The sequence below is a fragment of the Chinchilla lanigera genome, unplaced genomic scaffold (genome assembly GCF_000276665.1).
Source record: "Chinchilla lanigera isolate Chin_1 unplaced genomic scaffold, ChiLan1.0 scaffold00064, whole genome shotgun sequence".
Taxonomy (NCBI): domain Eukaryota; kingdom Metazoa; phylum Chordata; class Mammalia; order Rodentia; family Chinchillidae; genus Chinchilla; species Chinchilla lanigera.
In genome coordinates this window covers 1,226,635-1,370,813 of record NW_004955465.1, presented here as the reverse complement: position 1 = coordinate 1,370,813, position 144,179 = coordinate 1,226,635, and the positions used below count along the sequence as shown (strand labels likewise).

At 46.8% G+C, this 144,179-nt stretch overlaps 2 protein-coding genes and 1 long non-coding RNA gene across 17 annotated transcripts in view; all 3 read right to left on the bottom strand.

Moving 5' to 3' along the window:
* Tbc1d7 (TBC1 domain family, member 7) overlaps positions 1-8,361 on the bottom strand; it is an 18,362-nt gene extending 10,001 nt beyond the window's left edge. Inside the window, exons 1-5 of one of the 10 annotated variants that reach the window (XM_005398807.2) lie at positions 8,080-8,350; positions 7,041-7,149; positions 6,754-6,887; positions 5,356-5,436; positions 2,164-2,351 (exon numbers count right to left, since the gene is read on the bottom strand). In XM_005398807.2, coding sequence (XP_005398864.1) covers positions 2,164-2,351; positions 5,356-5,436; positions 6,754-6,865 — 381 coding nt within the window. In that variant the 5' untranslated portion in view covers positions 6,866-6,887; positions 7,041-7,149; positions 8,080-8,350. Of the gene's footprint in view, positions 1-2,163; positions 2,352-5,355; positions 5,437-6,753; positions 6,888-7,040; positions 7,150-7,472; positions 8,057-8,079 lie in introns of those variants that run through there. The other 9 variants (XM_013521867.1, XM_005398808.2, XM_005398809.2 and 6 more) reach the window with 9 other exon arrangements.
* Positions 8,362-32,741: 24,380 nt separating this feature from the next.
* Gfod1 (glucose-fructose oxidoreductase domain containing 1) lies at positions 32,742-134,897 on the bottom strand. Of its 5 annotated transcripts, none has more exons than XM_005398800.2 (2): positions 133,954-134,897; positions 32,742-38,958 (listed from the first exon to the last, which is right to left on the bottom strand). In XM_005398800.2, the coding sequence occupies exons 1-2, from the start codon at positions 134,204-134,206 to the stop codon at positions 38,039-38,041; spliced, it is 1,173 nt and encodes a 390-aa protein (XP_005398857.1). In that variant the 5' UTR covers positions 134,207-134,897; the 3' UTR covers positions 32,742-38,038. The 5 variants fall into 5 exon arrangements, with proteins under 5 accessions (XP_005398857.1, XP_005398860.1, XP_013377311.1 ...); XM_005398803.2 differs by lacking the exon at positions 133,954-134,897 and adding an exon at positions 101,689-101,774; XM_013521857.1 differs by lacking the exon at positions 133,954-134,897 and adding an exon at positions 86,976-87,069.
* An 8,889-nt stretch (positions 134,898-143,786) lies between these two features.
* LOC106150118 overlaps positions 143,787-144,179 on the bottom strand; it is a 5,847-nt gene continuing 5,454 nt past the window's right edge. For both annotated transcript variants that reach the window (XR_001236736.1, XR_001236735.1), the window contains one exon: positions 143,787-144,019. This is a non-coding gene — a long non-coding RNA (uncharacterized LOC106150118). The remainder of the gene's footprint in view (positions 144,020-144,179) is intronic.

Here is a 144,179-nt window from a genome sequence, read left to right as displayed (position 1 = left end):
TTGTGGCAGAAAGGCAGGAAACAAAACATTGAAACTCATCCAAAAGGCACAGCACAGCTGGAAGGGACTGCCACTGGCTAAGTGTAGGACAATCTGAGCCCCAAAAGTAACAGCAGCCATGGATTCCAGGCCACTGAATTAAAAACAGGACTCCAGAAATTCATACTGGTATCAATAAATAAAAGAAGAGAAAACTCTTTTTTATGGAAAAAAAAAAACAACTAAATATAGAAGGAATGAAAGAAAAAATCATTTGGCAACCAGCAGAGTAAAATCTGTTTGGAGCAAGAATGATTAGTGGGTAGATATTTACAAGTCTCTCAAAGTACCTCGCCTGAGTTACTTATTAACTATATAGGAAAATAGTAACTTCACAGTGGGGAAACCTGGCAACAGCACTTTCATCAACCGATCAAAGCTACAGGAATGGGTATCAGACCTCTTGGTACTCTTGCCAGTAGTGCATAACCAGATTCCAATCACAAGGAAACATCAGAAATGCTCCACTGGCCAGCAGTCTTCAGTGTCCAGGTCAGGAGAGAGCAAGAAAGACTGGGGAACTGTTCCGGATTAAGGCAGACTACGACATGGTCCCTCGGGTAAGGTGTGATGGGGGGCTGGATCCTGGATCAGAGAAGGGCATCAGTGGAACAATCAGCAAAAGCTCAGTATGCGCCGTACAGCAGCTCTGCGTGTTCTGTCAAAGCCAATTCTCTGGTTTTGATCATTAGACCATGGTTATGTAAGAGGTGGCAGTTGAGAGTGCTGAGTGATGCTGCACTATTTTTTTTCAACTTTTTCCTATGTCCAAAATTACTTAAAGATGAAAAGTTAAAACATAAAATTCTTTGAAAAATCATCAGCAGATGTTCAAATTCATGGATAAAAGTTTAATAAGGACTAGGATAACTAACATAGCAGTTTTAAAGTGTCTCTCCACAAAGGGACATAGTAATTACAAAGGGGAAAAAAATATCCAGTGGAAAACCCAGCAGGTACAAGTGAACTTTTCACGGGACCAAGCCCCACTGAGTGCCTGTGGATGTCACTGCCCAGGTGCTGACCCTGCCAAAAGCAAATACCCGGCTATAACGAGCAGAAAGCACCAGCCGATCCTACCACGAGCGGCTGCTGCAAAATAACTGACCAACCCCCCTCCAAAATGTCCAGAGCATGACAGGGAAGAAAAAAAAGGAAACTGACCCAAATTAAAGGTGACTAAAGCAATATAACAACTCTGTGCAACCTATAATCCAAGATTGAATCCTCAACCAGAACTTTTATTGTGTATTTGTGGATAAGGGCGTTACAGGGACAACTGATCAAATGTGAATGGAGTCTACAGGTGAGATGTTAATATCGCATCAACTTCAGCTTCTTGGTCTTGATGCCTGTACTACTGAGGGTACTGTCTTTAGGAGTGAGGGAATCTGAGGTCATAAGACACCATGTCTGCATCTTATTCACAAATGGCTTGGAAAAGGAAGTATGTATACATATATAGGGAAAATGACAAAGCAGATGTCCTAAATGTTAACAGCTGGGGAATCTAGATAAAGGGTGTATAGGAATTCTTAGTAGAATTCTCACTTTTCTGTACCTTTGAAATTACAATTACGTGCTGTATAACAATGTTTTAGGTACCATGGGACCCAAAATGATGGTGGTCCAATTAACCCAAATTGCCCAGTGACACTGCAGCCCTCTAATCCAAGTCAGTATGTTCTATGTTTGCACAATGATCAAAGTGTCTAACAGAACATTTCTCAGAATGTATCCCCATCAGAAAGCAATGCATGACTATAGTGTTTAGAAATAAAATGTATTTTTTAAAATAAGGCAGATTGGATCAGAATGTACAGGGCCATGGATCCCAGGCAGACAGGTTGCTTTCATTTTGTTGACAATGAGAAAACACTGAACATTTCAAGGCAAAATATGATGCAATCAAAGGCTGGCAAAATGGGATGGTTCAAAGTTAACACTCTGGAAGGCTGACCGTAAGTTCAAGTCCCACAAGGGCAACTTAACAACTTAGTAAGACCCTGTCTCAAAATTTAAAAAGGGCTGGGGATGGCGCTGGAGACAAAGGCACTGGGTTCAATCCCTAGTAATGAGGGGTGGAGGGGGCAGAGTTAAAGGTCGAGAAAATTTTTTACTAACCAGTGGAAAGGAGGGACTTCGAGGCAACTTCCCAGACTCCAGCTGATACATGCGAAGATAGACTTCGACCTGAGGGGTGGCATCACTGATGAAGCGGATCACTTTCAGGGCGTGAAGGACATCACAGTACTGATCCTTGCGGTACATCATCACCTGGGCGTGGGACTCGTGGTGGGGAGGCAGGATCCCTGCGCAGACCCAAAACAAAAAGGGAAAAATAACGAGACACCAATCCAAATGTTCCGCCTATTAAAAAGAACCCTGTGAGATCCAGCTTCACAATTAGACCAGACTTCATACAAACATTTGCTACCACACAGATTCTCTTTTGGAAACTCTCACCGGAACAATCTTAAATGCTCTACGTTATCAGTATCAGAATGATGACATTTGATCACTGATGTTAAAGAGAAATGAAATGGCATCAGGAGAGCCTTAAGCATGTCCCATAATTTCAGGACAGTCATAACCACAAGGTAGCTGTCAGGCTGGCACCACCTTGTGCTCCTGCTCTCCACTTTAGCACCTCGCCTCCTACATCTCAGAGCCAACACCCTGTCCAATCCTCCTTCTCCACAGCAGTTAAAACTTGTTCACAGAGCGTCCTCTCTTCAGGGCTGCAGAAGTCCCTGATCTTCATTGACGAGTTCACCTTACTGCATTTCGGACGGTTTATGCTCCTTGCTCCATTTAAACATGGCATCAGCTCATTAGGCTTTGTCAGAGGAACCACAGCTCTTTTCAAAGCAAGTGACACAGTAAACACACAGTGGGGAGACCGCTGGATGTACCCTCAGTAACTCTAGGCTCTCATCTCAGCTCTGCTAACCCCAGGACTCTCGCGAATACGCCCGTCCCTCTGGGCTCGTTTCCTAATTTAGCAAGGGCAGGAGATGGGACAGACAAGCATTTCACCGATGTTCTCTGCAGAGTCCAAGCCCCAAGCATCTTCATCAGAAAAGGAAGTCACAGTCGAACAGATTTGAGGAATGGTGGCAGTGAATTTGCAAAGCTCTCAGTTTTGCTATAAGGCAAAACAGTTATTTATTCCAGCCTCATTCAATGTAACACAGCTGTACAGAAGCACCAGGCTCTGGACTCAAAGTTCCTGGGTTTGATTTCTGGCTCTATGATTAACTGATTGGGAGCCTCTGGCAATATCTTCTGTCTCACTACGGCTTAGCTTCCTCATGTGAAGAATGGGAATAATAATATCTACGCTAAGGCAGCTGTTGTGAGGAATAAACAAATCAATATACATAAAGCACTCAGAAGAGTACCTGGCCACACAAAGCTAGGATCAGTGTGAGCTCGTACATTTGACTACAGCTCACTCTAGTACAAGACACCACAGATCCAGTATTCTGGGAAACAAAAGGTAGGTGAGCTCAAAGGTGTCCAGCTATCCCACTTGTTTAAACGTTCCTTTTCCTGACACAACCTCTATTCACCATAGCTATGGGGCTCTGTACTAGGCTTTCAGAGAAGCCAAAGGAATACACTAGTGTCCTCCACTCTGGGCTAATGCAGATTAAACAGCTGTATCTTTATCACACTACTACAGGCCTCTCCCATGTTAAACCTTAAACCACTTTGTAAAGGTTGGTCCTAAAAAGTCTCTTTCTGATATTTACCTAAAATGTTAGGAGGAGGGGGGGATTCAAAGATCCTTGAGCAATCTAATAAACACACACAAGCATACCCCACACACAAAAACCTCCGCTCAGAAGAGTCCTTCACATTATAAAAGCTCTAAATTTCCAGTGTTTTTACCTCAAAAAATAAGTCACTTACATGATAATGAAAGGCATGAGAAACAGAGGTGATGAACAAGCCAGACAGGACCTGGTGCTCAGGAACTGTCACGAAGCACAGCGGTGTATCTCCTACTAATCCAGTGCAGTGATAAGAAACAGTACCACCCAGCACAGTCATGTCGGCATGACCACCTGCGACGCACCCGGGAAGGCACTTATCTTGATGTAGTGGAAATGGTAAGATTTAAGGGGAAAATGCTCTGGGAAAAACTAAAGTACGTAGTTTTCAACTTTTCTGTAGACTGCAACTGCTGAGTGATCTACCGGGAAGAAGCACACAAGCCTGCCAAGACGCACAACAAAAAGTCATTCTGCAGGGCTTTCTAGAATGGCTTGTACACCCCTTGTCTCTCTCCTCCACACTACATAACCACACTCAGAGTGCAGGTTTCTCAAGTGCTGAAAATATGCTACAATTGGAGAAGCAAACAGGGTCCACACTCTATCCTACCTTCACACGAGGTCTACAAAAGAGCTTCAATGTTATCTCTGTCACTTGCAGACTATAAGGCTTCCTCGGAGACCAGTTATGCAGCCTCCCAGTTGTTCTTCCCATCTGTCAAACTGGGATCTCATGATCTGGCTCAGGGGAATTCTAGGATTGCTCCATGTCACTGGTGGAAACCTCTCAGATCAGTGATTGGCACACGGGGAGGCCCATTAAACCGCAATACCAGCTTGTACCCCACATAAAGCTCCATCCCACCACTGTCTTACAGTTATAGCAAACAAACTGTCTAAGGAAGAAATGGAGGGTGACAGTGGGTATTATATGCTCTAGGAGGCTCAACAAAGACGGAGAAAAATCTTTGGCCCAAGCAGCTGCTCTTGGCTCCTGAGGTACCTTTGCCTCCACAAAAACTAAGCAAGTCCATTTTCCTTCTCATCACCAGAACTCATTACTTACACTTTTAGGGAAAAGAAATGCTGATTCCTTTTTGAGTCTGAGCACACATGAAGAAGTGGCACCTCTACACTGAGAATCACAAAAATATAACAAATTTAAAGCTAACTAAGTAATTAAGCTCAATACTATCACTGTACAGATGTGAAAGATGAGCCCCAGAGGGGTCTTTTTCCAGATTACCTGGCTCACAGCAAAGAGCAGACCAGTTCTCCTTTCTCCCTGTCCAGTGTTTTGCCCCATCTTATCTTGGGAATGTGCATTACTTCCTTTTCCATCACTAACAGAGTAATAGTTCATGTATTTCTGCTGCAGTCACCATCCTAATGCCTTTCACAGTGAGCCTCCGGAGGAAGACCTAAGACTCGGAAAAGGGCCTACCCACATCCACCCTTCCTGCCTGTGAGATGACAAATGATCCCATCATGCAATGCTTTTGAAGATAAATTCCCCGATTTCTGGGTCTCATACCTAGGAGCACCTTCCATACCAACGCACGGTACATGGATGGGAGAGGGAACCGCTGGCTAAAAGTACAAAGTTTCTCAATATCTAGAGGAAGAAAAAACAATTAGAAGCTTTTCGAGCTTAATAAAGTATGTATAAGCGCATTTCATTTTTTTTTATTGGAAGGACAGTTGGGACATTTCTTCTGGGAAAGTCTACCATATGGTCAGCAAATTTAGGAAAGGCAATATTGGTCTGATTTCTAGCCCAGATCTTGTATCAACTTAGCTTTTTAAAACAATTAGCATTTTATAGAATAAGAGATGCATTCTGCATATATTACTACCTTCCTTATAACACTAGTGGTAGTTAATAATTAAATAACTCATCTCATTTTAGCCACATTACAAGCCTATTTGGGGAGCTGTTGTTCTGCAGATATAGAACAGAAGCTCAAAGCAGTTAGTGATTCACCAAGTTCACACAGCTGGTAAGTGGCAGCATCAGCCCCCACCCACCTCAAAATTACACCTAACAGTCCTGGCCTCCAATTCCTCTTCTTATTAAAGAAGCATTATAATGCCAGACACATTGAAACAGACTCCACAATGAGACTAAAACTCAGATGTGAAATATTTCTAAAATTTAAAAGCACTCTATGGGGGGTAAGGTGTACAGCAATTGCCTAGCAAATGTGAGTCCCTGGGTTTGATCCCTGCACAAATAAAACACAACAAAAAACAAGCAAATAAATAGCATCCTATGCATATAAAGCATATCTGACTAGGGTTCAATTTATTTTACTTTGACTAACAGCTGACTTTATTATCCCTAACTTAAGATAAAGTAAAACATCAATATATAATACAGTCTTAGTATTTCCACAAAGGAAAATCAGGACTGAAGTTGTTGCAAGTTTACCCAGAAGCTATGATGACATATCTACAAACTGAAGAAAGGAAGCACAAAGCATTAATAAGGACAAATGTTATTGTTTACAAGACCTTGCAAAACCTTCTGTCAGTGAAATATAAATTTGAAAATTCTAGAACTTTTCTCAAAACATACCATTCTGATGTCACCAAAGCACCCGAAGACTATAACAAGTAACAAATACCCTGGATGTCTTTGAACATAGTATTTTTTTCAAAATAATTGAGATGACTGGCAACCAGTAAGATTTTGAGTGCGTGGGTGGGAGGGGGGTACTAGGAACTGAATCCAGGGCCTTCACACTGAGCTACATCCCAGCTCTTTTCTTATTTTTTAGTTTGATACAGTATCTTGCTAAGTTGCTAAGTTGTCGTGGCTGGGCTCAAATTTCTGATCCTCCTGCCTCAGCCTCCCAAGTAGCTGGGATAATAGGTGTGCAGCACCAGACCCAGCTGAACCTATAAGCTTAACGAAACATGTAAAACTCACCCAAAGGGTCATCTTTCAGTAGGATTTCCAGTGACTTCTTTTCCTCCACTCCACGAAACCCCATTTTCTCATAATATACTGAACGAAAGTTTCTCTGAGAGTCTTCAGTCATGTTTCATTCTTGGAGGGGACACCTAGAGACATAGAATAAAGAGTTGGAAAATTTGCCAATGATCTTCTCCAGCTTTTCAATTAGTCAGATATACCATGACAAACTGCCTGCTTTTGCAGAGGACTTGATATCGAATCTCCACATTTATACAACTAACATAATGTCACCTACGCACCTTGCCCAAAATTCAAGATGTCAGTCAACAAGCACTTTGCTAAAATAGACCGCGAGAAAGGTTTATGCACTTCTCAGCAGAGGTCCTAGCACAATGGATATTCTGTAGCCTAGGGAAGACAGGCAAGAGTATATGTTGCAGCAAAAAGTGTCCACCAAGCAGTCCACAGTGTTTCTGTTTTTACAAAATATGCATTAAAAATTAAGACTATATTCCAAAATAGTAGCAATGGTTATCTTGAGGCAATAGGATTCCAGATGCCTTTCATTGTCTTCCTTTTGCTTAACTGTGCTTTCTAAAGTGGGCATTTTGTAAAATAAAAATTTAAATTATAGAAGACTAAAAAGTCACAAGTTCCTCCCTTATTTTTCTTTTAAACACAGTATTACCCAATGTAACTATCAAAATTCAAAACCCACAATAGATACGCACTATTAAATTATAACCAGAAGAGGGTAAGGAACTGGCACTTGACAAGAGACACCCACAAAACTGGAGGCAGAAAAATGACGTAAAATCTGGCCAGAGGACTTAACAGCTCCATGATCCCCGGTTGTTTCACGAGAACCTTCCTAATGTTGACAGTCTAGCGTCAAGAAAAACTCAAATTATGTTGGTGTTTCACAAACGGTAAAGTTGTAATGCGTTTTCTAAATATATTGCGCTGCCTCACTCAATCGCTTCAAGTGCTGAGGCAAAAAAGAAGAAGTGCTCAGTTATTTAAAAAAATCGGAGACTTCTCCACGACCAGAGGAGGGTTTCTTCCTTATTGAAAACATGACCTCTGAATCGTGAACCGATGCGGTCCCAGGGAAGATTAGGATTCGTTTAGGAAAAACGGTTCTAAGAATTCTGAGCTCTGACGACCAGATGCTTTAAAAAAAAATCCAAAACATTAAAATGCAAAGTGAGCTGGGGATTTGCTTTTCAAAAGCATTCAAAGCTCCCTGCTGTCTAAAGACACCATGGCACTACAATGGCAAAGGCGACCGGGTGGCAGAAAGTCTGCCGGGGCCACCTGCTGCCCGTGCGCGCGCACCTGCCCGGAAAGGAAAGCACGACCTGGTCCCGGACCCCAGGTCCCCCTGGCGCTATTCTGTATGCTTCAAATCCAGCAGTGGCGGTGAACACACCCGGGTTGGGGCCAGGGTTCACGCGAGACAGCGGAAACCAGGCAGTGCGCGCGGCTGGACCGCAGGCTCGGGGGTGCGCGTGGGTGGGCGGCGTCGGGACACCCGCGCACCTGGCACGCCACGGAGCAGCGACCCCGGGGCCGACGCCGCCACACCAGCCGCCGGACGTGACGTCAGCCCAGGTGGGCGGGAGCTGAGTGCGCGCGTGCGCACAGGGCGTGCACAGGAAGCTCCACCCACGCCCCGGCTCGGTGACATCTGAGATGGGTGAGCTCCTCAGCTCTTACCTCCAGTTCCTGCGATGACACTCTGCACTCTGCAGGAGCTAAGATCCTGTGCCCTAGCACCTCCATTGCCCCCAACCCCCTCCTGATCCCGCTGCCAGGCCCCCAGGGTCCTGCCTGGAGGAGACTCGAGCCCTAGGCCGTGTGTCTTCAGCTCCCTGCAGGGACGGCCCGGCGGGTTGAAATAAATGAAGACCAACCAAAAGAGAAGCCGCAGATCTGTTTATTCACAACTCGCCGTAGACAGAGTCAACCGTTTGAGCCCCTGGCGCTAGTTTCTTGGCAGCAACTCGGCAGGGAGGAGGGGAAGTTGCGGCGATCAGGGAGAGGTTGGGGTGCTTTGTCTTTCTCCGGTTAGTCCTAAGTCGGAAGCAGGGACAAAAGTTAGAGAAACTGATTTTTGAATGAAACGCTGGCCACTTGGCGTCACCTGTGACAGAAGTGACTGTTCGTGGATATCACCAATCTGTCTTCCTGCAGCTGTGACTTGAAGTGGGCTAGGCTCCTGGGCTTTTTGTTGTAGACGAGGAGCTGGTTTTGTGCACAGGTTGTGAATCAGAGTTCTATTTGATATATGGCCTGGCTGTTGTCTGTATATTCAGCCTCTCGCGTGAAATACTAGAAAAATAGGTGAAAAATGAAATAGAAAAAAAAAAAAAAAGATACAAGCCCCAATTTGGTATTAGATTCAACAGGCATAAAGTTCAACTTTAAAGTGGCTTTTTAGTATTTCCAAACACTTTCAGTTGCTGTACTTACATCAAAGGACCCTGGCCTTGCTGGAGAGCACTTTCCTGAGATTGTTAAACCAGCGAGATATAAAAGCAGTTCCTTAGAGAAAGAGTGCTGAGGACCAGCTCGATGCGGTATAGAGCAAGCAATAATTAACATTAATAGAGTGGCACAAAATAAATTGAGAGTCTGTCCTAGGCCTAAAAGCTTGACTTGTGGCAAGACCCTTGGTGGGCTTAAGGACAGATTAATCTTTAAGCCAACGGCCAGAGCTGAGACCAGCAAACAGTCTGTGAAGTTCTGGCACGTCAAAGCAAGATAACATGGCAGCTGAGGACTTAACTCATGCAAATTCCATCTAGCTCAGTACTTGCAGCTAGTCACAATCAGGTTACTGGTTAATCATCATCTGTTCATGTGTGCTTTTCCAAAATTACATTGCTCCTCAATTCTTGAACTTTGACCATGTCAGCAGTTCACCCTCACAGCTTCCTGCAGCCCGCCAGCACATCACCAATCATGCAGAGCACCTAATAAAGGCCAGGGACATGGGTACCATGTGTTTTAGCCCATCATTGGGCTTCTACTGTCCTGGTGCCCCTTGTAACTAAAATATATCTCTTATCTGTGCTATATTCTGTTGTCATACCCCCGAGCAGGAGATGGTGCTCCTAGGCCAGGCCCTCCATAAAAGAGGGTTCAGTGATGGGTGTTGATTCCTTAAAAACCTATATCTTTACAGAACAGACCATACTGATGCCAAGCTCTAAAGAGAAACTTAGAAATCAATGATAGGTAAATCAGTCCCGTTACAGTGGGGGTCACGCCTGGAAAAAACCTAAAGGAAGGTGGTATTTAACTTATGTGTGCACCTCCCAACCCCCTTACCATCTTCCATGCTTCCAGACTGGAGAACTCAACCTGGCTTAGGAAGTTATGTCTTCCATGAGTTCTGTTTACTTTGCCTAACCTTAGGGCCAGTCATTAACTTACCCAACCCTGTCTCCTTTGTCTTAACTTTAACATAGTGCATTAAAACCATAAGTATTGAAATAATGAAATGAGAAAGTGTGTAAAGCAGGTGGCACAGTACCTTGCATGTTACCCAGGAGGAATGTATGTACATCAGCTGCTACTGCAAAATCTTCACAGCAATACTACTTTGACATGCCCTTCATTATCCTTCTTGATGAACTGGCAAACTGAATATTTGGAAACTTCCATAGGAGATTAGTCTCCTTAAGGCGGTTCTCAACTTTCAGTTAAGGTGAAAGACTTTAAAGAAGTCTCCTCCCTGCAAAATCTTACAATGGCCCCCACGTCACTCAGAATAAAAACAAAAGTCTTTACAATATGTCTTCTCCTACCTTGTCCCCATTTACCATCAGGAACTCTCCTGCCCCATGACCTTCCCTGTTTTGGGCACAGTTTCCATTGTAAGCTGCACTGCCTGTCTTCTTTCCCCCGTCTTGTTCAGATGTCCCCTTCCCAAGGCCTGCTCTCACTGTTCTACCTAAAATTGCTGACTGTCCGTGCATTTCAAGCCCCCGTACCCAGATCTCCTTTTTATTCCTCTCACAGCTCATCACCTTCTGACCCCTACTAGTATTTATTTATTTATTCGGCTTTGTACTGCCAGAATGTCAGTTCCACAAGGTCAGGGGTCTTTGCTTAGTTAATAGAAGCATCCTGAGTTCATAGAGCAGTGCCTGGCACTGCCTAGCGCTTAGTGCAGACTCAGTGAATGAAAAAGGATCCCACACAAGGAGAAAAGGCAGCCATGCTTTCTTAAAATCACATTTTTGAACTGTAAGCTGTGGGAGGTCATGGTTAGTCCTGGGACTCCTAGCACAGCATGGATTCTACAGTAAGCCACACAGGTAAAGCCCTCTGAGGAATTTAATTGAAATAAGAATTTTAAGAGGCCTAGGTGCATTTTATTTAAATGTGTAACATACTGTTCTTCCGTGACCACATCCTTCTTACTGCCTTGTGATCTTACTGCCCTCTGGTGGTTAACTGTTCTTACTGAATTATGGACGTCATTGTAGTGTAGTCATAGAATCACTCCCCAAGGTTAAAAGGACCCAGAGGTCACTAGTCCTAACTGTGGTGCAGAGAGGTAAACTTCAGAGCATAGCAAGGGGAGAATACATTCAGAAGTGGTGTCGTATCTTTCAATGTTTAGATTTACTTTGATAGAATACTAATTGTCAGGTACTATCTGCCCCAAACAATTGCTCTTCTTCTCTTAGAGAAAAGGAAATAGACACCCAGTGAGGTTATGGTTACAAGGCAACTGTCTTCATGTTGAGTAGCAACTAAAGTTAATGTGAAATCTCATCACAGTATGATAGGTGCTATCGTTTAGATCTGGAATTTACTCACATACGTTAAAGGCTTGGTTTTTGGCTTGGAAGGTGATGGAACTGTTAAGAGGTGACGCCCAGAGGGAGGATTTAGGTTATGGTAGAGGGGATCTCCTCAAAAGGGACCATGAAATTCCACTCTCTTCCTCCCTCCTTCCCAGCCACCATGAGGTACAAAGCTTTGCGCTACCACACGCTCCCCACCAGAACGTGCTGCCTTGCCACAGGCTCAAAAGCAACGGGACTGCCTGAATGAACCAAAACAAACCTTTCTTCTTTATTTATTTGTTTGTTGCTGTCCTGGGAATTGAATTCAGGGTCTCCTGTGTGCTGGGCTAGTACTCTCCTTTTGTGCTACACCACTGGCACTTTTTAATATTTTGAGACAGGATCTCACTAAATTGTCCAGGCTGGCCTCAAACTTTCAAAGCTTCTGACTCACTCACCTGAGTAGCTGAGACTTCAAGTGTGTACCACTGTACCCAGCTCAACTTTTCCTCCTTTAAGTTGACTTATGTCATGCATTTGTTACATTAACAGAAAGCCTCCCAACACTATCAGTGAATGAATAAATTCAGATAACTCACTGGTCAAGCCACACCTCCAAAACATCTGAAGAGAGACAAATCTGAGGGAGGCTCATTTCCTTCATTTTGGTGATTTGGCTAAAAAAACAAAAGCTGAACCTGTATATCTCAATTATTACCGGTAACATAGACATTTTTGCATTTTTCCACAATGTGGGTGCTTATTGAATAACAATAAATTGACAAGTTACATCAATTTCATCAGCCCTCTCTGACCAAGTACTAAGGTTCACTTGGTAGCCAACAGCTGGGCAATCACAAGGCCTTTTATTTCTATCTTAATTACCAATATTTGAACACTAAATTCACATAAGCTTTATCAGGATTAACAGTGGCTTCAGGATTTGAAGAGAACAGAACTAAAAATCAAGACAGAGAGCCTACAGGGATCTGAGGAGTCACCACAGGTGACCACTTTCTGTTTGTAAATATTTTCCTCTAAGAAATTTTATTTTCTCCCTGTATCACTTGGCCATTGTGGTGTATTTTCATAACCCCTTTTAGGAGGCATAACTGTACACAGAAATGTCCTGCTGGAGAAAAGAGACATCAGTTTTGTCAAAACTGGTGGCATGGGTATCATGTAGGTTTGATTATAGGTGTCCCATGCTCCCTGGGATGTGGGACCTCTGATTACAGCTGTAGGCTGTCTAGTATGTAGGGGCTACTTAACAAATAATGGTTCCATTAACTACTGGTAGTTGCTTGGCCTTGATCTCATCTCATATTTTGCATGAGTCTTTCACAATTTTAGTGTCAAGATGGCAGTTAAAGCCAGCAGTGTAGAAACACAAACTTCATTTCCCTGAAACAGGAGAAGATTATAAAGTAAAGCTTGCAAAAGCAGGGGAGATTAAGGAGGACACATGTAGGGAGAGAAAACAGGGAGCAGTCTAGAAGGTAATTGTGGTCTTGTAGAGTTTTTTTATTAAAATATTAACAGTTTGAATAAAGTCATTGCTGTTTTAATGTTCTCAAATAATTCTAATATCTATGTCTGTTCTGTATCCATTTCAGTTGGCTGTTTTTTCTCCTTGCTATGTGTTATATTTTCCTGCTTTTACATGCTGGATAGGGGCCAGGGGTATGGTTCAGTGGCTTAAGTGCTTGCCTGGCAAGCCTGAGGTCATGAGTTCAATTCCTGGTACCAAAAAAAAAAAAAAATGCCAGATAAATTTTTATTAGATGGCACACATTATGAATTTAATCTTGTTGAGTTCTGCCTATAATTGTCTTCCTATAAATATTCTTAAGCTTTGTTCTGGGGCATTTCAGCAACTTGGGAATAGTTTGATTCTATTGGGTTTTGCTTAATATTTATTATACTGGGTCAGAACAAAGTTTATCCTAGGGCTAATGATTCTCACTACTCAGTAAGAGCCTGCTGAGTTCTCCGCCTGGTGCTGCCTGACTTGTGAGGGTTTCCAGTCTGGCTGTGGGAAAGGGCACTGATTCTCCTGGGCCAGTGGGTTCAGTCATCTCTAACCATTCAGGAAGATTCTTTCCTTAACCTCAGGTCTTTTCCTCCCGCACAGGCCCTGATCGGTGCTCTGCTGACCCTGTGTAGGTCCTCAGAGCTCACACTTGGTGCAGTCCTCTTTGCTGTAATCCTCTGACCTCTGAAATTCAGCCACTGAGGCTTCCCTGGTCCCTCAGCTCTTCCTCCTCACCTCAAAGTGTCCATCTGGGCAAGTATCCATCTGGTAAGCATGAGGTCATGAGTGTGTCCCACAAGCTCAGCATGGCCAGTGCAACCCAGAACTGCAACACAGAACTCCCCTGGGGTTCTGCAACACTGAACTCCCCTGGGACAGTAAACTGAGGCAATCACAGGCATAGCACTGGTGTCCTTTGTTCCTCATGCCTACTGTCTTCAAAACCACTATTTTATGTAAGTTTTTTTGTCATTTCAGGCAGGAGGTAAATCCATCCGTGTTATTCTGAATCTTAACTAGAACCAAAGTTCTAAAAGTTGTCTTTAGTATTATCATTTTGTTCATTAATTCTCCACGTTTCAACAAACCATTTTGTAATCAGAAAATCTTTTAAAAAAGAAATTTACCCAAGTGTCTTAGTCACTTTCTCATTGCCAGGACACAATCAACATCCAACACCCACAGTTTAAAGGGGGAGAGGTTTAATTTGGCTCACACTTTTAATCCAGAGTTGGCTGGCTCCAAGGCAGGAAGGCACGGTGAAAGAACCTGGTGGAGGACAGCCACTCACATCATGGCATCTAGGAAGCAGAATGTGAAGGCGACAGCCGGGAAGGAGATTTATCATTCCAGGTCACGTGCCCGATAGCCTTACTTCTCAACTTTCTACTATCCACTCTTGTAATCCAATCACTCTCCAAAGGTCCCATATAACCACATGAAGCTTTCAAGAACATCTAGATATAAACCATAGCAGCAAGCAACAACCCAAGAGCAACCTGAGGGAGATGCAAGAAATACTCCAGCAAAGGAGGTACAGTGTTCTGCAATGACCAACGCAGGAAGGACCATGGAGGACATAGCATTACAATAGACTAGGAAGAATTTTTAGGGCTTGGGGTAGCTCATGTGCTTAGCATGCATGAGGTCCTATCTTCCTTCTCTAGCACACACACGCAAAACTTTTATAGAAAAACAGGATCTTTTTAACCAAAAAAAAAAAAAAGCACTAATTGGTCATGAGAGATGAGTCTCAAAAGCAGGAAGGGATTGATGGAGAAGACAGAAGGGACCTGGACAGGCAAGGGCCGTGAACAAGAGGTGCAGATCAGAGACTCTTTTTAATAGTGGGTCTCAAAGATGTGCCAAGGGAAACAACTTGGAGGCAAGAGGTTCTCTAGAGGTGCTAAATACCCTCGTAGAGAGAGGAAGGAGGGTCTAGTTTGGGCAACTAAAAAGATATGAAAGAGGAGAGATCATAGCCTGCTTGGGACTCGAGTCCAGACATTTTATAAGGGCACAAGAAATAGTGAGAAAGGCAGTGAGGATTAGGCGTGAGAACTGGCCGTGCTGAGCTTGCGGTACCAAGAGACACATTCAGTGGCAATGTCCAGAAGCAGCTGTAGACTGTATGCCCTCATCAAAATGCAGAGCTACAATGTTAGAGGTACTGTAAAAAAAAGAATTCTAGTATGGTCGACCAAATCCTGAACACAGTATATATTAACCCTTCCTCCACTGGTTTAAGAGTTCACCAGCCTTGCTGCAGGAGTGTAATTCTCAATGGCAGCAGCAGAGGGCAGCAACAGCAAGGGTTGGGATACTATTCACATCGGTGAACCAGGTCAGCCACCCTGTAGGAGTCTACCAACCAACAGGAAATGTTTCCAGGTGCTGAGGAAAGAAGACTGGCACTGGTGTTCTGAGTAACCCACAGGTCCATCTTCATCTTGTAGATGGAAATGCTGAGCAAGACAACACAGACGTCTTCAGTTGAGCAAACAAAAAGAATATTTCCATCCGTGTGTTCAGAGCCTGCTCCTCTAAGAGCTGCATGTATATTGTCATGAATTGTCTTAACCTTGAGGCAGTGCTATTATAATCACCCTGGGTATTTTATAGTAAATGAGCTCAAGTGGACACAGCTTACAAATGTGCACATCTGAATCCAGAGTCTATATATTTAACTGTAACGCTGCTTTGCTGTATGCATATGCGTGTGTGCAGAGGGTTTTGGTTAGTTTGTTAAGATTTGAGGTGAAGAATGTGTGTTTTGAGCTTTTCTTTTAAACCAAACACTGTAAGGCAGGAATGGACCATTAGGTGACTTTGAAGTTATCAAAGCATCATGAAGTGTACATACAGCTAAGACAATTATGGTGTCACGAGGCCATGTGGTGTTTTTCGTTTGAAGCTGAGGATTGAATCCAGGGCCTTTGCATTGATTTACATCCTCAGTCTTTTTTGTAAATTTTTTTTTGACTTTGAGAGAGAGTCTTGCCTTGTCACTAAGTTTCCCAGGCTGAGCTTGAACTTGCAATCCTCCTGCCTCAGACCCCTGGAGCGCTGGGATTACAAGCATGTGCCACCATGCCCGGCTGCCATGTGATTTATGGGACCACTTCATAGATGCTGTCCATCATCGACCGAAATGTTGGGATGTAGCACAGCACTGTGTCTCTTGCTGATTAACAAAGACAGTGGTATTTGAAGTCTGATCCATGAACCATCTATTACTGGCCTGTGAGGCAAGTACAGAAATTGACAGTAAGAATTTAGACACTTTTATAGCAACTTGACAGAGTACTTTTCTCTCTATCGAAAATAATCATAAATATTAAGGGCTTGTGTTTTGAATAGCTTCTTAATTTTATTTTTCTAGTAATTCATGACTGATGTAGAAGTCTATAAGATTTTAGATATAGTCTTTTACAGGGAAAATAAAACTCACACTATACTTATTATTTTGAAGTGCTGGAGACAACCCAGAGTGTGTCACATGCTAGACACACACGCTACCACTGAGTCACAACTGCAGCCAGCACCATTGTTCAGACATGGAGGAGCTGCTTCTCTGAATGTTCCAGCAGCTCCACTGATCAAGATGAAAGTACAGAGAAGGGCCGGGCGTGGTGGTGCACACCTGTATTCCCAGCATTCAGGAGGCTGAGGCAGGAGAACTGCTGCAAGTTCGAGGTCAGCCTGGGCTACATAGTGAGTTCAAAGCCAGCTTGAACTATGTAGTGAGATCCTGTGTCCAAAAAAACCCCAAAATTAATAAATAAAATATAATGAAGAAGAAAGAGAGGAGAATGGGAAAAGAAGAAGAAAAGAAACATGAAGGAATAGCTTTACAACTCTCCACTTCTGAGCTGGGGGCTAGATCAATGAACACAGGACAAAGTTAAGAAGAACCCAGTAGAATGAGGAACATATTTTGAGAAAGGAAACTAGTCTTAGACATTGCTGGTGCACCTTTAGCATGTATATTTGAGACATCAAAGGATGCTGAGGTCCTAAATAAACCAGGCTCTCACATGCACTTATTCCTGGTCACTTATCACAAAAATCAATATCTGATTTTCGGTGGAAACATGAGCTGTTGGCCTCATTCCAGCTTTGGCATCAAAAATTGCTCTTTAGGAATAGGAAGGAGTTCTGCTAGAAAAGTGGCATTTCCCAGGGAAAACCAGATGTCAAAATAATAAAAGGAATTATCGAGGCATAAATACAAATTTTAAAAATGAGGGAGAGTTTGTCTTTTGTTAGAGAAAAAGAGAAAAAAAATGCAATATTCTTTTTGTTCACTTACAGGTACCTCCCCACCCCCGAGGAAATTAACTGGAAAATGATCAGCTGTATTTTGGGAGCAGGGTAGCGGCAATTGAACTCAGGACCTTTGGCTTGCCAGGCAGGCGCTTGTGCCGCTGAGCTACATCCCCAGCAGTCAGCTGTATTTTGACTGAGTGCTGCTCAGCCCTGCAGGAGGACAAAGTAAATGCCCACCCAGTATTTGCTAAGAGTGTTCCTGTTTTTCCCTAACCTTTTCTGCTTTTCCTCCTTCTCATATTTAACGCTATTTCTTTTGTCTTCAGACTCTGCAGTATGAAAAAGCAAGAAATCTAAAAGGATCAGTACACTCAACCAAGTGGGTCACTGGTGCAAGAGGTTAGCAGACCTTCTACAAAGTGTGATTTGATAGGAAGGATAGATTGGATTAGAGGGGGCTGTACGCATTCTTTCCTTCAACAAATGTTTTAGTACTTTGTGTATGCCAAGCTCCGGGAGTACATGGCCCTGACTCCAGGGAACTCACGGTCTGCTAAAGGACACACAAGTTGCTATGGCTTGAATGTCCCCACCAAAACTCACATAAAAATTCTATGCCCACTGTGAAGATAAAAAGGTAGAAACTTGATCTGAGTGAGTTGTTTTGAGGTGGAGCCTAAGGGAGGTAACTGAAGTTAGAAGAAGCCAGAAGAGTGGGGCCCTACTCCAACGGGACTGTGGCTTTATAAGGAGACCTGAATTAGGACGCTCAGTCTCACATGCCCTGTGATGCCCTGTGGTGCCTCAGGACTACGCAGAGTCCCCACCGGCAAGCTGGACCTCACCACATGTGGCACCCAATCTTGAACATCCCCTGCTACCTTCAGGACCATGAGCTGAAGAAACCTTTTCCTTATTGGTTACTCAGTCTTTGCTATTCAGTTACAGCAACAGAAAATGGGCTGAGAAACATGAATCCAGAACAGCATTCAGCTGTCTGGAGCTTTCCTGTGTGTGACAGATGGTTGTCTATATCAGGGCCAGAGAATTCCTTCAGAGCAGGAGGGATCATAGAAAATAAGGAAGGCTTCATCTGCTGATCTGTGTAATCCCATTACTATTGGGAGGATGTGGAAGAGAAGGGGAACATACAATTATTTTGTTTTCAGGGAAGAAGAAAATCCATATACAAAAATGAAATAGAAATTAAGCAACTAACTCAGGAACCATTTGATCTACTGGCCTTCTCCTTCCTGGAGCACTTGACTTGTAGTTTGTGGGAGTCTGGGTATTCGTGAGTGGGTGGCCAATGCTGGCCCAGGAGGTAATAATGGGCTGGTTATCACGCAGTGTTTGCAGGGCCGGAAAGCAAAGAGGAGTTAGGAGGAAGGGTGGAGGGTGGAGGGTGAATGAAAGTATAACGTAGTAGATGCCCATGAACTAGGAGAAGTCAGGTTGAACCGGAAGTCTGTCTCCTCTTGGGCCCCACTGCAACAGTTTAGGGCTTGGAATAAAGAACGTTGTAATGGCATCTTGTTTGGCATCTGTTTGCCTGTGTGCCAACTCCTTTTAGGCTCGACTCATATCTGTAAATACTGGACAAACACAAATTGACCAGTTCACATTTTCTGCCCATAGTTGAGAGAAAAATCAATATAGGTAATTCTATGCAGAAGACCAGTTCAGACCTTTTAAAAGCTCTTAGACTCAAAGATTTATTTTCTGCCAAGACGACCTGAACAGACCATGCATTGGCTCTCTAACTTGAGGAAAGGAAGGGAAAATTAGCATAATTCTTATTTTATAGATGAAGCAACCAAGGATGAGGAGGATGATTTAATCTTCCCGAAGTCCTCCAGCCAGTAGAGGGGTGGAGGTTTGAGATCCAAGTCTTCCCCACCTGGGTAATGCCTCCTATGAGTCTGTCTTATTGCCTGATGAATTGTAGGGAACGAGCTACCTCTATGCTGAGAGGAGGGAGAAGGTGGTGAATAAACAGGTGCTTACTGACAAGGCGCTGAACTCTGCGAAGAGCTCATGGTGAATAGGCCGGAAGCCCCTGTCTGTGTGTTAGAACAACGTGGGCTGCTTAAGCCCCAGCCAGATGCATTAAATCAGAACCTTTGGGGGCGGTGCCAGAGTATCTGTCTTTTGGGAATGCTCCTCAGGTGATTCTAAGAGGTTGCCAGGGCTGAGAGCCACTGTCCTTGCATGGTGACTCGTAGGAGAGTCAGGAGGAGGGCAAACAGTCTTAATGAGGGACAGGTGGAGGACAATGAGAACATCACCTCGAGCTCATGCCTGCGTGCCCAGGACTTAGACGCACCCAGGGACCCTGCTGAGTCTGTAGGTCTGCTCAGCACCGAGGATTTGTGTTCCTGTCAAACTCCCCACACACTGCGGTAGGGCTGAGCCAGGAGCCACGCTTGAGAACAGCTCACAGACCCAGGGGGAGCTTTTCATATTATACTTCTCCAGTGCCAGTGCTAAAGTCAGCTGCACTGCCTGGGTGGACTTAGGCGTACGGGTGGGAAAGAAGGTCATTTTGGTTACACATCCATGCACGAAAAGGGAGAAGAAGCCACAAGTCACAGCGTGAAGCGTGCATTGTTTCTGGGTCCTTGGACCAGGACAGGGTTGTTGGCCGGGGACCCGGAGCATACAGGCAGAGCAGAACATTGATTGCATTTGTTTCCTGTGCTGACTGTAAAGTCTCTGGAAACTCATGCTAAAATTAGTTAACTTTTGGAACATAGCTTTACACAGATTTAAGTGGTCTCTTATCAGTCTCCATGGCAAGGCGGCCACCTGAAGAAAATCTTTACCTCAAGCAAACCAGCCAGGCAACTTGGGGCCTGAGGTGGGCTTGTCCCCAACACCTTTCCCTCTCCTTATAGGGTAAATGCCGGGACTTCAGTAGCAGAAGGAGGTCTGAGACAGGCTGACCTCAGAGGAGACGTGGGGTGGAATGGGATCAGTGTGGGGCATGTGGTAGCCCCACGGCTCTCTCTGAATACTAACGGCCAGGTCCTGCCACTCCCTGGATCCCATTTCTTAGAGACAGACCATGTCTGGGCCAGATACAGCCATGGAGCTCGAAGGAATCCCCTCTGGGTGGATAAAACCCCAGTAGGGGGACCGTGGGATGGGGTTCATCAGTGCAAGGACAGACAGCGCTGTAATGTGAGGGAGGTTTGCTTGCCTGATGAAACCATGCAGAAAAGTGGCTATTGCTTTAGAGGCTGCTATGCAAGAGGAGGATATGGAAACTTGAAAAGACGTTGAGATACACTCAGAACCACACTTCACCAAGCCTGAGAATACTTCTGGAAGTGTTAAAATCTTGGTGTATGCAGTGGCATCCCATAATGCTTGGAGGGGTGGCAAAACACTGGGAAAATTCTTGGTAACCTTACCAGCAGAACTTTCCTTGGACTGTGACAAACTCAAGAGCCACGCCACTCAAATAAGAGAAGTATTAAGACAGATCCTTTAAGATTGTAAGTGCCGGGCAAGGTGGTGCATCCCGATAATCCCAGCACTCAGGAGCTGAGGCAGGAGGATCAACATGAGTTTGATAGTGAGTTCAAGGCCAGCCTTGAACTACATAGCAAGATCCTGTCTCAAAAAAAAAAACAAAACAAAACAAAAAATGATTTTTAAGTGATTCCTTGACAGACAGAGGCAAGATTGAGGTACTACAGTAACATGTCCAGGTTTGTAGTGGCTGCCCACTGGCAATAAAAGTGTCAACACCCTTAACAGACTAATTCTTTTTTAACAGAAGAATGTTTTAAAGACATCCTGTTCTCAATAGGCGGTCACAAGACAGCACCAAACCTTTTGATGTAAGGCCCATTCCTCCCTTGGGTGACTTCCTGATCCTGCTTTGATTTGTGCAGACCTTCTTATCCCCTTCCCATCTAAAGCGAACCTTCTGGAAGCCAGAGGAAAATGGCCTTGTCAGAATTACAACAGTAAGTGTATAATTTTAAACACAAGACAGGCGCTCCCAGGAAAACCCCAATCTCTCACCCTCACTGTTCAATTCCTCTTTGGAAACTCCCCTGCTGTCAGCGTAACCTGATCTAATTAAGCTGCTGCCTTTTCTACATTCCTTGTTTATCAGTAAAATTCTTTTTTATGGGCCACAACACCAGTCCCTCAATGGCCCAGGTTACCAAACCACAGTTGGCAAGTGCCTGTCGGTGGTGGCTGGGTCTGCAGGCAGCCAGGGCAAGGCCCCTGGGGTTTCTCTGTCTGCCCAGGTTAAGGAGGGCTCTGAGTGGACCTGGGTTGGATCACAGCAATGGGCTCTGAATCAGCCTGTGTTCTCTGAGACCTGAACTGATGCGGAGTCTGGAGGGGGGGAATCAATGGGATGCCACTAAACTGTCTGGATCCACCCCAGGGCACCGGCTCTCAGGGGATTTACTTATCTGAACACATCACTTATGAAAGAGCTTCTTCTAAGCCCTTTATCTAGGTCAGGGATGCATGAAAGAAAATAAAAGGAGGTCAGGGTACGGGAGGCTACGTTTCTGTGCAGACTTTTGCTAGCGCAGGCTGTGGGCTTTGTGACCAGCCTTGAATGGTTTCACAAGCCCTGGCCTAATTTCACAACACTGTCAGTGCTGAGGATGAAAGGCATTCCGGAGCTGAAAGGGACTCTCTCCTCCTGGAGTACTAGGGTGTCTGCCCTCTGACAGGCTTAGGAAGGCGCCCTTTCGTGCCACTCCCACTCCGTGCTAACAGCCTCCCATGGAAAAGAGAGAATTTGTTCCCATAAAGAAATACAAGTCGTCTCTTTCTTCTAGGTTTTCCAGAAGGAGCGGGCTCAGAATGGTGGCAAAGGAGGCAAACAGAGAAGAGATGTCTAAATCTTGAGGCTGGCTGACCCAGCCAGGGCAGGGAGGGGGTGTTGTGGTTGAATAATGCCCTGAAGAGCTTTTAAAAATAGTGTATTATTTTGGTAAAATGTACACAAAATTCACCATTTTAACTTTCAGTGTAAAATTTAGTGGCATCCAAGTACATGCATATTGCTGTGAAGCCATCTTCCTGTTATCCTCCAGAACTTTAGATTTTTTAATACAGTAATTTTTAAATGTATTTTTATTTGCAATTGACATCTAGTAATTGTATATGTTTATGGGGGCACAGGATGACATTTCAGTCTGTGTGTACCATGTGTAACGATGGGATTGGGGTAACTGGCTATTCTACCACCTCAGACATTTGTCATTTACTTGTGTCAGGAGCCCTTGAAATTCTCTACAACTGAAATATTTAGCTGGTTGTTATTAACCGTAGTTATCCTGCTGTGCTATACAACATTAGAAATTATTCCTCTCATTCAACTGTACCCCAGTACAATAACTACTGGTAATTACTATTCTATGTTCTCCTTCTTTGAGATCAATTTTTGCCTTTCAAATATAAGTGAGAACTTGTGATATTTGTCTGTCTGCGCCTGGTTTATTTCACTTAGCATAATAACTTCAGTTCTGTCAACGTTGCTGCAAATGATTGTTTTGTTCTTTCATATGGCCAAATAATACTCGTTTTTGTATCTATCTATAGCACATTTTCTTTATTTGTGCAGCCATTGATGGACAGTGAGGTAGATTCTATATCTTTCTTGGCTATTGTGAGTAGTACTGCAACAAATGTGTTAAGCACAGATATTTTTTTCAACATATTAATGGCTAGAGTTTGAATTTAAGATGTCCCTCAAAAGCCCATGTGCTAAAGCCTTGGTCCCCAGCTTGTGCCTCTGTTGGGAGATGGTGGAATCTTTAGGAGGTAGGACCTAGATGAAGGTCTTCAAGTCCTTGATGGTATGCTCTCTAAGGGGATTATGGGACCTCCCCAAACTCCAGTCCCTTTCTTTTTCACTTACCAGCCATGAGGCGAGCAGTTCTGTTCTACCATGTACTCCTGCATTGAGGTGCTGCCTCACCACAGGTCCAAAAGCAACAGGCCTGACTGATCATGGCTTTGAATCTCTGAAACCGTGAGCCAAATAAAACTTTTCTCGGCTTTCGCCCCAGGTAGCTCACTTGATTTTTGACAACCCTTAGGCTGTAGCTACTTGTTAGATCCTTCTTGTGTATCTCTGTCTTCCTGAGAAACCACTTCTAAGATACCAACATGTATTACAGCAGTCATTGATATTTTCCTACTAATCTATCCATAACTCTGTAATGTTTGTATTGTTCCTATCCTATTTCATAAATGGATCCATGTTTATTATTATGTGTTTCCTACAACAACCATTGAGAATTATTGAATGATTATTCAGTAGGTCACTCATGTAGATCTATTTATATTCTTTAGAAGCCACTTTGAAGATACCTAAGTATAGTACAACAACTATTGATAATCTCCTACCTCTTTTGTCTGTAACTCACTATTATCTGTCTATTTGTTTTCCTGAGAAACTATCTTGTAGATAACAATATGTAAAACAATAACCATTGATAGTTTCCTGCCACTTTGTTTGTAATTTGGTAAGGCCCCCCTATTATTATGTTATCCTTCTTTTACTCTTTAAAATAAAAAAATTTTAAAAAAAACAAATAAAACTTTTCTCTTTATAAGCTGATTAACTCAGGTATGTGTTATGGTGGCAGAAAGCTGGCTTATGCACTGATTTTATGTACTTTAGATACATACCAAGTAGTGAGTATACTGAATGATATGGTACTTCTACTTCCTGTTTAAGGAACATGCTACATTGATTTCCATAATGATTGTACTACTTTACATTCCCACCCACAATGTTTGAGGGTTCCCTTGATCTCATCTGCATCAGCTTTATTGTCTTTTCAATAACTGTTCCAACTAGAGTGAGATGATGACTTACTGTGTTTTGTTTGTGTTTCCATGATGATTAATGATGTACAGCATTTTTTCCCATATACTTGCTGGTGTTTTGTATATCTTCCTTTGAGACATGTCTGTTAAGGTCATTGCCCATTTTTAATTGGATTATTTGTTTTTGGCTCTTCAATCGTCTGAGTCCTCTGTATATCATGGATATTAGTCCCTTGTTGGATGAACAGTTTGCAAGTATTTTTTGCCATTCTACAGGTTGTCTCTTCAATCTATTGACTGTTTCCATTGCTGTGAAGAGTGCTTTAGCTTGATGTAATCTTTTTTTCTTGTACCAGGAATCGAACTCAGGACCTTGTCATGCTTGCCAGGCAGGCAATGTGCCGCTGAGCTAAATCCCCAGAAGCTCGATGTTACCTCACTTGTCAGTTTTTGCTTTTGTTACCTGTGCTTTCAGTCATGCCCTCAAAAAATATTGCCCAGACCAACATCTTGAAGCATTTTCCTTATGTTTTCTTCTAGTAGTTTCAGAATTATTTGGTCTCACATTTAAATATTCAGTTCATTTTGAGTTGATTTTTATATATGCTGAGAGATATGCTGTTGTCTAAGTTGTTTCTTCTGTATGTGAATGTCCGGTTTTCCCAGTACTATATATTGAAGAGATTTTTCTCTTCCAGTGTGCTTCCTGTCTTTATAAAAAATCAGCTTTCTATAAATATATGGACATATTTTTGGATTCTCCTGTTCTTTTGGTCTATGTGTCCTTTTTAATGTTTGTTCCATGCTGTTTTTATTACTATAGCTTTATAGTCTTTTTGAAATCAGATATTATAATCACTTCAGTTTTGTTCTTTTTGCTTAGGACTGGTTTGGCTACATAGAGTTTCTGTAGCTTTTAGTACAATTTGTACAAATTTTAGGAATTTTTTCTTTTTTTATAAAAAAAGTCATTGATTTTTTAATTGAAAGTGCATTGACTCTGTAGATTTCTTTTGGTAGTGTGGCCATGTTGACAATATTAACTTACCCAATTCGTAAATATGGGATATCTCTCAACTTCTCCATTTCTTCTATTTTTCATTAGTGTTTGTAATGTTCATTGAAAGATCATTCACTTCATTAATTTCTAGGGTTATTTGAATCTTTGTGAATGAACTACTTTCTTGATTTGTTAGCAGTTTCATTATTGGTGTGTACAAAAGCTACTGATTTTTGCGCCAAACAACCTTACTGAATTTATTTATCAGCAATGGCAGATTTAGGACTCATCTTTTAGTTTTTCTATGTATAAGATCACGTCATCCACAAACAAACAGGAATAATTTGACCACCTTTTGTACTTATATGTCTTTATTTCTTTCTCTTGCCTTATTGTTTTGGCTAAGATTTCCAATACTGTATTGAATAAGAGTGGTGAAAGTGGACATACTCATCTTGTTCCCAATCTTAAAGGAAATAATTTCAGCTTTTCCTCATTCAGTATCATACTGGCCATGATTATGTCATATATAGTCTTTATTGTGCTCAGATATGTACTGTACCTTCTATTCCTAATTCTAAGGATTTTTTATCATTCTTGAAATTTGTTGAATTTTTTTGTACCAGGAATCAAACTTAGGACCTTGTGTTTGCCAGCCAGGCGCTGTGCCACTGAGCTATATCCCTGGCCCTGCTGAATCCCAAACTATTGAGATGATTGTATGATTTTTGTCATCCACTCTGCTGATGGGATATATCACATTGAGTTGCATAGATTAAATCATTCTTGCATCCCTAAGAAAATCCCTTGGTCATCGTGTGTAACATTCTTTGATATGTTGTTGAATTCAAGTTGCTAGTGTTTTGTTGAGAATTTTTGTGGTGTGTGTATCCCGGTTGAGACGGATATCAATGTAATGCCTCAAAGAATGCATTTGAAAATGTTCTCTCTCTTTCAATTCTTTGGAAGTGTTTAAATTGGTATTCATTATTTATGGGTTTGGTAAAATTCAGCAGTGAAGCCATCCAGCTCTGGAATTTTCTTTGGGGGACTTTTTATTACTAATTAAATCTCTGACTTGTTATTGGTCTCTTCAGGCTCTCTAGCTCATAATGATTCAGCTTTTGTATTCAGAACTTTACCTATTTCTTCTAGTTTTTCCAATTTGTTGTTGTATAGTTATTCATTAGTCCCTAGTGATGCTTTGTCTTTCTGTAATATCCATTGTACTGTCTCCTTTTTCACCTCTGATTTTATGTATTTGAGTATCCTATTATTTTCTTAGTTAATCTAACTAAAAGTTTATCAGTTTTGTTTATCTTTTCAAATAACTCATCACTGATCTTTTGTACTTTTATCTGTTTTGTTTCTTTGTGCTCTGATTTTTATTTCTTTCCTTCTATTAATTTTGTTTGTGGTTCCTGCTTTTCTGTGTCCTTGAGTTGGATCATTAGGTTATTTGAAATCTTTTTTTTATTTTTGAATGTAGGCACTTCTTGTTATAAACTTTCTTCTTAGTCCTGTTTTTGCTATATTTCATGGATTTTGTATGTTACATTTTTATCTTTATTTATTACAAGAAAATTTAAAATGTTTTTTATTTTTATCATTAACCCATTGGTCATTCAAGAGAGTGTTGTTTTATTTCCATGTATTTTTATAATTTCTTAAGTTCTTGTTGATTTCTAATTTTATTCCATAGTGATCAGATAAGATATATACTAGAATTTCATTTTTTAAAAATTTGTTGAGACTTATTTTGTGGCCTAAGATATGGTCACTCCTAGAGAATGTTCCATGTGCTGATGAGAAGAATGTGTATTCCACCATTGGTGGATGAAATGTTCAGCAACTGTCTGTTCAGTACAATTGGTTTATTGTATTGTTTAACTTTGATGTTTCTTTGTTGATACTTTTTCTTTGGGGGGGATCTGGATGATCTATCTATTAATGAAACCAGAGGATTGGAGTCTGCAACTCTTATATTTGAGACTACCTCTCCCTTTAGATCTAATGTTTGTTCTATAAAACTAGTGCTACATTATTGGTTGAATATAGATTTATAACTGTGATTTCCTCTTGCTTAGTCGGTCCCTTTATCATTAGATAATGACCTTCTTTGTTTGAGTTTACAAGTTTTGACATGAAGTCTATTTTATATAAATAGAGCTACTCCTGCTCACTTCTGGTTTCTGTTTGTGAGGTGCATCTCCCCCTCCCTAAATGTCCAGGTTATGTGTGTCTTTACTGATAAAGTAAGTTTCTTGTAGGCAGAATAATACTAGATCTTGGTTTATTTTTTCAATCCATTCAGCAAGTCTATATTTTTAACTTGGGAATCTAATTCATTTACATTCAGAGTTATTGTTAAATAAAGATTTGTTAATTTTTTTCTGGTTGTTTTGTATGTTCTTTGTTCCTTTACTCCTTTCCTGTTATGTTTTGGTGATTTTCTATACTGATAAAGTTTAATTTTCTTCTCTGTCTCTTTTAATTCAATGGAATTTTAATACAAATGTTTCAATAAAGCCATTAACAGTAAGCCCAATCTTGTATGCTGCTGTGAGAAAATGTTTTTAAATTCTTATTTAAAAAAAGCAAAGTAGCATTAGAATATGGAAATGAGAGTATGGGACAGAAGGGATTTTAATCTTCATTATGTAATTTTAATACAGTGTAGGTGTTTCAACAGATTCTTGTGGTGTTTGCATTTCAAAAGTTTCCACTTGCCTACTTTTAGTCATTCAATTTGGTCTCTTCACTAAGTAATCATTCGAGTTGGGATTAATTTTCTGCATGAAAACTGATTCAGAGGGTGTGGTGGATTGTCCACACCTGTTTATATTGGGCTGGTCCTTTTGACTCTGTTGTACAGCTACTCTGGGAAACAACTTTGGAGCAAGATCTTAGGGACAAGGGTTCAAACACCCAGAATGAGCTTAAATGTCTGAGAATCCTTTAAACTAATTGTGTCATTATTCAAAGCATGCTCAACAAGCATGGGAAAATTATGGTTAGGAATAAGAATCAAGCAAAGGCTATTTCTGCACATGTGGAGGTTCTGAGCTTTTCTCAATGGCATGTTTACCTTCAGCAGCCTGGTGAAGCTAGTGATCGATGCTGGGAATCATGGCTCCTTTCTCTCCTCAAAAAGGTTTTTAAATACATAAAATAATGTGTATGATTATAACAGAACAAATTATATTGCCACAGAGTTACTTAAAACAATTGTTGATAGAGCAATGTATGAGAATTTTTATGGCAGTATTAAATAACAAGATCTGGTTGTGGTGTAGCAATTTCCATAATTTCAGAGAAGTGATGAGTGTAGAGGCTATTTTGAGATGTTTTCAAAACCAGTAATGAGACCTGAACATATATATGAGTTCTGTTGGTGGTAGGCGCAGACCCTGCTAATACAATTGTAATTTGGTGTCCTACTTGAAGGTAATGCATTAGGGAAAATCAAGATGCACCTTTTCCTTCATTTAATTCAGAAACTCCCCGGAATTCATGCTCCAGGTCAGAAACCATTGGCCCAACTGAAGAATCAGAGAAAAGAAAGAGACAGGAAGAGTCAAGGTAGGAAGAACAAAGGGTGGAAAGGATAAAATCCAGCATTAGAAGGGAAAGATGCCTTTAATTGGTTTCCTGATATAAGGATGAGGAAGTGGGTAGACACAGCACATAGGTGATTGTGGAAAGCTTTGACTGGATGGCTTTAGTGTGAGTGAATGAATGAACGAATGAATGAGAGCAAGAGGTAGTTGTAAGAGAGTAGGCAAAAACCCAGATGTCACAGGCAACTCAACAAGGGAGAAGATCCAGCTAAATCTGGGTTCTGTCCTGTGTGTGCAGAAAAGGCTAAATGGTTGGTTGGTGAATGGTGCTTCCAAGGGGCCTCAGAGGGGTTGAACAAACAGTGTGAAAAGACAGATAACGAATCCATGAAGATGTTAGGTTTTGGAGATTGGCAAATAGGAAAAGCAATAACAAAGGAGAGGGTTGAAGGTGAACTTGGAGTGTTAGGGACATGGTTATTTAACACTGTGGCTGACACCGAAACATTTCCAGTAGGTGCCAACAACACTAGATGTTTTAAAGTTCTTGTAAGAATTCCTCCCTCATTCCTTTCCATCTGCAGCCCTCCTCCTCCTCATACAAGCTATTCCTAGAACAGATTCAGGCCTCTGTCAGCCACAGAGGATGCATATTTGAGATGTCTCATGTGATATTTACTTCTCACAACCATCCATATCTGAAATGCATAGCTCTCCAGCCTCCCATCTGTATTTTTATCTCATCTGTCTTACCCTTGGCATGAACTGCGCTTTCTTCCACTGTTTTCTTCATGGCAGAAATCTGAACGTCAGGTCCAGACTCCTCGGCTAGCACACTGAACAGCTGGCCACATGTTAGCAGCTCTGAAGGCCTAAGATGACACAGGAGCCCTGATCTTGCCTGATTCCCTGGGGCTTTGTTAGCTATTATGCCTGCCTGGTCTTTACACACAAGGAGTTTAGAGTGATTCAGCCATCCCCAAGGAAACCTCATATAACTTATTCCTGACTTAGACCTGATTGAGACCCTTTAGTTTTATCTAAGAGGGATTTGGGGGAGTTGAAGGCTGAACTTGACCCAGTGGGCTCTGCATATGGTCCACACATCAGCTGTAGCCACCTAAGGCCATATTAGGCTCCACTCTCCTAGGGCACTGATGACCAGTGATGAATGGGTCATAATATAGATTGTGATTCTAGGATTGAGCCCATCAATAACCAAGAAATGAATTAATCTAAGCCAGGCGTGGTGGCATATGCTTGTAATCCCAACACTTTTGGAGGCTGAGGTGGCGGGGGTGGGGGAGGAGGTGGTGTCACAAGTTTGACCCCAGCCTGGGCAACTTAGTGAGTCTCTGTTTCAAAATAAAACATAAAAAGGTTGGGGCTGTAGCTCAGCGAAGAGGCTCTGAGTTCAATCTGCAGTTCTCTGGGGGATGGGGACAGCTGATCCTACATAACTGCAGGCTACATGCCTGGGGGTTTGGTTCCACACCTGCAGATATAAGTACAGATAGAAGTAAGTAGAGATTGAATTGCATAGTACTGAACATATAAAAACATTCTTCCCTATCGTTCCCTACACAACACAGAAGAGCAACTATTTACATAGCATTTGCATGGTATCAGGTATTATAAGTAATCTAGGGATGATTTAAAGTATACAAGGGTATGCAAATTGTATGCAAATATTATGGACTTTTATATAAGGAGGTGGAATATCCTTGGATTTTGGTATTGATAGGGGTCTTGAAATTAATCCATTTGGATACCAAGGGATGACTGTGATTCCCCACGAAAGACTCCTAAAAATTAATGAGTATTTCATTTGCACACATGCCTGAAGGGAACAAGTTTGGTTGGATCCAAGTTGATCAGAATCTGTATAACATTAGCAGCTTTCTGTAATCCACATGCCACGTTAGAGAGAGTCCAACCATGAAGTTAGATATGATGGAGTTTATCTTGAAGAGTTGTGATTGGACCACAGTAATGCTATACAAGCTGTCACAACTCGAGTCATCCTTCAGGAATTTATTCTACAGATGTAGAGCCAGAGATAAGATTCAAAAAGGAGCCTGAACTTGAACGAACAAGGCCCAGAATTTTGAATGGTTTCAACTTGCACAAGCTTTTTAGTAGTTTTGGCTCAAGTAAGCCGCAGCGCGTCTTCTGGTCTTGACTTGGCGCCAGCTCTGTGGAGCGACGTGTCTTTCTCATCTCCATCAGCTAGACCTTTTGGACGGCCTTCCAGCATGCTTGAGGAAAAGCCTCAAATATCCAGGCAAAGGGATCTTCCCTGGGTTAGAGAAGAATAAGGTGAATATAGGTCAATAAATAGCAGCCTGCTGCTTAGAGTGAGGTGGGTTTTGTATCTATACTGATTTCTGCATATTCTGTAGATATGCAATTCATTCTCTAATAATTGAAGCAGTCAATTTATTTTGAAAATTGAATCACTCGGAGTTACCACAACAGGTACTAAAAATGCATAGATAAAAGAAGCCAGAGGTGAAGCTGGAAGACGGTTTTGTGTCTAAGGGACAGGTGGGGAGACAGACAGGGTTCATGGTTGGCCACTAAGCACAACCTGAATGACCTGCTATGTAACTGCGACTGTTTATTTCAGGCAACACGTACAGAAGATGAAAGTAGTTGTTCATATCCTGTGATATTAACAGGAGGCAGTAAACGTTGAGGATCCCTTGTCACAAATACTTGGAACTAAAGGTGTGTCAGATTTCAGGGACTTGGGGATTTTGGAATATCTGTACATTGCTGAGCATCCCTGCTCTAAAAATCCAAAGTCTGCAATGTTTCAAAATCCAAAACTTCTTCTATATTATGTTGCCACTCAACAACTTTTGGATTTCACAACATTTGGATTTCAAATTAGGGATGCTAGATCCACGTAATCCCTGGTTTACAAAGCAAGACAAGGGCCTCAAATTGGGAGAAACCAATATCACTAACAAAATCCAAAAACTGATAAAGGAATGACTAATTCCTACATCAAAAATTTCTATAAATGCTTAGGAAGTCTAAGACTTCCCTCAGGTGTTGTGTCGGTCAGTTTGCTAAAGGAAACACAGAGGGTCCTATCTCAGTGATACTTCACATTTGGCTGATGGTGCATTTAGCTTTGAAAGCCTTCTCTTTCACGGCTTTAGACCTGCTCTGAGATCTTCTACAGCACCACAAGGTATGAGTCTGGTATGTGTGCACAGTTACAATCTATGGAGATGGGGGTTTCGCAGCAATGTTATTGGCTTGGTGGCTTGATGCATTCGGAGTGCATCAGTGCCAGGACTTGCTCAGGAAGAAATGCATACTGAGGTGTCAGGTTTTGTGTTATTCTAATTTTTAACTGTTGAAGTAAAAACAAAGCATGGCCCCAAAGACGTACTCCCGTGCATTCTGACCCAGAAAGGGGTTAAAAAGAAGGGGCTGCCCATCCAAGAGACAACCTGCACCACACACATTTCAAATTGGCTTGAGCTCGGTCCACAGCGGATGCTCTTTAAACAGTGCTGAAAATAAGTGAGTGAAGATCCCTTTGTAAACAGTAAGTGAACCTGCTAGCAAAGGCCTTTCAGAGTGTGGTGTGCAGTATTAGTCATTAATACTAAAATAACAGGGGGATGCTAAAATTTGGTCCTGCCTCTGAAAGCTATGCTATCTTCCTGTTTGGATTAGCTTTACACACACACACACACACACACACACACACACACACGCCCCATAAGAGGTCTTACATAAATCATCACCCCTCCATTTTCACATTTTCAAAATGAGGGCTTGAACCCAATAGGCCCACTTCTCATAGTTAATGATTCTCAACTGGAAGTGGAAGGTCAGTCGACTCCCCTTGTTCAGCTGCAGGGATGTTGACCCGTGACAGCTGCCCCCAGCACGCACTCACCTCACATGCACCCCTCTGTGCTCCCAGCCCTCAAACTGGGCAGGCGCCTAAATTATGAGCCCTTGGGTGTAGGAAATGAGAAACCACTGGCTTTGTATTTTCTTTGAAATCTTTATTTGCCACTTGCACCCTTTTATCCCACCACTGCAAACTATGGAAACCAGTTGGAGGCCATGTTTGGTGTGGCCCAGGCCAGCTGGCTATGAGGGGATCCCAAGCCCAAGCCTCACACAGGTAACAAGGGCATCTGCCAGGAGCCCGGGGCAGCAGACCCCAAACCACTCACTGGAGGACACACGGGAAGGCCACTTCCCATGGTAGTTTGGCCTTTAAAACACAAACAGCATTGTCCTTTGTTGTTGTTGTTTTTTGCTTTAATAATAAAAAAGGAAAACCAAAACCTTCTATAATTTATAAGCTATTTTTTGCTATCTACATTATATATAAAATATAGACTCTGTTTACTTTATAACACACATCTTTTTCCCTTGATAAATTAACTCTTTAAAATATCTAGTATACATGCCTTGACTTTTATATATTTTTTATACATTTACATACATATATACTCATGTTTGTAGAACACAATAAATATATGCTGGACAAAGACAACAAAACTGATGCAATTTTGGTTTAAAAAAAAAAAAAACCACATACACACAAAACAAATGAAAAGCACTAGGCAGCAAACAGAAAGCCGTAATTGCAAGATACTTTTCCCTCCCATGGACAAGGCACAGGGCAGCACGAAGGAGCGGGTCAGGTCACAGCTTTTGTTTCTTCACTTGGTATTTCACTTGGCAAAACGAGTAAGTCACTGTGTTTACGAGGAGGAACCAAGGGACCCTTTTAGTAACTTAGCCCTTGTGTGGCTGCAGAGGACGGCACGGAGCATCGAGGAAGAGGAGAGGTAAGGACATGGCGGCTCCCTGGCTAATGTGTACTCCATGCCCAGCTGGGCTCTGACTGCCACGTGAAGCATCAAGCCATTGCATTCAGTAGGTTCTTTGTATCACTCTATCCACTGCTGGTGTGAACCCAAAGGACGGCACAGATTTGGAAGTGCAACACTTCCGGAGCCGTAAAGAGACAGCCAGCCACATTGGTGGCCCTCTCAAGGGCTCCAGCCAATAGGGACCACAATGTAGAGGAGAAAAGGGCCAATAGGCTGCTACCTTCCCTTCCTAACTGTGGTCACTTGGATACAGCACTGGCTTCCAATGGGACCACTAAACCCATCACTTGTAAAGAAGCACAGAAGAGCATTCTGGGGCAACCTGGACAATCTTCTGCTTGTATGTCCAGGTTGGGACAGGCCAGGAGTGCCCAAAGCCTACAAAGCCTCTGAAACCACCCTTCAGACACGCTCAACTTTTCCTTCCTAGCCCTCTTCCCTCTCCCCAAAATGGAACTGAAATATAGGGTTCTGTAGCTGATTCTGTTTTCCACCAAGTTCCCCAGTGTCATGACTTTGTTCCTGTGAACTCCAGGACTTTGATGGTCAGTGGGTGGAGTGTGACCAGCAGTGGGTTCCTGGTCACAGTCTACACTTATATCCAGCAACAGGGAAGAGGGGCAATATACATACAACCCAAAGGTGAACATCCAAATGTATGCCCCACCCTTGCCAAATAAATACAAGTTACAGACAATGGTTCACATTACAGTCACAATGGAAAACTTTAAACAGCTGGGAAGTACATTCAAAACACAAGTGAGCTTCTGCCACAGCTCGGGGAATGCAGTCCAATGCAGGTCTGACGCCTAATTCTAACTTTTCCACTGACCAGTCCCGGGACCTCACAACTGGTCACTTCCCTCTCTGAGCTTCCTGTCCCCACCTGAAAGCTCATAACTGTGCAGCAGGGTGGGCCATAGAGCCAGGTTTCCTATCACTGAAGAAGTGAGGTGACCTCAGCCATCACTTACTCTTCCTGGGATATAAAGTGCAAGGACTACCATATTAGACTCTGAAATCCCTTCACATACAACTGCAATTTTCTTTGCCCTAGGATATCACTAGCAGCTGATTTTTTCCTGTGCTCACCAGCTAACTTGTAAACACAGGTCAAAGGCAACAGTCGCAGCTGCCGCACAAGATGACGAGAGTGAGGACTGAAAGGGCTCAAATGCACAGCTGAAGTCCAAGTCACAGCAAATGAACCTTAAAAGCCCCGCTGCCTGTGAAAAGTTTCCCTATGTTACACTCAGGCCCCTCCAAGTCCACGGCCATCTAGCACAGACATCAAGTTCTGAAAATCCCCAACTCTGAGGTGTACTTGGTCACCTATAATCAAAAAATGATGAGGAAAATCCATTTTAAAGGAAGCTGAGTGATATTTTCATTCTGGAAGGAGAGAAAAAAAGAATCAACTACTTCTGTCTGGGGCTTTAGGAACTCACTTCTTGCAGAAGCTCAGAGGTAGTGCCCTGCTCCGTAGGCGGGTGTGGAGATCTCCATCTGCTCTTATCACGGCGCTGACCCAGACACCCCAGGGCTGGACAGGGGGCGCTTTTCCCACCCGGGAAGAAGAGCCAAAGCCCAAATTGGGTTGAAAGAAGAAAGGTTTTGGATTAAGTGAGCCTACTTCTGCTTGCTAGTTGTGTGACGCTGGCCAGGTCACTTTCTCCTGTGTGAAGAGAACGGTTGTCCCCAGCACTCTAGGGTCAGCTTAGGGATCGCATGAGCTCGTGTGCTTGCATACCATGCACACAGCAGGGGAGGTGTTGGAGTTGGCCAGTCTCAGCTGGGCTTGCACCTGCGGAGTCCAGCTAACCCAACAGAGTTGGGACTTGGTGTGCTAAGGTACATGGGAGGCTTCCCACAGCGCCATTTTCTCAGGGAAGGGAGCAGTCTTAGAGAAACTGACAGTAGTCACTGACTCCAAACTTTCCAGATAAGTCTGAGACTTCTCAAACACTTGTGGATACCAGGCAAAAACCCTGACCAACAGCAAAGAGCAGCTTCTACATAATAACAGGAACAAGCTAGGCAAGGGGGACACTATCCATGCTGCCTCCATCAGGCTTTGAATCAATGAAAGCCACAGAGGCTGGATTATTGCTGGGACTTAGTCTGAGGCCAAAGTTAGGGGTGATACCCAACCCCCCAAGCGTACTGGGTTTGAGACAGTCCCACAGAACATTGATGAATGCTTAGAGCTTCAGCTTCAGATTGCTGATCCTGGTCAGCGCTTTGCACGTGGTTAGGACAGGAGCAGAAGGAACATTAAAGAAATCTCTTCCCCACTGCTGTCATTCTTCTGTTAAAAAAAAAAAAGAACGACCTAGATCTTAATTCTTCCTTGTTCCTACATCTACCTACTACATGCATTTCAGTAGCTAAAATTTGAGTACACTTACTAAAATTTTTTCATGCTTCTTTTAAAGTCTATTCTTTTTATATCTCCCAGCCTCAAATGAGAATTTTTGTTTTAGACACTGAATATGTATCACAGAGCCCTGAGGCCTTTGGGATCTCTCGTGTATCAGGTAAGTACACAAACATAAAATCGAACCCACAGGAATACCTATGACTTAGAGAAATGAGGCCTATGGAGTCATCTACTTTCCCTTCACCCAGTCAGCTGACCACTGCAAAACTGGAAATGCTGACCATGAAGTGACCATAACCTGTCAACTCACTCAGGACCACGATGAGGCACGGCGAGTCTCCGCTGACTCACTCTGCTGTGTGGCAGTAAGGCCATGGGAAGCAGAGCGAGCAATCCTTACGCCTTCATCTCAGAAAATAAGTGACCTCCCTTTGGTGTCTAGACACACCCACAGTGTGCCTGTGGGTAGCCAGGGGCTTTGACATGTACTGACCCCAGGGAGGAGGACAGAGGATGTGTTCGTTTTTAGGTGTTGCATGTTTGGATAAAGTCTAGGCGGGGAGTGGACACCAGATCATGTAAATCCCCTTCTAATTCTACTGCTGGTTATCTGCAAAGAAGTCCACACTCCACTGCACGCCAAAGACTGCTGTGTGACTTCAGTGAGCCCGTGAACAAAAGTTGTGTAGCCTTTCAAGGAATAGCATCCACATCCGGCTTTGGCAAATATTTCACAGGGAGTGAAAAGTTAGAAACAATAATGCCCCGGTTTCAAAATGTGCTTGACATAGTCTTTCTTTCAAGACCAAATCTGAATTTTAAAAGATGATATCTGTGCGCCTTAATGATAGGAAGCTTAACAATCACGCATGCACGTGTGGCTACACACGACTGGGTGTTCCTTTTGGCTCGTGCTTCCTGTCACTCATGAAACCTCTGAAAATAGCGGGGAAAAAGAAAGCAACAGGAGAGCAGGCAGAAGAAATTTTCCCAACATTACACTTCTTCCCCCTCCGAGATTCCTACACCTCCAATTTAGAAATCCTGAACACTATGTCCTTGCTGTCCTTTTGCTTAATGTCTACTCTGAAGTTTTCAGGTATCCACATCTTGAGAGCCAGGGCTAAAGCAAAGGAAAACAACCTCACCTCTTCTCATTAAGGGAAGGGAATTCTATCTGAGTGGAAGTGAAGGCTTCTCTTTTATATCCACAAAGCTGGGTACAACTGCTAACTAGAGATCAGTGGTAAAGCCCGCTGCAGCTCCAGGGCTTGGTCTTTTCCCTTCGGTTTGAAAACTCACACAGCCCAAGGCTGTCCCCGGTCCTGGAGGGCAGCAGAGGAACTCTCATAGTCAGACCCCTTGCAGCATGGTGTTCTTGGTGCTGCCTGGAGAGCCAGGTGACCACGAACGCTGCTTCCTCTCTCCCACCCTTCCTGGAAGCTCTTTGTGGTTGTCCCACTGGGGACAAGCTCAGAGGAACAGTTCCTTCCCCGCCTCCCCTGCGTCGCTATAGTGGTCTCACCTTTCAGCCTGGGAGAACCTGTGCTATGCTACCTATGCTTGAGGCTCCCTTACTGCAGCAGCGGAAGGGCTGGAGAGCCACTGTCCCGCTTCCTAATTAAGGAAACTGCACCTTCCTACCACCTACTTTTCCTTCAGACACCTTAAGAAGAATCAAAAGCAGCTTCCTGGAATTGAACTTCCTCCCTAGGCCAACAGGCATGCTAGAGACTTTGTGAGGCATGTTAGTGACATGAGCTCACCATCTGGCACACCCATGGCCTTCCCAGAGGCCAAGGTGCCCGGGTGGATGAGGTAGGGAGGGAAGCAACCCCTCCTGGCTTCTCACATTGCAGGGCAGCCAGGGCTGCTCGACCTCCTCCCGTGGATAGAAACACCCAGCAGGGGCAGGCAGGGATGGTAGGCCTTCCTGAATACTCCCCGGGTAGTGCTCGGTCCACAACACTGTCTGGGGTCCCTGACCGGGCCAGCAGCCCCCTTCTTAGATAACATTTATTCTCCCCCACTGTGCATTCCCACCAGGTCCACGTTAACAATAGAGGGACATCCTGCTGCGGCGCATGGCCTCGCTGATCAGGTAGGCGGGGCTCAGCTCGGGCTCCTCGGTCATGATGGCGATGTTCTGCCACTCGCCCGTCTGGCTGGACCTCTTGATGGTGTCCACCACGCAGAGCGCGTACAGGCAGTCGTCGAAGGTGGCGGCCATGGTGAGCGGCTGGCCGTCCCAGGTGCGCCGGTCATCCTGGTCCTGGAAGGCCTGGCGCACGGCCTGCATCATCTTCATGGTGCCACGCAGGTAGGGCGCGGGGATGTCGCTGAAGGCCTTGGCGGGCAGCAGCGAGTTGCTCACGGGCGTAGCATCCTGCAGCAGCAGCTCCTGCTCCGCCTCGCTGTTGCGCTGCCCGTACAGGTCGGTGCCCACGGCCAGTAGGCGCCCGGCCGAGCCCACCACGGTCACATCCTGCTTGAATTCGCCGGGCACGTTGAAGTTGAGGGTCACAGTGCAGCATACGCCGCCCTCCAGCACCATCTGGAAGGTGCAGAAGTCGTCGCTGGTGATCTGGCGGATGCCCTTGATGTGGTCCGTCTGCTTGACAAAGGTCTTGAGCAGCCCATGCACCTTGACGGCCTTCTGGCCGGTGAGGAAGGTGAGCAGGTCGATGATGTAGGTGCCCACCGAGTGCAGCCCGCCGCCGCCCATCAGGTCGTCACAGCTCCAGTTGTACTTCTTGCCCAGCAGGCTGCCGCCGTGCACCTGCACCTCGCACACCAGCAGCTCCCCCACGTAGCCCTCCTGGATCAGCTGCTTCATGCGCACGAAGGCTGGCAGGAAGCGCAGCACGTTGCCCATGATGCTCATGAGCTTGGGGTAGTAGTGGGCCGCCGACATCATGCGGAAGGCGTCCAGCGGCGTGGCCGTGCGGTCGCAGATGACGTTCTTGCCAATGCCTGCGGGGAGCAAGGACAGCGGGTCAGCGCACGGAGCGGGCACTAGGCGGCGCAGTGGCGCCGGAGTGTGAGCCCCGCCCCCTAGGTTAGTAAATATTGATGCTATTTATGTACAATTATTACTATTTACTATCACTTAGGAAACTCTGGTAGTGAAACTTTAACCACACTTTTTCCTTATATAAAATACATCATATACACCACAACATTACTCTAAGTACTGAAGTCCGATTGACTTAATTAATTATAATAAGTCATTGGTGTTGATTTAAATAGTAAAGTTTTAAAAATATACTTACATAACCTATATTTTAAAATATTTACTGATATAAGTGAGTGCTTTAATATTTTCACAAATCTATAACATTTTATAAGCAATTGTCTTACTTATAAAATAACACAAAATATATACATACAATAACATGGTTTTATGGAAGCACCCGATATCTTTTAAGATTATCTTATATACAAAATATTTTATGTGTAAACTATGTTAATTTAAAAGGTATTATTGGGCTGGGGATTTAGCTCAGCGGCAAAAGCGCCTGTCTGGCAAGCGCAAGGTCGTGAGTTCGGTTCCCGGTACCGGAGAAAAACCAAAAAAAAAATAAATAAATAAAAGGTATTATTATTTTAAATATCCTGAATGTTTTTAGAATAAGGGGAGCAGTATCTAGACACAACCAGGATATGTGAGCTTAATTCCCAGCCCAGGGAGTTTAATTAAGTGAGGAAGAATTTCTTAATGATACCCTTTGAAGGTCTAAGCTTTTGGCATTCTGCCTCCCCCTCCCTCAGGGTTGCATTTGGAGCCTTATATATGTATTTTTTTTAACATTCTAGATTAGGGCTGGCAGTGGTCACAGACTTTGTTACATGGAAGAGTGGGCTATACCCCCCACCCCATCTGCCCAAGGGTAGAGTTTGTTGCTTTTGGCCAGTGACACTCAGGCCACATAAGAATTAGTCTTGTGTGATGTCTGTAATGGGTATATAAATTACAGGGACTGCAAGATGCTGCCTGAGCCCTTTAGCAGACTAAGTGGTTCTGGATCTGGCACGAACAAAAGATCAAAGAGGGACAGGGACTTTGAAGGGGATTTATTCTGCAGAAGCCAAGCGTCAGGGAAAGAGAAAAACAACTCTGCTGGATGTGGAGAAACCGCTAACTGCAACTCAAACAACAAAACACGGGTCTGTTAGCATGCCTGGTAAAACACATGCAAGGTCACATGACTTGGGGGTTCTGAGTCAAGGCGTGTGCCTGTGGCCCAGTCTTCACACACTGTCAAGTGGAGCCTGGGGACTCCAGCTGCAGATGTGGGGGAGTGACCCCGACAGAAGTAGGATAATGAGACACCTAGGAACTCTTGGAACAAGCTGAGCCAACACCAGGTTTCGTGGAAGCCCTGCAGATGTCTGCTCGGTGCAGCCTGGAGTGTGAACCATCTTGCAGGAGCGGGCCGCACAGTTGAAGTGATCAGGGCAAACTGGAGAAAAGAAATACTACACTAGCCGTCAACTTCCAGGTGCACATCTAGTTCTGGCCCCAGAGCCCCAGAGTGGCCACGTCTCTCTGCCTTTTCCACACTGGCAGAGCGGGGCTGGCCCTCCTCGTGACCAGCCCTGTGCAGTCAGAAGCTCTTTTAACTCCTAGCAACCAGGTGAGGGCAGGGACTCTCGCAGAGGGATGAGGTAACATTCGTCTGTATCTCGAAAACGGCCATGCACCTGTATAACAGCACATTGTGATGATCTGATCTCATAGGCATTGGGCTCACACTGCCAGGCAGAGATTTATATATGTAAATGGACAGGGACAGGTGACAAATACTGTCAAGATCTGCCTCACACCCGTGGGGTATAAGCTCTGGCTTTTGCTATACTTTGCCTCAAGGTCCCCAAACCAGAACATCGGACTGCCATCTCCTCAGTTCACTCTATTGGTCAGATGGATGGTAGGGTTTTTTGGCTTTTTTTTTTTTTTGTGGTAACAGGCCTCAAACTCAGGACCTCGTGCTTGCCAGCCAGGCATTACACCACTGAGCTATACCTCCGGCCTGGATGGTAGTTTTTTTAAAAAAGTTTTTCTATTGTAAAAACTAAGTAGAGAAAAATAAGTCACCTCCCTTACCGTGTACTTCCCAATAATCACTGAATGGGACATTCTGAGCAGCTCTGCAGACTCTGATGAAAGCTCCAGAAAAGACAAGATGAAATACCCACAAACAAACTATGCCGTCCTGACTCACACTTGGATTCTCACAGGTCCAGGCATCTCTTTCTTTAGGATATCTGTGCATACTGTAATGCCACACTACCCAATAAGTTCCCCAAGGATAAACCTAGAGTTTAGTGTCTCCAGTGTCCACAGCACTATGTCTTGCATATGGCGGGAAAACTGCACAGACTGTCAACCGACACCACCTGAGCCTGAAGTCTTTTGCGATATACATGCTGCACAGATGGGCCTAGGTAGTACCTTAACATACAATGTCCTCAAAAATCAGAAGAAATTTCTAGGAAGCTATCCCAAGGAAATAATCTAAAAATGTAAGCACAGCTTTATGCCCAAAGGTGCATCTCACTACGTCATTTATTAAAACAAAAAGCTAGGCACAAGGCAAATGGCCAACACTACAAGCATGGATATGAAAACTGGGCTAGGGCCATATAATAGAACATTGTACAGCCACTGAGGATGATGCCCACAAAGGCCGTTCAATGGCAAGTGAGATGATTATGAGGTAATGTTATCAGAAAAGGGTTCTATTCATAGGCATACTTGGACCTCAACTCTGAAGAGACAAAGCAAAACGCCAGAATGGACTACCTCAACGTGTTTACAGTGGGTCACTGTAATTAGCAGGGTCAGGACTGCTTTTTCTTTCTGGTGCGGGGGATTGACTGAACTCAAGGCTTCACACATGCTAAGTAGCGTTCCTTCTATTGAACTGCATCTGCAGCCCCAAGATTTTTAAGTTTCTGATGTTTTGATCTGAAAAAAATACTAGTTTTCAAGCCTAATGAGACAAGATCGTCAAAGGACAGCACTCAGTGTTGACAAAGTGACCTGCAGTGTCGGAGGTCCCAGTTCTCATGGACCTGTTCCTTGTCCCTGTGACCCAGTGAGATGGGCCAAGCATCCTGACCTTGAACTGTGCGAGTGTCCGAAGCTCAGGCGTTGTGGCCTGGTCTTCCTGCTCTGATGGCTCAGAACCTCTTTATGAGGGGAAAAAATGCTGTCCCGCCTCACCTTGCATAGTGAGGGGAGAACCTGCTTTCTCACTGTGAGGGGGCCGTGTTACAGCAAGGATAGGAGAGCCATCCCTGTACCCAGTGCCCCTCAGAGCTCCCCAAGACATGCACGCTCTGGGCTGCGGGTTTACGCTGTCTTACAGCAACACAAGGCACCCTCCTTCGAAGGCCAAAGATCAGAAGCTCAGCGACTTCAAACAACCTTACAGAAAAGCATGCTGCAGAGAATGAAGCAAAGGCACTGAGAACATCTAGGTCCTATTTCACTCCAAAGCCACAGCCAGTGCGAAACAGAAAGCAGGGGGACAGTGCCTGGGAGGAAGTGTGCTATGTCCATGCTAAGCCCCGACAGTCCCAAGCAGTGGATGGAGTTTCAACAGAGACCAGGATACTCATGGTGAGAGGAACAGGCCGGCTTCCTAGGTGCCCTGGGGTGGGATGGGGCGGTCACCCTGCTGCTCCCACTGAGGGCCTGGGAGCCCCCACGCCGGGGGCTGTCCCTGTGCACAGAAGTGGGTATCCTGGAATGTCACCCTTGTCCACACAGTGCAGCATGGCCGTGGGCGGGTGGCGGAGGACACACCGGGACATCTGCCTAACCCTCTTCTGCACAGACCATTTACTCCCTTGCAAAGGCCTCTGGGAGGCTTCGGTCTTCAACCTGCTTTATTTTTCAATACCAGAAGCCCTCAGGAGCACATCAGGCGAGAGCACTGTGCTGGCAGCGGGAGGACACCCTCCCACCTACTCTCAGAGCTGAGGCTGGCAGCGGCCTGAAAGGGATGGAAACCTCCGCTGGTGGAAGTGCTATCGGCGAGCAGGGTGCCTGCTCTGTCAGAGCTTTTACATTAAATAATTTCAGAAGCAGCTTTACCACCCTCCCGAGGGCTCTCAAGGGGGAAAGGGAAACCCGGCTTCCTCTACAGCCTGCTGAGTGTTTTCTGTAGCTGAGCTAAAATATCCATGGCCCTTATGGGGAGATGGTGCCCTAGGAACGGCTTCCAAGCAAGAGGTCTGCAGCCACCCCAAGCAGAACTCGGGGTCTGCAAGACACAGCTGAGTCCCGGCTCAGGTCTCTCTACCAGCAGGAGAGACCAGGGCGTTAGCAAGGGCAGATCCTTGATGTGACGGTCCCTTGTTCCTCCTAGGAGGGAGCTTCCCAGGGATACCCCCAAGGAAAGACACCGGCTCTGCGTACCCACTGCGTAGGTGGCCCTTGCTGCCCGTGATCAGACGGTCTGCTCTGTCACAGGGCCCATGCTGACACCCTCAGCCTGCAGCTTCCCAGCCTTGCTGCCTGCCTGCCGGCACTTCTCGACTGCACGCTCCCTTATCTAATCAGGGTGGAATCTGCTACTCTCCCACCTGCCCCTCCTGCTGATTCCTCTTGTGTTGATGGCCACGTATCTCCTAGAAAACCGCACGGATGCTGTTCCTGCAGGCAGCCTGGAGGAGCCCGCACCACTCCTGTCAGACAGGGCTTCCTCCCCCCACTTTCTCTGCATTAGCTTTGTTTACACACTGTTTCTTCACCATTCCTAGCTACCAGGCCCAACCAAGGAAAGCGACAATTAGAAGCTCACGGAGGGGCTCATCCAGGGAATGACTACAGGATGCAGATCTAAGAGGCGGGTAAACATGAAGCTTGAGCATCAAGTGGGGGGCTGCCCAAATAATTTGGGCCTGGAAGAAAGCAGGACAGGTGACACGTCAGCCGGGTTCTGAAGCATGTGTAGGAGTCTGGCCATGCATCATTCAGATGTTCAAGCTGTCATTCAGACCATGTACCACAGTCAAAATAAAGCCACTTGATCTAGGACCTAAGAAACCACTAAAACTGGACTGATCACGACAGTTATATATAAATCCTGATGTCCAGTTTTCTGAGAAAGAGGCTTATTAATTAGATTCTTAAAAGAATCTGTGATGCCAGAAAGATTAAGAAGAACTTCAGTTTAGAGTGCAGGGGGAAAAAAGCACATCAAAGACAACTCTGAAGTTTTAGCAGAGCGAAGTGCTGCATAGGAACGGACAGGGTAACCTGTCAGCCCCATCTCCTCCCACTTCTGTCTCTTACTTTCCCTTCTCCTAATTTGTTTTCTGCGTGACTCCACATACGCGTATTCACACACATAATCACACACGTTTTCACTTAGTGCAAGGACAGCAGTGACACTGGAAGACTCATCCGATCCCACTTGGCCCTGGCCTCTCCTCCGGGTCACCTGGGAAGAGTCCCATGGGAGAGGTTTCCCCCCAGGAGAGTTCTGGGCAAACACAACTTCCCAGCTTATAAGACGAGTCCCCCATGTTCAGAGTACCGCTGACACAACGTAAACCAGCAACTGCAGCCTCTCACTCTCTCACCAAGCACTTACTTTACACCCAGAGGGCGGAGCGTCTTGCACACATTTCTGTTTCTCAGTCTCTATCACCCGGGCAAGGCTGGCGCTAATGCTGTGTGGAGATTGAGCCCCCGAGACAGTAAGCAACCTGCCAGGCTTCCAAGACCCAGGGAACAGAAGAGCTGGGATTCGAACCCTGAGTGCTTGGCCTCAGAGCCAGCCTGATCCTGACTTCTGCACCCTGTCTCAAGGCTGCTGAGGCTACTCTTTGCCCTGTGTTACCCAGACACCGCCCCTGCCCCTGTTCCCGCTTTCACCAGCTACCCGTGCCCGTGTGCACAGCGTGGTGTCTGCAGCACACGGCACCAAAGGTGGCTGGGCCAGGGCCCGTGGCTGTGTGGGCAGCAGCGGAAACCAGGACAGGGGGTGGGGTCCGATCCTCAGCTGGCTGACCGCTGAAGCCCCACAGCAACTTACGTTTCCATCTTAATTTTGAACTTGAGATGGAAGTGGGTCAGGGTGACCCATATTTAGCTCCTTTGTCGAAGAAAGGGGGTCACAACCAATGAAAGAAGTTAGTGCGGCTGACAGTGATGGGACTTGACAATGAACGGAAAATGTACAAATGCTGTCTGTACCTGACCCGCTTGTCCCACGACTCCAGCCTTCGACCCAGGCATCTCCGAACAGGAGCCCCTGTCGGTTGTCAAGTTTCCTCAAGTTGCTTCATGAGCATTATTAGCATCATCTAGGGATTGAGTCTCACATCTAGCACGGGGACAGTGCCCCTGAGGTGCAACCCAATTTCCTTTTCCCACTGTTCAACATCTGTACGGGATACAGACAAGGCTAAAGTTGAGGATAGAGATATGATACTGGCAAGTCACAAGCGTGGACATCCCCTAGGAGAAAAAAGGAAAGCTTGCTTCTTCCAGCCCAGGAGAGACAGGGCTGGCAAGAGCAGGGAGGAATGCAGGAGCCAGAGCCCTATAACAAGCCCTCTCCAGGAGCTGGCGGCCCTTCCTTGCCTGTAGGTGGCACGTACAGACTAGAAGGGGGGCATGGGAGGACAGAAGCTTAGGGTTGGACACAAGGACTGCAGTGGTCAGGACAGCAGCAGGGACAGGAAAGCAGCACAGCTCAGTTCAGCTATGTTGGTCCCAGAGAGCCAGTGACCCCGCCCTGTACTGCAGTACTGTATCATGAGAAGCAGCGTAGACCACCATTCCACACCCACACCCAAAGGACATCACCAGAGCCACCTAAGCCACCTCTGCCCCATACAAGCAGCCACTTTCCAGAGCACAGGGGCAAAGGGAAGAATGCAGAACCAGTGGCCACAAGAGTCAACCAAGAGACCAAGCTGGTTGAATGAGGTGTGGGATGGGTCAGGATAGCAGTCTAGAACAGCGTGAATCCCCATCACACATCCAAAGGCGGGAGTCTCATGTCATCTCCCAACGCCCGCACACAATCCCCAAGAAAACCCTGGTGCCAACTGTTGATTGGGAGAGAGACGTCTTCCGTGCGCGTACGGTGTGGAAGACCCCAGCCTCCTCCACACACGTAGGAAACACTCCACCCCACAGTGGTTCTGCTTGGGTAAAAAAGTCACAGGTGGATCTACCCAGCAGAAATGTTTTTGAAAAACCAAGGTCTTTTACATAGTCTAAGTTTTGTCCACTCTCTAAAAAAAAAACCTTAGAAATAGCCATAAACACCAGGTTTCTTCCCCAAAGCCTCCTGCAAGACGATCATCAGTGGCCGCCACAGAGCGCCCGCCGTAGATGGCACGGGCAGCTCCAGCACCGCGGGCTCCGCCAGCCCCCTCTCCACTCTGGGACCAGTTTTCAGTGCTGCCCTAAGAAAGGCCACACAGAGCAGCATAAAGCAACACACATTGCTCTGTTTCAGGTCTCGAGGTGAGAAATGCAGGTGCGCTCAGCTGGGTCCCTGACCAGGGGTTCACAGAGCCATCCTGGGGAAGATCTGCTTCCACCCCTCTCCTGGCTGCTGGCCACACTCGATTCCTCGGGGACCGAGTGTGGCTGTTGTCCCTGTCTCTCTGCCATCTGCCCAGCTGCAGCAGGACAGATGTCCTGTGCTACCCAGTGCACAGTTGCTATCCAGTGCCCCCATCTCCACGCCAGACCAAACCCTTCTCACATGTGGCCTGGCTCTCACTTCCTCTTATGCCACCAGCTGAAAAGAACTTGCTGCATTTAATGAGTCCCTGTGACGAGATCAAGCCCACCCAGGTGGCCTCCTTTTGCCACAGGAACCGATCCCTGGAGGGGCACCTGGGGTACCAGTAACCCCACCCAGTTTGTACCACCTGCCTCATCCCAGAGAGGAGGAGGCCCCAGTATTCCCCCAGCACCAAGGGCCCCAGGCGCGCATCTGCATTTCCTTTCAAACCTCCCTTTGTTTCTAGCTCTTCCAGTAGTGTTTAATCCATCAAAAAGCCTCCATGAGGTCCTCTAGGGCTTTAAAAACCTATAATTAGTCTACTTGTTACCAAGGAGATTTTGTCCCCAACTCCGGGCCCCACCGGAGGCAGCAGTAACAGGTACAGGTGCAGGCAGGACAGGAAAAAGCTCCAGGAAGGAAGAGGAGGAGCTAAAATTGGCACGAAAGCACCACACCGGTGCCACTGTCCCCACCGCTGCAGAACGGGACGCTGAGGCTTAGGATTCTGACTGCCCAGATCAACGACATGTGGCAGGTCCAGGATGCACAGTCAGTGCCGTGATCCCCAAGGCCTGTACCCCCACTTCCCATCCAGAGAGCGGCTGCATACAGGAGGGCATGAGCGGGGTCCAATGGCTGAGCCTCAGAGCCACCGTTAAGAGGAAGAGCCCGAAGCCCTTGGGGTCCCCTGGCCCGCAGAGTGGAGTTGAGAAGTGACTGAGGATGGCGACAGGGAAGGCAGAGTCTAGTGCTTGAAGGGAGAGGGCTGGAAAGCGAGAAGGGCCAGCACAGAGGACAGTGTGATGGTCCCCTTGAGAACGGCAGTCCACTTGCTCCATGCATCCGCAGCAGTAACCAGCCAGAGCATCTGAAAGGTGAGCAGCAGGAGCGGCTGGGGAAATGGCCATGGTGGTGATAGGGTCCCCACAGCGAACACAGCAAGTCCCCCTCGGGCTCCTGCCATCTCAGCAAAGGAACTGGGTCACCGCAAGCTTCCCTGCCGTCAAAGGAGGGTGCCACAGGAAAACCACTGTAGGGCAGTGACCCGGGGACACATGGTGCCTGGGAGTAAAAAGTAGCTCAGAGTGGCTAAAACTTGGCTAAGGCAGGAAACAGCCCAATGCCCCTGCATCCTGATGTGGAAACAAGGAATTTCTCATTCTTCTGCCAGAGGGGAAGAAAGGGCATCAGCTACGAGGACACTGTTTGCTTTACAATCTTCAACCCAAATAAGCCCTCGCCAAAGGACATCAATAAACACTCCCACAGCCCAGGGCTCCACCCTCGACAGGTGGTGATGATTATAAAACAAGTTCCCACAGCACCTTCCCCAACATCATTCACCGGGATGTTGACCAAGCCTGTCACAGGCCGAAATGGGGGGCGTGGTTGGGTGAGGGGCCCGGAAATTGACAGGCAACTTACAGGCATCTGTGCAGGTTTGGGGACTGGGCGATCGTCAAGTGGGGAGGTTGTCTGGGTTCCGACTGCCTGGGCTGTGCTTGGGAAATTCCCCCCAGGACAGACTGGGTAGGCAGCACAGCCTCTGCCCCTGGGGAAGCCAAGCCAGCAGCACGTTTTCCCAGCAGACTTTGCAGGAAGCACACACACGGGTTTGTGCCCAAGTCCACCCGTGCTGGGGGGCCCTGGTGCGATCAGGACCAAGGCTTTCCTGGCACCTCTTGTTTTTCAAGCCTACTCTCCACAGGTCTGTGATGAGCTACTGTCCCATTCCAAAACCTGCCTTCTGCGCAGATCACCCAGGCAAATGCTGCTCTTGGTAACTGAAATGCTGTTTGAGCACTGCAGGTTTCCAAGCTTTCTGGACCCCTGGCTGCAAAGCCTGATTTGGGCGCAAAGGAACCACTGAGCCTTCTTAATGAAGCAGCCTGAGATCTGGCGTGATTTATTGGACAGGGAAGGAAAATGGGGGCCGGGAGGAGGCCTGAAGTTCTGACTCTGCATTTGTGAACTCGGTGACCCAAGCCATCCAACAGCAATGAAGCTCAGCTCCCACGTCTATAAAACTGGAATAATAACACCTGCTTCCAAAGAAAGGGTGGAGTGACAGGCACCGTGCTGACGCATGAGAAGTGCCCGTAAATATCTGAAGCCCAGAACGGGTCCAATAAAAATGGCACAGCTCGGCTCTTCAAGCTGCAAGAATTCAAAACAAGCTGGGGGCAGGGAGGTAAGTGCAGGACAGAAAAGGCACAGAGTAGAAATGTGAGCGGGTCCTAGGCCTGCATTTGTTCAAAGCTGTCATGGAGCTGAGATCTTTGCAGCCAGCTTCCTCAGATGCCAATAGTGCGAAATGAGCAGTGCAGACAGGAAAGTACACTGCGAGGAAAAGGCCTCGGACAGGAACAAGGTCGTGCTCAGGTGCAGCAAATAAAACTGCAGCGCGCTCTGCCAAGCAACTGGGGTTGGACGCTAGCTGCTCTTACGAATGAGAAACAAATGCAGGGCTGCGGGCTCTGGCCATGGCCAGGCAGCATCGAGCTGGGGGAGTGGTAGGAGCCCCATAGCCAATGTTGAGTCCGCTCTGTGCTATGCACACCCCTGGCAGAGACTTCTGCTGGTGGCCAGAGAGGTAAGGCTGGGCAAATGCAGGGAAAAGGTTGCCTGCATATTTAGCTGAGCACCTTATTTATTAGCTGCTCCTAGGAAATCATTACAACTCAGCTATGGGAAGCTACAAATTAAAACCTCTTGCCAAATCAACAAAACCCCACCTTTGAGCACAGCTGATGTTTTGAGAGACCCGTGTTTCCCTCCTTCCTGGGTCCAGGATTCCTGAGAAATAGTTACATCCTGTCAACAGAGCTCAGAACCTCAGAACCTCAGAACCTCAAAACAAGGGAAGAACAGGGTAGAAGGGGTGTTCACAAAGCACCTGACCCCCCTAATCCAAGATCCAGGCCTCCTTCTGCCGCCTCAAACTCAGCTGATTTCTTCCCTCCCGTACCCTCTTAAAGGGATTGAGCTTAATTGTCCACCTCAGGACCAGTTGACCCAGCTGACAGCAGCTTTCAGGGCTGCAAAACTCAAAGGCTGAACAAGTGCTCACTGGGGATGCAGAACAGTCCCACCTTACCAGAACCTGGCTAAGGTGAGTCCGGAACTCTGTTTACTTTTGCAACAATTTGCAAGCAATGCAGACTGTTTTTAAGGCTGAACCTACTTAGCAGGAACTCCCAGAATACAAAGCGCTCCTGAGTCTTTGTTGGCTACCTGGTTCAAAACAGATGAGGAAATGGACTCAGGAATTAAATTTTAATGCTTTCTTCTCCACATAATACTGTGAGAAGCAGGCCCCAAGGCAGCGTCCCCAGGAGGTCTGTCGTGGTTCTCTGTGCATCTGAGCACAGCTTCATGTGAAGGGACCCTCGCTGGCTCCCAGGAGAGGGTTCTGCAGGGGCGCTGTGCCAGGGCAAGCCTGGCTGGGCTCCTGGCCAGTCACTCGTGACACCTGCATAGTACTCAAGCCAAGCCTGTGGGGAGATGTCCAGACACAAGAGATGCCCTTAAAGGTGTGCCAGGTACAGAGAGCAAGGGCGGAGGCCCAGGTTGGGTTTGCTGTTCTCTAGCAGAGAGGGTGTGTCCTGCACCGCCCTCATTGTGGACTCCTCCTGAGAAAGGCTTGTCCTGTCAACCACACTGCTGTCTACATGCCCACCCCGGAGCAAAAGCGGTATCAAGCCACACATACCGACGGAGGCACTAGCTAGCACCAAGCGCCAGGCCAAGGGCACCACCCGCCTCACCTCGCCGAATCCTCCCAGCATCCTGCAGAGGCTCCTGTGGTTCCCACGGTACATACCATGATGCTAACCTCTCGCCTGTCCACACCCAAATCCACACCCTACTAAGCGGCCAAGCCGGCTTCAAACCCAAAAAACCTGGCTCCTTGTATCAGGATTGATCTCAACTACAATACACTGGGATGTTAAATGCAATCTGAGAGGTGATAAAAATATGACTGGGAAGGAATGAAGTCATAATTATAGATTTTCCTCTAACCACTCATCCAACCCCACAAAAATTTATTGAGGCCAGAAGAAAGAAATGGGAGGGAGGCACTCAGGTTGCCACCAGAACCTGTATTTTCCACTATTGTCTTGTGCACTTTAAAACCACAGGTCCCAGCCTGAACACCTCAGGATCCCAGGGTCCAGGTCCCCCCATACAGACCCACAGTGCAGTAGAGTCATGCACCATTCAGTTAATGATGAATTGCACCTCATAAAGGGGCTGAGGAGTCTGTCACCTAGTGTCATCCTAGCACAACACACTGTTCGCATTTGTGTGATGCTGGTGTAAACAAACCTACTGCACTCACATGTAAACAGGGCACACCATCATGTACAGTACACAATACTGGATGATAAAGGGCTGTGTTACTGGCTTGTGTATTTACTATACTTTTAACCATTATTTTGAAATATACTCCTCTCACTTACTAAGAAAAATCCCACATTTATTGTAAAACAGTCTGCCACGTTCTACCGACAACAGAGCTCTTCATCTAGTTTAGTCTCTTGATTGCACATGGAGCGGATCACCTGCCTAGGCCATCATGGTGGTGAATTAATGCACCCTGCAATGCGTGCACAATGATGAAACCACCTAACAGCACAGTTCTCAAATCCAGCCCCAGCATTAAGTGCTATATGGCAGTATTTTAACATTTTGAGGAAATGCTGTGATACTGGACATCTGTTAGACACTAGAGAAGCTACTGACTCAAAGTTCAACATCGGTGTACACTGACATCAACTTCAGGGCCAGGCTATCTCTGGGAAGCTGAGTTTTCGGCAGTGGCTGTGATTAGAAAAAACACACACCAGGCAAAAACCAACACAGGCAAGAAATGCAAGGGGCAGTGCTCTATCTGATGCCAAGTATGAGAAGTGCAGTTCCAAACAGCCACACACAACCCCTTGGAAGTCATTGTGACTTAACTTATGAATGAAACAAAAATATTTTTACTCTTTCAAGTCATGTCTTTTTTAAGCACCTGCTAAGTTGTTAGGATGCAAATACGTTTAAGTTATTTGGACCTAATTACTAAGTAGAATTGCTAAGTCTTTTGAAAGGATCACTATGACAGACATTCTGGAAACAGAAGCAACCTGTGTCCTGGGACAGGAGAGTGTCCCTGAACAGGGAATGTTCAGGAACCTGCATTCTAGAACAATCTGTGCATCCCCTCCCCCAACCATACTTATGATTTCATAAAGAGGGGGAGTCATCTTGCATTGGCCAATACTTTGCTTTCCCCTCAACATCAGACTTCTTGTAGAAACTTTTTAGTACTTGTTGACAATCTAAAAAGCCAGACCTTGGCCATGAGAAGCCCTTGAAGACCTCACAGGGACAGTGAGGAGTGAGTGATGAGAGTGTAACTCCCGGGGCTTCCCAGCTATGTGTCTTAGTACCTTCTTGACTGTCAGAATAAATCTAACTTCCTGAGTTCTCTGACGCAAACTAAAATAATGGCCTCTTGGGATTTTTTTTAAAAATACAAATGAAGGCATAAATCAGTTTAAACTCTCTGGAATTAGGAGACTTCTTTGCCTGTGAGGTTCAGGTTCTGTTTCCTTGCAGTTTGTATGTACTATTTCAAGGATCTAGATCATTATTTCTAGTCTCGAAAGGCACACCCACACCTTCAGGAAGACGGGAACCATCCTGGTTGCAAACCCACGCAAAGCAGGGTTGGAGCTGGTTGGAGGCTACAGAGGTCAAGTTCCTGTGGGGTATCGCACAGCTGGAGTTGCCCAGGAGGAGTTGCAGGCCTCTTCCATATCTGGCAACCAACCAGGCAGTGAGGATAACCTGGTTGCTTAGCAACCACTATAACCAGCTGCCAGGGGAGAGCAGAGGAAGTGTGGGTTGGGTATGATGTTGACATCTAGTTTCACACACGTGCCAGTCCTCTATGTGGGTATCTCAAGCTAGGACAGGCAGGAGAGCGTCCACCCAGGAAACTGTTCCCATGGGCTCTGATCCTAATAAGCTGTCAGGGTTCAGCCACCTAAAAGTGTCACCAGAAACCACATGAAGAAGGTCACCTGCTGCCCTTCAAACTGGCAAGTGATGATCATGGGAACTTCCTGGAGGACCAGCCAATCTGTGACAAGGGATGGTGAAGGTTCTGTGGGGGCTGGGGACCCGAAGTTTGTGATGTGGGGTCTGAAGAGAACTCTCACCCTGCTCTTCTGCACCAATGTCTGAATTATCCCCACTTTGAGGAAGGGTAGGTAGCACTGGGACTAACTGTTCTACAGGGTCCCTTCAAGTACATCTCCTTATAATGCCTTGTTCATTAAATGGCCCATTTTCATCTATTTGGGAGGTGGGGGGGCGGGGCAAGAGGAGATGGGAAGGCCAGCGTCAGCATGGAGAACATGTCAGCATTTCCGGGACAGTGAGAATATTGGTTCACTTCTCCCAAAGCCCTACCCCGTGTTTCCTCTGCTCTGTCCTCAAATTCAAATAGGTGCTGTGTCTGTGTACACACCCCTTCTCACACCTGTGGCCTCTGCCCACCTGGACCCCATCATCTCACCCCATCTCCAAAGTTTAATTTAAGCTCCGCCTCTTCTGGGACACCCTCCTTGAGCAGGAGGTTTGATATCTCTCCCTCTCACACTGCCACCTGAGCCAGTTGCAACTTTCTGAGTTTTATCCTGTAACAACTAGAGTCTTTAGTCAATATTGTCCTGTCTAATATTGAAGACCTCAACCACTTGTGAGCTCTACAACAGTGAGCAAGATCGCCGAAACAACCTGAGCCTCCATTTATTTGGGGTTTATATAACAGAGGGACAGCAGCATGTAAAGCTTTCTGTGGGTATTAAGTGAGACAATGTAGGGAAGCTACCTGGCACATGAAGCATGTGCATGGTTCTAAAGGGTGAAGCCCTTTAGAACCATCAGGAACCACACGTCTTGGTGTCTTCTGATGGCCTTGCACAATTAGCACCTTCAATAGATTTTTGTTGTTTGAATTAATCCAATAAGGAGAGAAAGACAGAAAGCCAGCGGAGGGAAAATTCAAATGGTTCCTTATGGTTCCAAAGATAGAAAGGGTTAGTTCATGAAGGTCGGTGGACACTAGATTTTGTTTGTTTCTTTGAAGAGAGAGTGAGAAATATACTTAAATCTCAATAACCTTGTCTGGAACCTCCTGAAGGTGCCATGGAAGCTTTGGCAGAGAATATTGATAAAAGCCCAGGGAAAGGATCCAGACCAAGGGCTGAGTCAGACCTCCCAGTCTCTACTACTTATTTTGGACAACTTAATGTCTCTAAGTTAACCTCAGTTTCCTTGCCTATAAAATGGGGATAATAGGAGTATCAATTTCATCTGATGCGAGAACCATCTTAAGAGCTTGGCGTGGGTTCTGGAGCAGAGTAAGTGTACAGTTTATCGGTGGCCAAGGTGCTGTTGTTGACAATGGCTGCTATGACAACTCTCTTTAAAACAATTGACAGACAGGGCCTTGTACTGAGTGGATTGGTGGTTAACTTACCCATGGCAAAGGGAACCACTCAGGATTCTGAAGTTTGTTAGACCTGGAACCAATCCAGTGGGTACATTACTGCTGACCACGGAGGCAGCTCTCTTGCTACATGGGCCCTCTCAGGTACATAACTCCTGTCACTGCTTATTGGGGGAGGAGAGGCTGACTGGATGAAGTGAGTGGACAGGAACACAGAAGTCAGGGGGATTTCCAGGAAAGAGAGGAAATGAGGGGATGTGGCCTGAATTTCTCAGCTCGCCATTGTCAAGGAAGTCCACACCCGTGGGCCAGTCCAGGGTGACCCTGCAGCCAGAACAAGGCAGCTCTTGCAGGCCTCTGCATCTGGGGCGGAGCAGCAGGGTCCTCCAAGAACAGTTTCCTCCCGCTCTCTGAACTCCCGAGTCTGCTGGCACCAAAGCTTGCTTAAGCCCACTTCACTTTTCATGTTTGATCACCACAGGCTCTACCACAGAATGGAAATATCAAATGGAAATTTCCAAAAATAATTCATACTCGTAAGTTTCAAACTGTGTGCCATTCTGCCCAGGATGTGAATCATCCCTCCTTCCAGCTCATAAGCCCGATAAACCTCTTTCCTTCATCCACTGCCCAACCCCCCGGGGTTTTGTTACCACTACACAAATGGACTAGGCCAGGGCCGAAGTGTCAGAAGGGAAGGGCAGGACAGATTGGACAGGAATGGGCACACCCATCAGCCTGACAGCCCCTGCCTTTGGCACAGCCCTGTCCAAAAGGCCCTGGATCTTTGCTAAAGAGGCTGCAAGTCACCACCCAATGAAACTCAGCTATCATGGCCTCGCTTCTCCCGGGGATCTGGATCTTCCAGTATCTCAGAAATTCGGGTATTGCAGAATCACAGGCTGGTAGGCTTAGGCGATGGACAGCAGCCAGGCTTGCTCCTTACTAGGTAAGGGAGTCAAGCTCCCAGGGTCCAGCTTCCTCCAGTAACACCCCAAGGAACGAAGATAACTTAGTAAAGTGACCAGCTGCAGAACTCACACACAAATGTGAGCCCCTGCTCCTTGAGATAAAGAGCAAAGAGCCATCCCACTTGGGAGGCCTCCCTAGTCTTTGTTCCTTCCTTGGCATCAAAGCCAAGCCCTGTCTACCCCTGCTAGATGAACTCTCAGCCAAGGACCTTCCGTTGCCTGGAGAGATTCCACCCAGGCAATGCCATCCCTGCCCCAGGTCCAGCTGGGATTTCTTCCCTCTAGGGTGCTCGGAGCCTGGGGTGAGCAGAGGGGGCATAGATGGGTGGATTGGTGGTGATCGGTTTTCTCTTAGCATGTCTCCATCACCCGCACTTTCTGAAATTCCCACAGTGCAAGCCTGTCCAGCAACATTTCTATATTTCTTTTGTTTGTTTTTAGTAACTGTATAAATACCCACAAAGGTACCACTCAACTGCAAGCTATGCAAAGGAGCAACACTCCTTTTTATAATCACAGCCATTGTTTTTTGAACACTTACTGTTTGCCAGCCATAGTGCTAAATATTTTATCTCTGATCTTTCCTGCGAAGTTAAATTACTGCTGCCCTTTTATAGACCAGGAAACAGAGGCACAGAGGTGATACATTTAACCTATGCCAGGTCCCAGAGCTAAGAGCTGCACCAGGATTTGAACTTGGATCTAGCGGCCCAAGGATTTCCTAATGCACCTCTCAAACTGAGTGTCATGCTGAGTAACACAGACCTCGGCCCATAGCACCATCAGCTGCAAGACAGTGGCTTTTTCCCAAGAGGCAGTGACAAAGATTCTGAGTCCTGCTGGGGTCAGAAAACTGGTGCTTTGCCACATTGAGAGCCTTGGAACCCATGTTGGAAGCAAGGGCCTGCCATCTTGCCCTGTCCCTCGCCCTCCCTGGTCAGGGAGGAGCCTTCTGTAGAGTTCCCTCATTGGCCTGGAGACCAGATCCGTGCACCAAAAGAAGACAGTCAACCTCCATCTTCATGCTGAAGTGTCATTAACTAGAGAGGACTAAACTGAAATCACAAGAAGACTGAAGCTGGTCGACATACCTGGATGTACTATTGTCACACACTCATGTCCTAGTTTAGCACCACGGAGAATCATTTACAAACCACTGTCTGTTCTGCGTGCCAAACAGACTTTGTCCCAGGCCCCTCTACACTCTCCACACCCATTGAACTATGCTGAAAACCATTTACTGTTTGCCCCTCAAAATTGCTTACATTCCCCATTCTCTCCCCTGTGCTATAGAAAAAGAGGGCTATTCTGAATTGTTGGGCTGGTGAATAATTACACTCTGTGATTGATTCTGCATATAATCAATGTGTGTATCTCTTCTCCAATTAACGTGAATGTGTCCCAGCAGCTCTACAGAGGGTACAGGAGAAATTTCCCTTTGCCCTGCAGTATTTTAGCATAGCAGGTGGAATGCCAATGCCCTAATCCTTAGAACCTTACGTGGTGGTGAAGAGATTTTGCAGATGTGACTAAGTCAGTGGTCACAAGAGAGGGAGATTATGCTGGATTATCCAGGCAGGCCCAGTGTGATTGCTGTGCTCGTTAGGAGGAGGAGGAGACAAGAGATCAGAATGGGTGATAGGACAGGTGCCAGGCAAGCGAGAGGTCAGAGTAGCAGAGACACGGGCAGGAGCCAGGACACGCAGGCAGCTTCTAGAAGCTAGGAAAGCTAGAAGTTCCAGGGAGAATACATCCCTGTCAACACACTGAGTTTAGATCTCCAAGAATCTATTTCTGTTGTTTTGCACCACTAAATCTGTGACAGCAGCAGGAGGAAGCTCATATCCCTGAGGCTGTTTCATGGCACAGGGAGGGACAGTCACCACCCCCCAAGAGGAAGGGATCACAGGTATGCAGTGACCCACATCTGCAGGGCCACCGGGAGGACAGGTGTTGGAAGAAGAGCTCAGGGGAGGGACCAGGGCATCATAGCAGTCACCTAGGAAGCTCAGAGCAGAGACGTGGGGCTGGGGGATGCCCAGAAGGCAGCTTTTGAAGGAAAAAGGGACACGAGGCTCTGGGCCCCCGACCTCTCCATCTGAAGATGGCACCTGGCGTGAGAAAGTGACCTGCACTTTTACCGTGTGGCTTTTCATTTCCTGTTTCACTTTCAGCCCAGTGTCATTTCTGGAGCAGCCCCTGTCGCATCCTGGAAGCCTCATACTGGACCACAGGGCCTACGTGTCATCTCCCTGGAGCATCTTTTTACTTAATGAGTGGGGGAGGAAATGGGGTGGCTATTTTTTAATTAAATGTATCTTACATCAAAATAAACACAGGCACATTTGGAAACAAAATCACCCTTTGCATTAATTTTTAAAAGAAGACACTTTGAAGTATGAGCAATGTCCCTACATATTCCTTTTCCCCAAAGAGGCATCTCTTTATCTCCATCCTTAAACAGCTCAGGAGAAAATGCAAGAGCTGCTTTTTATGGAAAGAAAGCACAAAGCTGGAGTCTTTGCAGCTGGGTCGTGACTCCAAGGCGCTGCTAGCGACAAGCTGCATCACGCAAGACGGCAACTGCACTGTGTCGTATGTCATGGGCCACACCAGTTACTGCGCTTGGCCTCCTAAAATGGAAACAAGAACTCCTACCTCACAGGACCCCTGTAAGGATTAAACGAGCTCAAGTTCATACACATCTTATAAGCCAGCCATAGCTCACTTTATTGTGCCTCACTGTACTGCCTTTCACAATACTGTGCTTTTCTATAGATCAGAGGTTTGCGATACCCCTGCATTCAGCTGATCTACTGGTGTCCTTCTTCCAATAGCTCAGGTAGTCATGAGCATTTTTTTTAGCAAGAAAATATTTTTAAGTTAAAGTATGTACATTTTTCTAGACAAAATGCTACTGCAAGCTTTTAATAGACTACAATATAACTTTTATATGAACTAGGAAACCAAAAGCCACATGCGACTTGCTTTACTGTCATAATCCCTTTGCTGCAGTCGTTCTGGAACTGAACTCTCACTGTCTCTAGGATATGCCTGCTAAATTAGGTCATTATTGTTAGGTCCCCAGCACTAGCTGATTTGGATCTGTTCCAAGACCCACTTCCTTATCAAAGCCGGGGCTGCGAGGGACAGGGTTCAGGGAAATGCTTGCTCCACACACGTTCAAGAGAAAACTTTTTAAGTTGCTCCTTTTGAAATATTCCAGATCTTATATCTATGATTAAATACAAGACCTTCTTACTGAACTACATCCCTAATTCTTTACATTTTTTTTTAAATTTTTGATATAGAGTCTCACTAAGTTGCTGAATTGTCTACACTGGGTTTGAAGTTATGATCCTCCTGCCTCAGCCTCTCAAAGTGTAGGATTACGAGTTGGGTGTGGCTATTGGGTATATATATTTATCGAAACACATTAAATTGTACACTTACTAGCTACACATTCACTGCACACAAAATTTACCTCAATAAAACCTTTTTCAGGGACTGGGGATTTAGCTCAGCGGCACAGCACCTACCTGGCAAGTGCAAGGTCATGAGTTCGATTCCTGGTACCGGAAAAAAAAAAAAAAACTTTTTCAGGAATAAAGTGTCTCATTTTCTTCAAACATTCATTTTGTGTATTTGACCCAGAATGTCTGTGTGTGTGCATAAACAATGAGCATGCAGGGAACAGGGGAGGTGTCTAGTTTTGATTAATGGGCTTCCCTGGACTCATAGAGGAATTCATCTAGGGTCCCAGGGCCTTCAGGCAGAACGTGGCTCTCTTGAGCAATCACCCTCTCCCTGCCTTGCTAGGGCTTATGAGGAACTTGAGAAATTGCAGCTTCTCTCTCCTGCTGCTCAGGACTCAGGCCTCAGAGCTCAGGGTTCAGAGCTCAGGGCTCAGGGCTCAGGGCTCAGAGCTCAGGCTAGCCAGTGGCTACCACCAAGAGCAGACCCGAGACCAGGAACCGGGAGGGACATTCAGGGACTCAGGGCTCTTTCTGAAAGTACTTCACTGAGGAAGATGCCACAGGGACCAGCTGGATCTGCACATTTTCTTTATTTGTCCTAGCACAAAACATGAGCTAGTCATGGTACCAGTGGGTATTTAAGAGATGGGCTGCACAAGTACATTGAAAAACAGGCAAAAATTTTTAACAAAAGCACATTTCTACCCTGAAGCCCAGCAATTCCACTCCTAGAAATTCACCAAATGAAATGAAAACCCACGTTTACACAAAAGAACCAAACATGAAAGTTCACAGCAGTTCTACTTTTTTATAGCCCCAAACTAGAAACAATTCAATGTCTAACATCAAAATGGATAAGTAAATTGTGATACATACAAAACCAGAATACTATTCAGTAATAAAAATAAATGAGCTACTGAGACAAGCAAAGATAAGTGGAGAGGTCAGAAATATCACATGAAATGAAAAGAAGACAGAGATAAAAGGATATGCATTGTATGACTTTACTGATATAAAATCATAAAATATGCAAAAGTAAGTTATGGTGACAGAAGAAATATCCATGGTCACTTGCCTGGGCTGGGGTTGAAGCTAGGAGGATGGAAAATGGACTGCAAGGTCACTCAGTGGACTTTCTGGAATGACAGCAATATTCTAGATCATGATCCTGGAGTGGTGTTACATAGGTCTATACGTTTTATTTAAACTCATCAAACCATACACTTAAAAATAGGTGCATTTTATTATATACAAATTACCTGAACAAAGTAAGACAGATAAAGTAGGAAGCTTATACTTCACGATTTCAAAACGTACTCTAATGCTACAGCAACAAAGATGGAGCCATGGTGGAATAAAGATGAACAAGATTCATTCAAGATCCATGGAACAGAATTAAGAGGTCAGACTAAAATCCTTGCTCTTATGGTCAACTGATTTTCAACAAGGGTGCTAGGACAATTCAGTGGAAAAAGAATAGTCTTTTCAACAAGTGCTGCTGGGACAACTGGATGATAACATGCAAAAGAATGAAACTGGACTCCTTCCTCACACCAAATGCAGAAATTATTAAGATGCATTGAAGGCTTAAATACGTGCATGTGTATGTCTGTATACATGTGCCTAAGGGAGAAAGGCACAGACAGAGGGAGGGAGAAACAGGGAGAAACAGACAGACAGACAGATACTCCATTTAAATGAGGCCAAGATATGCTCCTCTTTTCCTAAGACCATCCACATGGTTACTCACACACTGATCAAGAAGCTGAGTTTTAATCTGTGAAACCAGAGAATAGTGATTTGTTTTGAAAGGAGAGGTCTCTGGCTTCCTGATATACCAGGGATAGTGAATGGCCTGGAATGGACACAGTGTAAGGTCACATATGAAAACACGCACACCCACCGGGCAGAGGCTGGGACTAATGTCAGTCGCACTGAAAATGGGGAAAACCAATTTAAATATGTATCTATCCATGAGTACACAACCACTGTCCTGAGATACCCGAGTATCTCCCTACACTAGGAAGCCTCCCCACCTTGCCAGAGTCCAGCACCGTGAATAACGGCAGCAGGCACAGCAGGAAACACCCAGACACAAGGTTCCTGGGGCTTTCGTGCTGATGAGTCAGCATCTGGCCATACTAGATGAGGGGATGTTTTGGATGCCCCTTGTCTGCCCAGAACAGCATGATTTAAGAGTAATCCACCAGCAGATAGTGATCAAAAAAGCATACACTCTGTCAGAATAAAGTGCTGCCAATTTAAAAAAAACATAAAACTGAGAGACATAGGCGATGTGTAAACTCTTAAGATTTGTCCACATTTAAGCTCTGCTTTGATCCTAATTGCAGAACTGTTTCTTGCGTCCAGATAAACACTTTTAATGAAGAGAAGAGCCTGGGGGGACCAAAGACAAGACCATATCAGGAAGTAGAGGTCAGGGACAGGACGCATGAGTACAAGAGGTCCTGAATGAGCCACAACTCTATGGAGCAGGGGTGGCGCAGGGAGTACAGTCTAATTCCACCCTATTAAAGAACGTGAGATGACCGAGAGCTCAGTCTATCTAACAATTAGTCATTGATGCTCAAGTACTGGGGGTGGGGAAGGAAACAATGATGTCCTGTCCAGCGTCTTCAACAAGGATTGTTTCTCCCCACCAGGTGCCTGGAAGCCAACAACAACACCGCACTTGCACAGACCAGTAGCTTTGCTGCAGGAGAAAATTTATTCTAGGCTTCACATTTCCTTCTATGAAACCAAGTGAGAAGGATCTGAGATCCATTTAAGGAGGATCGTCTGAAGGCGGACACTTGGCCTACAAGAGGTTATTATAGATTCACTTGCTGCGCCTGAATAATATAAAGTTAAACCCTCAAAGCATGAAAAAACAAGAAAAAGACTGTTAGAAAATGGAAAAGAACTGAAAGATGTAGCTGACAAATATAGAGTGTGGGGGCTTGTTCAGAACGTCACTTAGGGAGGCCAGCCAGGAGAAGACATTTAAGAGATAATCGAAGAAATCTGAATGTACACTGTGTAGTAGATGAAAGTAAGGGATGCTTGTTAATTGTTATGGGTCCAGCAGTAGCATGGTAGCTAAAGAAAAGAAAGACAAAAAAAAAAAAAAAAAAAAAACCAGGGAGAGAGGGAGAGGAAGGGACGGGGGAAGGAGGGAAGGCGCAGTACTTCTCCTTGAGAGATGCTGCTTTACTGTTTACAGGCAAAATGCCATAGAAGTACTTATGGGTGAGGTGACACTGCTTACTTTTAAATACTGCAGAGAAATGAATGATCTGAAAATTAAATTACAACAGCATCCAAGAGAATAAAATACTTAATAAATTTAAGAAGTGCAAAATGTGTGCTCTATAGACTAAAGATCCAAATAATTGGAATGGCCTCTTGTGTTCATGAATCAGAAGGCACCAGATATTGTTAAGATGGCAATAACCCCTAAATCCATCTATAGGTTCAATCTAATTCCTATCAAGAGCCTAGCTAGCTTATGCAGAGATTAACAGGTTGGTTCTGAAACTCATATGAAATTCTCATGACCCAGAAGAGCGAAAGCAATCTTGAAAGAGAATGATGTAAAAAGACTTACACTTCATGACTTCAAAACTCACTATAAAGCTACAATAATAAAAATGGTGTGATACTGACATAAGGATGAACAAACAGATCAATGGAATAGAACTAAGAATCCACAACTGATTTTCAGCAAGGGTGCCAAGATAAGTCAATGGAAATGATCTTTTTGTGGAATTATCTTTTCCAAAGTGGCACTGGAGGGGCTGGGGATTTAGCTCAGCAGCACAGCGCCTGCCTGGCAAGCGCAAGGTCATGAGTTCAATTCCCGGTACCGGAAAAAAAAAAAAAAAGACTTAGCAAAGCGGCACTGGGAGGACTGAATATGGAAATGCAAAGGAACAAAGCTGGACTCCATCTTCACATCACATGTACAAATGAAAGAAACAGGGCTGTGACTGGGGATTTAGCTCAGCGGCACAGCGCCTGCGTGGCAAGCATGAGGTTGTGAGTTCAATTCCCAGTACCGGGAAAAAAGAAAAAAAGAAGAAGGAAACAGGGCTAAGTATAAAAGCTAAAATATAAAACTAGTATGAAGAAAACACAGGAGTGAAACACTGGGACCGTGGACTAGGCAAAGCCATTTTAGACATGACACTCCAAGACAAGGGGGAAGGAGGGAGAGGAGATGTAGGGGTGGGATGGGGGAAGAGAAGAGGCAGAGAAGGGGCAAAGAGAAACTGGATTTCCTCAAAATAAAGCAGTTGTACTTTAAAGGACATCATCAAGAGACTAAAAATAGCCCACAGAATAGGACAAAATATTTGCAAATTACATATCTGAGAAGGAAGCTGTATCTGTAATATATAACTTTTACAATCCCACAATAAAAAGACAAACCAAAGAAAACATGGGCAAGGCTCTGAAAAGGCATTTTGCCAAAGACAGCATATAAATAGCCAATAAGTGTGTAAAAAGATGATCAACAGCATTAGTCATTACGCAAATGCAAATCAAAACTATGATGAAATCGTATATTCACATCAACTAACATGACTTTAATAAAAAAAAAAAAAGAACAAGCAGTGGTGTGAAGGTGGAGTAACCGGAATGCTCAAATGCTGCTGGTAGGAATGCACAATGATGCAGCCACTTTGGAAAACATTCTGGTAGTTTCTTAAAAAGTTAATCACAGAGTGACCATATGACCCAGCAATTCTACTCCTAGGTATACTATATGGAAAATAATTAAAAACAGTGACAGTATTCTAATGAATACTTGCACTTAAATGCTCATAGCACTATTTACCATAATAGCCAAAATGGCAGAAACAAAGTCCATTAGCTGATGATTAGATAAACACAATGTAGTCTATCCACATAATGCAACATATTCAGGCTTAAAAAAGAATAAAGCTCTGGTGTATGCTAAAACATGGGTGAATTTTGGAAATATTACAACATTTGGAAAAAACTACATGTTGTATGATTTTTATTTATATGGAATTCCCAAAATAGACAAGTCTATAGAAACAGAAAAATTAGGGGTCATGTAAGGTCGCAGGAGAGGGCAGTTGGGAGAGTAATTGCTAATAGATGTATGGTTCCTTTTTTAGATGACAAAATGGTCTAAAATCGTGGTCATGGCTGTATAACTGAATATCGGAATTTTTTGGCAAGGACAAAAGGTGGAAAGGTATAGATAAAACATAAATAAAATACTTAAATGCTTCCATATATTTTAAAGTTTAAAAATGCTAGGCAGTGACAGTTTATGAGTTTAATTTTAAATGAAACCCATCATAAGTTCCTGTGATGTTGAAAACATTGACTTCTTGTTTAGTGAACATCGGAAACAGCTGGAAAAGACTTTGTAAGATGTTCTAAGGTAAGGAACCTGCAAAAGGGGTCCCCAGGGAAAGAGTCTGAGCCAGGCTCAGCCCTTTCTCGTAACTAAGAAGTCAGAAGGTCGCAGACTCATTCAACAGTCATCTGATGCAGCCCCTTCTCGGGGCAGAGGGAAACAGCAACCAGCCAGGAAGACTGGGGGACTTGCTCAAGCTTCTGGCCTTTCACAAGGTTTGTGTAAGGATCAAATGTGACAAACATATGATAAAAATTTTTTAAGTCCTTGGGATAATGACAAGGTCTCCAAAATATGTAGACTGGAAACTTGCTATGACTACATAGGAGGCCCACTTTTCCTGAGCTTTGTTAAAAAAAGAAGCAGGTAGAATTAACTTTAATACAACATTGTCTTTCACCCAATATATCCCATATTTTATTAACATGTAACTAGTATGGACATTTGAGATATTTATGTTTGGTTTTCAAGCCAAGTCTCAAAAATCACACATACAGCGCATCTCGTCATGGACTGACACAACTGCTCTGAAACCACACGTGGCCAGTGCCTCCCAAATTTCATAACACAGATGGAGACCAGAAGTGCTAAATCCAGCTGAAGACCTTAAGGATATATGGGCAAAAGAACATCTACGGTAGACGTAGATGGCTGGCTCCAAGGCAAAGACAGCATGGAAGGAGAATGTGGCAGAGGAGAGCTGCTCACCTCATGGAAGCCAGGAAGAAGAGAGAGGAAGAAGGCTAAGAAGGAGGGACCAGGGACAAGATACGTCCCAAAGGTCATCTGCCATGACCACTCCTTGCTACTAGGCTGTACCTCCTAATAATGGTACAATATGGTGCCTCCCAATAATGTCATCAAATGATGATCTCACTGATGGGTTAACCCACTGGTAGGATTACAATCAGTCACCTTCCAAAGGCCCCACCTCCAAACACATGAGACTCTGGGGGCGTATCTTGGCTCTAAAGCATAACAATATTTAAGTGGTGGATTGTTGGGCTTTGGTGTACATGGCAGTGAGTTATGGTAAAGCTGAGGATGGAGGGCAACTTAGATGACATTATTCCGGTAGGTGGGGTGAGGGTAGGATATTCAGCGCTTCTATTTTGCTGCAGTTTCTTCTTCTATCTTTCATATTCTGATTATTTGTTATGGGGTAGGGCATAGTTGATGACAAAGGGTATAAGGTAGGGTGGAGAGACCACCTTTCCTAATCTATACCTCTGCTTCAAGCCTGGCCCCAGCTCATCAGTGGCATGAAGGGTCCTGAGGCCAGAAGAAAGAACCTGGGGATACTTGTGAGGACTTTTCTTGTCTCTCCCAGCCTTCCCTCTCCAACTTTAGAGCAGAAGTCTCTATCTCTAAAGAACAGGTCCATTGCCTCTGCTATTCAAGGAATATTCTGTTTTCCCAGTTGTGGTATTTGGGGTCTTTTTGGCAGCAGGTGGGGATGGAGAGGGGTGGAAAGAACTCATGAATGTTCTCTGAACAAGAAGCCAGTAAAGTACGGATATCTGGGCCCAGGATTTTGCTGGCTCCAGGGACACCACAGTAAACCCACTAACACTAATTGCTTTTGCGTCTGCTCCCATTTCTAGTGGAAATAAAATGCTTCTCTGGCTAATGGAAAATGAAGCACCCGTTTACTGTTTGTTTACCACATTACATAAGCACTCTCTGTATCACCTCTCCTCCCAGCCCCTGCTCTGAAACTTTGGAGGACACCTTGTATCAGGCATGCCCAGGGTCTACATGTACAAGGCAATAAGGTTCCAGAAAGATATGTTACTCCTGCTAGGATTGCAGCAGCACTCTTTTACCCTAAATGGATGCGGGGGGGGGGGGGTGTTGGGATTTTTTTTTAATTCACTCTTCCAGGAATATTTTGTACATCCTTAGCTGATGTTAAGTACAAAGACCTAGAGTAGCTCATTGACTCTCAACTTCCTAATCCAACTTTCTTCAGAAAGGAGGAGAGATACAGGTCCAGCTAGAGTTGAGATTCAAGAAAGTGGACTCTCAACCCTCCACACCTAGTAGAGTGGTCCTTCAAAATGTCTCATAGCAGGTCACAGGGAGGCCTTCTTTGGCAGTCCTATTCTAGTTGGCTGCCTGTGTCTACCCGTGTTACTTATTACACATGGTGGGATGACTGTAGAGACCCTTGGCTGTACCTCTACTCCTGCCAATTTTTCTTCTTCTCTAGTCACCGAACCTTTCATTTTTAGCTGTACCTATGGTTGTCAAGAATAGAAACTACATTTCCCAGTCTCCCTTGCAATTAAGGGTGGTCATATGACTAAGTTCTGGCCAATAGGGTAAGAGTGAAAGTGACAGGTAAACCTCCCATGCTGCAACTTCATTCCTCCCACCCTTCCTGTGAATACACACAGGGGTGAAGCCATGCTGAATCATGTAGGCAAGGACAACACACTTGAGTGGTAGGACAAGACAGAAGACCTTGGATCCCAGACACCGAGGGCCTGCCAGACTGCTTAGAGAGAAACTGCTATGTGAGCAACAAGCTGATTTGGGGGATCTGGGTTACAGTAGCTGTTGGTTTGGGATATATCTGTTGAAGAGAAGAAGATAGATGGCCCCACCAGCGGGCTTTCATCCTGGAGAGTGGGGCTCTTGCTCTTCTTGCCTCTGTCACTGACGAAGAACCTCATATCCTCACCAGCTCATGGCTGGCAGAGACAGCATCTTTCTCCTCAACATGTTTGCCTCCACCCACCTCCATATATTGTTTACTTCACAGCTGGAGCAGCAATCGTTGGCCAGACCGCCTCAGGTTCTTGGAATAAAGGTCCACATTAAAAACAAAGCCCTTCCTCTGCATCTCTTTGGTGTGTATTTGAGACACTCTGTTATGGTAGCCAAAAGAATTATACCAAAATAGCCAATTCAAAGGACAAATCTTAGACTCAAAACCTCCTTCAAAGCAGAGATTTTTGTGTAAACGCCACCTTCTGCTCAACTCTGAGGTTCTGGGGATATTAAGCTCAAGTAGAACTGAGGGTTGGCTATTACAAACAGTCTCAGTCTGGACTCATTCAGGGGAGGCTGAGACAAGAGGCTTTTCCTGAGTCACTGGGTTTCACCAGCAGAGAACTGCAAACACGAACCCTTTGTTTAACGCAGAGTGTGATGAAATACGCAGGGTGACTCCAACTCAACCACTTCTCTCCTCGCCCAGGCTCCCCCAGCTGACTTTTGGAGATTGCCCAACCACAGAGCAGAAGTTCACAGAACCTCTCCTGTTCGGTCAGCTTCCGAAGGATGGGAGCATTTGGCTTGGTTCCCAGAAAAACTATCATCTGGCAAAGGTAGTATGTGAGAAATGTCGCCTCCCCTACTGAACAATGCAGAAGAGCAGTGGAGAGCCCTGTCGGGCAGCATTTGTCCCCCACATAGAAGCTGGTTATGAACTGGCACATTCCCTCCTCGGCTCAGGGAACAGCTGCCTGCCTGATTAGAACACAAATGAGTGCAGTATTGGGCCAGGCTGTGGCAGGTAGAGGTTAATTTCCTTCCTATCCTAGAGTAAGACCCGGTTCTGATTGTCTTGCTTTGCCTAATTAAATTTGCCACACATAAGCCTGCCCGGTGGCAGTGCCACAAGCCTATAATCCCAGCACTCCGGGAGGCTGAACATGAGGATTGCAAGTTTTGAGCCTGGGTAACTTTAAGTCTTAGCAAGACCCTGTCACAAAATTTTAAAAATAAAAAGAGCTGGGGATGCAGCTCAGTGCGAAGGCCCCGGGATTCAGTCCTCAGTACCGTTAAAAAACAACTGCCACACAGTATAGCAAGTGCCTTATCTTGGGCAGTGAAGCAAAAGCTTCCTCTTTGTCCTCCCTGTGGTTTAAGTGGAATTCTGACGAGGGACACATTTTGCTTGAAAACCAGCATTAATGTGAGGGGAAAGTAGTTTTTCTACTCGTGGCTGCTATTCTAGTGTTGCATTCACCTGGAGGACTTCCCCAGACCGGGCAGGGAGAAGATAGGACACAGCAGCAAGCAGAGGAGCTCAGGTGAGCCACTCAAGCCTCAAGGAAAGTAGGCCAGTGGGTCAAAACAAAATCCAGCCCAAGCAACAAAAGATTTAATAAACAGGAGAGGCCATCTGATGCCTGACACGGCCCTGGGGCCCTCCGCCCACAGCCCATCTGCCCTCAGCAACGTTATGGCTGGTGGTGCTCAGGGCTATCCTGGTTAACACTGCTTATTAACAAGAGTTAGGCTGTTCTATTAGTTTCCTTTTATACTCATTTATCTTGGAACGACTTGATCGTTCTTAGAGAATTGACACAGGTTCATTTTTCTTTCCTAATTAAGCAACACAGGCAAAGCTAAAGAAGTAAATGAAATCTGTCCCCAGATCCCACCATCCATCACATACCTATGATTAGGTTAAGTGGCCATCACTTCAGTTACTCCTTTGTGTACATACACAGCTAGGAAGGTGGGGAGATTTACCGGTGGAAATAACTTTAAAGGGAGTTGCCACGTTTTTTTTTTTCTTCTTCCTTTAATAAAGAGCAGTCTGTTATTTGAACTTAGATAAGAAAGAAACAGACTGAAATGGAATCTGCTGAATTTCTGAAATGATACAGATCTTTAGCATTTTAAAACTGGCAGGATTCTAAAGGCAGGGTGACTGCCCAAGAGCAACCAAGGTAAATGACATCAGAAAGGCAGGCACCAGTGGAAATAAAGCCCCTGGCCCCAAGTGACTCAAACACGCTTTCCCTGGCGTTCTGGAAAGATGTTTTGACTTAAGATAAGGGTAGCAAGCTGCCCCGGAATCCAGCTCTGGGAGCCCTGGGCCCTGGCTCACTGCTGGGTTTGTGCCCGAGGTTATCTGCCCTTTTCTGGAAGGTGCATTGCTCGGGCTTCATCAACTCTTACAATAAAGATAGCTGGAAAGAAAGGGCATTAACCACCCAACAGGCTGGCAAGAGAAAAACAGAAAAATTCTAAAGTTCAGATCAGTGTTCTGGATCTCCCGGGTACAGCAATGTAGACCTGGCCAGTTCAGATGGAAGAAAAACAGTAGAGGAAGTATGAGCGTAGGGGAGACCTGACTCAGACACTGACGCTGAGAACCAAAGCCTCCCTGACCTCGCTGTCACCCTCCGCCTTGGCAATGACAGCAGAGCAGAGCTGAACTTCAAGGAAATGGTGAGAGAGCTTTCGAAATTACAAGGAACTCTTACAGAAACAGAAGCTCCCACCAGAGGAGCCCTGGGTCCTGCAAACCGCTCAGCATGTGTGTCATCGTGGGAGTATGCGTCACTGCTTCACAGGACAACTGAAAGTGACTGAAGGGAGGAGGAGGCGTGGAAGGAGGTGATGCCCTGTCTGGGTCCAGCCTGTGGCCATCCGCCCTCCTTTACCATGGCATGAGGACCACAGACAGCAGCACTTGGACCTATCCCTTTGGACCTATCCCTGTTTCCTTTAGGTTGGTCACAGCATCACCAGGAGGACTCCTTCCACAGCAGGTAGCCACCAAACAAAGCCTGTTGTCCCAGACATGGAACAAGGCACTGGTGTGAACCAGCAGCTCCACAGTTCCTTCTTGTCAGTGAGTTGGGGCCACAGACAACTTTCTGCACCCCACACTGACAGTTCTTCTGGAGGGGAGCTGGGCAAAGCAAGCCTTGACCTCGGGGCGCAGTGGAGAAGGCCCTAGGCCTTGGAGTCAGAGGGCCTACTGCAAAGTCCAGCTCTGCCACTCAAACTGCTGAGAGCAGTCCCAGCACTTAGTCTGAGCTCATTAGCCACGATGGCCATATTACCGCTGCTACAGCCTGGATGTCAAATGTCCACCAAAGGCCCATGTGTGAAAGGGCTGGTCCTTGAGTTACCTCTATTGGGAGGTGGTGGAAGCCTTAAGAGGTGTGGACCAATGGGAGGCCTTCTGGTTGCTGGGGGTGTGCCTTGGAAGGGGCTACTAGGGCCCAGTCCTTCCTCTTCCTCTCTCGTTCAGTCCAGACATGAGGTGGACGACTTTACTCAACCACACGCTCCCTGACATGTACTGCCTCATCACAGGACCAAAGCCAACAGAGCCAACCTGTTACTGACTGAAACTTCCAAAACTGTGGGCCCAAATCAACCCTTCCTTGTATAAGTTAGTTATCTCAGGTATTTGTTACAGTAATGGAAAGCTGACTAATACAACCAGGGTTATATACTGATTTGTGTTCCTTCAAAATTCGTACGTTAAGGTCTTACTTAACCTCAAGGATCACAGAATGTAAGTTAAGATGAGGTCATCGGGGGTGGATCTAATCCAATACAACCAGTGTCCTTATATGAGGAAGAGATTAGAACGCAGGCACACTCAGAGGGAGGACCCTGGGAAGACACAGAGAGACGATGACATCTACATGCCGTGGCAGAGGCCTCTGAAGAAACCAACCCTGATCGTGAACTCCAGCCTCCAAAACAATGAAAGAAAATAAACATCTGTTGTTTACGTCACCCAGTCTGTGGCACTTTGCCTCGGCAGCCCCAGCAAACTGGTACAAACAGGACTGCTTGTACTTTTATTCTAGTGGTAGCCACTCTCAGGGAGGAGGATCCAGCCTTGGGCTGCAGAAACCAGCGAGGACGTGTCTGCTTGGGCCCCTATCTCGCTTTCTTTCTGGACTCACAACTCCGCGCTGTGTGTGCTGAGCACGGCCCCTCCCTCCTTGGAAGCTGAGTTGTCCTCGAGCACTGAGTGGACCCAAGCAGACAGTGGACACCTGTGGCTCTGCCACTGTGTCAATCTTAACCAACATGTCCCCTAGCAGGCCTGTGCTGAGACATCAGTGCCATTGTGCCTACTGAGCTCCCTCATTTGTAAAATGACCAGCCACAGTGGAGGACATTTGCCCATACTTTCACGGGTAGTAGGAGGGAAGAACAGAGCTGACCTGCCCAGGCCTTAACAGTCTGCCTGGAACAGACACCGTGGGGACCAGGCCATCAGTTTAGGACAGCTTTTTAGCTTGTCACCCACCTGCAGTTCTTTCTCCTGCCACCAAGGCACCTAGCACAGCCAGAGGCAGCATCCTCAATGACAATGCTAGGCATGCATTCCTCATCCATAGCATAAACAGCGGAAAAGATCTGACCCAAGAAAAACCAATAAAACCCTTGCTAATGGTTGGTACCCACAGTGGCACTTGGCTCCAGCAGGGCAGGGAGCTCCCAGCTAGGCGTAGTTCAGCCCTTCACCTGGAGTGAGCCAGGGGCCGGAGAGGCTGCAAAGGAGGCACATTTCTTGACAAAAAGTGGGGGAAGCACCCTCTGAAGCACACGGTCAACCTTTCCCTTTAAGACTTAGCCAGCTACCACTGCACGGGCCAGTGGGCAGCCTGGGCCACCTTGTCAAACATGCCTGTGCACAAAGCAATCCACAGTGATGCCAAAGGAACAACCTGGAAGGTATGACCCCCAGGACCTCCGATGCAAACCAAGTTCAACCACACAGCTCGGTCTGGCTCTTTCCTTTGCACAGATCAATAGGAATAGCACAGGAATTCTACAGCAGAAAGGGGCCCACGTGAAACACACAAGGTGGCTGAGCCCTGAAGCTGTCCCAGGAACCAGATTCTGGAGTCTGTGGATGTTTTCCATCAGCTGTACAGTTGCCAAAACAAATCACATTTGTTCTAAAACGAGAGACGGGCTCTTTCATACCAGTCATGATAAGGCAGGTTTTTATCTACCATTAGGAGGCTGCCACTTCAGAAGGGAGTATTCTGCTCCCTCCCACCGCCGTCAGGCTAAGTGACGCCAAACGACTTCTAAGTACCATGCCAGGCGCTCTGGGGACACTGGAGGAAAACCAAGTTTGGGCCCTGTCCCTTAGTGCCTTTCAATCTGGATGGGGAGAAGAGCTGTGCATATTTGGAAGTGACTCACCATAGCAGTGCAGTCTCGCTGCATGTGGGGCCAAGTTTGTGACGCAGGTCAGTGAGTGCTGTAAGGATCTGGCACAGTCAGCCAGGCCCACAGCAAACCTAACCAACTGCACAAAACCAGCCAGCAGAAGCGGAAGAGGCCAGGGAGTCAAGCTGCTGGTCTGGGCAGGGAGCATGATGATTCTGGTAGCCCAGGGTTAGTGCAGCTGTTCCCAGCAGGACCGGTGCAGAGCAGGGAGTTGATTGAGGCAAGTTCAAGAGCCACTCCGCTTGGGCTTAATTCCTGGTGTAGCCACTTGGGCTACATATGTGGCTTCTCTATGCCTCATCTGTAAAAGGAAGCCAGTAAGTGTACTCACGTGACAGGATTGTTGTGAAAAGCGCATAAGCACAGTGCCGGGCACACAGGAGGTCTTCATAAATGCTTGCTCTCAGCACCCTGGGCCTGAACTTCTAACGGGGTTCCCCTCAGATTATACAAGGATGAGGATCTGCAGTCTAAGTCAAGACACAGCTATGTAGCCCAAAGTAATTTACTTTTTAAAGTGGATTTTCTGTGTGGCTGCTGCAGTTAAGATCTGAAATATCCCCTAAAGGCTGGTGTGTTAAAGGTTTGGTCCTCCACCTGTGGTGGTATTAGGTGATGGAACCTTTAGGAGGCGGGGCCAAGTGGGAGGAAGTGAGGTCACAGGGGTGTGGTCTTGAAGGGGCTTCAGGACCCCAGCCCTTTCCTCTCTCTCTTTGCTTCTGGGCTGCCATGAGGGGAACAAAGCTCCTCTGCCATATGTTTCCACAAAGCAACCATGGATAAGAAATTTCTGGAATCGTGAGCCAAAATAAACCATTCTCAGAGGAGACTGTAACTCAAGGTAAAGGCCACTGTAATATCAGTGAATGCAGGAGGTAGGAACAGAATGAGGCCTGCTTTTCCCTTTTTTCTCTGCCTGAGCTCAGCAGCTAGTGTCCAAGCAGGGAACAGAACAAGCAGGGAAAACCAAACACAGCAACCAAGATGTCTTAGAATAGCAAGTGGCAGGGAAGGAGCCCGTCTATCTGCCGACAGGATTCGCCCTTCATCCTTCACTCCCAAGCTCAGATCACGCCCCAGCGCTGTTGCCCTTTTTGGAGAGAATGCCTAAAATGTCCCCAGAGAGCAGTTCCAAATACCCAGCTTTCACGCCTACTAAAGCCGGTCCCCTTTCCAGGACCTGATCTCACAGATCTTCTCATGAGACAATGCTAGGACATGTGTCACAATGCGAAACATTGCCATCTTGTTTGTCCTGCCCTTCTGCCCATGGAGCCCCTTTGATACTGACATCCCTCTGAGGGAGGGTGCCATCTGCACCAAAATAAATGAGGAGTCGTTGCGTCATCCTACCTCCTCCACCCACCTTGACCATCTAAACTCAGAACACAGAACAAAGTTCTCAGAAAGTAGATGCTACTGGGTTTGATCCAGCCTGGGGGAGCTGCAGATCCTGGAAGCCTTCCCACCCCTCACCTTTCCTTAAGGTGAGGAGGCATCTGCTCATGTCTTGGATCCAAGAGATACTTAGGTTGCTTCCACAGGATATCAGTAACAGGCCAGACTCTTTAAGGGTCTGGATTCTTAGCGGGCAAGGTGACCTCTCTGATGATCCATGTCCTCATCTGATGAGTATCTTATCTGCCTTGGACTGTGGAAATGGCTACAGGAGATCATGAACACAAAGCAGAGTCTGGCACACGATGGCCACAGTGCTGTTATCCATACGGCTATTACGACTAGCATCTACTTTTGTATTCACGCATTCCACATCCACTGACCATGTTTTTCTAGCATCAAACACGTGCCCAGCACACAGTGGTAAAAAGGACAGATATGCTCCCAGCCTTCTGTGAGAGAAACAGTAAACGTACAGTAAAGAGAGAAATATCATTTCAGGTCATAAAAATGCTGCAAGAAAAACAAGTGGAGACTGAGACTAACAGGAGGGAAAGGAATGAGCTGTAGACTGGGAAGGGCTCTCCAAGTGACATTTACACCAAGAGAGAAAGGCTGAGACGCAGCTATCCCCATGGAGAGCAGGGGCTCCATGGGTCCAGGAAATGAGAGTGATCAGTATGACGGTAGTGCCAGCCCCAAAGGGACAGAGCCACCAGGGAGGTGGGAGACTGGCAGGGGCTAGATCGGTAGGCCTGGCAGGAAGTCTGAATTTGATCCCAGGGGTAGTGAGGAGGTTCCGAAAGGCACCTCTTACGTGCCTTTCTTTAACTGTCACCACGCTTTCTTTAATTATTTGCAATACAGAGTTTATGTCTACCTCTCACTAAAGCATTCACACTGTACCAAGTACTAAATTATAAAATTGTACATGAACTATGCAAGTGCAATGTGGCAGTGGTGGGCACCAGGGTGATGGACACAGGGACAGAGAGGAGGGGCAAGACTTGAGGACACAGAAGAGATCAGAGGGTGAGCCAGCTTCCCTGAGAGAGTCAGAGGAACCTAGGGAAGAGCCCAGGTCAGACACTGCCACCGGTTCTCAGAGTATCCCAACACCATCGTCATGACCACCTCCCAGAGTTACCATTCAAGCAAAGAACAAGAGGGCATCAGTCAACTTCTGCATAAAGCACCTACCATAAACACTGCACAACGTATTCAATGGACAGCACAGGCGAGGTTAGCCCATGCAGCAGTTCCCCTTATCTGATCGGGATAATACCAAGTCCCTCAGGGCATGCCTGAAACCGAGGATAGTACTGAACCCAATAGGTTCTCTGCTTTCCTGTACATGTGTGCCTGTGATAAGGTTTAGCTCATGCATCAGGCATCCTGTAGCATGGATACCTTAGACAAAGAGACGGTGCACATCCTGAGTGGGACAGAGTAGGATGCTGTGAGATATCGTCATGCTACCCAGAATGGTATCCAATTGAAAACTGATGCACTGTTTATTCCTGGAGCTTTCCACTTATTTCTGGAGTTTTTGGACCATGGCTGACTACAAGTAACCGAGAGTACAGAAAGTAGAACGGTGAGTCAGGGGGACTACTCCACCCCAGAGTGCTCTAGTACTCTGTGCTTGGCTACTTCTTTCTCACCCCTTCCAGGGGCTGAGTCTGGCAGTAGTTTCCAAAAGAACCTGACAATTGCTCAGTGGCCCATTTAAGTTGGCTGGAAGAACAAAAGAGGAAAATTAACCTAAGGACACAAAGAACCGGAGCTGTTTACCAACAACAGCCGTGCTGCCTGTACACACAGTGTAACTGAGCTTGGGAGGGTGGGGCTTGTGCCTGGGTCAGGAAGCCTGTCAGACAAAGACCTAGGACAATGTCAGGCTCAAAACAGCAACAAAGCCCTGAGCCCAGGGACACTTCCCATAAATGCAGCAGGAAAGAATCGCCGGGACGTGGGTCTTTCAACTGCAGCGGGAATAACAGTATCAGCTGGCACATTATAATTGAACAATAACGCACGTCTGGATGCAGAATGTGCTGGCTGAAAGAGTTGGAGCCACTGCTCAGTGCAGAGCACATGCAGTTTAATAAAAATGCAGTCTGGGAAACATCAGCCACTTCTATCAAGCCACAGATGAATTTCACAACAGGCTGCAGCCCCAGTGAGAAAACAGAGAGAGGGAGGGGAGAAAGAGGCTTTCTAGAGATGAATGCATTCGGTCGCTCATCCTGCTACACCTGGGAATAAGCTGTCAACTGCTAGGTAAGAAGAGAGAGGTACTGGGCTTTCCTGACCTGCCTTCAGCCCTGGACCTGGACCAAGGTTGTCATTTCTGGAAGCCAGCCATTCACCTACTCTGTAAAACTTCCACCAGAGGCCTTGCAGGGCACACGCAAGACTGGAACCCATAGCAAGATAAGGAATGGACCAAAATAAAACAAAGTGAAATGAAGGCTGGAACCAGAGGGAGTGGAGCTCTCTTTTGGGTGGGAAATTGTCCTGCTGCCATTAATTGCTCTCATGAGATATAAGACTCCAAGGCAGATGCAGGGTTGGTCAGCACATAGCTGAGGAAATCTGTAGAATATGCAGCCACCGGGGTGACTTTCTCCTTGCACACAAGAAGTTTTCTTTTCCTTTTTTGTTTGTTTTTTTTCTGGTACCAGGAATCGAACTCACGACCTTGCGCTTGCCAGGCAAGCACTGTGCCGCTGAGCTAAATCCCCAGCCCAAGAAGTTTTATTTTCTTATCCCAGCTTTCAGTTTGCTCATCTGTCCTTCAACATCTTTCCCATGTGGTAAAAACAATGGATGTGCCACCTAAGGGCGGCACACAGGAGACACCCTGAAGTCACACCTGTGACGTCACTGCAAGGAATCCCCGGAAGCCCGCGGTATTGGTTTCACCTGCCGCCTCTGCTCCTTGTTTCTTCCTCTGAGCTTACAGTTGTAAGATGTTCATGCATCTTACAAACCTTACTGGCTGGGACTCAGGTTAAAGCTGAAGCTGGCCCCGACCAGCACAAAAGGCCGCAGCCACACACCCAGTCAGTGGCACTGTGGGAATGAAAACTCGGGTCTCCTGAGCAGCGCTCTAGCGGGGACCTTCCTGTCACCCTGGGAAATGTTCCTCAGCCCTTCTCACTGATGTTATCACAATGCAAAGCCTGGAAGGAAGGCAAGCAGGTGCTGAGGCTGACCAGTGTGGTACAAGCATCCTGCCGATTGTCCCTCCATGTTTCCTGGTCAGACCAAATAGTTTGAGGCCCCAGCAGGTGGTTCCTGGCTTTGTGTTTCTTCTATGTTCCCATCTAGCAAAAGGCCTGGCAGGGAGGAGAAGCAGCAGATGGTTCTTGCGCAGATCCAGGTTGCTATATTGGACTTGTCCTGCGTTTCCTGTTGAAGAAGAACTCAGACAGGAAGACGCATGCCAGCGTGAGAGGTGAGCATCGTTCCAAAGGGAGATGGATGCAGGGATTATCCAAACCTGCGATGGAGACCCAGAGGTCAAGACGGCAAAGAGACTGGTCCGCTGTAGAAGTCCTTACTCTTCCCCAGCAGAGGGAGGGATGCCACAGAACTGGGCCACTTCTCACTCTCCGTAGTGACCACCAGGCTCTCTCACCCATACCATAGCAGTAGCTGCTGGTCTCCTCGCTTCTCCCTTTGCCAACTGCTAAGCCAGAGCAGAGGCAACTTCTTCCAAGAGGACATCAGGTCTTGTCACACACCTGCTATGAACCCCAAGCCCTTGGGGTCTGCAGGCCATGAGACACAGAACCCCAAGCCCTAGGCGGGGCTGTGCAGGGCTCCGCCTGCCTCCCTCTTCCACCACACCTCTGCCTTTCCCTCTGCCCTCATTCCCTTCCAGCCCTCTGGGCTCCATGCTGTGGCAGAAGATGCAAACAGTCTCTCATCCCATCTGAGCTGGAAATTGCTCCCTCCTGCATCCCTCTCTTTCTTGCTTGCTTTAAATCTCTGTTTAAGTAGAGAACTCATTTAAGAGTTCTCGCCTTCAGAGAACTCATCTCTGACCTCCCTAGGGAAGCCAGCGCCACCCTCATGCCCCATCATTCTCTCCTCCACCTCTGTTGGTCTTTGACAAAGAGAAGAAATTCTTGGGTTTTGTTTTATTGTTTTGTTTTTTAAGGTCCTGGGGAGTGAATCCAGGGCCTTCACATTAGGCTACACACCCAGGCCTTTTTATTTTATTTTTGACCAAGTCAGGCAAGACTTGAACTTGTCACCCTCCTGCCTCAGCCTCCCAGAGTGCTAGGATTACAGGTGCATGTCCCGATGCCAGACTGCAGTTGTCTCTTTAGGGTTTCTTTCCCCCACCAGAAGGGCCTTAAGCCCCTCGCAGACAGGACCTGCTGTTGGCTTTTGAGCAGTAGTTGACATGGCAAAAGTGCTCAGGGTAAACGTGGGACTTGCCCAGAACAAGTCCATTCCTTCAAGCTGGCTCTCCATGGAGAAAGCATCCCTTCTGCAGGAAAGCCAGAGGCCAGCGGCTGCTTGTTTCTTCGTAAATGCAGGTTGAGATTGAATCTTCCCACCTTCCACTCAGCCCAGGGGCCAAAGGGTAAGAACTGAGCCTACAGGAAGCCTGGCAGAGGACCAGGGACAAGAAAGCGGCAGTCACCTTCCTAGACACAGAGGACCCCTAGCTCAGGTCCCAAGAGTAGCCAGACTCAGGCTCTGTTCCGGGGAGGGCTCGGCCCCTGCCTCCGAGGCACAGCCAGCGTGAGAGTGCGCACTGCCGGGGATAGGAGTGGAGAACAGCAGAGAGGAGAGAGAGGCTGGCGTGAACCAAGACGGATACGTGTTCCCTTTCTGTTCTCTTTCTATTTTCAAAGCATTCTCTTGCCTTGAATGTGCATCTGACGAAAACCAATCAGAGCGAGCTCCTTTTTTTTTTTTAACCTTAAATTATCAGGACTTTGAGTTCCGAAGCGGATGCCGCTCTTTCACCAGGACTGATTTTTCCCAGTCTTTGAGGGGAGGTGGCACAGGCGGCCCCTCCTCCACGTGGGAGGATAACATGGCACTAATGAAGGCTGCAATGTGTTTCAAGGCTGTTGTTTTAGAATTCCATGCCCAGTAATTGTGCTTAGAAGAATTCACTTTAAACAGGATGTCATAAATCAGACAAAAGTTATATGCAAAGATAATCATCTATGCACTATTTATAATGGGGGAAATGTTGCAAATAAATGTCTAAAAATAAGAATTATAATGCATATAAAATTCTTAGCTCGGTGCCTGGCACACAGCAAGTATTCCATAAGGAGCAGACATTTTAATTTTGAATAATTAAAGTAAGTCTGGTATACCTATGATTCTACGCACCTGTATTTTCAGAAAACCTCAAATCCTTTCCCACTGCACCAACCCCTGTATTTGAGCCACCAGATCGGTTCTCTCTACCCCAATCACTGCAGTCTTAGTCTTCCTTACAAGAGGTAGCTTCAAAGCAAAACAAAACACCTTCTATAATTTAATCAGCATTTTTTAGCATCTGTCATGTTCTGAGTCCTGGCTGGGATAAGCATCCCAGAAGGGGCTCCTTGAACTCCTGGGCTGTGAGCCTGGCCTATCTACAGAGGGCCTCAAGTGAGGGTCCAGAGGGTTTCCTCATGCTGTCAATCAAGCAGATGAAGCAAGCTGTGATGGATGGAGCAGTGGGTACCTCTTTCCTCTAGGAAGCATCAATGGTGCTGACTCTGAAATCATGAGCTATGCCATTTCTTTGAGGAGGTCTATATTCAGGGAAGGAGGAAGAGATATTAACAGGTGTTTAGAAAAGTGGGCATTGGCTGAGACCCTTTCCCCATTCCACCTTTATACACACAGGCACAAGCACACAACATACTAACACACAAATCCATATAAACACACACACTCTCCATTTCCTCTGTCAGGTCCTTCTCCAAATGTGGTTGCCATTCAGTCTTTAGGCGCTGGCGACAATGAAATGAACAGCAAGCTTCACTCCTATGGTTTGTAATGCTGTAAAACCCTAAGAGGAACCAGAGGCCTGGGGAGCCCAAGTCTCCCAGAGGGGAACCCCCAGCAGGGTTCTCAGAAGAGAACAACTGACCAAGCAGAGCAAGCTGGAAGGGATGTGACAGACCAACACCCTGCAAGGAAACATGTCTACTAAACAACACTAGTGTAGTCAGGATGCCCCAAGAGGACCTCCAGTTGCTCCGTGGCTCTGGTCCCCATCACCCCAACTCTATCCCCCACTCCTGCTTTGCCCCGCTGACTCCTGATTTACCTCAATAGGATAGAAGCAGACACTTCTCAAAAGGAAGAGATGCCTATGCATCTACACTGTGACCCTTTCCAAGTAAGTCACTGGCCATTTTCAGTGGGTGAGAAGAAGAGAAAAGAAAGGAAGACAAAGGAAATCCACATTCCTTTCCATGTAGACAATTTCCAACTTGATCCGAAGCCTGTGTTCACCCAGATACCAGGAGCTGGTTCCTTTGCGTAAGCAAAAGGCTTTCCTAGAAGCTGCAGGGAACCAGAGGGGAGGAGCTCTTACCAAGAAGTTTCTTCTAGTGACCTGGGAGGTGCCTGATGGGAATGCCTTGGCCTGGTTTGACAATTCTGGAAATGCTGGGTAGCGGAGCAGGCTTTGAGTGAGACTAACCAGCTTCAATCCATTAAAAAAATGGTTGATGTTATATTTGACATTAAATATAAGGTTCCTGGTATAGTAACTGGCACAGGGAAACAACATATAAATATCAGACCCAGGGCAGGGGATGTTGCTTAGTGGTAGCATGCTTGTTTATCATGCACGGGGGCCTGAGTTCGATCCCCACTCTGCAAAATGAACAAATGAACCAGAATGCGAACTCTTGTGTTGAGACCAGATTCCCAATAGCATCTGGAACTCATACACACACAGACACGGACACTGCTGATAGAGGAAATAAATGGTCAGTTTGTGGAGCGCTTGCCAAGTGCAAAGCATGAGGCTAGCTGACCATGTCACACATCACCATGAGGGTGTGCCCAGACCCACACTACCCAGCGCAGGAGGATGCAGAGGATGCCTGGGTACTGAGCCAAGGCCACTCAGTGAGGAAGACAGCAGAACTGGGGCTGGATCCACTTTAATCCAAAATGCCTGCTTTCTCCTACCAGATTGCACTGCCCTGCATGACAGAGCTTCCTAAAGTAGCCCAGAGGTGGGGTCTTCCTCTGAGACCCTCTGGGACCTACGCCCCACCCAAAGCAGGAACATCTCCAGAAGGTAGTTCTTCACGCTTTCCTGGAATAATGACAGTGACCATGGGCTCAAGGAGTCTCCATGCCATTGCTGAGCCATCAGTGGGCCTCGGCATCCCACACATGGCTGCAGGTTGACCCTTCTGCAGCCCTTATTGCATCAGTTGGGTCACAAGATGACTGAAGGCTTGATTAAGACACAGACCCACCCTACTCCCAGTAATGGCCACAGTCTCTCATCCTCCCTGCAGCCTCAGCCCAGTTCCACAGTACCCTTTCAAAGCCTAGGGTATTACCCCTGCCCCTGGGGATGGTGAGCTTTGTGCTGCAGGCACCCAGGATGGCTAAGGTCACAGGAACAGCCTGGGACAACCAGAAGGAATAATCCCCCTAAGGATCCAGAAGCAGAGGTCTAGATTGTTGCATAAGGTGAACCTGAGCAAGGGGAAACCGTGTACCCTACGAGCAAAGCAAGAAGCAGGAACTAAGCCAGGCCAGAGGACCAAAGTCACTGACAAGTGTTTCACATTGTCCCTGGCTTTCTTTTGCTCTGGAGCTGGCTGCTGAGTTTCCTGAACAAAGAAGGTGGCCCTGGTGCCAGGGGGCTGGATTTGAGTCCCAGCCCCTCCTCCCCTTACCTGTGTTTTGGGGCACGTGACTTCACTTCTCTGGGCTTCAGGGTTCTCCCCTGAGAAGCAGGAATATAACAGTGTTTACCTCCTAGTTGTTGGGATAAGCAAAAGCATGGTAAAGCATTTTCTGTAGCCCCTAAGGAGATGGCAGTGGTCCCGATGCTGTGTGCTGTGGGAATTCACAGGGCACACTGCCGGTGACAAATGTCCCCAACACACCAAGTCTCTTCAGTTTCAAGCAGTCACCTTGAAGTTACACTTTGAAGGTCAGACAGTGTTCCCGCACGCACTTTGTACACCTCAAGTCTTTGAAGCTAGAATGTGTGTGCATCAAGGTTTGGCTTTCAGAAAAGCCAATAACGATGCACAATTTTAAATTCCCAGATGGGAAGCTCAAGTGAGATAACAGATGTGAGCAAAACGCGAAGAACCAAAAACATGATGACAGAAAAGTATTGCGTCAAATGAACTATTCTGCTGTCTTTCTGGTCCACTGGCACTGAATCTGAGATCCCTCCGCCTCCCACGTGTGACATCCTGTGTGCAGCGAAGGAAGGTTCATCCCACTCTCTGCCGAGCCTAGAACTTCCCTTGACTTGACATCAGAGCCCTCGGGGCGCCTGCAGTACCTTTCCAGACCCTAAGGAATCTTCAGCAGGCCCCAGACAGCAGGCTGAGAGCCACAGGACCCTGTGGCCGCAAGGGCGGGGAGGGACTCCCAAACAATGAGGTCAACTCTCCCACAGAGACAGAGGACCGGCCTGATGGAAAGCTGCCAATTGCTCCCACATGCGCCCTTTTCTTTCCTTTTTTTTTCTTCTGTAGTGGGAATTAAACCCAGGGCCTCTGAGTTATATCCCCAGCCCTTTTTAAATTTTTTATTCCTCCTGCCTCAGCCTACCAGAAAGCTGGAATTACAGGCGTGCTCCATCACATGCAGCGATGGGTCCCTTTTCAAAGGCCTCTGGCCTGACAGCGCCCAGGCTGCATCCTACACACTCTACAGTGGAAGCGCTGGGGACTGAGGGCAGGACGCAGCACCTTTGCGGTGGAAAGGTCGGAGGGAAACACAGGCCGTCTCCATGGCCAGGCCTGAGCGCTTTCTCCTTTCCTGCTTGTGTTAGAAGGAAAGCACCACTGACCACTTCCCATCTCTTTGTGGCATCTTCAGAAGATGGGACCCCGGCTATGCCCTGCCCCGGGCACAGGATCTCTTCTGACAAACCCCAAGTAAGGGACACTACTCACAGTGCGTGTGGGAACCAGGCCGAGAGGAAATGGAAAGGCCGTGCAGGCTGAGGGGAAGGCAGTGCCACCCAAGGCCCCTGCGGCCAGCAGAGGAAGTGCAAACTTAACACTGTCCTTTTCCCACTGCTTTCTGATCTCAGGCGCCCGGTGTGACTGTGCCCTGGTTTTTCATTTCCACTATCGTTTACACCCGAATGTGAGCCAATGCTTCGAGACTGCTTAAGGTTTTAGGTCACAACCCCCCGGGGAAACCAGCACACAGCTCCTCTAACTAAAGCACTGAAAAGGCTCTCTGAGGAGACCCCAGCACCCCCTCCAGTGGGAGAAGGACTACTGCTTCCTTCTCATTATTGTTTTATGTTTATTTTTATTATTTTGTATGTATTTATACACTCCCACTTGTTCTTTACTTGTTTTAATTTCATTTATGATTTTAATGTCTCTTATCTCATGTGTTCTCATTTATCTTATTTATTTATCATCCTCTTACTTGTTCGCTCACGTATTACTTGTGACCTATATTTCTGCAGCACACTTTTCAACTCCCCTTCTCCACGCTGGAGCCTGGCTGCTGCTGGAGTTTTCCCCTAGGTGCTCTATCAAGAGCAGACTTTCTGACGATTAGTAACTCTAATAGTAAGGCCCACGCGACATGGGAAGATGCCCGGCTTGCTGCATGCTTCTCCGACCATGCTGGACATGCACCACCCTGACCACGTGAAAAGTGGCATTACGTATCCTCCCAGTACCAACGTCTCCGAACCTGCAGTTAGCTTGCTAAAAACCAGACGGACCCTAAAAACCTGAGCCCTGGTCGTATATTTATGAAACATATAACGGGCTCCACCTGGGCTCCCAGGTAGCCCCCAAATAAACAAGGATCAAAGTCCCCAGCAGGAACCAAAAGGGTGGGGATCTGGCAGTTCCAGGAAAGAGAGAAAACTGGGGGTGCCTCCCTGTGCCAACAAGCCCTGGCTGGCCACTGCCCACCTTCCAGGCACCTGTCTCACTGCCAAGTAAGCAATGCCACAGCAGGATACACGCAGCCATCCCCAGTGAGGGAATCTCTGGGGCAGGCACTGGCTCCATGACACATGAGGTGGCGGCTCTGCTCAGGAGTGGGATCATTTGCACACCGTCACCTGGGACATCCCACCTGCCTGTCACTGTCTCCAGATCTGCCGGCGCCCTGTATAATGCAAAGACCCCTGGGGGACTCAGAGACAGAGAGGGGCTGAGCTCCATGGTACTCTCAGGCTGAAAGGCATGAGTGTCCTGCTGGCCAAGAACTAGGGGCCAGCCAGGCACTGCTGACGCGAACAGCTTGGCCAGCAATGCATCAGGTGCCTGTGGCACAGCCAGACACCAGGGTGCTTAGAAACCTCACTTTTCCCAGGGCTGTCGAGCACCAGATCAGGCAAAGCGCAGGGGTACATCAGGAAACTGATGGAGGGCGCTGGCAAAGAGCACCTTTCTTAAAAGATCAGAAGAGGAAACAGAATGTATAACGCGTAATAAAGGAGGTATTACTTTGTACAACTTATTTTTATATATTCACACCTGTGAATCTCATATAGAAATGCAGTCATAGCACACACATTACTGTAAACACTTATACATACTATATCCACATGGACATCGTGATGTGGCCGATTGTTTTCTTCAAAAGTGATCGTGGTATTTCTCATCTCACATGACACTTGCCACTTCCTGATGAGAAGATGTCATCTGTGTTCTTCCCGTCGAATTTGGTGGTGGGGGGAAGTCTCTGTGGTCCCCTTGAATTTAAGTGGCTTGGTTAATGCAGTGGAACGGCACATGTGACTTCAAGGGAAGTTATAAAAGGGCATGATAGTTTCCTTCCAAGTGGCCTGAGCTCTCCCCCCAGTGATACCCCTTTTTAAGTCCAGGGCAGCCCACATACAAGGCTTTCTGCTCACAGCTCAGCCTGAGGGAAGAAGCAGTCCTCTGCCGGACAAGCGAGTGGGCCTTCGTGTGATCTCGGGCTGTCACCATCTTCAGAGCCACCCAATGACCCAGCACACAGCAGACATGAGCTGTCCCCACCACCCCTGCCCAAGTTACAGATAAGAGAGCCAAATATAGGAGCAGTATTATTTTAAGGCACAAAGTTTTAGACTGGCTTAATCCGTAGTAATAGATAAGCAGAATTACTGATTTGCTGTATACAAGGTCTCTTTCACTGTGAATCTTACTAAAAACATTTGGGGAAACACTGAACTAAACTATTCATATAAGCAAGAAGTCTATTCATTCATTTTCTAGTAACTCATTGACTTATTTACTCAACAAATATTTGCAAAGACTGGTAGTGTGCTGGGCACAGGACATAGTGCTTATTCTGGAGTCTCAGCAGCCCTGAAACAGCTGACCTCATTATCATCCCCATTTCACAGAGGAGAGAACACTATGCTTGGGCCTAAACAACAGGTCAGTTCTCAGCTCTGCTGAGGGCAACAGGAAGCTATTCCTTAAAATATGCTTTCAAGAACTTATATAACTTAAGATTTAGAGTAGGGCTTAAAAATCACCTCACTCAAACCTTCCACAGTAGAGAAATCAAATGCCGGAAAACAGAAGTGACTCTCAAAGCCAGTGAGCTACATAGTTAGGACCCGGATGGAAATACCCAACACCCAAGCTAGCTCTTTCTACCATGCACGCCTCCCCAGCACCGCATGTGACTTGGCTCACACAGCCAAATAGTTTTCTTCTAAAAAGAATGGCAACCGTGGTATAGGGTGCGTGCTATCCAGAATCAATCAGGGAAAAGATGTGCCATGTCTTTATCCAGGTTTCTAACCTCCACCCCCCTGGCTTCCCCAGACTCGCTGAACGGGACCTGTCTCTCCCACCCCAAGGACTCATGGTCTCAAACTCCCGCACAGCCCTTCCTTTCCCTTCTTATACCCAGTCTTTGTGCTGAAACGCTATACGCATTTACCTCCTTTACTCGCCATAGCCCTGTGTGTACTAGGGAAATAGCACAGAGGAAGAGATTAAGATATCTGCCCCAGGCCCTAAGCTGGAGGTTGGGACTGAAAGAGGAGTGGGCTGCTTGATTTCACATTGCTCCTTTTGAATCCCTCTGCCATCATCTGCAAAGAAAAGTGAGTTGGAAAACGGAAAGCAGTGGTGACAGATGGTGGTGATAGTGACGAAGCATCCATGCTGCCATGGTTTCCCATTTCACCAGTCTAGACAAGCGACAGTTGCTATTATCGCCTGTTTTGCAGATGAGGAAACTGAAGCTCAGAAACGATAAGCAATGGTTCTAAGGTCAGTCAGTTAAGGTCAAGTTTGAATCCCAGACTTCTGGTTCTCTCCACCCACCCGCTCATCAAAGGAGCGTGGTGGTCCTCCCTGCCTTGACTACACTCACATGACTACCTTGCTTTCATTGTGTCTGTATTCCTTCTTCAAAGTCACTCACCCAGCCTCTCTCCTGCCTTCCTCCAGGCCACCATGCCTCTAAATCACATGGGTGATGCCCCTGTGCCAGCCTAACTCCACACTTCCTGAATCCTAACCCTATGCCAAAAGGGAAATTCCCACACTTCACTAACCAATGTCCCTTTATCCACAGAGCTTGTGGTGCTTTTCCAACTAAAACACTGTACCCATTCTCGATACCATTATGAAAATGGCACTTTAAGAGTAAAGCTTTTCACTGATGCTGTGGAAATCCCAGAGCAATAATCCGGCACCTTATTGCAAACTTGAATGGCCACGTCAGGTGAGTTCTCAGAATGCCACCCAGTGTGAAATGTCACCAGCTCAGAACTTCTAATGAAACTCCTTCCCCCACCGGCTTCCCTCCTGTTCCCTTCTCTTTGGCACACAAAGCTCGGTGGAAACACTTGACTGGTGTTCACAGCTTTTGCTCGCAGCAGCTTACTTTATTAAAAAAAAGCATCTCTCTCCCTCCTCAAAGTGAAAATCCACTCTGCATTTCTTCAGCAGCAGCCTCGGTCCACTCTCTCATACTATCTGCAGGACACGGGGCCCTTGGTCTTCAATGTCTCAGCCCAGCCCAGTCCACTCTGCACACCGGAGGGCTTCTGAGGCCTCTGAACAGCCAAACAGCACAGCAACAAGCTACAGGTGCAACCACAAGCCTCATTCAAGGGACAGATGACAGCCACTGCCACACAACCAGATTTCATCCTAGTGAGACGCTGTTCTAAGAGATAAGAATCTTCAGAACAGACAAGGCAAGACTGCTATTTCCATGCCAACCAGTGGGGACACTTCGGCTCATGTGCAGCTTCAGAAAAGGGAGGGGCAAATAATAGAGTATCCCATCCAGCCCCTCCCCTCCTCCTCCTGCTCCCCCAGGACCCCTTCCTACCTGGTTTTCCTGTGGCTCCAGGCTGTTAGGGGCCAGTGCATTTCCTACCACACCACCGCGGTTGTTCTGAAGTCATAGGAGACTGAAGTCTCCCACTCCAGCCACATATCTCTTACCCACTGGGGCCACACAGTGAGAGAAGGCACAAAGTTTCAACAAACGAAGCAGCAATTCTGTCCCCCAAACCCACTTCCTTTCCTATATCTTGGTGACAAAATGTTCTCTCGAAGTGTCAGTAATCACACACACACACAAGTCAATGAGAAACAACACATAACCCACACAACCCAGCAATATGCGAAAGCCATCGGCTGTGGTTTGGATCTAGAATGCCTCCCACAGGCCCATGTTGAAGCCTGACACTCTGGGAGGCACTGGCAACTTCAAGAGGTGGGACTTAGGCATCTTCTAGCCGTTGGGGGCATGCTGTGAATGGAGACTGGGAGACCCAAGTCTCTTCCTTTCTCTCTCTGCCACATCTGGGCCATGAGGTGAACAGCTGGCCACAGCATGCGCTCCCACCATGACGTCCTGCTGCATCCCTCTGCCAGAGGCTTAAAGTAATGGGTCCCTACAACCATAGGTTAAAACTTCCAAAACTGTGAGCCAAGATTAACCTTTCCTCTTTACAAGCTGATTCGTCTCAGGTATTCACTCACAGCAAGCTCAACCCACACCTAACTCTCCTCAGTGGGTCACTTGTAGCAGCAGCTCCATCTACAAACTTCCACATCCTAAGGGCATAGGTCTCAACCAGCACATGCCTGGGGGACCTCAGAACTGCCTCTTTCTGTCTGGGCTCCTCCAAGCAATGCTATGCCACACTCAAGGCCATTCCACCCTTTCGGTCCTCACAGAAGGGGAACAGGCCTGCAGCCTCAGGCTCCAATGGCAATCTCTACTTCCCTGGCTGGGACAAGGGTGCTGATAATGAAAAACACACAGCTGAACTCACAGGTGCAGAGGGCCCTTGAGGAATGCATCTTTGCCTTATAAAGCACAGTCAGGCCAGGGGTGCTGTAAATCCTTTGCTTTCTCCATGAGAAACTCTGTGTGAAGCCTTTGCCCATGTGGTTCCCTCTGCCTAGGATGCTGTTCCCTCCCCTCCCCCACCCTGGCTTCCTCTCCAGACTAATTTCCTACTCAGATTCTCCTCTGCCAACAAGGCTTCCTTAGCTCAGGAGCAACCTCACACCCTGGTATGTGCTATTTTTTTTTCCTTCATCTCTCTTACTCTAACTGTAATTAAATAATCACCTGTGTTCTTACTTCCAGCAGCCTGTCAGCTCCAAATGAACAAAGCTCACGCCAGTCTTGGGCACCTCCCCGCAAGGGGGCTTCCTGGGAGGAACCCCCAGCACAACCAAGCAGGCTGTTATGTTAAATGGCTGCGTTATTTCCAGGCCAGCTGGTGAACAGCAACCGCCCAAACTGCACAGCACCCTTGTATCATAGAGGTTTGCTGCATCCTCTGAGGACAAAGTAGCAGCCCTGAGGAGCAGGCTAGCGGGAAACACAAACACTCGCCTTTTGTCTAACACTAACAGACGTGGAAAAGATAGGCTTCTTTCTCATGTAGTGAGCTTCATTGCTAAAAACCTACTTGGGCGGGAGGTATAACTGAGCGAGAGAACACATGCTTAGCATTAGCAAGGCCTTGGGTTCCAGCCCCATTCTTTTATGCATAAGATAAATCTCTACTAAGATAAATTCCACACTATAGACATGGAGATGGAGGAGGGACAAGGAGCACAGAGCCAAGGAGATTTAGCACAAGCTCACGTTTGCTTGCATAATTAGAAACTAACTTCAAGGAACTTCTGTGTTTTGTTTATGCATAAAGCATTTCTGAGGATACACAGAAGACAGACTCAGCCACTCCAAGGAGGAGAGTGGGAAGACAGGGAGACTCACGTTTCACTGCTTACTCTTTGGCATCTCTGATTTATTTATATTTAGTGGCGCTGAGGATCAAACCCAGAGCCTCTCACAGGCTAGGCAAGCGTTCTACCACTGAGCTACCGGCCCAGCCTTGGTATTTTTGGATTCTGAATCATGTACATGTATGTTACCTGTGCTAAAGGCATACAAATTAAACAAGTTCAAAGTTAAATTTTAAGAGTAGATAAAATTTAATTGTAAAACATTAATATGTTCTTTTTAAAAAAAAAAAATCTAACATAACAGTAGGAAATAAAATGAAAAGGAGTTCTCCTGCATCGCCCCCCAAAAATGAGTGTGAACAGTGCCTGTATATTCTCCTGGAACATTGTATCTTAAAAATAATTAACCCAAGTAGATCCTACTGTCCACTCCATTTCACCTCTTACTTTTTCACTTACTCTAACTTGGAAAGCTTCCTTTTTAGCATGTACAAATCTCAGTCATGATTTTATAGGCAGCACGGTATTAGTGTATTAATATGATGCAGTTCATACTTAATCTGCTCTCCCTACACAGATACGGAGGGGATAACCATTTCAAGTTACTCAATATTACAACTAATGTTGCAATAAACAGTTTGGGCTAATGCAACCAAATAAATTCCCAGAAGTAGGTTTGCAGAGGTTAAGGGTGGAGCGATTTCAATTCTGACAGCTATTGCTGAACTGCCAGGCACATACTTCATCATTCTGTGGCTTTGCTTTCTCCATCTGTAAGGCAGGAAAGTATTGATGGGCTATTGGGTTGCTCCTGTAAAAGCCTTGGCTAGCCTGAGAAATACAAAGCAAGACCATTTTATGTGACATTCGGTCAAAAACATTGTGTTTGTGCAAAACTCCAACTTGCAGCTCTGTCTGGGCCTAGTTATACTGATGGCTCCAGGCCAGGCTGCTGGGCCAACAGTGCCAGCCTCAGACAGCAGGTCTCCATGTCCTGTGGCCAAAGAACAGGACATATAGACGCATAGCCAGGAGGACCTTGTGTTTGCTTCAAGTCACTTCCAGAGATACAGCACACTGTCATGAGGTGGGGACAAAAGAAAGGGACAGGCCAACCCAAGGGCCATGAGTTCTGATGAAAACCATGAAGGAAAATCAGAAAGTCCCACCCTTAAAGCCCCAGTCAGAGTGGATTTCTGCTGCTCTTCCCATCTCCCTGCTCCATCCCTGAGTTTCCAGGATAACATGTCGCAGCTCCCTGAAGACTTTGTTCTTGAAAATGTCCTTCCACTACCCTTGCCCATGCAGTAGACAGGCAGGAGAAGGGCTGTCTTTCTGTAAAAGCCCTTGAATTTTTCACACCCACCCTGGCATGCAGTGAGGCCCAACAGAACTTTCTGCAGTGCTACAACTGTTTTCTGTGTTGTCGGTGTGGGAGCCACCAGCCACACCTGATCACTGTGCTCTTGGAATGTGGTGGAAAAATTGAAATTTTCATCTTATTTTCTTTTAATTCACTTAAATCTAAAAGTTACATGCGCTGGTGGCTAACATTAGGCAGAGCAGCCATAACGGTTTCTAAACTACAGGTGTATTTTTAATCCAAATCTCTCTCAAGTTGCGCATTTAAAAAGGCAGCAAGGTGTGGTAGTGCACATCTGTAATCCCGGCACTCGGGAAGCAAAGGCCAGAGGACAGGGAGTTCAAGGTCAGCCTGGGTTGTGTAGCAAGATCCTCTTGCCAAAAAAGAGTGGGGTGGGGTGGGGAAGACAAACCAACCTTCCATCTATCACAGCGGATGGATGTATACGAATGTATAGCAATGTACCGTGGGACCAAGCACCAGTTGTGACCTTTGGCAGTCACAGCTTCTTTCTGGCCACATATTGCTGGCCACCAGACAGGAAAGCCTGACTAGTCCACTTGAGCCTGCCAAACGAAGATGCCCTTACTCACCCATCAACAAACATCTGGCACAGCTGTGCTGCGGGGTGACAGATAAAGATGCTGAGGGGGAGAGTGAAGAGAGCAGAGGACATAGAGATGGAGGGAGGACATCCAAACCTTATGCTCAGCCCTCTACGGGCATTTTTCAACATGTTTCCTTTTTTTAGCTTACTGGATGAGACATGTAAGTGCTAAGGCCTCCACTTCCGTTCCAAGGTGTGATTTTGTAGATGATGAACTGGACTGGGCTCCTCCACTCTGCCCTCTCCCCCACCAACCACAGTTGTGACCATTCCATGAAAACTTGGAATAAAGAAACTGTACATAGCACTTTTATCTAAGGGCAGGAGGAAGAGAAAGTTCTGGGAAAGAAGGCAACAAAACCACGAAGGTGCTAAGAGTATGATTATAGTACCTTCTTTATGCAGACATCTGTTTGCTATTGCCTCGGAGAATATTCAACACTATCAATGTAAAAACTACACCTTCTCAAATTTAATGGAAGTTTAAATTTTAAAACCAGGGACTGGCCTCTAAACTAGTAATACTTTATCCAAATGCTTGAGATCATACATGTTTCAGATTTCAGACTTTTTTCAGATTTCAGAATATTTACATAGACTTTACCAGTTGAACATCCCCAGTGCCAAAATCCAAAATCAGAAATGCTCCAAAATCTATGTCTGTTATAAAGTTTTGTCTTTTGGAGCATTTCTGATTTTGGATTCTTAGACTAGGGATGTTCAAACTGCATGCTAAAACCTAGTAATCTATAACCCAGACCACACGTGATGGACATGACATGCATGTTATTTATATTACTACCAAACTTCAACACACATCACCCTGCAAAATGAGCACTGCAGTCCCCGTTTTGTAGATAAGAAACCAACGTTCAAGAGCTGAGTACTGACCCAGCATTCTAACCCAGCCATTCTGAGGTCAGAAGCCCACACCCGCAGCCCACGGGTGGATGTACAATGTCAGTGGAACCGCCGGAAGTGAATCTGTGTGACAGCTGGTACTAAGGCACGTGCTGGCTGGTGATGTTCGGAGAACAGGATTGTTAACCCAGGCACCGTGAATTTTATAATTAATGTTTACAGGGGTAACAGAGACAGAAATTAACATTCTCTAGGTAGATATGATTTTATGGCATCGAATGAGGGCAGAATCATAGAAATGAAGGCCAACTGCATTTAACTTCTAGAAAAATCCATCCTTCCAATCAGGATATTTGGGAGTTAACTGGTCCAGGTGTGGCAGATATGAGATCACAGATATGTTTACTCAAAATTTTTTCAGACTTGATTTTCTAAACACTGCTCTGTCAACACCACAATAGGGGTATTTTTGTTTTGTTCTTTTAGTGCTGGAGGTTAAACTCAGGGCCTTGTGCATGCTAAGCTTGTATTCTACCACTAAGCTACACTGTCATCTGCACTAGGATCTTTTTAGAAAAGCTTACAACAATGTCAAGGCAGAGGAAAAGGAAAATCAGAGAATAAACAAAATTAAGACAGTTATACGCCTGCAATCCCAGCACTCAGGAGGCTGAGGCAAGAAGATCATGATTTTGAAGTCAGTATAGGCAACTTAGTAAGTAAGACTTGTTTCAAAAAAACAAATGTGGCTGCCCCTAAAAGAAGGCCCAGCCCAGGAGGGTCTCTGATACCTGGTCTCCCCGCAACCTTTCTCTGCAACACCATGGCAGGCTTAGCATCTGTCCATCTCTGCATATGTCTCTCAGACAAATGCCAGACCTGTGGTGCTGTGCCTTCCTTGTGGTGTACGTGGGAAACATCCCATGCGCATTTCAGGAGTTTCCTTTGCACACAGAGAGGCTGAGACGGTGGTGTAGGTTGCCATACCCGAGGCATTTGCCATGCACTGGGCCCTGGACTAAGCATCGCGCAGGTACTGTCCCTTAATCCTCACAGGTCCCCACTTTGCAGATGAGGAAGCGCAGCTCCTGAGCTAGAAGACCACATAGTCCCACTTGTCCCGTGGTGCTTGACGTGCATCTCCACTGCAAAGGGCACAGGGGATACTTCTAAGAACCCCAATGCCTGGGTTCCACCCCAGAGCTTCCTCTACTCCTTGCTCTTAGACACAGTCTGGGCACCCAGAGTTTTAAGGGCTCCTTGGTGATGCTAAGGAGCAGTTGAGCCTAAGGACCAGCTAGAGGTGGAGCTAAGTGTAGTGTTCTTGCCTGGCATGTACGAGGCCCTGGGTTCCATTCCCAGAACAGGGAGAAAAACAAAAAGAAAAAAGATTGAGTGCCCTGTACAAAGGCAAGTCAGTGGAGGAGGAAGGGTTTATGCGCAGTCTCTCCAAGCGCAAAACCCACGGTCCATTGTCCTCTATGCTGAACTGAACAACGCTGGCTGCCGGCGACCACTAAAACCTGTCCTGGGAAATCTAAGCTAGGCCAGTCCTCCCATGCCAGGTGCCCACATCTCCCGAGCAGGCAAGGCCTTGCCCCGTAAGGGTTAATACAAGTTCTCTGAGTATGAATGGTGCCACCGTCTGCAGTGTCATCCCCAACTGTCCCTGACTGTTCCCAGCACTCTGCCACCCGGGACAGCACTCGTCGTCTCTGAAAGACCAAGAGCTCAGATCTCACTTCCCCAGGACTAGCTTGGTGTCCTGGAAGCAATTTTGCTAACAAATGTTTTCAGAAATCAAAACCAGACATGTTTCCTGTTAAATCAGAGAATGGCTTTCAACGTAAACAGTACTTGGGTTATTACCCAAACATCCCTAGTCCATTTTGAGAAACACAGAGCTCTTTAAATACTTTAAAATAAATGCTTGCACTGTTATCTCTCGCCAAAATTGCGCTGGTGCCTGTCTGTCCTGCTTTCGATATGTCCTCTGCTGCTCCCCTCCTCCCTGCTGGTCCTCCGCATAGACAGGAACTGCTGTAATTATCTGTGTATCAAGATGGACAGCAGCAAAACGAATAAGGTTGAGCCTGGTACCACGGTGCCTCCATCTGCTAATCACAAAGTAATCAGATCTAGTGAGGAAGCCATTCCACAGTCCACGTCTGCTAGAGTTGCCATTATTTCAGTCTATCATAAGGATTTAATGGAGAGTTCTCTGTCTCCTGCACAGGAGAGAGTATAGCAGCTGCACCCTACAGCAGCCAGTGCAGTGGTTGTACCCACGCTGGGGCCCCAGTTTCTTTATGGACTCTGAGGCTCACCTCCAGGTCCACCCAGGGCATCTGCTCTGCTTTGCCCTCCCTCGCTGGCGCTGTTCCCACAGACTGCATGAATTTGACTTTCTTTGTTTCTGAACAGGGGGACCTGGATGAAAAGATACCCATAATGCAACAAATCAGAGACCACTGCAAATGACAGAGCTATTTCTGGTGAAACGCAGCCCGCATGACTCATCCCACCCCCAGGTAATCACCATCCAACAGGAACAGAGAACACATCTGCAGCGAGAGTGGTCTCTGATTTCACGCATTATGTGGCAAAGATACCCTTTCTGAAAAATGCTAAGAGCGAATTTTAAGAGTTCTCATCACACATAAAAAGGTAGGCATGTGAGGTAAAGTCATGCGTATGTTAATTAACTTGATGTAGCAGATCCGCAACGTATACATAGTTTAAAACAACACATTGTGACCCAGCATCCCCACTTGCAGTCATATGCAAAGGAATTGGAGTCAATAGGTTGAAGAGACATCTACCTTCCCATGTTCATTTCAACAAATTCACAATAGCCAACAAATGGAAGAAACTTAAGTATTATCAAAAGATGAACAGATAGCTGGGTATGGTGGCATATTCTTGTAATTCCAGCACTCAGGAGCCTGAGGCAGAAGGATCGCTGTGAGTTCAAGTCCAGCCTGGGCTACAAAGCAAGTTCAAGGCCAGCCTGAACTCCATAGTGAAATCCTATCTCCAAAAGACAAAAAAAAAAAAAAAAGATGACTAGGTAAAGAAAATGTGGTATCAATACACTGTGGAATACTACACAGCCTTTAAAAAGAAGGAAATTCTGTCATTCAAAACAACACAGACAGAAAAATTGGAGGGCCTTATGCAAAGTGAAACAAGTCATGGCAGAAAGACAAGCGCCGCATGATTCTACTTATACGTGAAATCTAAACAAGCCAGTCTCAGAATAGAAGGCTGGTGTCCAGAGAACATAGCACAAGAGGAAGAATGGGAAAAGAAAAGATGCTGATCAAAGAGGGTAAAGTTCCATTTAGACTGGGGGGGGGGTACAGTTTAATGATCTACTGCACAGCTTGGTAACCAAAGTCAATAATCATCACTGTATATTTCAAAACTGCTAAGAGATTTTTTTACCCTTTTCACTACAGAAAAAGAATACATTGGTAAGACAACAGGTACTTGAATTAGCTTGACTAGATAGAATCTTTCTATCATGTATATATCGATCAAAATATCATACTGTATCCCATAAGTATACCCAATATTAAGTGAATAAAAATAAAATTGAAAACTGCTTGATAAATGTATGCAATTTTTATTTGTCTACTCTGAATGCATAAAGACCTGAGGGTGTAGTTCAGTGGTAGAGCACTTCCCTAGCATGCATGAGGCCCTGGGTTCAACCCCTAGCACCACACACAAAAAAATAATAATAATAAACTAATGCATTTTTTAAATCATCTCACTCCACTCTAGAAGGCAACCATCTCTAATTATTAAGTGAATCTCTCCTGGCAAGGAACATGATTAAAATACAAGGCTCGGTCCTACAATGTAACAGCACCCTGATTGTCAAAGAGGGTGATGACCCAGCTTCTGCACAGGAGCAGAATAAACACAGCAGTGGGAAAGGACTGAGCAACTGGCAGCTACGGGGACGCGGCTGTCCGGGGGGAGGGAGCAGCGAGCGCTGGCGACAGTGTAGCTGGCAGCTTTCTAAGCTTACAGATGCCCAGCAACTCCTGTCTTCATGTAGACCCAGACTTCCTGAGCTCCCGAGCACCACTTCTCATATTCATATTGGAGAACAGAGGAAATAATAGCCATGCATCTCAATGAGATCTCAGGGCTGCCCGTGGCCACAATCACCCATTTGATCACGGTGCGGCAATAATGTTCTCTACTTGCACTGTGCCCTTAATATAAAGAAACAAAGACCCACTCCCTCCTTTTCTCTGTCTCAGAATAGCTGTAGAGCTAAAACAATCTAGGGAAACAAGCTTTTGCTTCACATTTTCCTGGGCCAAAGGTAAATAGATTTGCCCTTAGGCAATGTCTGGCTTTTTCCCTTTCCAAGCAATAGAGAGACAACTACAGCCAAAGAACATGGAGGGGAAGACAGCCGGGCCCAAGCCGCAGTTCTTCCTCAGGAAGGTAGCATTTCCACTTATTCCTGAGCACTCACGAAGCAGTTTCCTGTATAATGAGAAATCTCACTGCTAATAAGCAGAGGACACACAGACATCAGAAGGACAAGTCTAATCTTTCAATGACCCTCCGCCTCGGGCCACGTGGGACACAGTCTTTTCCCTCTGGATGACACAGGGCGTCTGTCCAACCCGGGGCTGTCCTGAGCCTCTCGGTGGACACAGCAGTGTGGATCTGAACTCTGCATACGGCACTGCACCACAGAGGCGGCTGAGGGCAGCAGCCCTGATCAGAAGACCTGTACTGTGCGGCCAGGGGAAGGCTGCGGAATGTCTACTAAAGGAAGAATCCTGGCAGGGATAAAAGCAGAGGGAGAGGGGTTAGCAGGAGCCACCAGGCTCACTTTTGCACCTACCATGATGTCCACTTTGTTAACAAGCTCAGTCCAGTTCCGGCCGTCACCAGGTCAAGAACTGAAGGTTCACAAAGCCAAAGCCTGAGGACTCCAACATGGCAGGGAAGGGCTTCCAAAATAGCTGCATTAAATGCCATTTACTTTCAAACCCCCTTTCAAGCCCTTAAACTCAAACTCAGGTCTATTCACTTGTGACTCCCAAAACTGAATCCTAAGAACCAGTATCCCCGGGGCCGCCGGGAGGCTGAGGTTAAAGCAGTCAGCAGAGAAGTGCATTTGCTAGAACCAGGTTGGATGAGTGATGGGGTTCTCTCATCCGGTGGCCCTGACCTCTCAGCCAGAGGCAGCTACAGTGTGTTGGGGGTGGGGGGTTCTGAGAAAGCCATTCAGCCTGGAAAAGGCCTGGGGATGTGGGGAAAAGACAGGGTAAAGCCAGGAGAACTGGTGACAGTCGAGGGTCAAACCAGAGCTCCTGTGGCCACCTGCTAATCCCATAGGGACCTTCTCAAGCAGCAGCATTGGCAGACACACTGCTGTCACTGGCGGCAGACCACACATACACAGGTGGCAGGGGTAAGAGCTCAGAAGCCTTGCAAATCAATGGGCTCCTAAGAAAGAGGGTAAGGGCCAGCATGACCCTGTTATCTGTGTTGCTGAGGGGGACACACTGAGTCTGTCCTCTTTTCACCAGTGGCCATCAACGTACCCCTTATCCTCACCAGACTTCCTCTAATTTTTAAGTGATCACCTCTACTGCCCATCTGGTGCTAGGTGTCAAAGATTGTTGGCAAACATTTGCTAATACAAGAGGGACACTTTGGGTCCCTGCTATGGTTTGTGTCTACATATCCCCCAAGGCCTCATGCAGTCATGAGGTAGGTGGGCTTTTTGGAGGTGGCTGAATCTAGAGTTTGTGATTGGTTCATTGTCTAGTGCTGGGGTTGGGGGGTGTGAGTGCTACACCAGCACTAGGGTCGGCAACCTGCATACAATACAAGGGAGGAAAAGGAGCTTGCTCCTACTATTTTTGTTCTCGTTACTTTGCTGTCTTCTGCTGCCACGAACTGTTGCCCCTCTGCCATGCCACCCTGCCTTGGAGCCAACCAATTATGGACTAAAACCTCTACAAACTGTGAGCTAAATAAACCTTTCCTTTCTTAATTTTGGGTGTCAGGAATTTTGTCTCAGCAATGAGAGAAAAGTAACTAAGACAGCCCCTATGTGCTGAACCTCCAAACCTGGATGTTAAGGTCAGCAACCCACTGTTTTTACTATCATTATGAAAGATCAGAGAAGATTCAAGCTGGAAGATAGATTAGTGCACGAATCTATCTAGTGGCTGCTGGAACCAAAGGCCACAAACTAGATTTGTGTGTGTGTGTGTGTGTGTGTGTGTGTGTGTGTGTGTGTGTGTCTTTTTGAGACAAGGTCTCCCCTATGCAGTTCAGGCAGGCCTTGAACTCACTTTGTAGCCCAGGTTGGCCTCAAACTTGCAACAATCCTCCTACCTCAGCCTCCTGAGTGCTGGGATTACAGGTGTGCGCCACCACACCCAGTCAAACTGGATATTTTAAACAACAGATCTCCTGTTACACGCCCAAAATCTAGGGTTGGTTCTTTCTGAGAGAGAAGCTATTCCACACCTCTCCCCAGCTTCTGGTATGTGTTGGTCATCTTTGGCATTCCATGCCTTGTAGATACCACCTGATCTCTGCTTAATGTCCCTATGGCATCTTCTCTCTGTGTATGACTCTGTGTCAGAATTTCTATTTTTCATTAAGGACACCAACACCCTGAATTAGGGCCCACCCTAGTGAACTCAATTCAATATGAATCTACTGCCAAATAAGAAATCCTGAACTCTAACGTATCATTTTTATGGGAGGGGATAATTTCATCCATAATAGAAAAGATCTCAGAGATCCAGGGAGTTCCAAAATATGTTTTATAGAAGAGCAGGTTTTAAAAATACTCTTTGAAAAGTGAATCCTCTGGACCACTGTTTGCCAAATGCTCTAACTCTATCCTAGAGATTTGCCATGACAACACAAGTTTTAGAAGTACCCATTGTGTGTCAGACACAGAGCTCTGCTCTGAGACTCCAAGAATAAATAAGACCTGGTTGATGCTGAGGAACTAGGTTTTCCACAGGGTGGGGAGTGGGAGTTAACATCAGAGGAATGTGTATGGTAGACGTGAAACCAGACACATGGAGCTAGAGGAGAGGTGCCTATCTCAGTCTAGGACAATTGGGGAAAGGGAATGAACGAGGCTTGGGTGCGTCTGTGTGTCTGTGTTTTTTATTTGTCATTTAAAATATTTAAACGTTTTTAACACAGAGTGAATATTTAGGGCATACAGTGTGATATTTCAATCTGTAACAATCCGATCAGAGTAACTGTTGGACCCATTGCCTCAGACATTTAACATTTATGTTGGAAATGTTCAAAATCATCTCCACTAGCTGTTCTTAAATATTCAATTATTTGCTATTGATCACAGTCTCCTAGGGCACTACAGAACATGAGAAGGGATTCCTCCTACCCATTGCACCCTGAACCCATCAGCCATCCTCTCTCCATCCCTACACACTTCCCAGGCTCTGGAAACCACCATTCTCTCTGCATTTATACGATGGACATTTTTAGTTTCTGCGCATAAGCAAGAACATGCGGTATTTGTCTTTCTGTGCTGCGCTTATTTCACTTAACATAATGTCCTCTGCTTCTGTCCATGTGGCTGAGAAAGACAGGACTTCATTCTTTTTTACGGCTCAGTGAGTTTTAAAGAGTACATTGGAGGTTTCTAGGCAAAGTTGCTAGAGAAAAGGCACCTTGGCTCAGAAGGGAAGGGGACAGAGGCATGAAACGACCTCCACCTGAGGCAACGTCAGGTGGACTGCTGCTCAGGGATGGACCACGGGGCCGGTGGGGAGGAAGAGGCACTGGAGGCTCCCGGAGGCTCAGGTCCTTCACAGTAGCTCCCTTTATCTGCATTTTGGTTTCTGTGGTTTCAGTTACCTTAGGCAACTGCGGTCCAAAAATGTTGCATGGAAAATTCCAGCAATAAGCAACTTACAAGTTTTAAACTGCCTGCCGTGGTGAAATCTCGCACCAACCCGCGCCATCCCACCAGGATATGAATCATCCCTGGTCCAGCACATGTGAGCTGTGTTCGCCACCCGCACCCATGAGTCACTTAGGAGGAGGCAGCGCCTCTGGTCCCCAGCCCTCTCGCTGCCTGTGCTCTTATTGGTCTCCACCAAATAAGGATGCCACCAGTAATTCTGAAAAGAAAATGAAAGTTTCTAACAGCCGCGGCCACAGTGAGCCTTTCTCACAAATGCCAAGAGGGACAGCAGCTCCCTGTGACATTCAATACATCATCTCTACCCTGCCAAGGATAGAGAAATGTGCTCAAAACACACATAGGCCAAGACCGTCTGGTGCCACTAAACTACCGTGGATTTACAAAACTCTCTCACCGCAGCCTCCAAGGGTGATGCTTCCAGCAGCTGGGGTGGCTGAGGATCTGGCTAGGGCCCCTTCTCTGGTCCTCTGCTCTGAAAGCTACAGCTACACCTGGCTCTGGAGACTCAGCCAAAGCAGGGGCTAATTTTAAATGCTGGAATACAAAGCAGGGAAGACAAGTCCTTCTGTCCTTACAGAGCTGGATACCCAACCATCAGGGCAACATGGGCCAACTGTAAGCAGAAGAGAGGGAGTCTGAAAGAATCCAATACAGATGATCCTCAGCTTACAAGGAGGTCACATCCCAAGAGAACCAGCACAGAGTGAAACCACGGTGGACTGAACATGCATGACATGCGTCCAACCTCCAAACACCCTGGTCAGCCATAGCGTGTGCTGTACAGTGGTGACTGTTTCCCCTTATGAGTGCAGGGATGAGTGGGAGCTATGGTCACTGCCCCCACTCTGTATCACAGAGAGAATCCAATTGCGTATCACTAGCATGGGGAAAAAATCCAGATGCAAAATTCCAACTATAATTCTACTGTGTGCATATCACTTTCACACCACATTAAAGTCGAAAAATCACTGAGTTCAAGCATAACAGGTTGGGGACCATCTGCACTGTGATTTGGGTTCTCGTGGTCCGTAAATGTTAGGATAGTTCATATCCTTCTCTATACTATACTTATAGACTTTAGGTGCAAAACCCTAGCTTCCCTGAACAGAACTTCTCGGGTCCCTAAGACATCCAGGAGAGGTGTGTGGTTTCTAGTCAAAGTTTACAAAACAGTCTATGTTTACTCAGGCTAAGCCCTTGTACTTCCTCCCAGCCCTAATGTTTTCCAAACTTACACAAGCCAAACTGGCTCTCTTGCCTGGGTGCCGGAGCATGTGTGTGACCTCCAAGGGATTAAAGCATCCTGCTGCCCAGGTGAGAGGAACACACCAGCCCGCTCTGTCCTGCATTCTCCATCTTCTGCAGTGTCAGGCGGGGTGGTGATTGCCTTACTGAGTTTTTCACACTTGAGTCATGGATAATCTGGCCATTTGCTGGGATTCAGTGTGGGGCTGGTGAGGACATCAGTATTTAGAATGCAAGAGTTGCAGATTTTAACTAAGCCGAAGCTCCTGTCAGAAGGGATAAAGGGCACCCTCTCTCTGTGTGTGGTTCAGCACCGGGAACTGCATAGGACTGAGGCGTTATTCTCAGTTACTCGGAAAGTCCAAGGCCACCTCCAGGTTAATGGAGGGGCACAGGATGTGGGATAGGCTCCTACCCATGGCTAAGATTTATTATAGCAAAGGAAGATAAATCACCAGAGGGAGAAAAGGTGGGAGAGAAGCCTGGACAGTGGTGACTGTTTCCCCCTCTACCAAGGGTCCTCTCCCAGGGGATTCAAACCCAACACGCCCAATTCCCCCAGCACAGAGGGGTGAAGCACTGTCTACAGGGATGCTAGTCTGGAACTCCCCACACAGGTGCTTTTTAGCAGAGCTGGGTGCTCACATAGGCAGCCTCTGCCTGCCTTGTCCCCAAATTCCAGACTCCCACGTGGAAAGCAAGGGTTCTGAAGCAATCGTGCTGTCAGCATAGAGTAGACACAGGGGGCCCCTCTTACCATTTAGGAAACAGTGGAGGGAACTACTTACCACTCGAGTTCCCGGCAGAACCAGCCAGGGCTCAAGCCAACAAGCAGGACTTTCTCAGGGCAGCGGTCTCAGGCCTGAACAAGGAGTGAAGCAAGGCTCAGGCAGGGTGTGTGGCGTCCGGACGACAGCTGCCTGGGACTGCCCTAGCTCACCTTGATGGGTGGCCCAACCTGATGTGAGGCTGTGATGTGTGTTCTGCTTCCCTCTTAACAACTCCTGCCAGAGTTCTCAGGGGACCGCATGGAATTCCTGGAGGCAGAAAGTCCCACAAGAACATCTGGTTCAGTTGCCCCAGATACAGATGAGGAAAGAGACCTCCTGGGAGGCAAAGTGACATGCCCAGAATAAGTCCAGGGTTGAAACCCTTTCTGCTTTGCCAGACTTCCCTGGCTCCAGACACGGGAATGGCTTTGGACACTGACCAGGCCCCTAATCCATGGCTCTCAGCCACGACCACAGGCCTGGGAGCAGATTGACAGCACAGAGGCCCAAGCCCAGGGAGCAGCCCTGCTGTGCAGCTGGCCCTGGTGAGGTGAGGGTGGAGTGGCTGGCAGCTCAGTCACAACAAACAAGAGGTCATAGAGGACACAGGCTTAAGGCCGGTCCATCCCGATAATCACGCTGTCACCTGGAGACACCTGGGGACTTCACCAGCCAGTAGTTATCAGGCAGATAATGGTACAGCACAGTAGCTCAAGGGCCCACTAATTTGAAGCCATAGCCTGGGAGACAGGGGCAACCAAAGCAGCAGTCCTGAGCCCAGGCCAAGAGGCCACACTGTCACCTCAGGAAGCAGAGCAAAGACCAGCAAGGGAGCACGTGTCAGACTGAGCAGTGAGGGCCAAGGTCAGGGGCCTGCAGCCCACACTGTATGTTCTCTAAACAAACTCCCACCCACCTCTACCATTTTCCATTCTCACCTGGGAATTTGGATTGAAGACACTCCAGCCCGGCCCAGCCATGTTTGATGGGGGAGCTGTACTGTAACACAAGGACTGGGAGCAGAAAAAGGAGACAGTCAAAGAGAGCCGTCAGAGGCACACAGAGGGTGAAAATGCTAAGGTCCCTACCCTTGGTCCTAATCCTCCCCAAGGCAGAGGCCCAGCTGTCTGGGCCAGCACAAGGTGCCCTTGTGTCTTAGTCTGTTTTGCTAACAAAATACTCTATAGGGGGCAGCTTGGAAAGAGTACACATTTATTTCTCACAGTTCTGAAGCTAAGAAGTCCGAGATTCTACATCTGGTGAAGGCTGCTTCCTCACAGACCGCACCTTGCATGTGGTGGGCAAGGTGAAGCAGCTCTCTGGGGCACTGATTCCATCACGAGGGCCCTGCCCCCATGAGGTAACCGCCTACCAAGGGCCCACCTCCTAATGTTCTCGCCTTGGGGGTTAGGGCTCAACACAGGAACTGGGAGAGAGGAGGCCCAAACCAAGCACCCTGTATCGTGCCCATACCTCCCCCAACCCCGTCCTCTTTCTGTGTACACCCATTGCTAGTTTCTGTGACCTGCAAGCAAAGCAGGTACTGAACACCAAGAGGGCTGGCTTCTCCACTCTGCAGTTAGCGTCTCACCTCTATGACAAAGAAAGGCTGTAGGGATGTTCCCTAGATGAAAGGCAGCTGAAAGGACATGGCTGGGATGGCCAGCCCAACTGGTAGGATAGCAGGTAGGATGTCTTCCCAGCACCTCTCCATGGACCAAGCACAGGGCCCTGGAGCCAGGACACCAGGCTGGCTGGCAAAGCTGTGAGACCTGCAGTGCCACCTCCTTCCTTGGACCCTCAGCGGCCCTCATCTGTAAAATGCCTGGTGGCACAGGCCCGCGGTCCCTTTCCAGAAACCTCTATGGCCCCACATGCAACAGACTTCCTGAGATTTCAGACGGCCACCTGGTGGCACACGGATGCTGGTTACCAGGCCTTGCTGGTATTCTGCGGCAGAGAACACGGTGAACAAACACCCATTCGACATGCAAAGTGAAATGAAACAATCAATTGCTGCACGTCAGTTCGGCTCAGGTTGTTTGAGCTATTGGGTTTGCACCAAACCTGTCAGAGGAAAAAAATTCGCTTTTTCCAAGGACCTTTTGTTTTGTTTTGTTTTGTTTTGTTTTGTTTTGTTTTGTTTTGTTTTGAATTCAGAATGGAGAAGGAAGCAATGCATCTGATCTGAAGATTGCCTGGGTGGATCCGGGTGGCACACTAAAGCATGCCCCCCCCCCCCCCGCAGTGACTGCACACACCCTGTTGCAGCCTCTCCCCAGCCTGCTGCTCCCTCAGACCCCAAGATGCCACTGTAGTTGTTCTGGACCCAACTCGGCACCTTGCAAACTGTGCACGGTGAGGCGGGAATAAATGTTTATTAGACGAATGAATCTAGTTTGAAAGATGATTTTTCCAGTGTTCCAGACTCAGTGGATTTTCAAAGATTCCCTGCAGGGGGCAATTATTAAGCCATTTGAAGACGTATAAATCTAGAAACAAAGGCAGTAGCAGCCTTACCCTTTCCAATTCACTCCTTTTTTAAAGTGTCCTCAATATTACCATGGCTTTCATAACTTCAACACACAGGTGAACCAGGAGAGATAGAAGTAACAACGGGAGCAAAGTTAAGGCCAACTAGTTTTAACATACACATGTATCCTTTGATGTATTTATATACCATATAAATGTATAATATATATTCATATATTACATCTTCATATATATACCTTTGTATATATGTATAGTATATATTCCCTTATTTAAACCTGTTAAACACTTTTCTTTTTAATGTGCCCATTTTACTGACATGGGTGCAAGGTGGGCACACCGTCCAAAGACAGTTAGTGAGGGCAGCTGCCCACCCTAAGCTATTAGACCCCATAACCTGGGTCTATAGCTCTGCACAAAAAGAAAGCACAAAACCTCCTTTTGTTCCATTTAGGGATTGAATTGTATCTTTCTAGAAAGATGCTGATACCCTAACCCCCACACCAGCAAATGTCATCTTATTAGGAAACAGGTTTGCTACAGATGTAATCAGGTAAGATAAAGTCATTAAGGCAGGGGACCTAGTCCAATATGACTTGAGTTCTTATAAAAAGGGGAAATGTAGGTACAGATAGTTGTGCACCCAGAGAGGACAGCATGCAACGTAAAAGCAGAGATGGGTGATCACCTGCCAGCCAAGGAGGCCCAAAGACGGTCAGCAGACACCAGAAGCTACTCCCTCATATCCCTCAGAAGGAGCCACTCTGCCAAAACCTTGGTATCTCAAACTTCTGGCCTCCAAAACTGAGAGAGAATAAATTGCTGTTGGTTAAGTGATTCCATTTACGGTTTCTTACATCAGCTCCTGGAAACAAATACAAGTCCTTCAAATGGCTAAAAAAAAAGGGGCTAGAACCAGCAACACTAATAAATAATCCCATGCATGAGACAATAATTGCACCCTTGTTGGACTAAAGGGAAAAGATACAGGATATTAATGAGACTTTTTACTCACTGGCACATTCCCAAGTCCTACTTCCTGGCCTTTTTTTTAACCCATGACTTCTTTTCAAACAAACCACAAACCAAGAAACCAAGAGGAGAAATGCGTCCAAGCTACCCCACGTCCCTCTGCATCCCGCCCACGGGCACACGACATTCCCACACCCACAGGTAACCCAGAGTTGTCACTTTCTACACCCCTCACACCCACTGACAGCGTTCTCCACCCTCCCACGGACACTCAGGACTCAGAGAAGACAGCTGGCAGCTGGGGACAGACATCAATGCTTCTCATTCCCTCTGTGGGCAGCAAGATGAAGAGAGGGGTGGCCCACAAAGGATCCTGGAGCAGAAGCTGGGGAAAGGGACCTTGGCTGCGTGCTCTGGCTGTCACAGTAAGACCTGGTTGCCCCCAAGTGTAGATTATATATACAGTTAGATGAAATCTCCTGCTGTCTAATAGTGCGACTCTCACTAAGTTAGGGTTTAGTCACCGGAAGCCCTCTGATCTACTGTGCCTGTCATATTGGGGTTCACTGCACGTGCATGCACAGCCCCCAACTCCTGTCCTTGCAAGCTTCTGGCAGACTCAGGCCTCTTGGCAGGAAGCAAATGTACCCTGAAAAGTGTGTGATGGGTCAGGTTTCTGACCCAACCCAAACTGAGTTTTACACTCTGGATTAGCTTCTCCAGAAGTCCCTATCACTAAATCACCTTGGTAATTCCAGACGCCCGCCCTTCGAGGGTTTTGTTTCCTGAAAGGGAAGCCAACCCCAGTCCTGCTGAAGCCATGAGCGTGGTCTGCAGCAGGGAGCCACCATGCACGAGAATGCCCCCTTGTCACTGCTTTGTGGAAACCAGGGACATAAGTACACGTTTTTCTAAAGAGGAAATCCCATGCAGCTCACTAGGGGCTGACAGTTTGACAGGGGGATGTCTGAGGCTGCAGGCAGAGGGGTGTCATTAAGCCATAACCATAGCAAACACAGGTCCCGCCATTGCCTGTCACCAGCGCCCGTCACACACCACCCGACATCCTGCCTGAACCTGGGAAGCCAACTCAGCAGAGAAATAGGTGTCTCCACCACGTGGAGCACAGACACCCACACAAAGAGCCACATTCGCTCATGAAAGGCACAAAAGGTCAAGTCAGCAGGTGACCTCCTTACGCTTTGGTGTCCCAGCACCCACCCACAGGAACCCTGCTTCCTGGGAGGGAAACTAGTTGCCTGAGGCACCCTCACCTGAGCTCCTAGTCAGACATCAAATACCAGCTGCCCAGCCAGCCCTTCTGGGGAGACAGAGGAAAAAGCCAGACAGTTTCTCTTCTACACTCCCTGGACACAATTCTGACCCTAGGTTTGTAGGAGGCTTCCAGCTGGGTGTCCTCTAACTCAATTTAATTCTAACACCGGGCTGCCCGGGTTAGTGTCACTTAGTCCCCAAGACTGCCCTCCCCACACGTTAAAGTCCAAACCCAAGTTCCACGTTGTTCTGCTCATGCTTCTGACCCACCTGCTATAGACTAGGGATTCCTCAGGCTGTTCCTTGGGTTCAGCTAATTTGCTTGTGTGGCCCCAGGACTCAGGGAAATACTTATGTTTACTGCTTTATCATGAAGATGTCACAAAGGATACAGATGACGAGATGCACAAGGCCACCCTCCCGTGCCTTCAGCTACCCGGAAGCTCTCCAGAGTCCTTTTGGAGTCTTACAAAAGCTTTATCACAAAGATATGGTGATAGAACCATTGGCCATCAGCCCCTCTCCCTTCCCTGCAGGTTCAGGGTACGCTACAAGTCCCACCCCTCCAATCCTGTCTTGGTCTCCCGCGTGAGCGTCCTCATCCTGCATTCAGCCAGGTAGAGGCTGCCAACTGTCAGTGCACAAAGATTTATCACTTGGGATATTCTAAGAACTTCTGGAGTTGTGGGCCAGGGAATGGGGAGGGAGATCAAATACATATTCACCATCACAGCTCTTTTTGCACTGTGTTTTCAAATGGACAACACGGGAGCAAAGTAGAGCCGCTGATCGAGGTTCTATGACTGCTTATTCTGAACATATTTCCAGCCATGATTCTGGCACTGCAGGCCTGAGGCTGGGGCTGTCGGCAGGCTCAGTCCAGCTCTGGCCCACAGAAGCCCTCATCACGGGGTATCTACCTCACCCCAGGATGGATGCCGGTCTTGGGGGCATCACAAGCTGCAGCCATGCAACCTTGCAGCAAGACCCTGCAATGCTGAAAAGAAGCAAAGTTTCGTAGAGATTGCTTTAGCTTTCCAAAATTTTTCACAAGTATTATCATGAAGCCAGGTATGCTGGCATAGGCCTGTCATCCCAGGACTCTGGGAGGCTGAAGCAGGGAAACTATAAGTTCAGTATCAAAATAAAAATCTTTTAAAAATGTTTAAATATTAAAGGTCTGGGGATGTAGCTCAGTACAAAGGCCCTAGGTTCATTCCTCAGCCCTCCCACACCAACATGCAAATATATATATATATGGTCATAAAGACAGACGCCAGCTTATTCCACTTTGCTTTGTGCATCAAATACAGGTTAACTGCTAAACAGCCCACCGCAGGCCACCTCTCACCTCATTCCAGCTTAAAGCAGGAATCCACGCGTATCAGCAGATCTTGACTGTTCTTTTATCCCAGAGGATTATGGGTGAACAGGTGCTCAGTCCTGACACAAAACTTCCCAAGGGTTATGAGTCAGTCTGGGGTCCCTTCATGCCACTCTACACATGCAGGTCTCAGAGAGCCATGTGGTACAGCAGCCTCCCAAGAGGAGAAGCTTTTCCATTCAGGCAATCCCACGGACGTTACTGAGTAGAAGAAAAAGTTCATATGAACTTCGCAAGTAAGAATAAGAGATTTCAAAGAGACTTTGCTGCCCCCACAGGGAGCTTGGAGCTTTGAGTCGTTTTCTGACTCAAAGGACCTGAGGCAGTGAAGTTGGGAGCACGTAATGTCCAGAGCACTCCTTCTGCTGACACTTGGAGGAAAACTCCTGCTCCTGCCTGTTTCTGTGACCAACGGGTCACTACAGTGGCCCACGTGGGAAAATCAAAGATGGAGGTTTCCTCTCACAAACAAGAAACAAAGGGACAATGCTGCCTTTGGCCCACAGCTATACAGAGCAAAGTCACACGTGCCCAGCATCAGATGCAGATAAGATGAAAAGGGATACAGCCTTCCCAGACACCCTCCCTCCTGTGGATCCTGAGTCAGACTTTGCCAGAAGCAAACGGGCACCTGCCAGGGATCTGAGCAGTGACCCGAACTTTCTGGAATTTTCCAGAATCTACAATGGAAGAACCCCAAACTGTGTACTATAGATAGCAAGTGCTTCATCAACATCTGCGGATGATGACAAATCAGCCTGCCACCTGTTTTTCCAGTTTAGGACTCATGAGTTTCCATCCCATTCCAGTCCAGGGTCCTTGTGGAGAGCTCCTCAGACACCCTGTGGGAAACACTGATCCAGAGAAAAGGTCACACACTAGGCAATGAGACCAGAGAGGGCCCCAGAGCATGGTCTGGACAATCCCACATTTGGTGGCTCTTGTCCTGTGCTATAAACATTACAGAGTAGTGACGGAGATGAAGCATTTTCCTCTCAGCTCTAGTGACCCTGTCACAAATTCCTACCATTGGATGTGAATCAGAAAGCTTTCCTCGGTGTAGTTCCAGACTGGACTCTGTGACTGATGCTCCTTGGAGTGGCTGACAGCCTGTTCTTGCAAGAAAAATGAACACGAGTGTGTCACTGGCTTGGTTCCGAGTGCTCTTAATCTTTCTCTCAGGCTACTCCAGTGACAGCCCATCAGCTGAAACCAGGAAGTACTTTCTATCCAGGCAACAGAAGTTTCCAACGGGATTCCAGGAGCTCCGCCTGGAGTTACTGGCTCACAAGGATGACTTCCCTCCTTCCCATCAGCCTATCCCATCCTACAAACCCAGAGCTTTCAGCTCATCCAAATAGGCTACTCAAACTCAGGACAATTAAAACCCAAAGATAATTTCCTGCACCCTGGCTTCTTGGCCTTATCTTCCACATCTATATTTTTTAGACCCTCTTTGTACCATGCGTCATCTCACAAACTGTTTCCTAACTCCTCTGAAATAATGATGCTGTTAGTAACCCTCTCCACTGGACTCCTCAGGCGATCTCACTGGATGGGGGTGTCAGATTGCCCTTGATGTCACCCCCAGACCCTTTCTTCCTTACTGCATGACCTCCCACAACTGACCCACACTCTCCGAGCTCCACTTCTCCTTCTACAAAATGGTCCTAAGACCCGTGTTACAGAGTTTGCTGTGAGGGTACAAATGGTGTGAAATCGAAACACCTCGTGAAGGTGGTGCTATGGTCATCATCATCACTAAAGGGGCCGGAAAAAGACCCCATTTCCCCCAGGCAAAAGAGGTCAGACAGGAAGGAGGGAGTACTTTTTAAGTGTGTTTTTTGGTAAGAACTGATGGAGTTGTGAGAAGAGAACTCCAGGAACAGCCATGACGCTGAGCAGTAGATTGGACCGCAGGGTCCCCTGTCAGAAGCTGGGTGGGCTAAAAGAAGACAGGCACACACAGCAGGGGTCCAGCGATTTTGTCCTGTCTCACTATCAATCAAAGTTTGTTCTGTCCCTAAAACTGATGTCACGGAAACCAGTACCCAGTGAAGCAGCGTTGGGAGCCGGGGTCTAACGGGAGGGGTCCGGGTCATGAAGGTCCATCCTCATGAATGGATGGATTCGTACTGGGTGACAAAGGCCTGCAGCAACGGGCCAGCTCTCTTCTGCTCTTCTGCCACTTGAGAACCCCACATTCATCCCCACTTGCTTTCTGGCTCCTTGCATGTAAGAACACAACAAGAAAGCCCTCGCCACACCCCAGAGGCTGGCACCTTGCTCCTGCTTCCCAGGGAATAAATCTCTCCTTCATAAATCACCCAGGCTACAGTGGTGTTACAGTCGCACAAAACGGACGAAGACATATCTTATCCCTGGCTGTGGGTCGGCAGTGTGCGTGTAGTGTCTATTTTTTATCTCTCCATTTGACTCCCTGGAAGGAGGGAGTCCATTTTACCAGGGTTTGAGTCCCCTTTTCAGCCCCTGGTGGAGTGTTTTGTTGGTTTGTTTTTGTTTTGTTTGTTTGCAGTGCTGGGGACAGAATCCAGGGCCTCATGCATGCTAGGCAAGTGCTCTCCTACTGAGCTGCACCCCAGCCCTCGGCAGGGTGCTTCATGCTTTGTACATGGTGGGCCCTCCATAATGTGCTGCTCTCTGGGTGAACTAGAGAGGCAGGGACATGGGGCCACACCACTTGGGTGGGGGCGCAGAGGGCCTGTCCTGCACGGCCCCTTGCTCCAGAGCTGCCTGAGCTGTCCTGCAGCTCCGGGTTGCTGGCCACAGCTGGGGTTCCTCCAGCGCAGCGTCTTCACTGTCATCACTGCCTGGGCTGACTAATGAGCTGAAGCAGCCAGCCCTCGCTTGTTTTTCCGGCTAGGATCAGCTCCTACCTCCTGCGGAGCAGGGCGGTACCACTCTGCCCCCACACCACCTGTCTGGTCCAGCAGCTGTTTCCTGCCAGCCAAACCCCCAAGTCCTGCACTGCTCTTTCTCCCTGAGGTCTGCGCTCTCGGGTGCAGGGAGATGTACCTTCGTGGAGGTTGAAGGTCAAGACTAGAACTTTTATTTTTTTGAAAGTGAGAAAGAGCTCGCCCCTCTGTTATCTTTTCCTGGCCCCCTCCATTTTCCCAGCAGGGTCCTCAGGCTGTTCCACTTCCAATTTCTGGAATTTCAACAAATTTTGCTCACCAAACCTCACTGGCTTTATAGACAACATAAAAAAAAACCAACCTAACCCAGCCGGATGGTTTAACCTCCATACCCAAATCCATACCCAAATGCCTACAGGCATGTCCACCTGGGCCACACCACCCTGCTGGCTAGAGATTTCTTCTCCTTGAGCAGAAAGCAACTAATGAAAGCAAAACATCTCCCGCTCAGGTTGCAAATGCCATACCAGAGCCCAACCAGCCAGTGAAGATGAGCTGCTAAGATTTCATTAGGCAGAGAGCATCTATCTTCTCAAACTCAAGCCACATAGGTGAGCAATTAAGCAACTGAAAGGGAAGAAGGAAAAGTCTCTTAAGGAGCATTTAAAAATGCAAAGCACGTTATCTGTAACACCATCCAGGTCACTCCATTCACTCTATCCCTACAGAAGCCTCCAGCTTGGCTTTCTAGAACCCCAGAATGCAGACGGGCAGAGCTGGTGGCCTCAGCGGACAGGTCTGCTGGCAGGTGTTGCCCTGTGGGGACGGCAGGGTACCGTTCAGGGGAAGAGGAAGGGCAGTAGCCCAGTCTATGCTCTCCAATACAGAAGCCGCTAAGTAATGGAAATAAAATGTAAAATCCAGCCACCTCTCCCAGGCTCAGCGCCCGTATGCGCCCAGAAGCTCCTGCACTAAACCGAGCAGAGCAGAACATTGCCACTGTCACAAAAATGTCGACTGCGGGGTGCGCAGGGGGTGCCCCATCACAGGACCAGGACCCTGCAAGTTCTTTCCCTCCACCAGAACTTGGGGCTCTTGGGGTTGACCCGCAGGTCAACCACATCATGCCTTGTGAAATGGGCTCAACAGGCCACAACCAATTTTCTTCTTTTTTTCCCTAGTACTGAGGGAAACCCTGGGCTTCACACATGCCAAGCAAGCACTCTACCACCGAGCCCCACTCCCCAGCCCCGCTTCACTTTAATGACATGCAAAAGTAGGAAATTCCGTAGGGCATCATGTTCCAATGAAGCAAGTGTAAGCATGGGGTTGTGAGCCCTATACTCAGTTTTACTCACATACACAGGCATGTTTGTACGTACACCTGCAGGTTACCTATTCTGTTCTGCTGGGTCACGATGGTAAGTGTGTTTCTTTCTGAGGGTCCAGGTCAAGCAAGTCCAACTCTGCACATCAGCACACTGCTGGTCTGGAGGAATCTTCAGACGATGCCCCACTCCCTTCCCCCTTCCAGGTGACTCAGATCACAGGAGAAGGAGGCACAGAGCCTGTGCCCCGGCACCACGCACAGGTTCCCCTCCTGAGTAACCGGCCATGCGCTCTACCCTCCACTTCCTCTCAGCACATAGCCAGTCCCCGGGACAGCTCCAGTGGCCATCTGGGCCACAGTGTCCTCGGGGACAGCCAGGAGTGGGGAAGGCCCACGCGCTTCCTGGGGCCGTGACTTCTGGCTCTCCCATGCTCACAGTGGTGCAAACTCACAGGGACCCTAATAGCAGAGCCACAGAAACGCCCACATATCATGCTTGCACCCCCAGACCACGAGCTCTGCCCACTCCAAACCAAGTCCTGTGGCTTGCAGAGGCTCAGAGCAGCCAGAGGACTCCTTCCCTTTCTGCAATGGAGGACCCCATGTGTCCACCAGGGAAGGCACGACAGCCACGTGTCTGTTCAATCCTTTTTTGGAGACAGTGTCTCACTATGGAGCCCAGGCTGGCCTTGAATTCATGGCGATCCTCCTGCCACAGCCTTCAGGAGTGCTGAGATTATAGGCATGCATCACCACCCCTGGCTCAAATGTTTTCCTAAATGTTTCCAGTGAAAGCGTTTTTTATGAGATTAGCATCCAAAACAGGGGACTCTGAATAAAGCAGATTACCCTGCATCACGTGGCTGGGGCTGTTCCTTCCAATCAGCTGCAGACCTCAAGTTTTAAAAAGACCGATGCCCCTGAAGAAATCTGCCAGCAGACTGCCTGCAGGCTTAAACTCCAACATCAACTCTTCCCTAGGTCTCCAGCTCACCATGATTATGTCCTCCCCCTCCCCTCCTACTCGTGTGTGTATGTGTGTGTGTGTGTGTGTGTGTGTGTGTGTGTGTGTGTCCCACATCTACTTTTGTTTCTGTTCCTCTGGAGAAAACAGAGTTTCCTTGTCGGATAATCTTCTCTCAGATGCCACCTCCTCCATGCAGCCAGCCCTGATTTCCTCTGCCCAAAATAACTTCTCCTTTCCTCTGTGTTCACTCTTGTAATGGACTACTTGTGCCACATTTCTGCAGCGTAGTTCTTGTGACTGGTACTACGGTTAGTTGCTCATCTAAAGCTTAGATTCTAAGCCTTGTTTCTCAAAGCTTGGTCCACGAATCAGAAGCAGCAGCTCCTCCGCCTAAATTTGTTAGACATGCACACTCTCGGGCCCCACTGCAACCTGCCCCACCCAGAATCTGCATTTTAACAAGATGCCCAAGCAGTTGACATGTGCATTCAAGTTTGAGAAGTACTGTGTGAAACAAGTGGTTTTCTAACTTTGAGGACCTTTAAAGAAACCCCTCTTTTTACAAAGCAATCGAGGCCAGCAAAGTTAAGAGACTCAAGGTCACACAGGGCATTAGTAGGAGAACTAAGAATGCTTCCTACCTACTTAGGTTTCCTGTCTCCCTAAAAAAATTTTTAAGGAGAGAGAAGAACCAAGTGCACTATCAGCAAATTTAAAATGAAACCTGGGTCATCCAGTACCCACGTGATGCAGGACAAAGTCATCACACCAAGAAGGACCAACAGGATGGTCTATAAATAAAAAGAATCACTGCTTTTAGGGTGGCTCTTCGGAAACCTCCTCACTTATAATAACCATCAAATGCTGAAACCACGTCTAAAATCAGTGCTGGAAAGATCTGTGCCACCCCAGGCTAGAGCGACCCAAAAATGTCCCATGTGGACGTAGATGAGCCGCTGTTGGCTCCTTCACTCCACAGCTGCGTGATTCTTTGGTTATGTAACTTCTCTGGAAGGTACAAGATGATGATATTGTGTCTTTTTTGGGTGGCCATATGGCAGGGAGTTTTAATCTGAGTGAGGAGATGCAGGAAGGGAAGATGAAAGAAATTAACAGCTCTTGTTTCCTTGCAAGCCCCTGCCTGGGTCTCTCAGCTTTCCAAGGGACTGGTGAGGCTGACTAATTCTTCTTTCAGGACTGTGATCAGTAATGACAGGCTTCCTGCAAATGCAGGGTCAAAGTCACGTTCTGCTCCTTTTAGGAAAGTGGTACTTGCCAAGGCAGCCTATCTGCAGCAAGTGGCTGCCCTTGCCAGCTACTCAAGCATAGCAGGGTGGCATTCTCTAATATCATTCTCCCTACAGCCTCCTAGGAACCATCCAAGGCACAATTTCTGACCTGGAGTCGGTTGGAACAAAGATCCCTTGATCCGCTCAGGATAGTACAGTATTTCTTCTTTGGCAAAACCACATCTTTAGTGCGATGGGACACATCTTGCTTAATGAGGCACCTGCAGCAGAAGCCAACTACAATCGCTCACTGTGCTGATAAATCTGTGCCCAGAAATATCCCGAACCCCACTGAATTGCCAGAATGACAGCTGGTAGGAGTACCTACCCATACAGATGTATTAGCAGAGTCATTAAAGGAAATTTAAAATTTTTAAAAAGATACCAAGGGTACAATACGTGTGGGCAGGCGAATACACCCACACACACAGAGGCATGCACATATACACATGTTCACACACACGTACACGTACAACTACACACGGGCACACACATGCACGTGTGCACATACTCACACAATCTACTGGCAAGCACTTATTCATGAAGCCTCTCCAGCCACATGACTTTGCCCCTGGAATGTATTTCCTCCTCAAAGATAAAGAGAAGATCGCTTCCTGGTATAAAGCAGGATTGCATATGTTTTGTAACTCATTAGAAAAAAATGAAGCAGCAGCAACGCTAATCAACTACATGACAGCGAAGGCAATAAAACACCTCTGGAAAATACGTACCAAACCAAATAATTTGATCTGGCGGCGGTAGGCTTTTAGAGTGAGTTTTTAGAACAAACATGCAAGGTGTAAACTAGCAGAATCTATTAAAACCTGACTCTGGTGCCTGCATTTTAGAGGAAATGAAAGTCTTGCAAAGTGAAGTCACTTGCCCGAGGTCACACAGGTAATTGTTTGTGGTGCTGGAACAGGACCCACCAGTCCAGGCTCCCAGGCCAACACCCTCTGGGCTGCCCAGCCCCACTCACAGGGACTATAAGAGATAGGTAGGGATGAATTAAGCAGATAGGGATGAAATTTCTCAGAACCAGATTCCAGAGATGCTAACCATTTACACCACTTTGGAGTTGACTGAAAAGAAACCTTCATGCAAAGAAAAGAGGAAATAAAACCTGGACAAGTTGCAGTGGCACCATTCCTGTATTTCTCCAGAAAGTTCAAGCCAACAAGATCTTCCCTTCCTACCTAGGGCTAAGTTTAGAGGCAAAAGGGAACAATGGCCCCTTACCCGCCACTTCCAGCAGAGTTTGGGTTTCGGCTACACAAGATGAGCATTATAAATAAATTAACCTACGCCAAGAGTCTCCCAACACACAGTCACACTGAATCATTTGAAAACACAGCAAAATCCCTGGGACAGGGATGGCGAACCTTCTAGAGCTGACAACAATAACAAATAGGCTGCTGCAGCACACGTGCCGTAAGTTCACCACCACTGCACTAGACCTTTATTTATCACTTTCTACCTTTTAGAAGACTGCCCTCTCTCTTTGGCCAATGTGGACTCATTTTTCTTCCACCAAACATATCTGCAACTGCTTGAGGGCCACAGGGTAGAAGAACTGGAGAGTCACCCAACCCAACAATTTTTTTCCATGCTATTGTCTCTGCCTTTTACTGTTGTAGATTTTCTGTTGCTTTGTTTGGAGGGGTTGTTTGTTTTGTTTTCTTTTGCTGGGGAGCAAAGGGCCTCCAGCATCCTAGGCAAGTGCCCTACCACTGAGTCACATCCTCAGCCCCTACCACTTTCTTTTGAAAGCTGTATTTGTTTTTCTCATTGTGATCACATTTTTTAAAATGTACAGAAGGAAAAAAATCCATAATTTCACAGCTTTGTAACAGGCGCAGTAAAGATATGAGCTTATCACCTACCAGACTAATTTTTTGGGCAAGGATAGGGGTGGGGGGGGTATGTGTTAAACAAGGCTATCATCATTAATACATAAATACTTCTGTATCCTTTTTCTTTTCCTATGATTATACCGTGAGAAACATTTTCCATTTTGCTATAATCTTCCCATACATAATGCCGACAGCTATTTAGTACTTAATCACTTGCATTTCCCCCTCTCCACCTAACTGCTCTGCTACTGCAGAACACTTATATTTGTTTCTAGTGCTGCACTAATTACCAATTTTTCGTTGTAACTAAGTTGTTTCCTTGAGAGACCTTCCTAGAAGTCAGCCTTCTCATTTCCCTCCTTGTCAGGGGAGCGCAGGCCCCCAGTGATTCAATGAGCCCATAGGGTAAGAGGCACACTCTCTAGAGACTCAGGTTTGGTTGGAACTTGGCTGTCAGTAATCAGTTCCTGGGAAGCCACACAACTCCTCTGAAACTCAGTTTCCCTCGGGGGTCATCAGATCTGGTTGCCAGGCATGTTCTTTCTGCTGTTCTATTCTACCCAGACTTTCATCTGCAATACCACGCACCCAGCCAGTCTCTTTCCTCTTCTCTGCTTTTCACATTAGCTCCTCAGAAAAATAACTAAGTCAAGCTCATCATGGGACCACGCTAATTTCAGCACGTAAGGACCACACGGATCAAACCAGTGGTGTACAAAACACAGCAGTGGAATCGGCTGTTCCTCCTCCAATGGCATCCTTACCACCGCTTTCAGAACCCAGCTCAGCTGTTGCATTCAACAGACCTTTACTTCTTGTCTGCCAGTGCTGGCCACAGAGCATTGTGGTAATAATAAATACATGCAGGCCTGTGCTTAGAGACTTCTCAGAACCAAGTCAAGCAAGGGAGGGAGTGGCCCGTGCTATGTGCCGTATCATGACCCTCCAGGACAGCAAAGCAGCCACAACCCCGTCACAAGCCACAGTTGCAAAGATCTACCATTGTTTTACTTCTTCCCAAGAAAGAAAAGTCTAAGACCTACGCATATTTTAGATGTTCAAATGCACAAAGAACATGTGTCTTAGAATGCATGAGGTGGTCTTATCCTTCCTCCAGTTAGATTTCTCACTTGTAAGAGGGGGATGTTAAATGCCCACCTCGGAGATTGGCTGTGAGGGGTTAAAACAGTAACACTTGTACCACGCTGGACTCTGGACCTGCTACTCCAGAAGTACTCTGTAAAATGTTAATGCTCTTCTCTTCAAAAATGGGAGGTGAATCCTGGCTGGATGATATGCTCGTGCCTTCAGATACTCTGAAGCATCTCATACTCTTCACCTCTTCTGCCTCCCATGACCTAGAATGATGCCTTCCACCTAAAGACACTCAGTAAACAGGTGGGGGATACAAACGCTGCAGTAGGGAGAAATCTAGTAAGTACCTAAGTGGGAAATCCTGTCAAAGGATGTACCCAGAGCAGTCCCACTGGTTTCCCTGGTCCCCGAATGTGACAGCACATCTGTCACATTCAGATGCCTAGGACTGGGGACTGGAAAGTGGATGAGCCAGGGTCCGTTGGAGAGGCTCCTAGAATCCCCACAGCCACAAGCTGTGGGTAGAGGCAGCTGCATTCAGGCAAAAGCGAGCCGCTAAATCTCACTACACAGACAAACGTAGCATTGTGGTACCCATGGGCCTCCCGGAAAACGGCAGGCTGCCTGCGTGCCCTGGATGTGAACGGCTGTGCATATTAAATCAGACAGGCCTCAACCCCCGGGGCTCCAAACCTGTCCCTCAGGACTCTGTGAGAGCAGCATCCCAGAGGTGTAAACAAAGGTCCCTTGTGGGCTATGCTAGAGGGAGCAGAAGCTCATACAAACAAAACCACATGGCATTTCCCCTATATTTTTATGCCTGCTGAATTTTCCTCCTCTACTGCCCCAGCTCGTTTGAAAAGGAGAGAGACAGGGAAGGGGAACAAATCTCATTTTCCACCACCCACTTTGATTATTCATATTCATGTCAGAGACAGCAGAGCTTTCAGAGACACATTTAAATAACAAGTCATCTAAAATCATGACCTTGCCCTTGACTGCACTCAAGAGTCACCCCGGCAGAAGCACAGTGGGGCATGTGTGTGGTCACACCCTCGCCTCTTCCTCCAAGCTCTTGCAAGCTGGAACACAGCAAGCCCAGCTCCCTAAAGAATGCTCACACAAATGGATCTTGCTTTCACAACATTAATGGGACTCAAAGGGAGGGAAAAAAGCAATAATAATTAGCAAAACAGTCATTACCTATCATTGAGGCTTTATGCTCTAGAATTTATAGAGCCTTTCCCCCTTAAAGGAAGGGAATGATGGGGGGAATGGAGAGAAAAGGAATATAAGTCAGAACTCCTGCTTCCCCAAAGTCATACAGTATGTGGCAGTAGAGCAGAAAGCCGCTGTATTTGCTAGCATTCCACGGCTGGGACGAAATACCTGGTATACACAATTTAAAGGAGGAAAGGTTTAATTTGGCTCAAGGTTTCAGAGGTTTCAGTCCATGGTCAGCTGGTTGCAAGACCGAAACATCATGGCAGAAGAGCTTGTGGAGGAACAGTACTCAACAGATGGTAGCCAGCAAGTAGAGAGCAAGGGAAGAGCCCAAGTAAGAGGAAGGGGCTGTGGAAAGAATACACTCTCCAAAAGGAAATAGGAAGTGAAAAGCTCCTACTTTTCCAGTAGGAGCCCACCTAACAGTTCATTCAACCAAGAAGCATCGATGGATTAATCCATTGATGAGGTTTTTTCCCCATGATCCAATCACCTTCCTAAAATCCTACCTCTGAACATGAGCCTTTTGTACATTATTGACCCAAACTATAACAGCCACTTTACTATGAACTCAGAATTCTTCCCCTCCACCAGGTCTTCAGGAATTGGCTGCTAAGTGTTCTTGGAGGTTCTTGCAGGATTAAGAGACCTGGCATCCAGTCACAGCCTCTCACTGTCCACCCGGGCGTTCTTTTAAGTCCCTTTGTTTTTCTTTCTCTACACTGACCAAAAAGGGCAATCCCTCAGTGGACTGCTGAGGGGGTAAAGCTGAGCTCCTGCCAGGGTACCATTCTGTTCTGATCTGTGCCACTGATTACCCAAAGTCCTGTGATTAAACTAAAGGAAGGTGGGTGGAGGAGGTGGGGCATCATTTATCTAGTTCTCCATTCCCAAATCTCATGGATAATTTAAGAAACTTTCCACAGCACATCTCCTTCTTATGAATAATAGAGTCCTTACTAATGAATCGAGAAGGCTGTGCACAGACCTTGTGAGATCTCTACTAATTAGTTCTGAGACACCAGTACTCCAGGGTATGGACACACTGTCATCTCGGTCCTTGGAAAAAACAAAACAGTCCAAGTTTGGATTTCTCAAAAATCCACGTTTAGATCAAGCACAAATGACTGATTTGCTCAGAGATACCTCTGGCCTTAGGATTGGAGCTGTCCAACAGCTTCCTGCAAACAATGAAAATGTTCAGCGTTGCATGCTCCAATATGGCAGCCACATTCAACCACATGTGGCCTTTTGGCACTTAAAATGTGGCTAGGACACCTGAGGAAATGAGTGGATCATCTTATTTCATTTTAATTAATAGAAATAGAAAGTGCCACATGTGGTTAATGGCTACTATCCTGCCAGGCACAGATCTAGACAGCGTCCAATATACAGGTGATGCTTCAAGGAAGAATGAGTGGACAGTAGCTCATCATAGTATGCTATGATTAAGTAGGATTCTCATGTTTATTGAGCGCTCACTTTAAACAAAGTCCTATTTAGGTCTTTCGGAGCTGGGTACTTCGACTATCCCTGTTTACAGATAAAGAAACCATGGCTCGGAAAAATGAAGTGTCCACAGCTACATAATGCATGGCGAGGTTAGCATTCATCCAGGCTGTGTGATTCCCACACACCCATCGCTACATTCCTTCGGGACTTCTGAAGTCTGGGAGGCCAATCTCTGAAAACTAGTTGAGTTGCCCACTGATGAAAATATTGGGGTGCATCACTACTTTCAACAAAATGACACCAAGTTTAACAAGGAATTTTTTTTTTGCGGCATGGGGGAATAGTGATGGAGAAGTTGGTCATGGTGGCGCATACCTGTAACTCCCACACTTGGGAAGCACAGGCAGGAGGATTGCTGTGAATTTGAGGCCAGCGTGGGCTACGTAGCGAGACCTTGTCTCAAAAAAACAAAACAAAAAAAAAGGAGTGATAGAAATCCACAACATGTCATGTCTGGGGATCTTTTAAAAGCCTAGCCAGAGCAGTAACCTCCAAAGGCTTTGTTGACCAATTTCTGGATCCTTCGGCACAAATTAACTATTCACTCCTCCTCTGGGGCCTCTTCCTAAAACCACCCCTACAACAGCAGATACACTCTGCAATGGCCCCACGGCCATCATCTCCACGAGCTCTCGCCTGTGGCTGCTGACAAGCAAGGCCACATGTCACGTGTGAATGTCCTCCCTCCCGCACTGCATCCTCACTCATCTCGTACATTGTGCCCACAGTTCAGCACTGATCCTCCTACCACACGGAGCTTGTCTTAGTCCATTTCCTGTTGCTCAAATCACGATACCACAGACAGGGTAAGTTACGAAGAAAACAGGGATACTCTGGCTCACCATTCTGATCCAAGGCCCAGGGGCTGTGTCTGGTGGTGGCCTTTTTGCTGACACAGGGAGGACATGGCCCAAGACAGGGTAATGTACAAAACAGCTACCAAATTGGCTTCTATAGCAGACCCACTCTTGAGAATACCCATTAATGCATGAATCATTAATCACACGAATGGATTAATCCACTTATAAAGGCAAAGCCCTCATCATCTCTTAAAGGTCCCACCTGGTCCCAACTCTTAATATCTCTCTACAGGGATTCATTTCAATTCCAGAGTTCCAGAGATGAAGCACATTCAAACGATAGCAGGGCTCTACAGTATAACAAGGGGATCCGAGCTACCACCAGCAGCCCAAAAACACAAGCCAAGACCAAGCTCCCTTTGTATTCTGGCATGACCAAATTCACTGCACAGAGAGCTTTATCTTTACAGAAGTTCAGGTTGAATCGATTTGTGCAGCTCTCTTCATACCCTTTAAGGCAGCCACTTGGGAGCCTCGCAACCAGGTTCTTTCCAAGGTTCCCGCCAGCTGTTTCCCTTGCAGACCCCAGAGCTCTCACTGTTACTGTGACTATGTGGAATGTGAGAGGCAAAAACAATGCAAGTGGCCTCGACTACATACTACTGAAGAGAAATTTTTTTTTTAATTTTGGGCATACTTTTTTGTAATTGACATATAACATTTATATTTATTTATGGACTGTAGCATAATAATTCTGTACGTATATATAATGTGTAATGATCAAAGCAAGGTATTTGCATTTTCTTTGCCTCAAAGAGTATCCATTCTAAGTGTTGGGAATCTCTAAGTGTTGGGATCATCTCTGGGGACCTTGAAATATTATGTAATGAATTATTGAGAATTCAGGACATCTTTAAACCACCGTAACTTTGTCCTAAGTGGTCAACTGTGGGAAACACAGCACAGGAGGCTTCTGCAGAGCTGGTTGGTTCCTTGAGGTACTTACTCCCTCGTCTTGCTCCAGTGGAAGCCCTAGCTCCTGCAAAAGGTCTTCTAGGAGATTCCAGCTCTCTGGAACTTCTCTTCCTCGGCCTGCAGACAGCCTCCAATATCACAGGGTCACCTCCTGAGGGACACAGCTGCCTTGCGGGGAGGGCCCTGGGGACTGCATGGCCTTTCCTCACCAGCCCTGCACATTTTCTCTTTAACCTTAAACAGAGGCTCCTTGCTCCACCTCAGCAGTGACCTGGAAGCAACAGTTCATCAGCTCTTAGAGGAAGCCCTTTCCAGGACCCACCCAGGTCACATTTCCTATTCACACACAGGCTACTTTGTACGGGGGACAGAGTTATGAAAACATTCCCCCTTCCATTTCCCCCAAATTTGCTGGGCTGCCATTTGCAGACTGGCACCGGGAAGCTACCAGGTTATGGAGCCTTAATCTACCAGTGATTTGGGGGTTTTCTCAAGCGCCTTAAGCAGGCCCTTCCTGGCACTGCAGGTGCCCTGGGTACCCATTCACTGCCCTTAGTCATACTTCTCACGGCCTTGTCGTGTTTGCCTGTGTGCATCTTCTCTCAAAGACAAAGAGCAACCACGCTCTATGGAGTCTTTCTAACCACAGCCCACACAGTGCTATAGGCACTCAGAAATAAATGGAAAAAAGAGAAAACTCTCCAGACACTGAGCAAAATAAGGGACTAGAAGACCCAGGGGCACCGCAGATAATCTGCCAACTGCAAATGTCCCTGACAGTGTCCGGATATTATCAGAATCAAGGCCCACATCACAGCCCCAGGCGTCAGCACCTTTATGTGGCCGTCTCTGTTATCAACCTAATGAGCCGTTTCCATAAGGGTTTGGAAAAGCCTGTTTTATTTGGGTTGGAGAATTCCACCGTATTAGTTTCAAAAATAAAAAAATAAAGAAGGAAAAGCTCTATCCTTTCCCCGACGGAAGCCTGCTGCCTCAACACAATTTTAAAAATCATAAATTCAGCGCTTACAACTCAGTAGCAAGAAGACAATAACCCTATTTAAAAACGGACAAGGGATCTGAATGGATAACTGATCAGAGAAGGTGTATAACTGGACAGTTAACCCATGAAAGATGCCTAGCACTGTCAGGCATTAGGAAAATGCAAATCAGATTCACAAAACGAGATACTGCAAAATACTGGCTACAGTGGCCTTTATCAAAAAAAAACTGACAATACTAAGTACCGGCAATGACGTACAGAAACAAGAGCTTTCCCGCATTGCTGGCAGGAAGATAAAAGCATATGCCTGCTTTGGAAAACAGTCTGGTAGTTTTTTAAAAAGTTAAATCTATACATTCCATAAAACACAACACTTTCCGGCCCGGATCTCTCACTAAGAGGAATGCAAATGTGGATCTACAGAAGACTTGTATGCAAATGTTCACAGCAGCTACAAAATAAGATAATAAAAATACTTGTCAGAGGTGAACGGATGTCCAAAATGTGTTGTGTCCATATGTTCGTGGAATATTACTTGGCATTAAAAAGACACGAGCTTTTGAGATATGCAACGCGAATGAACATCAAAAACATCATGCCACCTGAAAGAACTCAGACCCAAAAGACTACATGTTACATGACTCCATTTATATGAAATTTTGTGGAAAAGTCAACAACGGAGAAAGCAGATCTGTGCGCCTTTTTGCCAAAGAGCACTGCAAAACCTGCAAACCAACTTAGCTTGGGGATTCAAAACTTAACAAGTTTCAGTTGATGGATATTTTGCTAACAAAAAGAGCAGTGGAGTAACCCTGAAAATTGAAAACTTTTTAAAAATTATATCATATTCATGTAAAGCTATTTTTCTGCATTTTAAAATATTCTACAGTAGAACACCAAGAATTCTCAAGGGAAGTCTAAGCCCAAGGCATCTTGGGACTTGCTTAAGCCCTAGAGGTCCCGATCCCCACAGACAGGTCCAGAACTAGTCAGGAAGAAGGGTTCCCCTGGTTGTCCGGGGCGAGCATGTGACAGCCTTTCCTCAACACTTCATTATCCAGAGACTGAACCAAAACCAAGTTCTCCCTCCAAGATCCTCATCCCTTGAGGACACGAGCTCAGAGGCTTACAGATTTCTGGGGACCCACACCCTCGACTGGACTCACTGCAGCAGCTTCTCCACCAACAAGTCTCTCAAGACCTACACCTGTGGAACGTGACTTGCAGGTTATCTGTCACCCTGCTGTCCTGACCAGGTGGCCTTGATCCAGCCACAATCTGGAGAAACAGAACCAACGGGACGTCTGTGCATAACGTACAAATGTTCCTGCACTTATGACAGGGTGACATCTCCACAAACCCACCCTGCCCTGAAGACACCAGCAGCAGAAAGTACATGGACTCCACCTCACCTACCAACCCACAGCTGAGCACCGCAGCACACTGTAGGGCCACACGTCTCCCCTCGCAATCACAGAACTGACCAGGAGTCTGGTCCCTGCCCAACATTGAGACAGAAGTGAATCAAATATCACTATCCTGGGAAAAGACCCAAGATTAAAATTCCAAATACAGATTCCACTGGATGCCTAGCTCTTTCACACCACAGTAAAGTTGAGAAATTGTTAAGTTGAACATTTTAAGTGGGGGACTGACTAGGGATTTATTTTAAGGAATCGGCTCCTGCGACTGTAGGTGTGGACAGGTCTAAAATCTGCAGCGAGGGCCGGCAGGCTGGAGGCCAGCATGCACTTACCACACAAAAGCACTCAGAAGGCAAAAACCCTTCTTCCTCAGGGACCTCAGCATTTGTCCTGACTCCTGACTCCTTCAAGGACCTATGCTCTGTAAAGGCTTAAGGGCCAAAAACTGACCGCGAGACTTCACGCAGCAGGTACATTTACCCACTTTCCCACCACATACAGTAGCCCCAGAAGCTGGGCCTGTACTGTTCACCTCACTTCATCTCGTCATATAAGTGTTACAAGAAGGACAAGCCCAGTCCAAACAGATATTTGAGAAAAAGACAGAACACCTTCATATGACTTACTGTATTATTACAATTGTTCTATTATATTTACTATTGTAACTAATACGTTACTGTCAGTCTCTTACTGTGTCTAATTTATGAATGAACTCTATCATAAATGTATAAGAATGAACAATATATACCTGTGGTTCACAGTATATATACATGTGGTTCACAGTGCTATCACAGCTGCAAGCATCCATGGGAGTCCTTGATCATATCTCCCACAAATAAGGGGGACTCCTGTGCTTGTAAAATATATACATCTTATACTTAAGAATAACAAGGCTGGTGTCATTGGATCATCACATATACTATTTCTTTGCCCTGTTTTACTGTGGTCATTATGAAAGCTGTGAAACACCAAATGTGTATTTCATAAAGTAGATAAATCGGGCCTAATCAAGAAATGTCTCTATCTATAAAAACTTCACCCAAGTCTGCATTCTTACAATCTGCACAGGAGAGCAGCTCAGTTTGAATGGACAACTCTCAGTCCCTCCATCCCATTGTCCTCCAGCTGAGTGGTCCTGGAAGCATTCTGGACCTACCCCTACACTGTAGAAAAAGAGTGGGCCAGGTGAGGGCATCCAACCAAGCAGGGACAACTGGAAGGAGAGGCTGCACCTTCCAGATGGCTAAACCTGCACTACTATGTGTATCTGGGAGCTGCAGGTGGACAGTTTTTTGTCTACCACTATGGTGGATGGACAAGTGGTAGTCAACTTGTAAAACTCAGATGAACTGAATTAGTGTGGTGCTGGATGTAGGAGGCCCACCTGAGGATTGTTGCCAACAGCATAAAAAGGGGAACTCGAGGGGAAGAAATGGGAGCTGTTGGTTTCCTGGAGGAGCTTGTCATGCTGGCTTTCCTGATATGAACTCGGCTGTTCTCATCATCGGAGGAACTCTAGACCTTGTGGTCACTGAGAATAGCTGCAGTTCACTTTGGGGGAGCTCTGGTCCTTACTCTGAGCATCGCTTTCTGGCTCCAGAGGGGAAGATGGGGCACTGTTCAGTGTCGTAGAGAAGCTTGTCAAGCAGGCTTTCCTGATAGAAACTCGGCTGTTCTCCTCCTCATCAGAGGAGATCGGGACCTCATTATCGCTGAGGATGGCTGTGGTACCTTTGGGGGAGCTCTGGTTCTTACTTTAAGCATCACTTCCTGGCTCTAGCACAGATCCCTCAGCCTGCTGGCATAGCACCACAGCACACTGTAGGGTCTTACACCAGCCTTGTTATTCTTAAGTATAAGATGTATGTATTTTACAAGTATAGGAGTCCCACTTATTTGTGGTTAATATGATCAAGGACTCCCATAGCTGCTGGAAACTGTGATAGCACCGAACCATATGTATATATTGTTCATTCTTATACATTTATGACAGAGTTCCTTCATTCCACTGGCACAGACTTTCTAGCTTCCAACACCGACCTCTGGGCCCTCCCACTGCAGATCCATGAAACAGATTTGCATGAGACACTGTTGTGGACCCTAGGCCTCCAATTAGACTTGTGGGGGGCACTGTGATGGGCTGTAGGTGTTTAGCTGGACTCAGGCAGGACATTGCTGTGGGATCCATAGCCTCAGCTAGATTCTTTGGGTCTTTAGTGTGTGGACAGATTTCTTGTACTTCTTTGTACTTGACTCTTTGGGTGACTATTATAAAATAATCCTATAAATTATGTGTCTTGTATGAAATCGTTTCCCTTGTTAAACCCTGACCATAACAACCACACAGGCCTGTGAAGCTTAAGAGTCTGGTGTGAAGGTGAACAGATGATGGGCTGACACACAAAGAGGAGCACAGTGAAACTGTAGGAGCTCCTGGTCCGGGTACCCAAAACCCGGGTACCCAAAACCTGGCTGCATCCTGCTCCTGGGTTCCATGATTATGACCTTCTCCCAATGGACGATAAATGTTCATAGGAGCATGGCGCACACTCGGCAGTACCCCGGGTGCCTCCTACTGATCACATACTGTGAACTGATCACACAAGTGGGGTCCCTAGGCATCCACCAGGGATTAGTACCAGGAACCCCAAAGACACCAAAACCCTCAGATGCTCAAGTCCCTTATTTAAAACTGTGTAGGATTTGTATATAATGCGTGTGTGCTTCTGTGAACTAGTTTAAATCATCAGTACATTATTTATATTAATTCAATGTAAACACTATGTAAATAGTTCTGCGTTATTTAGGTTACAATGACAAGAAAAGCATTTGTACATGTTCAGTACAGATGTTCTTTCCTCCCTCAAATATGTTCAATCTGTGGTTGGGTGAATCCAAGCCTATGGAACCCACACACACAGAGGACCAACTGCGCCGGATGTGCAGGAAATACAAGAACTGATGCTTGGCTTAGGTATACTCCTTTTTAAAAATATGAGAACTTTTAACTGTATCTTCTGAATCTAGCAGAGGGAATCATCTCTTCAGAAAATATGGGAGGAAAAAATCCTCAAAAGCACCATGCATGTAGAAGAGGCTAGACAACTGATCACACTGGGAAAAAGTAAAATCAAATGTTTATTGAGCGAAGGGAAGACAGGCGAAGTCTTTACGAGCCGCCTCTCATTTTAATGGTCACGGCGTATGACAGTATCGTTAGCTCCATTTCATTGGTGAGAAAACCGAAGCATGAGAAGTGTGGGAAGCTCTGCCAAAGCCACACTTTCAGTAAGCAGCCAGCGTTTCCCACCACGAGCTGGTTTTGTGCAGCGCATTATCTTAGGATACTCTCAGGTGGGCCATGATTGGCCCAAATCAAAACATATAACAAGCAGCCTTTTACCTTTCCTGGTGAAACCCTTAAAACACACTATTTACTTCCACTTGTTTTTGTGGTTGTCATTCTGCCTCAGTTTCAGATATCAAAGTATTCTGCTTCTTCATCTGGCTTCTTCTCATTCCAATTTAAACTTCTGCAGAATGGTCCATTTACAAAGCCAGATATCATCCACAACACAATCACTCACCCGCACCTAATTTCAGTTAGATAAAATGAGACTGGTGAAGCCTGACTTTTCCTAACAGTAAATAGAGTAATTTCTTTCATTACACAGTGCCCAAGGGCTTTCTCCACTCTATACCAGTTGCTAGGACAAAATCATTTCCTGCGGTGCATGGGGGCAGGAACCCAAAGAGAAAAATACAGTCACTGTTTTTGCACACAGTGCCAGGATAAGAATAAATCCAAAAGAAACCTCATGGAAGAACTGAAAACGTGAGGTTTGCTCAGTTTCAGAATGGTCACTATCAGGTTCAAGTTCAGCCTTGTCATTATCTGCAGCGACATCTCAGCTGTGGTGGCACTGACAGCCTCCTCACTCTCACCTCTGTCTCCACAGCCTTCAACATCAGGCAGCTGCTGTGCCTGGGAAGTAGGACAGGAAAGGGCAGTGGCTCCAAGCAGGGCCTCCGCTAAGGACAGGAAACAAGTTGGGACTCGATCAGTGCACAGCAAGATCTGAGCCTCACAAAAGCCGCCAGCCTTTTGGCCCCAGGAGAAATTTCTGTTCCCACAGGGGCCCTGCACCAGGAGAACGTGAATAGCCATCTCCAAAACCAGGACAGGAGTCATGAAAACAGATGCCTGCACATTCCATGCAAGACAGCAGGTACTTTGGCCCAGTTCCTCTGGCAAGTAATTACTCATGGCAGGAGACGCCCTATGCTCCCGAAGGGAGCGGGTATCTCATCTCTAGTGCCTGGCTGTGCCAGCATCAGCAATGACCCACAGCTGGCTAGAAACAGTCAATCTTGGGTCTCCCCGCCCCCCGACCCGAAGCCTGCATTTTGAAGAGATCTCCAGGGGACGTAACTGCACGTTGAAGTTGGAAAGACTGTGCCTGGGGGTGCCAGCCAGCGCACACAGCACAGAAACGTGTTCATGGACACATTCTGATGATAACTTTCTGTCTCCCACACATATACACTCAAACGATGGAAACGCAGTGTGCATTTGTTCATCATTCAACAGACATGTGTCATATGTCTACTACGGGACTAGGTGGGGCCCTGTCTGGGGTAGATAAGGCTTCCCTTATCTGTGAAGCTCCTCTTGTTTGAGCAAGGTGAACGAGGGCCCCACCTTCTAGCTGGGGAGACAAACAGTAACTAAGAAGACAACCATGCAAGCGAAAGTGATCATCACAAACTGACAAGTGCCACGGGGAAGACGAAAAGGATGACAGAGGCATGACTGGGATGCACAGGAGAAACTTCTAATGGGAAGGAAAGGGTCCAGAGAGGCTTCTCTCCCTAATTATATTTAATCTGCAATTCCAAAGTGAGAAAGAGCTGGCCATGCAAAGGGGTAAGGGGAGAACCCTCCGGGCCAGGGCAAGAGCAGCAGAAAGGCCTGGGGTCAGGAAAGTGGATGAGGGGCTGCACAAACAGAAAATGATCCCAGTGCTTCAAGGGCAGCAAGTCCCAGAGAAGGTGCAGTTGCCAAAGACGCGAGAGGTAAGGCGGGGCCGTTCCAGGCTAACTACATCACAGTAAAGAGCCTGGATCTTACTCCAAACGCCATGGGAACGGCCAAGAGCAGAGAGACTCGTATGTGTGCATGTAAATGAATGGCTTATGTATGTCTTTATACATGTTCACTTTTTCCACTGGATAGAGACTGCATCAGATAAGCAAAGACTGGAATTAGGCAGGCAGCAAGCTAGCTCAGTGACTAGTCCAGGTATAGTGGATCATTGCTAAAGGACAAATCATTAACATATTCTGACCAACTCCAAAGGCTGGTGCTGGCCCCGAGCGCTGAGCTGCTCTGGACATAAATGTGAGCAAGGCCATCCTTTCTACCTTCAGGCAGCTGGCAGCCAAGGCCTTAGGGGAAGAGGCACAAGGGGAAAGTGACAAAATGCAATGTCATTGCAGGTACAGTTAATTTGTCAATATCTTTATTAAATGAAATAAGCACATCCTCCCTGACCAGCTCTTAGTTCACACAGTTATCCTACAAATACACCAGTATATGTGCAAAATGATAGCATTTGCTCACAAGTATTCACTTCATATTTGCATAAGCAAAAGATTAGAAATGAACTGAATGTTGCTGAGTAACAGGGAACTGCTTCAATCTTGGTTTACCCATACAATGGAATATTATTCCATTCTGAGCTATATACTGTACATATATCATGTATATATACATACACCTGTGTGTGTATACTGTTGCTCTGTATCTGCAGAAGGTTGGTTCTAGGACTCCCATGGATACCAAAATTCATAGATATTCAAGTCTCTTATATAAAATGGCATCATGTTTGCATAGAACCTGTGAAAATCCTCCCATATACTTTAATCTCTAGATTACTTATAATGCAAATGCTATGTACATGGTTGTCCCACTGCATTGTTTAGGGAATGACACGTAAAAAAGTCTGTACATGTTCAATAAAGGTATAACCTTTTAAGTATTTGTGACTCACAGTTGACTGACTCCATAGGTGTGAAACCCAGAGGTACAGTGAACCAATGTATGAAAAAAAAAAATACACACACACACACACAGCATCTAAATTTTACATAATATCAAGTACTTTTAAAGATATTACATTTTTAATACTTACATTTTCAAGATAACATTGTTGCATGACAAAAGAAAAATATACAGCAGAGTGGATGGGATCTTACTAATTGTGTACAAAGGATTTAAACATTCTCAGGTCTGTATTTACCCGTACATATCTAGAAAAAAATCTGAATAGGAAACTTTAAGGAAACAAACAAAAAAAGATAATGTTGATTGCCTCTGCTGGATTACAGAGACTAGGGAACATTTACTCTTCACAGTGTACTTTTTAGAGCATTTGAAAATTGTACCATGGGACTATATAGTCTATTCAAAATAACTAAATAAAATTTAAACTTTAAACAAATTCATTCAAATAAGTGCTGAAAAGATGCAGGCACTTGGTGCTGCAAACCCAGAAGTCAGGGCTGATGCAGTGGAATGGAAGGATTCTGGGAGCACTAACAGCAATATCTTGAAGGTCAAACAGTCATCAGTCACAACCCCAAGGGACCAAGGTGCTTCTGACAGAGGCCTGGACATAGACACCAACAGGGTCCCTTCCAGGAAATGCCAGCAGCATCTTAGCTGAAGCCCCTTGTGCCGATTCTTGCCTTTGGGCCATGAATTAGGCTTATCCTGGAAGTGACAGAGCTCATACAAGGGGAAACAGCACAGGGCCAGGTCTGTAGTTCTCCAACCTGACCAGCAGCAGTGTGGAGCAGGGGCGGGGACCGCCTGGAGGCTAACTCAGAAACACGACAAGGATCTGGATGCCTGTGCGAGAACTGATGTCACAGAAGCAGGAATAGATACACAGGGACTCAGAAGACAGCACCAACCCTGAGTGAGAACTGATTCCATGGGTGGGGTACAGAGGGACCTAGGACATCTCCAGCAATGTCACCGGGCTGCTGCTACCTGGCAGAAGGAATGGTCATGAGGAAGGGAGTTTAAAGTGTAGGAGAGGCAGCTCCATAGGGGCAAATTCTAGCTGCACGTCCTGGGACAAACTGACAGAGGTCTCCAAAGCTCAGTTCCTATTGCGTTCATCTCCACATTAAAGGATTATTTCAATCATGAAATGATTTTTACACAGCACCTACCACAGTGCCTGGCACACAGGCTGTCCTGACAGGTAGCCTTGGACAGCATACAGCTTGCACACGGTAGAAGTTTCTCTACAACAGAGAAATGCCAGGGCCACTGAGGTAGCTATTTCAAGGAAATTTCCAGAAATTTAAGGACCATAGGTGTGATTCCATAGACTCAAAGTCTCATTCTTTATGATCCCATCAATGAGGCCCTTCCCTCGATTGGCCTGGGACAGGTATATAGACTGAACACCACAGATTTCTCTCTTTTCTTGAGCAAACAACTCAAAGCCCAGGCTTTTACCTAAAGGGGGACAATTCACCAGGACTAGTCCAAGGTTGGCTGGTTTCAACTGCAGCTGAACACCAATATCTACAAACCCTCAATGGCCAGGCCACCCCGATAACTGCTGGGGTTTTTCACTTCCTGTGTTGTGGGCATCGAGCCTCTAACCGTGACTGAGAAGACAAACAAGACAACCACCCCACTGTGTAATCAAAGGCACAACCCAGGACAGCCCCATCCGGGCATTTTTCCCAGGATGCTGAAGACAGGGACAAGACTAAAAACCCCAGCCACATCTAAAGGAAGCCCAGTCCTTCCATGTTTCTGTAATTATCATCTTCCTTATCACTTTGAATTACAAATAGAAGACTTAAAGGAAGACTAAAACCTTCCATGAAAATATAAACAAAACCCTATTTCTTGGTCATACTTTTATTTTCCTTGTGTGTGTGTGTGTGTGTGTGTGTGTGTGTGCTAGGAAATGAATGAACCCAGGTCTTCACACAGGCTAGGCAAGTGCTCTACCCCAGGGCTACCTCTCCAGGCCCCTTAGTCACATTGATTAAACTAAGTCTGTCATGCTTCTTACATTTGGTTCGGTACAAGTAACTCACATCATCAAGAACCCAGGGCCCTATGCGTGCTAGGCACACCCTCTGCCCCTGAGCTACAGCCCCTGTTCGCAGAGGAATATTTGAAACAAGACCAGAGGGACCATCCTAATCTAGACCACAGCTCTTAAAGCAAGATCCCCCAAGGACTTTCATGGCCAAAGGGCTCGACATGGTCAGAACACAAGAACGCCCTGGTTCCCCAGACTACTACTCCCCTGCTCTAGGGTAGCTCTTGAGTATGCCCCCAGGGCCGTGCCACCATGCAGGAAAGAAGTGGTACTCCAACCAACCCTTCTGATATACCTAGTCCAGCCTCAAAGGAGCCAGTTTTATACTCATTTCCCTAACATATCTATACAATAGCTTGGTTATAATCTATTTGATACCCACAGATTCCATGTGAACAAGGGAGTTAGCTACCCAACATAAATGTTCCATCAAGCTGAAAAGAAATATTCTCCAGAATGCAGTGGCATTCAATTCAAGGCCACAGCAGCCAGGCTACAAAGGCCAGGAGCTTCATTCATATTAAAGCTGACAACCTTGAGCAGCCCCTTTAGGAGCCCTACCAGTCATCCCATCCCATCCTGTCAGAAGCGTTGTCCCTTTCTTCACCAATAAAACTCCAGCTTTCAAAGGGGATTACAGTAAATATCCTAGTATACTAAAGAGTCACCTTCCTCCTGCGATTGTTTTAAGTACTGGTGAGAACACTGATTCACAAAACATGCACTTCTTTCTCCCCTGAGCACCCAGGGAGATAGTGCTCCCTGAGCCCAAAGACTCCAGAAAGTCTGGGAGAGGGTGTGGACAGAATGTTGGGGTCAGTGAACTCACCCGAAGTCTGCGGGTCACCACCATACCTGAGCTATGCCTGTAGGAAATTAAGGAGGTACCATGCCATGCTTCAAAAAGAAACTGGCAGAGTTTGGCCTTTTCCAACACAGAGCACCCACGCCTCTGGAACTACCATCCCCATGCTCTAAAAATGAGACAGCCACAATTCCAAATCGGTGCAGAAGACAATTTCAGGCAGGCTGCCCTCAAAAGTTAAATTCCTCAGGTTTTACCAAACCAGTCTTTACTAACCCAAAACAACACCTCTAAAAATGAGCTAACAGACACCCCTTCCATCCAACCACTCCCACCATACTCGCCTCTAGCACAGATGAAATAATCCCACCCTATTGCCACATCTCTTATCTCACAGGAAACTCGCAGGGTGGCAACAAACGACCCTAGCATGGCGCCCCAGGTGCCGAGAACCGGGTACTGTACTCTATCGCCCCAGGAAAAGCCAAGACACGTGTAAGGCCCTTTATTCAGGCATTTTTGGCCTGGCGCTCTCCTCTCTCAGGTGCGCACACACGAACACATTCGGCGCTACACACACAGCTGGAGACCGTTTCTTCTCTCCAAAGAGCGACCTATCTCCAGTTCTGAGCCGCATCCCGGGACCCACGCCTCCTCCTGCCTCCGCGCCTCACACGTGAGTTAGTGCGTCCAGACAGAGCCAGGAGAAGGGCGGATGTGGGGGAGGCCAGGGACTAGGGAAGCGGGAACTCCGAGTGGGAGGTGGGATGGCAGGGCAAATGCAGTGCAGGCTTCTGGGGTGTGGAGAGCGCATGAGAAAGGCAGCGGCGAGAGAAGCTTAGAGAGGGGAGGGAGAGAGGGGGTCACTCACCCAGGGTTTTGACAGCGATCTGCCTGGTGAGGGGCGGCGGCAGGTTGATGCACACCAAGTCCACGTCCTGATGCAGCAGCACCTCGTCGATGCGGCTAGTGTAGAAGGGGACGCTCATCTCCTTGGCCAGCTCCTCCGCTTCTTCCTGCGTGCGGCCCCACAGCGCCTTCACCGCGAAGCCCTCGTCTTTCAGCAGAGGGATGATGACACGGGCCGTGAGGCTGGTGCCGAACACGCCCACCCCGGGAAGCATGGCTGCTCCGGTCCGCCGGGTCCTGCTTCTGCCCGCGTCTCGAGGCGCACAGGCGCGCGCACACCTCTCCAGTCGGCTCCGCACCCGCCTCCTGCAGCCGACCGCGCCGAGCACCGGGCAAGACGCCCGGGGGCCGAGAGCGCACCGAGCTGCAGGCGGAGCAGGCTCGGGGCGCCTCAGCGCGGTGACTGCGGCAGTGTCCGCCACGCGGGGCTCCTGTCCTTCCTGGAGGCAGTGGCGGGGACTCCCCTAGGGCGCCCGAGACCCCGAAGTCCCTCGGATCCCGGGCTCAGGCAGCGCCCCCGCTGCGGCGCCGGCCGGCTCCGTGCGCCCCGCCGAGGCCGCTCCATGGCCCGCTCATCCCCACGGGCGCGTCGCCGCAGCCGCGCACCGCCGCTCTCCCGCGTCCTTCCAGCAGCCGGCCAGTCGCACGCGCGGTTCTACACCCTCCGGCCACGGACTCGCTGTCTCCCCCGCCCTGGGTTCCGAATGAAATCAACCAGCAGCCACCAGGAGGCCGACCGAGCACGCGGCCAGGAGCGCGCGCAGCGGCGACCACGAGCCGGCGCCAGGCTCTTCACTCTGCCATATTCGCTCGCTGATCCGGCGGCCTCGGCCCCAGGCTGGCGAGGGCTCCGGGATCCCGCGGGGACGAGGGCGGAGTTGCCGAGTTTGGCTGTCAGCGGCCGGGGTTCCTGCACCGCCCTCGCCGCAGCACAGCGCACCATTGGCCCTGCGCTCCGCCCCCGCCCGCCCGCGGCTGGGGTGCGCGCGGCGCGGAGCCGGAGCTCAACCTGGCTCCGCCCCTGCCCCGCCCCACTCGCCTCCGGCCGCTCCGCGTCTCCCCTTTCTCGGCCCTGGCCTCCGCCTTCTCTCCCCGCTTCTCAGCAAGCCCCGCCCCAAGCAAGCAAATAAATCTATCAAAGGCGGGCGCGCCCTAATAGGCTGCTAGCCGGTCCCTTGGAAGAGCTCTGCGGGCGCCCTGGCCGCGGGGAGACCAGGGGACCCAGCGCGGTGTGAGCAACGGCTAATTACAAGCTCCGCTCCTGGAGGGCTTCCTACGTGCCGCGCACCACGCTAGGGAAGCCTTCCAGACATTTTCCTTTTAAACAGCCAGTTAACCCTTAAGTTATTGAAAACCCATTTCACCGATGGTGGAGATGAGCCCGGGGAGGATAAATGCCTTGCTCAAGGAGATACAAATGAGCAACAACAGGCCTATGATTGGAATCCAGAGTCGACGCTGAACCCCAGAGTTTTATCTTCTACGCAAGCAGGCGCGGGCCGCCGGCCGCCTCTCCGGCGGCGCACGCACGGTCCGCCGCCTTCCAGGCCGTCAGGTTGGGCAGGCTCCGCTTTCCCCCTCCCCAGGCCCGTGCCCAGCTGACCCCTCGGCGCTGGCCGCGGGGGCTGGGTCGGGGTCTCCGAGCGCCCGCAGCACGCGCGTCTCGCCCTGGCTTCCCAGGCAGATGTGCAGCTCTGGCCAGGTGCCACGCCCGCTCTGGCCTCTGTTTGCGCGGCTTCTTGCGCGCTTTGCCGCACCCGCGTGGCCCCACCTGCCGGGGACGGGGAGGATATTAGGGGTTCCCGCCATCTGCGCACCTAACTCCACGGCCTCCTGGTATGTGATAGGCGCTCAGTCACCGTTTAGTAAACGGACGGCAGCTTATTGAATGCCTGCTTGGCACCCACTGGGTCGCACGAGGAGATACGCAAGGCTGAATGACACGGAGACCTGACCTTTCGCTCAGTGTCTCTAAAAAGTCACGGGTCACATCCTGTTCTGTTACCTTCAGCGCGCCGTTCAGTGTGGCACGTGGTCTGCTTCAATGCGGGTGGGAATCGTGACCGTGCACGCGTTAAAGCAACTTGTAACAGCTGCCGGGGGCGGGGCGCGTGGAGGGAGCGGAGACCAGGAAGGCTTAGGTGTGGCAAGGCGGGCACGAAGCTGACCTCGGGACAGAGGAAGAAAGGACACTGAGCGCTGGGTGGCCTGAGGAGGGTTGAGACGCTCTGGTGTGGACCGTCTGCTACTGCGCAGAGGCAGGACCGCCTCCTGGACAGGGGTGTGGGCGGGGGTGTCAGAGGGGCGGGTCCACGGTCACTAGTCAGAGGCGGCAGGGCAGGCAGGCTGCGAGACGACCAGGGCTCCAGGCTGACTCCTGCTGTGCCATGCACTAGCTGTGGGACCTGGGACTTACATTCCCGCACCTTTTTATGTCGCATCTGCAAAATAAGGGTGATAATATGGACTTCAGAGGATTCTGTGAAACCGTCTTAAACTTAGTACACCTATAGAAATGCTTTATGTAAATATATATAACCTGCATTGTACATTATTCATTTATTCCATATAGCTTATTTAAATGCTCTATTTAAATGCCAACCTGCACCTATACCCCATATACATGCTCTTATAAACACAGGTAAATATAGAGGGTGGCCTGTTACCAGCATCACTCCGTGATGTGAGAGACAACTGAACACATGCAGCGGTATCAAGTTAGTAAGAGTTTTGTTTGTATTCTTTTAAAGGAAACTCTATCCTCCCTTCCTGCGACTGAAAATAGACCTGTCTTCATAGCATGGAAAGAAAAGAGAACGGGCCCCTTGGATTCTCCCTACAAATCTGTACAATGATCATCTTCCTCATTTCACAGATGACAAAACCAAATCCTGGCAGCAACTGAAACTTACAGATCTAAAGCAGAATGCTTCATTTCATATCAAACCCCCAAAAGGTTCCTTCCTCCAAAACAAAGGCTTCCCCTGCCCAGCAGGTGGCCAAAGCCCTTACCCCAGGAAGGTTGCTGCTTCTCACATACCCACTATGGTTAGCCAGTAACACATCCTGTCTGCTCTGCTTGCAAAAGCTGCGCAGTCTGACCATTTCTCCCCACCCGAGTGGGGGTGCCTGGGTCAGCACGGTCAGTATCTGGACTGCTGTCCCCAATGGGCTACCTGCTTCCATATTGTGCCTCAAAGTCCGTATTCTCTGTGCAAAAGCCAGCGTGATCTTCAGAAGCTGGGTTAGATCAAGGCCCACCAGCTACCAGGAATTCTCATCTCACTGAAACCACTCCAGCATCCTCAGGTGACCGGAAGGGCCCTCCCTGCCCTGACCCTGGGCTCGCTATCTCAGTGCCTCCCATTTATCATCCCACTCCTTGCATTCCAGCTCGTCATGAGCTGTACAGACTGGGCTTGCTCTGACCTCAGCTGTTTTCCCTGCCTGACACCCTCCCTCCTACACACACACACACACACACACACACACACCCATGGGATTCTCACTTCACTCAGGCCTCTGCCTAAATGTCCCCCCTCAGATGCCTTGCTGGACCACTTCCTCTGAAACGACATCCTTGTCATGTTTCATGCCTTTATCCAGCTTTATGTTCTTTATAGCTCTTATCCCTGCTTCATAGTACATCACAGATCTGTTTATCGCTCATTTTCCTAGACACTTGACCAACTCTCTAAGGTCAGAAGTGTGTGTCTCATTCACTTCTGAATGCTCAGCACCTAAAATTGTCCAGGACACCCACTCGACATTGAGTGTACTTTGAATGAATGCTTGCACATTCTAACCGCCGTGTGCTATGGGGATTGTATGAGCCGCTGCTCTGATTGGGAATGATTGAAGTGTGCACCCTAGTTTCATACAGCGAAATTCAGCCCCCATTTGTGGAGGTGTTAGAGTGAAATCTCATCTGACTGCGATGTTGAGAGACGAGGTCTTTGGGAGGAGATTAGGATGAGACAGGGTCCTCAGACAGAGCCCCCATGACCAAATCCTGGTGGCTTTGTTAAAAGGAGAGACCACGAGATGCACACCTGTGTGCGCTGTCTCTGGCATGTGCTGCCCTGCACCTTTGGACTCTGGACAGGAAGGCCATTGCCACACGTGGGCCTTCAACTTGGACCAGACCTGTGAGCTAAAATACACCTCTTTTCCTTCCATTCACCCACTCTGTGGTGGTGTTATTTGCAATAGAAAAGAGACTAACAGAGTTAATATTCATCAGGGCCTCAGAACTGTGCCAAGTGTCATGGGCAAGAATGATCTTGGCACTGGCAATGCCAGGCTGAGCAGGGTAGAGATCAGCCCTCAGGCTGCTTATGACACAACTCAGCGTCCCAGGAGGAGCTGCTCCGGCAGGCTCCAGAGCAGAGGAGCCCTTGGAAAGCAGAAAGAGAAGCCTGTGGAGAGAAGCGGGCTGGACCTTAGCTTTGAAGGACTGGCTGGAGTTGGCCAGAAGAAAGGAGAGTCTCTGGACAGGGAGGTGAGGATTGCGACACCTGGGGAGGGCAGGGCCAGTGTGGAGGCACCTGGACACGGCGGGGAATCGCTGAGAGATTGAAAGCACAGAAAGAAAACTCACAGCAGAGTTTTAGAACCATGACCACTGAGCGTGGTAGGTCGAGGGTGTCCTGGGAGAGGCCCGGGACTGCCCCAGGGGAGAGACCACTGCAGTCACCCCAGCGTGAAGAGGGGGGCAATTATTTCTTTTAATTTGGAGACAGGAAGTTTAGTCTTACTGGCCTTGAACTTGCAGTTCTCCTGCATCTGCCTTCTGAGTAGCTGGGATTACAGGCATGCGCCACCACACCCAGCTCTGTGTTTTAATTCACATTCTTCAATTGAAACGCTCTTAAATTCTGGATCCCAAATCCCACCCACTACCCCCTGACATTTGGACTTTCAGGCAGTTGTGAATATAGGCCTAAGATTTTCCTGCCCCTTGGTGGTTTGGATGGTGAATGTTCCTAAAGGCCCTGTGATAAAGGCATGGTCCCCAGGGTGGCATTTTTCGGGGATGGAGGAACCTTTAGGAGCTGGAATCTAGTGGGAGGCCTCAGGCCGCTGGGGTGTACACTTGAAGGGGACTGTGGGACCCCAGGTCTTCATCCTCTATTTGCTTCCTCACCAGGAGGTGAGCATTTTTCTGTGTGCTCCCTGCCATTGCCCCCTGACCTGACCCCAGAGGCCCAAAGGAATGGGTCTGCCCAGACTTGGACTATAACCTTCAAGATAGTGCACCAGAATATTTTCTCTTTACCCACTACCCACCTCAGGCATCTCATTATCAGGATGGGAAGCTAACTATTACACTTTGCAACCCATGATCTGGCTGCCAATCTCCACTATTTTATTTGCATCTAAGTGAACATTTTTAGGTTCATTTGAATGTCCTTTGAAATAATTGCCATGGGACTCTAATGTTTAAGACACTCTGTGCCTTTTAGAAATAAAAATAGGGTTCACTTTTTATTTCTAGATCTAGGATGATACTAAAATGGAATTTCCTGGATTAACTTAGTCTAAGAACCATTTTAATTTTTTTCACTGAAAAAGTCGTGTGTACATATTATAGAATTTTCAAAAAGTAAGATGAAGTCAGCCTTGATCTCACCATCCTGGCATACTGTAAATAATTTGGCTTATTGGCTTCCACAATTTTAGGAAATATGTTACTATTTTAATGAAATATAAAAGAGAAAGTTTTGCTATTTACGTTTTTGTTCTTGACACAAAGTAGAACTGGCTTTGGTTATTTTTATCAAAGCATTCATAAATATCCAATGCCCTTATTAATCTTAATATCTGTGCAATGGCATACTTTTGCCCTTTGGAGAAGTATCTGTTTGCCGAGTTGAAAAGTGAAATCTTCACAACTGTTAAAGACCCTAGGACAGGCGGTTCTACCAAACAGCTCTAATAATTATAGCACTGAAATGTATTCCTGATCTTGTCGGCAGCTGCAGAGTTCTTGAAAGTACCCAGTCTGCTTGCTTGTTCTTAGGAAAAGCCACCAGCTGAGCCCCACACAAGGGACACTAAGCTAAGCACTTTGCATATGTTATCTCCTTGGTTCTTTCAGGTAGGCACAATTATTCCCGTGATTGCAAATAAAGACACTGGTTTTTTTTGTTTTTTTTTTTTTTTTTTTGAAGTTAAGTAATTCCCTGAAGTCATAAAGGCAAGCATTTGATCTAAACCACCTGACTCCAAAATCATAGCACACACCTGCAGGCACTCTGTCCCTCCGGGGCAGGGCAGCACGCTTAATTCCCCTGAGTATGAGGTCACCCATGCTGCCACCCACATTGGGAAAAGCAGTGTTCGGCTTGGGCCCCTGCTCTTTGGAGCATGCGCACTGGGCAGGATTGGCCACCAGCATCTTTGCCTGGCTCCTGCAGTAGATTCTCACACTTTTGACTCTCCTGACCCTGAAGTAACCAGAAGCAACAGTTGCCTCACTGACTTGTCCCAAGCCCTCAGTGTGTTCCCACTTGCACTTTCTATACTGGCTAAAATTCTTGGTAGGGCCCAGGAGGCTCTGGGCTCATTGAGTTCATACTCTCTGCTCCAGTCACACAAGTCTTCATGGTCCCCTAGGCTTGCCTGGTTCTCTCCTGCCTCAGGACATTTGCACTTTCTATCCCTTCCCCTGGGAACTCTTCCCTCTGCCTTGGGTGCTCTCCCCACCTCACTTTTGGCCATTTGGGTTCAACTCAGATGTAGAACCTCCCCACCCTCTGAAAGTAGCAGTCCTTCCCAAACCCCCCCAGTCGCTCTCTGACAATACCTTAATTTCATTTCTGGCACTTGCCACAATCTTTGAATCTGGTTCCTCAGTCATGGTTCTACCCCGGCTGGAATGTAAGCCCTGGGGCGGGGGGTTTGCCCATTCTTTTACTGTTATTCTTGGAGCTGAAAACACTACTTGGTATCTCACTGAGAGAGGACAAAAACCTCTTGAATGAATAAATCAGCCACATAGGCACTGAAACGTTTTTAATGTCATGCAATAGCACAGGGAAGTGCTTATTGCATAATGTTAGGTTTAAAGGGCCAAAACAATATTGCATACATAATATCATTACAGCTACAGCTGGTCCCCAGCTTAGGATGGTTCAACTCAGAATTTTCTGACTTTACAATGATACAATAAGCATTCAGCAGAAACATTATTGGGAACTGGGAATTTGGATGTTTTCCTTGACTAGGAAGATGTGGTCCAGTCCTCTCTGGTGATGCCAGGACAGTGGCAGCAAACACAGTTCCCAGGTCAGCCACGAGATGGGATGGGCATCAGCTGACACTCCACGGGGTGCTGTGCTGTTAACATTTTGGCATATAGGTACCCAGTGAGTTACAGGAGACATTTAACACTTTGGTATAAACTAGGTCTTGTGTTAGGTGATTCTGCCCAACTGCTGGCTGATAGGAATGTTCTGAGCGTGTTTCAGATAGGCAAGGCTAAGTAAGCTCTGGTGTTTGGTAGGCTAGGCCTACCTCTTGCAGGGAAATGAGTAGATAGAAATATTACAGGCAGTCGGACAGGGCTGGGCCCCTGAGGGAGCCCATATGGGAGACAAGATAGCTTGCAGCTGTGGGCCAGACCTCAAGACAAAAACTGAAACAAATGCACCCACATACCTCCCTAGGGATTCATATTCTAAATAAGTAGCTATCACTTTGAAAAAGCCAGGAAGAGCCACTAACCCAACCCCCTCCAGGAATAGCCCCTGCTCTGTATTCATGTCTGCTTGCTAAGTGACTCGCTTCCCCATTTGCTCCTGATTTAATCAGTTTTACCTGAGCACTTATACTCATAATCTTATTGGTTGATCAGTGAGTGCCCATATTTCCCACTGTGGACCCACCTTACTTGTGGTTTTGCTCTATAAAACTCCTAGAAAAGGCAGGGTCCTCGGCAACCCACTCGGGCCCCCTTCTGCTCCTCTCTGGGACAGAAGCTTTCTTTCCCCAATAAATACATTCTGCTGTTAACCTCTGTTGTTCCAAAAATTCATTCTTTGATTTTAAGGAACCCAAATTCGTCCCAGATATCTCTCAGGTTGGGAGTTTCTTTCCCCTAAATCATACCTATTACATGCATTCTCCATTTACAATATTTTCAGTTCACACTGGGTGTATCATCTGTAACACCACTGTAAGCTGTGGAGCATCTGTATTTGTTTTTGCTTTTGTATTGTAGTAAAATATACATAGCATGAAAATCAACACGGGGCTGGGGATTTAGCTCAGGGGCTGGGGATTTAGCTCAGCGGCAAAGCTCCTGCCTGGCAAGTGCAAGGTCGTGAGTTCAGTTCCCGGTACCGGAGAAAAACCAAAAAAACAAACAAACAAACAAAAGAAAATCAACATGTTAACCGCCTGAAGTGTACAATTCAGCATCATTAAGTGCATTCATGTTGTTGTGCATATCACCATATACCTGTATTTTAAAGACTAACCTCAAAATTGAAAAGTAACATACTCCAGTCTTCATTTCTCTGTTCTCCTTTTTTTTTTTTCTTTCTTATATTTGTCATGAGGGAAGTGTATTTAAATGTGTTAACTAACAGTTCTGGTGCCATGCATTGAAATCCAATCCCACATCTGGGTGCTGCATGTGAATTCATCAGGGAGAGGCGAGCGTGGCTGGTCCTGAGTCCACTGAAATACCAAAAATAGTAGTTGACTCAATGGCTCACAGCATCGGGTTTCTTATCTATGTCCCTCTCAGGGCTAAAGGAGCATGGTCACTCTGGGAAACACCATCCCCCAATGCAGCTTTGGAGAGTGGATCTAAAGTAGGGTAGTAGTTCCCTTGTCACTGTGGGATACGTCCCAAGCTACTGGGGGTGCCCCAAACCTTGTATTGTACTGAACCCTCTATGTACTACATATGTTTTTTACCTATCCTGTACATACCTATGTACAATCCAGATTGATTTATAAATTAGGCGCAGGAGGAGATTAATAATAGCCAATGATAAAATGGAATAATCATAACAAGATGCTGTAATACAAGTTATCTAACACTTATGAATTGTTTCTGGGATTTTCTATTTAATGTCTCGACTAAGACTGAACAGGAATTATGTGAAACTGCAGAAAGTGATACTGGCTACAGGGAGGCCCCTGGGAACACAGAGGGGCTTGGGGGTCGCAGAAGCTTGGGGTGCAACACACAGAACTTTTCCTCTGGATGTGTGAGGGTCCTCAGGTCCTTGGCTCTTTGCCATGTGAAATTTCTGCAGAAATGCTGGTCAGTGTGACTCTCTGTTGCCTTGGTTGACTTGGCAAGGGGCATAGGGACAGATGATATAATAACTGTATAAACAGACAGGAAAGCACCACAGTACTTGTTCTGGGCAGCTCAGTAAATACCTAGGAAAACTATTTAGCATCCCAAACCATTAACATGCTACTTACACAGGTTTTGCATGCACACGGCCACACACACACACCCACACACACTCACGCACACAGAACCCCTTTGTAACAGTCTGGCAGAAAGTAAATGCTATGTAAAATTTTAATTTGCAGTTGAGAGAATGACATGGCCTTTGCAATTCAAATTAAGAGTTTTTCATCACACTGTGCCCATAAATATGTATAATTATAATGTAGCAATTAATTTTAAAATTTTTAAATAAAATTAAAAAACAAATTAAGAACACGAAGTATGCTCCTTCGATTTCTAACTTCCTTCTCTTTTCCAGACAATAACTATTTATTGTTTGCTATGCAACCAATACATTTTAGAGAGGACTTCACCAAACAAATTGACAAACAGGCTTTATTTTTTCCTTTTTTGTCTCTTTGGTCCTGGGCTTAAACCCAGGCTCTCCACACATGCTCTACCACGGAGCCCCACCCCCGCCCTGACAGCACGGTCTTTATAAGCACGTCCAGAATGTTTACACACTTGACCACTTCTTAGGCCTCAAAGGAAATCAGAAGGAATTCCAAAGGCCTGTCATCATGAGATCGTGTTCCTTTACCACAAGGTCCTGCAAATAGAAACCAACAGTAGAAATATATTCTTCCACCTCATAAATCTGACAATTAAAAATGCCATTCTAAGTAACCTCTGGATTGAAAAGGAAACCGTGATGAGAATGAAAATTATTTAGAATGAAGCACAGCAGATCCACACATATAAAAACAGAC

Bases quoted from the DNA above. Each gene is read 5' to 3' on its own strand.
- Gfod1 (XM_005398800.2), bottom strand. From the start codon at position 134,206: ATGCTTCCCGGGGTGGGCGTGTTCGGCACCAGCCTCACGGCCCGTGTC. The intron at 38,959-133,953 runs GTGAGTGACCCC...TGCTCCCCGCAG, and splicing joins GATCGCTGTCAAAACCCTGG to GCATTGGCAAGAACGTCATC.